At 35.5% G+C, this 123173-nt stretch overlaps 9 protein-coding genes across 9 annotated transcripts; 5 read left to right on the top strand and 4 right to left on the bottom strand.

Annotated features, from left to right (window-relative positions):
* Positions 1-7504: 7504 nt before the first annotated feature.
* On the bottom strand, positions 7505-9986 carry LOC131822622 (olfactory receptor 1052-like). The gene is made up of 2 exons (XM_059158908.1): positions 9950-9986; positions 7505-8475 (listed from the first exon to the last, which is right to left on the bottom strand). The coding sequence occupies exon 2, from the start codon at positions 8441-8443 to the stop codon at positions 7505-7507; it is 939 nt and encodes a 312-aa protein (XP_059014891.1). The 5' UTR covers positions 8444-8475; positions 9950-9986.
* Positions 9987-20198: 10212 nt separating this feature from the next.
* Positions 20199-21137, bottom strand: LOC131822620 (olfactory receptor 1052-like). The gene has a single exon (XM_059158907.1). The coding sequence runs from the start codon at positions 21135-21137 to the stop codon at positions 20199-20201; it is 939 nt and encodes a 312-aa protein (XP_059014890.1).
* A 12184-nt stretch (positions 21138-33321) lies between these two features.
* Positions 33322-34263, bottom strand: LOC131810039 (olfactory receptor 5AS1). The gene has a single exon (XM_059137645.1). It carries the CDS (start codon positions 34261-34263, stop codon positions 33322-33324), a length of 942 nt encoding a protein of 313 aa, XP_058993628.1.
* Positions 34264-51541: 17278 nt separating this feature from the next.
* Positions 51542-61256, top strand: LOC131809978 (olfactory receptor 5AU1-like). Its single transcript, XM_059137527.1, has 3 exons — positions 51542-52485; positions 56658-56715; positions 60258-61256. Exons 1-3 carry the CDS (start codon positions 51542-51544, stop codon positions 61254-61256), a joined length of 2001 nt encoding a protein of 666 aa, XP_058993510.1.
* An 11991-nt stretch (positions 61257-73247) lies between these two features.
* Positions 73248-74204, top strand: LOC131822619 (olfactory receptor 10AG1-like). The gene has a single exon (XM_059158906.1). It carries the CDS (start codon positions 73248-73250, stop codon positions 74202-74204), a length of 957 nt encoding a protein of 318 aa, XP_059014889.1.
* Positions 74205-81482: 7278 nt separating this feature from the next.
* On the bottom strand, positions 81483-82475 carry LOC131809903 (olfactory receptor 5T1-like). The gene has a single exon (XM_059137414.1). The coding sequence runs from the start codon at positions 82473-82475 to the stop codon at positions 81483-81485; it is 993 nt and encodes a 330-aa protein (XP_058993397.1).
* Positions 82476-98869: 16394 nt separating this feature from the next.
* On the top strand, positions 98870-99835 carry LOC131822618 (olfactory receptor 10AG1-like). Its single transcript, XM_059158905.1, has one exon. It carries the CDS (start codon positions 98903-98905, stop codon positions 99833-99835), a length of 933 nt encoding a protein of 310 aa, XP_059014888.1. The 5' UTR covers positions 98870-98902.
* A 5625-nt stretch (positions 99836-105460) lies between these two features.
* On the top strand, positions 105461-108579 carry LOC131822617 (olfactory receptor 10AG1-like). Its single transcript, XM_059158904.1, is given in 3 exon segments — positions 105461-105476; positions 107629-107648; positions 107650-108579. Coding segments are annotated over 3 exon segments (966 nt in total).
* A 10789-nt stretch (positions 108580-119368) lies between these two features.
* On the top strand, positions 119369-120334 carry LOC131822616 (olfactory receptor 10AG1-like). Its single transcript, XM_059158903.1, is given in 1 exon segment — positions 119369-120334. A coding segment is annotated over 1 exon segment (966 nt).
* The last annotated feature ends 2839 nt before the right edge of the window (positions 120335-123173 follow it).

Genomic DNA, 123173 nt, shown 5'->3' with positions numbered 1-123173 from the left:
AAGGCAAGGACCCTGCACTTTTAGAAAAACATCCCTTAACAAAGTACACAAAATCTCAGTATGTAACAGGTAAATTTCTGAGACATCTAGCAAAACTACTGTCTATGACATCGTTTTAACTTAGACAAAATAATAAGTAACTATAAATAAATAAAATAATAATAAATAAAATAAATAAATATATAAATAAAACAATAAAAGAAAATATTATACATGTTACACAATAATATATACACAATATAAACATGATTAGATTTATAGACTATCCATAAAAAAGGGAAAATAAGAATTAAGGATGGGGACGCCTGGGTGGCTCAGTTGGCTAAGCAGCTGCCTTCGGCTCAGGTCATGATCCCAGGGTCCTGGGATCGAGTCCCACATCGGGCTCCTTGCTCGGCAGGGAGCCTGCTTCTCCCTCTGCCTCTGCCTGCCTCTTTGTCTGCCTGTGCTCACTCGTTCTCTCTCCCTCTGTCTCTGGCAAATAAATAAATAAATAAAATCTTTAAAAAAAAAAAAGAATTAAGGATGTCTAGAATAGAGAGTGAAAAAAAGTAATCATTTTCTACATAACATTACTTCTTTCTTAAAACTCACTTGTTCCAGGAAATTGTTCTTTGCTATTCCAACAGATATTTGTTATTTCATTTTCTTATTTCCAAGAGCATGTATTAGCCAACGGTGTGTCTTAGTCCATCAGACATTTTTTAAAGATTGAATCAAGATACTTTTTAATATGTTTTTGATCTCTGCAGTCAAAAGACCTCAAGTCTAATTTCAAAGACAATGCGTATACTTTAGGTACATTAGATCATGCATGGATGCAGATTTTTATTAAGAAAAGGATTATTAAATTAATTTTATTTTAGGCTTTCTTATATAATTCCAGTATACATAAAAAATGAGGTTATAATAGCTGGTATTTTAGAGAAACACAGGATTAAATAATTTTTGAGGAAAGCTTTTTTCACTCCAAGATTTATAGGAATACATGGTGGACTGTTACACTTTGGGAGTTTCCAATAAAAGAAATAAAAATAAAGCATGCTTCATATTAATTTGACAATTGAATCTTTTTATTGAACATTAATGAATATGGTGTTTCATAATCTAGGCTTTGGGAATAATATTTCCCTGATATTGAATAAAAAGGAGAATGACATGAGCTTGGATCTCTGCCCTTTACTCACAGTGTGGTGTAAAGTTAGTAACAATTCAAATGTTGCAAACCTTGGGACCAGATTGCGTTGATCATGTCTACTTTACTAAAATGCCAGAGGTGAAAAAGAAGGACATACTCATTTTTGCTCAATTAAATTGTGATTTCATGTCTAAGTCTCAGTTTCTAGCTTTACTGCCATTTCCTCTATGAATCTTTCTCAGAAGGTAGCTGTGATAATTAAATAAGAAAATATATGAAAACTGTCTGGCACAGCCCCTAAATATTTGCTGTATAATCAAAGTAAAACAGACACCAGACTGTCTATTGACATACTGGACAAATGGCTTTTGACTAAAATAATATTTTGGATCTTTGATTTTTTTGTTTGTTTGTTTCATTTTGTTTAGATAGCTTTGCCTGCCTCCCTTGACTTTAAACAATCCAATTTGTTATTTTGACGATGAGGTCCCTCTTAAGTCACTGATTTTGTATGTGTTTCTTTGATTTTCATTTAATAAGTAGTAATTTTCATCCGGACTGACTTTCATGCCATTTTTCTTTAACTGTAAAGTTGGTTGTACAGAATAAATTAATCTTTGAATCTAAGAATTAACTCTGGTAACAGGGCGAAAATCACCACTCTCTCAGATTTAATACAATTCGCAGCTTGTAATAATTAAACTTAAATTTTAAAGAATTTCTTTAAATAAATTTCCTTTTGTAATTTACATAACTATATGAAGCTCTAAATACAGCTACCTGAGAAAATAGGGAATGAACACTTTAATTAATTTATTTTTTAAGGATTTATTTGAGAGTGAGAAAGCATGAGCCAGAGGGGCAAAGGGGGAGGGAGAGCATCTCAGGCAGACTCCCCTCTGAGCAGGGAGCCATACAAAGGTCTTGATCTCATCATCCTGAGATCATGATCTGAGCCAAAATTCAATTGGAACTTAACTGAATGAGCCACCCAGACACCCCAGACCCAGGAATTATTTTAAGAGAACTATTTGATGAGATACCTGGGTGGTTCATTCAGTTAAGTAGCTGCCTTTGGTTCAGGTCATGAGCTCAGGGTCCTGGGATCAAGCCCTGCATCAGGTCCCCTGCTAAGCAGGGAACCTGCTTCTCCCTCTCCTTCTGCTGCTCCCCCAGCTTGTGCTTTCTCTCTTTCCATTAAATAGATAAATAAAATCTTGAAAGAAAGAAGAAAGAAAGAAAGAAAGAAAGAAAGAAAGAAAGAAAGAAAGAAAGAAAGAAAAAGAGAGAGCTATCTGATGTGGTAATGGTTTAATTCTATTTCACTTATCTCAATAATTTGAATGGATTTGAAGCTGATGATTTTCTTCACATTCCATTCATAGCATGTATTAAGAGTTGCTGTTTTTGAAAACTGGAGAGGCATTTGTAATTCCTTTGTTAGAACACATAAATATAACACCTACCTGGTTTTGAGATGACGCTTAGACCTTTCTCTCAGTTTCCGGACTTGTGCTTTTATTTGGTTGAGGGTCTTTGGAGGATGGAATCCCCAGTGATTCTGTGACACTATGTTTCATTAAAAGAGCAAAGAGAGACATGGGGAAGGTAAAGTCCCAGCACTATCTTTCCAAATTGTAGCAATTCATGGATGTAGCCATTTCTCAGTTTTAGAGAAAACTGTCACATAAATTCCTGTCTCAACTATATAAGCCTCTGCAGAACAACCCCTAAATTATTAAAAATGAACTCCATCAGTGTTTATCATAATTTACATAATATAGTTATATATATAATATGTATTATATATATCTTTATTTTAGTTATATATACATCTTTATATATAATATATATATCTTTATATATAATATATATTTTTTATTTATATATATAAATTATATATATATATATATCTTTATTTTAGTTTTAAAGAGGGCTAAATTCCATTTGTTGATGACCATATGCTTCTATATACATGTATTATTATTGGTTAGTAATTATGGAAAATAGACATATATTTCAATTTGAGATAGCCCAAAAGAAGGGGAAGCAATCAGTAATCACTAGATAGAGTTCAAATGTGTGTGTGTTCATACATTTTTAATATAAGAGATCATTGAACAAATTAAGACACTAAAATAAATATCAAGTTTAACATTTTTATCACTGTGGTGGTTGAACATAAATGTAATTTTTAGAAATTCTAAGTAAGCTGCTCCTTGGAGGATAGAACGAAAAACATAAAAGGTGGTAAATCAGAATAAAATGGTAGACATTTACATTCAGTAAAAAAGGGGCAAATAAGCATAAATAAGTCACTGATACAGATCAAATGCAACCAAACCAACAAACACAACTGTACAAGAGCAAGGTGGCGAGAATTTGCAATGATATTAAAATGAAGCAATAGCTAAAACAGACTAACACACGGGGAACATTATAATTAATTTAACTAACAAGAATATTGTTTTTTCTCTGGCAAAGAAATATTAAGTAAGATACTCATTGGGGTTGCTTTTATTTATTAAGTGCCTAGTATGTTCCAGGCACTTCACAACTCCTAATTACCTCTAATCATGTAATTTTATTTAATTGAATATCCTGATCCATATGATTCACATTATACATGCCTCAGAATAATTGAGTGTGGACTTTGGGAAATGGTAAGACAATATCTTAATACAATGATTGTCTCATGTAAAAATTAGTGCTGCTTTTACTGTTTATTCCATACAGCATTTTAATATCGACAAACTAGGAGTGAACACGATAATGATGAAATTTGAAACCATATTGCATGAAAAATAGTGGAAAAGATAGACAATATCCAGTATGAGAAAAATTAGACTCAGGATAATATTCTTCCCCACCCCCTCAAGATTTTATTTATTTATTTACTTATTTATTTATTTATTTGACACAGAGAGAGAGAGAACACAAGCAGAGGGAGTAGCAGAGGGAGAGGGAGAAGCAGGCTCTCCACTGAGCAGGGAGCCTGAAGCAGGGTTTGATCCTAGGACCCAGAGATCAGGACCTGAGCTGAAGGCTGATGCTTAACCGACTGAGCCACTCAGCACCCCTCTGGACGGTGGTCTGATTCAGCAAACAGGGAACATCTAAGCAGTCTAAGAATGAAGAGTGAGAATATATGAATGTTAAGACTTCATAAGACATATCTAAGACTAATTGATACTAACTCTAAAGAAAGAGATGGGTCTTACTTAAATTGAAAAAAAAAAAAGAAGTCATATTTAATTGGTAAAATTTAACAAACTGGTTTTATAGGGGAAGGGTGACAAACATTGGACCATTTGTAGAGGGCATTCTATGGCAAATTAGGGTTTTGATAGGATGACAATATGCTTCTTAGATATCCATAATGCTGAGGGTCACAATTTGTTCACAAGCCATAACTGACCAAGGAGTAACTGAAAAGGGCCATCAGAGCTGCGGCTGATGCAATTACTATTGCATTCAGAGCACAAGATCAAATCTCAAATCTTGGGAATGTTGACTTGTGGGTCTCTTAATAAATAAAAAAATAACAAACATGACCATGATGCAAATGTACTCATGACTTGTCCACATAGTGCCAGCAACTTATTTCTCTGATGAGTTAGGTCAATTTTTAAACTACAAACTCCAAGTCGAACCATGTGAAATTAAAAAAAAATAATAATAACACAGTTAATAGAGATTCTCTGTGAGCTGAGAGGAAAGTCATGCTAGATAAACATCTGCTGAGTCCTGATTTCTCCAAGTGTTGATGTTGAGCAGTAACTGATTTTAGGGATGGGATAGAAGGATTGGAGCTAAAAGTGCCCATTCTCAATTTGGTATCCTGATATCTTATGTGGAATTTGAAGAAATAGCATCAGGTATTTCATGCATGAAGTACTCATTTATTTCTAATTGAGTAAGCATATTAACCACTTAAGGATATTTGGAATCTGCTTAACTGAGTTGTATTTACTAATATGTGTGTGTATATACATATATAAGTATATATGTATATATATATAAACATATATATATATAAATTATATATATACACACATATATGTATATATATGAGTCAGGTATATATATAGGATATATTACCCATTATATAAAATATATTACTCATTTTCCAATATTCATGCTACAAATCTTCCACACACCCTTCATCTGCCTCACAATTTAAGAAAGGGATTTTTTTTTAAATCTTATTCGAGTGTTCAGGTAATGTTCATATTATAATATCATTACTGTATATACTGTAATACAGTAACTCTTTGTTAGGATGAGTTGAAGGTCAATATTAAACATAAACAAATATCATACTTTTGTTCCATATACTGACACCCCTCCCACTCATGTCCACTTAGTAAACTATTTTATCTACATCCTGGCCAGTCCCTTATTTTATGAAGTGAGTATTGTAACAGGATGAGTTCAATTTGTTTTTATGAGTTTTAATTACCTGGCTTGTATGTTATACTTTGTGTTTGATACTTTAGGACATAAGATATTGACTTTTGTTGAAAAAATTGTGAAGAATGTTATAAAATTAGTTTCACTTATCATTATTATTTCACCTTTTTATTTTTTCTGAAAATCAAAACTTTAATACAAATTCATTTACAGGAATGCCTCTTATACATAAATGTCACATATATGTAGCCTTATGGGACTCATTTTCAAATAATATATTAAATAATTTCAGGGGTGCCTGGGTGGCTCAGTTGGCTAAGGGTCTGCCTTAGGCTCAGCTCATGGCCCCTGGGTCCTGGGATGGAGCCCCGCATTGAGCCTTCATTGAGCAATCTGTCCAGCTGGGCGTCTGCTTCTCCCTCTCTTTCTGCCCTTCCCCCCTGCTTGTGCTCTCACTCTCTCTCTCTCTCAAATAAATAAATAAAATCTTTTAAAAAGTAAAAAATAAATACATGATTTTGGATAATTATAAAGGACCACACAAATGTTATATGATGTTCTTGTTGGTGTGATTATTTCATTCTGAAAAGTAAACTTTCACATGAAGTTTTTCACTTGCATTTCTAACATAATGAGGATGCCGATATGGTATCTTTTTTCACATTTCAATTTGCTACCTTCACAGATATTGGAGCCATTCACTTATGAGTTTGTCTGTCACTGAGAAGAAGAAAATAAAAGTTTAATCTATGAGTCATGTAAAACCATGCATTAATATTTAAAGACAATTCAGCTGTCTCACTGTGCTGCTTGGCGTTGTTGCTTCTTAATATTCAATATTTAAAAGAATCTCAAAAACTCAAACATAATTTTATTTGTAAATGGAGATATTCTCTAGAACATTGGTTTGTTTCCATATAAAGGAGACTTTATAGCAATTTAGGAGGAAGAGATACTATGGAAAAATCAATATTTATGGGCCCGATTTCATCACTATCCATCTATATGTACAATTTGAATCAAAGGGAAAACAACGGGTTCAGATATTTTCCCTACCTGGAATACACAGCACAGATTTCCTCATGAATAGAATACTATTTCCTTTTTAAAGGAAATTTCCTTTTTAAAGTCTAAGGGAGATTCTGGGAGATGTTTAATGGAAAAAGGGAAATGGATCTGGTTATTTATGATTCCTAAAGTATCTTGGAGGCCTCCTTTCTAAACACGAAGTCAAATTCTTCACTGAGTGTTTTCTTTGAGTATTAGTAACCCTACCACGTGGAGTGGTAGGAAAAGTGTGGTGTTCAGTCTTGTTCAGTTTTATATGTAGTGATGGAAATCAAAGTCAGGATCAGGGAAATGGTCCAGACTAAGCACTGGGAATGATATCACACAGGTGAAAGAGAACCCAAGTTCTCTTTCAGACTATTTTTGAGTATTTGCATTTATTTTGAAAAAAGTCAAGCTATAAATAATCCAGGCTAATTTCAGAACATGCATATGCTAGCTTTGTGGATAATTCACATACCAATCCTCTTTGCTTTACAAGTATTTGCTTATTTCTGTGCTTAATAGAGATACTGAGTTAAGAGATACTTTATTATTTACTAATCTTGTGTTTGTATCTCTATTTGTGTGTCTGTTTATATGCCTGCATATCTATTTGTATGTATTTATTCCTACCCATGTACCCATGTACAGGAACAAAAATATCTTCAACTGTCCAGAGATAAGTAGCCTAGATCTTACTATGGTTTTTAGGTTAGTTTACACAATAACCAGTCATATCTCCTGTAGTTATTCTTCTAGACGTTTTCCTTCTGCTGTGTAATAGGAGGCTCCCATTAAGTAAACTCTCAGATTCCTTTGGACTCAAAACTTTAATAAATTCATATAAATATTCTTATCCAGAGAACTTCTTAAATGCTATTATGGAACACATATGGCATGAAATTAACAAGGAAAATATTTCATTTCTATAGCTCTTTTCACAGCCTCTTTCACTTCCTTGTTCCTCAAGCTGTAAATCACCGGGTTTAACATAGGAATCACCAGGGTATAAAACACAGATACCACCTTTTCTTGTTCTAGGGAATACTGGGAACTTGGCTGGATGTAACTAAAGCTTATGGAGCCATAGAATATAGTCACCGCCGTGAAATGTGACGCACAGGTGGAGAAGGCTTTCCGTCTGCCTGCTGCTGAGCGGATCCTCAGGATAGCAGCAACAATGAAGACATAGGAGATCATCACAATCAAGAAAGTGATCATAGCAATAACTCCAGAGAAGATTAAAAGCAACAATTCATTCATGGATGTGTCAGAACATGACAACTTTAATAGTGGGGGAAGGTCACAGAAGAAGTGACTGATGATATTTGGCCCACAGAAAGACAATTTCACCAAACCAACTGTGTGTGTCAATGAGTTGATTAAGCCTCCTACACATGACCCAATGACCAGGGCAATGCAGACGAATTTAGTCATAGCCACTGTGTAAAGTAACGGGTTCACGATGGCCATGTAGCGGTCGTAAGCCATGGCCGCCAGCAGGAAGCCCTCGGTGGTAAGGAGTGACACAAATAAAAAATATTGCACGATGCACGCTGAGAAAGAGATCGTCTCCCGTTCAACAAAAAAGTTCAGTAGCATTTTGGGTGCAAAGACTGACGAATAGCAGGCGTCAACGAATGACAGACAGCTAAGGAAATGATACATGGGTGTCTGGAGTTTGGGGGTTATTTGGATTAGAAAGAGCATTCCTAGATTCCCCACCAAAGAAATGATATAGATCAGCAGGAACAAAACAAAGAGGACCACTTTCAGTTCAGCACGATCTGTCAGTCCCAAAAGGATAAATTCCGTAACCAATGTAAAATTAACATCAGTCATGTGTGTGTTTTTCTTGGTACCTGTTAATGATAAGAAAAATGAAATTGAGAACGATCATGCCACACAATCAAGACTACTTGGAATTCCTAACTCGCCTTGCAACTTGTTGACTTTTCTTTTCCAGTTGTTTTATCTATAAAACTAGAAAAATTTAACTAGTAACTCTCTAGTCTCTTCAAGTACTGTTTATAAGGCTATTCCAAAAGGAAATACCATGAATGAAAAAAATAAAACATTATGGTGTTAAGCTTCAAGATGCATTTAAATGTTTCTCTTTTTATGTAAAGGAAAAAAAAAAGTGAAATTCATTCTAAAATATATGTGATGCAAAATCTGGTTTTTAAAGCATAATAACCAAGGTTGGAAATTTAATCTGTGTTCTCACAGGAGTTCTTTTCAACTTCTCACTTTGGATTTAATGGTAGCTAATGTTAAATACATCAAAATATAAGAATTAACTGTACTGGAGCGCCTGGGTGGCTCAGTGGGTTAAGGCTCTGCCTTCGGCTAGGGTCATGGTCCCAGGGTCCTGGGATTGAGCCCTGCATCAGGCTCTCTGCTCAGTGGGGAGCCTGCTTCCCTCTCTCTCTGCCTTCCTCTCTGTTTGCTTGTGATCTCTGTCTGTCGAATAAATAAAAATCTTTAAAAAATGAAATTCCAGATATGCCTTCATGTTTACTTCACATACCACAATATTTTTGAAAGTTGAATGTGATGAAAGACAAAGCCTTAGCATCCAAAAGGTCATCCTTAGAAAATAGCCAGAAGTATTGGTTTCTGAGAAAAATGCCACAGAGAATGAGAGGAGAGGGTAGTCTGAGCTAGAATGTGAACAACAACTTATATAATTGGCTTTTGAGGGGCGCCTAGGAGGCTGTCAGTTACGCAGCTGCCTTCCGCTAAGGTCATGATCCCAGGGTCCTGGGATCGAGTCGAGTCCCCCGTGGGGTTCCCTGCTCAGTGGAGAGCCTGCTTCTCCCTCTCTCCCACAGCTCCCCCTGCTTGTTCTATATCTCTGTCGAATGAAAAAATAAAATCTTAAAAAAGAAATGATTGGCTTTTGAAATCCAATAGAAATATCTTACTCAGGAGACTCAGAAAACAGAGTTTTTAACCTTTTTCTAATAAAGAGCAATGTAAACCTATAAAATAAAGCAAACCTATAAAACATATAGATACTTTTTTATAATTTTTTTGGATGTCGCAACACATTTCTTAAAATATACTATGTCTTTTCCACTGAATACACAATGGTTGATTATTACATTTTGTCTGAAAAAATATAACTACCTTTTTACATTTTATGGAAAATAAAAAATATTTTAAACAGTTCACAAGGCTATGGTTTTACCTCTTGAGAATAAAGGGAGAGATTTTTGATGGTTTCATTATTCTTTTACTTGGGAGACACTATTTCCTTAGTACAGTTGGTAAAACTCAGCAAAACATTACAAAATTATTGAAAATAGCAAGAAAATGAGGTAACTGTTAGACATAGAATATCTACACTGATAGGTAAGTAATCCCTATGGGAATATCTAATTATGACATGATGTAATTCATCCTTCAGGGAAGAACATTCCACACTGATTAAAACATTGATTTTTCATTGTTTCAGTAGATGTTACCTAAAATTTTTGATGTTAATGTAGAAAAAGAAATTGATGTGTAGGATAAGGGGTAAGAATAAATGACCAAGTTATAAATTCCCCATACTCTGTATTTTTATGTCTTCTTCATCTTGGGTTTTTTTTTTTTTTCATTTTTAACTGATTTGTAAACATATTTATATGAGAAAGTGAAATAAGTGAGTTTTACTTACCAGTAAGAGAAAAAAAAAAAAACATTAGTTTATTTAGGAACCTTATAACTGCTCATTCCAATGGATATTTTTCTATATTCCTCCCAAAACAATTAATCACTCATACACAAAAGTTGTATTTGTTTAACACTTACAGTAATACAAAAATTGGATAAATGATGGTAGTTTCAGGCAGGAGGACTGAAACTCAAACTTCTTTAATATATGATAACCACAGGCAGGGCCTCCATCGTATGAAAGCAAGAGCAAGACGGTCAAAAATTTTATTTATATATTTACTTTAGTACAAATGGGAATAGAGTCCCCAGAGTTAATTTTCTAATCAAAAGGATATAATAAATACATGATTAAAAGTTCCTCTGTGTTTCTTGAGGGACGTAGGAAACTCTCAGGACCTTAATGGCTCCCTGAAAGCATTTAATTTCCTGAATGTTAGAATGAATAGAAGGAAATGAAGAGCCAAGTAAGTATAGGGGAAAAATCAAAACAAAACAGAACATATAAATTCTGAACAACAGTGCAAAGAATAGGTAGTAATGCCTGTTCGATACTTTAGCAGGAGAAGCTTCTCAGAAAATCCAGTAGTTGGGCCTGCTTGTCAGAAAACGCATGTGCACACATCCACGTACACACACACACACACACACACACACACACACGTGAAACTAAAACGCAAACACCAGTGGGCTTGAAGGTAGGAGAAGAGCAGCTGGTTAACAAAAATCTACGCCTTTGTTTTCTTGGATTATGAAGAGGAAATCAAAGAAAATGAAAACTAGTACTTTTTAAAAATTTTTAACCTTTTACATTTTTTATTTTTTAAATGATTTTATTTATTTGACAGAGAGACATGGCAAGGGAGAGCACAGGAGCCGGGAGAGTGGGAGAGGGAGAAGCAGGCCTCCCACTGAGCAGGACCCTGGGATCATGATCTGAGAGGAAGGCGGACACTTAAGGACTGAGCCACCCAGGCGCCCCTTAGAGGATTATCTTAAATGGAGTGGGGAGGACATTGAAAAGGTGGGGCTAGAAGCCGGGGATGTGTTCTATGTTAAAACGGACAGAAATGGGCTTTCTGCATTAACACAGTTCTGCCTAGCAGCCTGTCCCATACAGCCGAGTGTAACTGTAGCTCTACCAGCGCTTCTGGCATACGGATCTCATCCCCTTCAAAACGACTTATGTGAATTTCCTCTCTCTTCTCTAAAAACTTTAACCTCCTTTGTTTCTCCAAAGCACACTTTTGATTTTGTTAAATCTCTCCCTCGGATTGCAATCCCTAAATCCCCAAATAAACACACATACTTGATTCTTTACTTTGAAACCTGCTGTTTTGTCTTTCCTTTGTTGACACAGGCACTCAGTATAGGGGAAAAAACAAAACAAAATAAAACACTATATTTAGAAAGTCCCTATCATGCTCTCTATCTTCTGCAGATCTATTAATCCCCTGAGATTATATGCAATACTATTTTCTTGTTTTTTTTTCCTTCCTTCCCTTTTCTTTTCTTTTTTTTTTTTTTGTAATCTCTACACCGGACATGGAGCTCAAACTCAGGACCCCAAGATCAAGAGTCAAATATTCTACCGCTGAGTCAGCCAGGAGTCCTATACAATGCTGTCTTTAAAACATTTATTTCTGGGAAATGGCCTCATACCAATCATCAGATACTTAAATGGAGACCCAGATAAGATCTAATGGCTTTATTAACAATAGAAACGGATATGTTAAATTTTAAAAATTGATATTTAGCACATAAATAGAGGTACAATTGAATTTGACATACAGAAAAAATTCCCAGCATTATTTGAAATGAATTTAGTATATATTTATTGATTTTCTGTCATGAAAGAAGACTTCTTGTGAAAATATAATTCAGAATTATATTAATGAATACAAATTATGCATTAAATAAATTATATTTATTAAATAAATTATTAAATAATTTTATTTAAATTGTAAATATTAAATAAATTATAAATTAATTAATTATAAATTATAAATAAAGAAAATTTATTTAAGTTATTAAATAAATAATTTACTAAATAAGTTATTCAACAAAAATATTGAAGTGTTATATTTTAGAAAATAACTTTTTTCAAATAAAAGAGGAATAATTATGATCCAATAAGCAGTGTTCAGTTTAAATGTATAATTTTATGGGTTTTGACAAATATATGCTCCAGACCAATTATTACTATAATCAAAACAGAATGTTTCCATAACCCCCAGAATATCTTGTTCTCTTTCTAAGAAACCCCAATCTCTGACCTTCAACCTCAAAAAACTGCTGATCAGTTGTTTATCTATGTTTGTGAGATTTGTTTTTGCAGTTTCACAAAATTGGGGTAATACAGTTTTTTTGGTCTGAATATTTTTTCAATCAGAATGATATTTTTATTTTTATATATTTTTAAGATTTTATTTATTTATTCATGAGAGAGAGAGAGAGACAGACAAAGACAGAGGCAGAATGCAGGTCTCAATCTCAGGACCCTGGGATTGTGACCTGAGCCAAAGGCAAATGCTTAACCCACTGAGCCACCCAGAATAATGTTTTTAGAAACATTTACATTGTTACATAAATCATTAGTTCTTTCTTTTTTATTGCTTGATAATGTACGAATTAGTATACTTTGTTTATCTACTCACCTCTTAATGGACACTTGGATTATTTGCAATATTTGGCTACTTTGAATAAAGCTGTTGTAGTGGCATTTGGGTGGCTAAGTCAGTTAAGCATCCTCTTCTTGGTTTTGGCTCTGGTCATGGTTTCAGGGTCTTGAGATGGAGGCCTGCATTGGACTCCTGCTGGATAGTCTCTCCCTCTTATTCTTCTACCCTCCATGCTCTCTCTGTCTCAAATAAATAAAGAAAAAAAAATTTTTTTAAAGCAGTTGTAAATACTAGAGTTGAAGTTTTGAATGGGCATGATTACTCATGTCTCCCGGATAAATACCTAAGAATGGAGTGTTCCAATTCATTAATAGGGAATTGCTATTAATTTAGATCTCCTATTCCTCTCAGCAATTTTTTATACTTTTCATGATTTTACTCTTGTCTTGATTTTTTTTGTTGCTGTTGAATTTATGCCTCTATTATGTCCTATTGTTAATGGAAATATTTTATTAGTTTTTAGATCATTTGCTATTAATAGACAGAAACAGTTCACTTTTGTATATTGATTTTGTCTTTTTTTTTTAAGATTTTATTTATTTATTTATTTGACAGGGAGAGATCACAAGCAGGCAGAGAGGCAGGCAGAGAGAGAGAGGAGGAAGGTGGCTTCCTGCTGAGCAGAGAGCTGGATGTGGGGCTCGATCCCAGGATCATGACCTGAGCAAAGGCAGAGGCTTTAACCCACTGAGCCACCCAGGAGCCCCGGTTTTGTCTTTTAGATGCATTATAATTTCACCTGAAAATAATGAGAATTGTGCTGCTTCTTTTCTATCTGGATGACTTTAGCATTTTGTTTTGTATTATTCATTTTATTTTGTATTATTTTCTTCTGTATTGTTCATTCATTTTATATGTTCCATTATTGGTATTGTTCATTTATTCCTTATGTATTTTTGTCTCACTTTTGAACTGTTCTATCTTTCACATTTAAGCTCATCTTTTTTTTTTTAAGTATATACTCTTTTTTAATTAACATATAATGTATTTTTTGTCTTAGGGGTACAGGTCTGTGATTCTTGAAACTTATTTTTATGTATTTTAGTGTATTATATGTTATGTGATAGGAAGCTCCAGTAAAATGTTGACTGGAATTTTTTTTTTTTTTTTTTACCAAACACACGCAGTTTTGTCCAGGTTTTGTTTTCAGGTTTTGATTTATTTTGTTTTGCTTTGCTTTTCACTTCTTTCTTTTCTCCCCCTCTTCAGGAACTGCACTATGTATCTCTTGATACACTGAATGGTGGCATACAAATCCCTGGCTGTTTATTTTCCTTCATTCTTTTCATATTTGTTCTTCATTATTTTCATATTTGTTTTTCATATTTCCTTCATTCTTTTCATATTTGTTCCATTGGTTTAGCTCCAAGATCCCTGATTCTTTCTTCTATCACCTCATATTTGTCATTGGATCTTTCTAGTGGAATTTTTCATTACAGTTACCGTATGTTTAACTACAGAATTCTCATTTGTTATTTTTATTAATCCTTTTTAAAAATTGAGATGCTTTATTTGATGAATACCTACTATAACACTTTCCTTTAATTTTTTATATATTTTCTTTAGTTATCTGAACATATTATTTATAATAGTACTTTGAACTCTTTTTCTGCTCAATCAAATATCTGGGTCATTCAGTTTCTACTAACTTCTTTTTTTTCGAGTCCAGTGTATTACATTTTTCTGCTTCTTTGTAGGTCTTGTAAATTTCTGTTAAGAGCTATACTTTACATATAACACAGCATTGACTCTCTGCATTTCGTATGTGCAGGTTTGTTAAGGACCGACAATTATTTTTTAAAGTTGTCGTGAGTAACATCTCCATCATTGCTTTATGAGTGTTGTAGCTGCTTCCTCTCTTCAGCACTTGATATTGTATATATTTTTAAAAAATCTTGTTTTTTTAAGTCATCTCTACACCTAGCACGGGGCTCAAACTCACAACCCTGAGATCAAGAGTCACTTGCTCTACCGACTGAATGACACGTGCCCCTGATATCATATACAGCTTGTATCACCATATCTTATTGTGGTTAATTTTCTTTCCCCAGATTACTAATAAAGCTGAGCAACTTTCCTTTATTTTTCTGGAAGTTGGGAGATTTTTGGTATTTATTGTGTCATGTGCATTACAAGTACTTTGCCCCCTTGTCCCCAATTTTTTTCTATTATGTTTAGTTTTATTTGTTTGTAAGATTTCATTATATTTTTTTATTATACTTTATAAATATGTAGGGAAACTATTTTCACTGACTCTGGTTTACTTTTTCATCCTATAAATATATTTTAAGTAGCGATATAATTCAGTGTTCCTTAATTTCTCCTTAATCGTCAGAACATTTTATGTCCTATTTAAGAAATATTTTATCTATTAAGTTTTTAAGATGTCTCAATTTGTATTTTTTATTGTTCTAACTTTTGCATTTGCTGTGTTATGGATTGCCTTCTGTTTTAAATTATGCAATTTGAAATAGTAAATACAATGCACTCTGTTCCTTATTTCATTTCTCTTATTAAAGCCTTAGAAGGTTTAGTCCCATTAATTTACACTGCTTTTGGATTATTGTTTCTATGCATTTATGTTGTATTCATTTTAAACCTCCTAATAAAATATTATTGTACAGTCAAAATTCAATTACATTTTATAATTACCCTCAAATCTCCAATTTACCATTCCCTTTGCTTTCCATATTTTCATTGAAATTCCATTTTCTGTCTTTTCCTCTGAGCACTTGTTCAAGAATTATACATACATGCATGCACATACACACACATTGTAAAACACCTTGAAATTAAGTATACAATTTATTTCAAATTTCTGTATATGTACATGAGCATAAACACCACACTGATCATAATGATACAGATATTTCCAACACTACAGAATGCTCCCTCATAGCTATATTACCATAACTTAAATTTATCTGTTGTTAAACATTACACAAACGGAATCCTACACATGGACTTTTCTATCTTTTTTTATTTTAAACATATGGACTTTTTGTTTCTGCTTTCCTTTACAGAGCATAACATTATGACATTCATTTACCCTAGTGTACATCAGTGGTTTTTTTAAAAAGTGCTGTTTAGTCTTCCATTTTGTGAATATATCAAAATATATTAATTTATTCTCTTAAATGGTCAGGTTTTTGTTTCTAGTTTGTAAGTATAAATATTATGAATAAAACTTCTGAAAAAATTATTGTTCATGTATGTTTGTGAATACACACTCATATCTAGGGAATCTTGAAACATGAGTTAGCTATATATTCAATTTACCATCAGACAGTTCTCCAAAATATCTGAACCATTTTCATACACCTCTTGGAAATGTGTGAACAATGAGTTTAAACATTTTTACACATGCTTACTGGTTATTTTGAATGACTTTTATATAAACATTTTTCTGCTTTTTTTCCATATTCAGTTGTCCTATTTGTCTTTTATTGACTGGCAGATCTTTTTAATATATTTTGGATGAATCTTTTGCCAGTATACACTCTATGAATATTCTTTCTTATTCTGTGGCTTGCCTTTTTAGTCTTGTAATGATGTATTTCCAGGGACAGAAATCTTTATTTAAAACCAACAAAACCTCACTGAGTATTGTATATAAGTGTTGAATCACTCAGTTCTATACCTGAAACTAATATTACACTGTATGTTAAGCAACTGGAGTGTAAATTAAAATTGGAGAAAGAAAGAATAAATGAAAGAGATATATTTTCCCATTGTTCTTTTTATTTTACTATTTGTATATCCTTTTTTATTTTTAAAGACTTTTAAAAATTTGTCAGAGGGAGAGAGCATAAGCATGGGAGCAGCAGGCAGAGAGAGTAACAAACTCCCTTCCCTGCTGAGGGACTCAATCCCAGGACCCTGGGATCATGACCTGAGCCGAAGGCACATGCTTAGCCAACTCAGCCACCCAGGTGCCCTGTATATCCTTACTGAAAAATGTTTGCCAATTTTGATGTTATGAAAACACAGACTTATGTTTACTGCTAGAGGCTCTTTTTTTTCATCTTTTACACATTTACTTCTATGATCCATCTTAAATCAATCTTCATGTATGATATGAATTAAAATTAAGATTCATAGCTCTTATGTGACCCTGCTATGTTTTCCCACTCTTTCTTACTCTTCTTAAAAATAATTCTCATTCTTTGCATGTGATTAAAGGTACATAGAAGTGAAGATGGCATTACTTTCCACCTGGGAGGGCTTCATTCTTTCTAAAAAGGCATAACAGATGAAAAGCTAAGTTAATTCAAATATTATTTGTGCTGGTTCTGCATGGGGTTGAAGTTGGACCTCATTTTTCTTCTGCCTTCTCCCTGTTTGGGTGTAGCTTTCCCAAGATAATTGGTTAAGAGCTGCACTTTTCTCTCTCTCTAGCTTTAAACACTATAGAAAATTAAGCTTTAATTCTTTGGTGGTGTGAACTTAGCTCCCTGTCCTATATAGGCATATCTTGGAGATATTGTGGGTTTGGTTCCAGAACACTGCAATAAAGTGAGTCAACTGAGATTTTTGGTTTCCCAGTACACATAAAAGTTATGTTTATATTATGCTGTGGTCTAGCAAGTGTGCAATAGCATTGCATCTAAAAAAGCCAGTGCGCACACCTTAATTTAAAAACAACACAAGAAAAATTAAAAAAAATTAAAACAAAAGCTTGATAAAAAATAAAAACACTTTATTACTACAAAATGCTAACCATTCTGAGCCTTCAGTGAATTGTCATCCTTGATCCCAGATTACTATAATGAAAATGACAATATTGAAAAAGTTTGAAATATTGCAAGAATTACCAAAGTGTGACCCAGAGATACAAAGTGAACAAATGTTGTCAGAGAACTGACATTGATAAACTTATTTCATGCAGGGATGCTATGAACTTTCCATTTGTAAGAAAAACACAGTAGCTAGTATGTTAAATAAAGTGAAGCATAATAAAGGGAGGCATGCTTATACATCAACTGCAGCCAATATTTAGAGGAGGCTGCCAGCCTTGTGTCTGACGCAGCCCTCTACCTCTGGTGAGACCTTATCAACCAAGCACCTAGAGACTGAGAAAAAATACCACTGTCTTTCCAATTCCATTTGAATCTGCAAACATCTGAATCTTCAGTGCCACACAAAGAAAACTCTAGCCCTTTTCGCCTGTTTTACAGCAAGATCAGAATCTGGCAAACGTTCTGGGGAGGAAACCTTTATTACATTTTTTGGTAGCTCTTCCTTCCAGCAAGATTTTGTGTTTTCTAAGCACAGCAAGAGTGTGGGGGATTTCCATGGACCCCTGTGACCCAAACCAGTGTTTTACACCCTCCACCTTCCATCCCATCCAGTTTCTTGGGGTGGGGCAGGGGAGGAGAGGGAAACAGCTGTGTGTTTTAAGCTCCAATATAATCCAGCTCAACTCCTCCGGCCAAATAACTGCTGAGAAGACCACTGTTTTCTCTTCCCCCAAAACAGCTACAGGGCACAGGAGCCCCTGCTTTTGATAGACAGCAATTTTAATATTTGTTTTGCTTAGGAGAACACCAAACGTTATCTCTGCTTCTCAGAAGTTGTTTATTTATTTATTTATTTATTTATCTATTATTAAGGGAGAGGGGAGCATAGAGAGAGGGAGAGAGAAAATCTTAAGCAGGCTTCATGCTCAGCACAGAGCCCAGCGCAGGACTCCATCTCTAGACCCTGAGATTATGACCCAAGCCGAAAGCAAGAGTCAGATGCTGAACCAACAGAGCCACCCAGGTGCCTCTAGAAGTTCTCATTTATATCTATCTATCTATCTATCTATCATCATCTATCATTATCTATCATCTATCATCTTTCTATCCTCATCTATCATATATCTAATTTATCTATCTAGTTTATTACATGCGCATCCTTCTGTTTATTTGTTTACTTGGTCTTCAAGCCTGATCAGACCCAGAATATGGCTAATTCCCTGAGAAGAAATGTCCCTGTGTGCTGAAACCTGGAAAATTTCTGTCTGGACCTCTCCTGAGTCTGCTGAACCCTTTCCAGAGCCCTCCATGCAAGTCCTCACCTGCATTCTTAAGTGTACCCTGATTCAGGGAGACTAAGTCAGCCAGCATCTCCAAGTTCACGTCTCTCTGAAATATAAAGCCCTCCAACTCTCTTTTCTTCAAAACCCATTCAATTCATTAATCAGATGTCTTAAATTTTCTTGCTTTTTTTCATTATTTTTGCATAGATGTTCTTTTGATACAGAAGTAAAAGTGCATATTTTCCTAACTTTTTAAAAAAAAATTTGAAGCATTTTAAACTTATAGAACAGAATCAAGAATAAGAGATTTGCAAGAATATTTAAATGATGTCTCCTGTGTTCCTTCCCTATAGATACTAACTGCAATTGCTTATTTATTTCACCAGTCTCTTAATCTCTATCTTACTATACGTATATATGTATGTGTGTGTGCATATACTCATTTATATACACATATCTTTCTTTATAATAGTAATGACATACTATTATTTTATATTATCCAGTACACAGTCATACTTTCCAAAAGTTTGAGATGTAACATCGGGTAAAGCCTTCATCTTCACACAATATTTTGAAAACTCATTTACCGTATCCCTCCATTATTTGTTTCTCTAACAACTTTTGCCCCTTATCTTACATGTCTTAATGTTTGGCTCTCACAGAGTAACTGGTACAAGTAAAGGTACTAAACAGAAGTGTGTTGAAGGAATAAATCATAACTAATGACAGTTATTCTTTTCTATAGCTATTCTAGGATACCACTAAGATATATAATTCAAATACAAAAATGGAGATATATGTCTTTACTTGGATGATAGCATTTTTAGAACAACAACAACAACAAAGATCTGATGCCAGAAATTCATGCCAAAAGGCTATTTCACTTTTCCTCTGAGATAAGAATGCATTTAATAAATCCCTATTGTTGGGGTGTTCTTTTCATTTGAATCAATGTCAGAGTCTTTTAATCTGTGGTGAGTTCTTTCATAGTATAGCATCAGAATTCGTTAGGGGAAAAAAAGATGTACTAGCTCTTGAAAGAATGAAATTGTTAAGTCACAAAACAACGAATGATAAAATACAGTGATTTTCAGTCTTCCTGTCAATCTCAACACATCTTCAATTTCATGAGTCTACCTTGATTACAGTTTTTGGGCATTTGTGTCTGTGACACAATTTTAAGAAAAGCCTGTCTATTTAATGTTAGGTTAACAAATCCATTGAAAAGATTGGGTCAGGTGGGAGTTCTCTTCCACCATATTGACCTTTTGGCTGCATCTTTCACATCCTTATTTCGTAAGCTATAAATCAGTGGGTTTAGCATGGGGATCACCAGCGTATAAAACACAGCAGAGACCTTCTCCTGTTCCAGGGAATACTGAGAGCTTGGCTGGATGTAACTGAAGGTCACAGACCCATAGAACAATGTCACAGCAGTCAGATGAGAGGCACAAGTGGAGAAGGCTTTGCGCCTCCCCTCAGCGGAGCGGATTCTCTGGATGGCAATGATGATGCATGTATAAGAGACCATAATGATAGTGAAAGTGAACATTGCAATGACCCCAGAGAATATTAAAAGCAGCATTTCATTGTTATGGGCATCAGAACAAGAGAGTTTCAGAAGAGGGGGAATGTCACAGAAATAATGGTTCACAACGTTAGGACCACAGAAGTCTAATTTGAGCAAACCGATTGTGTGTGTGAGTGAGTTAATGAGCCCACCCAGGTAAGATGCAAGGACCATCTGAACACAAACCCTTTGGGTCATTATGACTGTATACAACAAGGGATTAGCTATTGCCACATAGCGGTCATAAGCCATCATAGACAGGAGGATGCCCTCTGTGGTTACGTATACTGCAAAAAAGAAACTCTGTAGAACACAACCAGCAAATGTGCTGGACTTATGGTTTGATAGGAAATTGACCAACATCTTTGGAGCAAAGACAGTAGAATAGCAGATATCACAAAAAGAGAGGTTGCTAAGGAAGAAGTACATTGGAGTATGAAGTTGGGTATTTAACCAGATCAAGATAATCATCCCCCAATTACCTGCCAGAGTGGTGAAATAAATAAGGGTAAAAAGCAAAAAGAGAGGGATCTGCAAATTAGGGTTTTCAGTTAAACCTACCAGAAGGAATTCCTTCACCCCTGTATGGTTCCAACCTGCCATGCATTCAGGTTTATATGGCTTTTCAGTTGCAGAACAAGGTGATATCACTCAGATGAAAAAGATATACGTACAGTTTCCTCCATGATCCAATATCCGTAATAGTATTGGGGTGTTTATGATTACCCTGCAGTTGGTTGAAGAGAAGAAATTAACTTCAGCAGTGGGGTATACATGTACTAGGTAATCTACTTACAGTGACTCAAATTCTTGGAACTAGAAATGATTTCATGCCCAGCTTCTTAGTTTCCACATCATAAATATTGAGAGAGGGAAACTCTTTTAGATCAAGAAAATATTAATTGGTAAAATTGACAGTCAAACCCAAATATGCCTTATACCAAACTCTATTTCATGCTAGGGCATAGACAAGTTCTCTGCTTATATCGTGTATACACTGGGGCTTTTTGTGATAGAAATTATTCCTCCATCTTCTGGCCAAACTGTGGCTACTTTTCAACACCCGGTTAACTCACGATGCTGACTTTCATAACATGCAGCCCAACCCCTTTCTTTTCCAAATCTCAAACTTCGGAACTTTTTTATGACTCACCTTCTCTCAGATTCTGCACTTGGAATATCAATGACTGTGTTCTCCGTAAGAGCTGAACTGAGAGGAAGAAGTAAAACAATCTTTTCTTCATTTAATATTGTTAGGGCCCATCAAAAAATTGATTTGAAAGCACTTCTCTTTTGCATCTTTGGATAACTTCACCTTGCATCTTTGCTTTTTTATCAGCATTAATTCTAATCCCCCCAAAAACCCAATGTCAAGGGGCAGGGTGTGAGAGCAAGATACTGAAACTGTACCAATCAGATAGGTCTTGTTATTATAAAATATTATACACAAATAAATATATAACTGATTAAGCATTATATGGAATATTTTTACATATTTAAATTCATAATTCTATAACCTCATAAGTATATATATGTACTTATAATTTGAAATGACATATACTGAATAGTTCATGGTTAAAATTTGCTTATAAGACAAAGGAAGCAAAAAAATCAGATAACACCCCCCAAAATAAAACTTAAACAATAATCACAAATAAAAATGTAAAAATCCACTATCAACAACAGCCTTATAGCTCAGGTAGTCTAATTTAAAAACAATACACATTGATTTGAAGTCTGTTGTATCCCAGCACACTGGGGTTGTAGTGGGAAGTATCAGCTTGTTGTAGCAAAAACAGTCTTAAGCTCTGAGAATCAAATGTCTGTGTGCATGCCCTGGTTGTACTAGAGACAGGATACAGTGACACATTCAAGAAAAATAGAAACTAATTTTTAAAATACTACCATTGGACTTATAAAATAAAATTATATCTAAAACATTTCCCAAATACTATTATATAGATATGAAAGGAATGGCATTCCTTGTATAGTTAAAATACATTGTAATTCTCAGATATTCTATTTTAAAAAGAATTTTCCATAAATGTTTAACTAGTCTTACATTACTACATACAAAAATATTAAATACTATAAATACACAAGCATACATGAAAATATTGAATGTAGGTATTATGTAAATATTGCTCTTTTTCCCATAAAATGGGAACCTTTGAAAACTTTGAAAAATAAATAACCCACAAGTAAGGACATTGTTTTCTGGCTATTTGGAAACAATACTGAAATCGTACAGCTGATGAGAGATTCTTTTAGTATAGGGAGATAAGAAATATTAAAAGTTTTAAATAAACCTACATCACCACTTCTCAAACATATTCACAACAAAACGAAGTCCAGAATAAGCAGAATATCTAGTGAGAAGACTAGGTTTTCGTGATTCTTTAAATACTAATTCCTGAGGGTAGAGATGTTTTAATATTTGGTTGCTTTTCTTTTGGGGACATGAACTGTAGCTTATGTGTGGATGTAAATCTTAGATGTCCACAGGCTGAATGATTAGCATCTTTTCTGGTCTCTGGAGACTGGAGATAATCATTCCCCTGAAGGTCTTCTAGATGCCTTTGCCTTCACTTTGATAAAACTTCACTCTTTCTTTTTTTTTTTTTTAAAGATTTTATTTATTTCTTTGACAGACAGAGATAACAAGTAGACAGAGAGGCAGGCAGAGAGTGAGAGAGAGGAGGAAGCAGGCTCCCCACGGAGCAGAGAGCCCAATGCGGGGCTAGATCCCAGGACCCTGGGATCATGACCTGAGCCGAAGCCAGAGGCTTTAACCCACTGAGCCACCCAGGCGCCCCCACTCTTTCTTTTATAAATAAATCACTCATACACCTTGGGGTATAGACACAAAACAGAGAATAAATACAATGTAGGAACTAAAGAAATATATGTTACCCAGACAAATCTTCAAATGTTCTAATGATGAAACAGCCAAGATTATATATTTTTTCCCATAAAATGGGGACATTCACACACGTTCTATCATCCTCGTTGGTTCCTTATGAAGTTGATATATATTAATGGAGGATATCATACTCTCCAAACTTTAACAATAATTTGCATTACATATTTATGAGATTTTACACACATACACACATACAGAGCTAATTGAACTTTATACTCTCTTTTCGGTTTATTTGTATAAAACAGTATGCTTTTCTTTTCTCTAATAATTCGATAGACATCACAGAACTGTGGATTATGTCTTATAATTCTTTTGTAGTTTCCATTCTACTGAAGAGTAGACACATAAGACACTGTGAAGATTTTACATATATATCACATAGCTTTATTAGCTTTTTGCATAATTTATATTTAGCTCTTTTAATTATATAAATAATATATTTATTACTGTATGTTTGGGAGAAGGTGGTCATTGGTTTTGTGAAGGTGTGTAGTTAATTTTAACATGAAAGCAGAATAAGTCACAATATATACAGATAGATTAAAGCATGAAGTCATGTCAATCCAAATATTGTACAAAAACCAAATAATTATCACAAGTTATATGCAGTTGTGAAGATTCCAATAAATCAACATTAGAGTGTCTTTAGATACAAAATAGAATATATTGCCATGTAATGAGAGAAAAGAATTTTGGAATCCAACAAAACAGTAAGTGAGGAATGGAATTAGCTACATAATGAATTAGAGTTGCAAATTAGAAGCAGGAGGGAAAAAAGCAATATGGTTAAATGTAGCCAAATCAATGGCACGTACTCTAAAACCAACTGTTTCATAACTTGTGAAGTCATTGCTACAATAACTCGAACAAGGGATCAGTGTCAATGGCAAGAAGAAAATCCTATATTTGCTGGCCAAAAATATCTTGGCTGGTATACAACTTAAGTTTTCTGAAATGGAATCTCTGACTTTCTTGAGATGGGTTAGTTCCTTCAAAATTGGGGAAGTATTTTGGATACAAGGAAGGTTAGATTTATTATAAAAATGATAAACTTAAATTCACAAAACCCACAGTTTAAGAAAACTTGTTATATTATATTATCAGACTGATCATGTTTGCTAAACCAACTTCAAATACATAATCAGAAACTGACCTAGAACTGTTTTGTTGAAAATTAAAGGGAATGTTAGTATTATTTTAGAAAGTATAAAGTAATAAGACAGTTTGGAATTCACCATATTAATATAGCCATGTATTAAAATATAAAGCATTCATATTCTTGTGTTGATTTAATTTGTTGACCAATATGCTTGAGAAAATAAAGAGAAATCTATAAATTCAATTGAAAACAAAATCAGTTTAATTAAGTAAGATTATATACTATGGCAATTTTAAAGAACCCTTAGAGAAGCGATTGTTATAATTTGCTAGCTTTATAATTAGACTATCCTGTTTTGCACTCTGAATCAAAATGCAAGAAGAAAAGTTGATTTTTTATGTCTATTACAGCAAAACATTGCTTGTTGAATAAAATAATAGAAAATTGGTAGTGAAAAGACATTTCTGCGTGGAAAAGTGTTTCTTGAAGTTAACAAATAATTCACATTTCAAGAAATAGATGGGGAATAATTTTCTCAATATTCCAAAACAAAATAACTCTTCACCTTAATTTCTAGCTTTTAGATAAATGATATTTGAAGTTTGACATACTGATTTATCACTCTATTAATTGCTGATTACACACTGAAAACTTCATTATATTCAGCTTCTCACACATCATTTATGGAATTCTGGTGACATTGGATTAAAAAATGTATCTTTCTATATGCATCTATGAAATCCAGTATTAAGTAAGACAGAAAGACAGGACAAAAGGAAGGAAGGAATGAAAAAAGGAAGGAGGGAAAGAATGGGAAAAGGAAGGAAGGGCCAGGGGAAGGGACAGAGAGAGTGAGAGGAGAGGGTGAGAGAGAATATCCATATGATTCTAAATATAAATTGTAGAATAATAGATACTCTAGGACAGATATTAGGTTTAAAAAAAAAAAACACAGTTTTTTTTTTACTTAAGAGAGAGACAGAGAGCGAGCAGCAGGAGCAGAGGGAAGGAGCAGAGAGGGTGCACCGGTGTGGGACTCCTCCAGGATCCAGGGTCATGACCCGAACTGAAGACAGATGCTTAACCAACTGAGCCACCCTGGCGCCCTAGAACACACATTAGAATTTCCATCATTAGTTTAAAAGCTTTTGTAATTTCACTTTCAAGTACCTTCACTTTCAAGTGAAAGTGATTTCACTTTCAAGTTCAAGCATATGAAGAATGATTTTTTTATTCAGGTAAGGATTGGAAATTGAAAAATTTAAGAAGAACCACTAGCATGCCGTTCTTAGAATATACTCAGCATTCTTCAATATCTAGACCCATGTCTGGGAAACACTACATTTAGCTTCCTTCCCATTCAAGATCACAGACATTTAACCTTGTTTTATAGATCAAGCCAGACTTTACCTCCTTGTACAAAACTTTTGTCAGAGCACCATAGTCAAAATCTTTCTATGTCTTTCTCTAGTAGAGCCTAATAGAATGCTTGGTGTATCAAATTGTACATTAACGATTAGGTGAAAAACTGAATCTATTTTATATTACTGTACTCACCATCTTTACAGTTTTAGGTAGAAATAAATAACAGTTGTAAAAATTATAAAATATGAAGGGATCGATTAAGATTGTGCATGAGTGAATAACTGAAGGTGCCAGATATAAATGAATAATTGAGTTGCATTCCAGAATAATCAATGAAAAATTTGCACCATAAGCAGAATAATCAACACTGCCTATTCCTCTATAAATGGATGCCAGCATTCAAACTGATCATAGTGGCTGACATAAGTTCTGTGAAAATATATTCACTAGTGAAATGTGAAGTGGTACTTGTTAATATAAAAAGCTAAGACAGATGGGCTATTAGAAATGGCAGGTCAGGGTTAACTTATTCAGGAGTGATTCCTTACAGGCTGTCCTCTTGCAGTGTTATATGGAAATCAGCTACAGATCAATGTGAAAACAGTAAAGGAAAGTGCTGAGGTGAGGAAGCAGGGAAGTCACATGTCAAAATCTTCAACATCAGCAACTGGACTCCATTCCCCTGATTAAGCCAGGAAAAAAAGATGATGTTTCCTTAACCATAAAGCCTGAGCTAGTAGATTAGGCTCCTGCCTTATTTATTGTATTTTCACTTATGAGGTTTGGACCAGAGGTTCTTGATCTTCAACAAGTCACGAGGATGCTGATGTTTCCCGACATATAAGTGTTGAGCTGACATCTTTGGGTGGTCATTATTCTGTGTACCTTCCCCGCCCAGATGGTCATTGGAAAATGTTTCTAAGCAAAATTACCCAGTTTTACACTGTAGCCACAGATTTTAGCCTTGTTTATATTGTTTATTTTCATGATGGTGATAACAGCTATGGGCTGCTTGACTCACAGGACATCTTACTTACTATAAGACTAATCTCTTTATGTGGACAAGTGTCCACCCCTGTCAGCCACATGTGAACATGTTCTGTACTCTAGGACTTGTCGCTTAACTATCCTTATGTTTCCATACTTCTTCTATGACCTACAATTTCAACACCACACTTTAGCCTTGTTAAGGAGCGGTGCTTCTTAGGTTTCTAAGAAATGAAAAAGATCTAACTATAACCTCGGTGGTGGTCTTTTTATTAGATGAAGTAAGTGAGCTGATGAAAACAACTGAAGTCTGCCTGTTATGCTATACCATATAATCAAGAAGACCACCCAGTTTTTGTGGGGGGCAAGTGATTTAGCCTAGAATGCTTGGCCTGGAAAATTTGATACTTCAGAATTATTCTGTTAAGCAGCCAAGGAGGTATATGCATCCTGGTTCATGACTTGTGTTGCATATATATCAACATCAGCAGCCTTCTGGATTGGGAAAAACCCAGATGGTTGTCTAAAGTGTACATCACCATCCTTGGACATCTTCTCTTGGAGGAATCTTAGATGGGTTGGTTCCTGGTTTAGTAAAAGACATCAAGTGTCACTACACCGTTTTTTGCTATGTTCACAATCCTAAATCCTAAATACGTGCTCCTGCAGCAATGTCAGGGATCATGTCAACAGCACTTTTTAGTGGAAATGGAAAGGATCACTGACATAGTGTGGTAGAAATCATGGAAGACACCACCTTGGAATAGGAAAGAAAGAATTAGGTGAAGGGCCAATTTGTTCAAAACATTCTTTGCTGGCTATGAAAAGTATATAGGGTTGAGAAGTTAAGAAAATCAATTATGATACAATGCTGTGATGGGCCAAAGATGGCTGTAAATTCATGGACACACCTCCCCTGGAATCTGGGAGAACCTTCCTGACTTACTTCTTTTTTTTTTTTTTCCCAAAGATTTTATTTATTTGAGAGAGAGAGCATGTAAGGGGTGAGGGGCAGAGGGAGAAGCTGGCTCCCTGATGAGCAGAGGGCCTGATGTGGGACTTGATCCTGGGGCTCCAGGATCATGACCTGAGCTGAAGGCAGTTGCTTAAACAACTGAGCCACCCAGGTGCCCCCCTGACTTACTTCTTAACAGAAGACAAAAAGAGTGATGTTCTGGAACTTCTGAGGCTAGCACATGAGAAGCTAGTAGCATCTGCCTTAGGCTTTTGGAACACTTGCTCTTGGATTATCCTAAGACCATTTATTGAAGAGAATACTTGGAAAGACCAGAACAAGATGTCCTAAGACTGCATGGAAAAGAGATGCCTTGCCAATGTCCAGCTATTCCAATTCCAGCTATTAAGGTGACCCCAAATGAGACATCAGGCATTGGGGAGCAAGGAGACTATCCTTATCTACCTCTTCCCACATGATAGATTCCTGAGCAAAATGAATGGTGGTTGTTTTTAGCCACTAGAGCAATATACAACCAGAACAAATGCTGACAGGGCAATTCAGGTCACATATTCTGACATTATTTCTATAGCTACACCTGAAAGATTTGGACTTCAGCTCTGGCTCACCCTGATGTGTGGTAGTGTCCCTTTGTGGAAATACAAGGACTTCATCTTCTTGCATGGTCTCAATTATAAGGCTTGTTTTTCAGCCTCAAAATCAAGCCTTAGAAACTGGTGCTTCCCCAGCTAGTGAATTTTGAGTTTGTAGGAAAGGGCTAAAACAGGGTTTGGCCATGACATATGGGTATTAGACCCTGTCCTCTGATGGGAAGAAGGAGAGATTGTTGCCTCCCTAAGGATACACGTTAAAAGCCACATGTCCTGCTTCTCAAATAATGATGGCTGATCCAGCCAGATTATCATACATTATCTCAAAATGGGATAAACGCTGATGAGAACAGTATACTTGATGTTGCTTCCATCTGTGAGGAGGGATGCCACCAGGAGGTGGTGCCAAGAAAAAAAGAAATTCTCCTTTAGTTTGTTCAAGAACACATAAAACAGAAATTATTTTTATGAAGCATAAAATCTTCTACCTTCTTATAGGAGAAAAATGATAAGTTATGATAAAATCCTGCTTTTTATAAACAATGATGTCTATGTTTATATAACAATGCAATGGGGCATATACATACTTAATTAAAGAACAAATAACAATGTATCATTTATAAATTATGGCATGTCTTCACCATGCTTAGCAGCTGACTAAGAAAAAGCATAGATTCTCAATTAATACTCACCCCCAGTCTCTATCAACTTGACATACATCTCATGTATTTCAGAAAAGTATTTTTTATTTATTTCTCAGACAAAAATTACTTACAGTTGTATTTTCTTTTAAGTGGACTCTGAGAAACAAACTGAAGGTTTTAGAAGGGAGAGGGTTAGGGGGATGGGTGAGCCTTGTGGTGGGTATTAAGGTGGGCACGTACTGCCTGGAGCACTTGATGTAATGCATAAACAATGAATTTTAGAACACTGAAAATAAAATAAAATTAAATTTAAAAATATATCTTTTAAATATGACCAACAATTGTTTTTGGTTTCATGTCACAGAAAAAATGGTATTTTTAAACTCCTGCCATGAAATTCACTCCAATGCTCAATGTAAAGGTAATAAATATGTAGAATTATCACATAGACTTTATTTCTGACCTGAAAAAAGATCTGCATTAAATATGCAGATATTATTACAGAAGGAACAATATTTTTAGGATTTTAACCTTGTATACTATTTTGCTTTCTTGAAACTGAAATGTAATATAGCTTCTCTGGTAACATCCTCTCTCTCTCAACATAAAAGCAGACAAATAAATCTCGTAAGATGTGATGACCAAAATACACCACTTTATTATAATTTTTCTCAACTATAGATCACTTCTTAATATATATTCATTCAGCTTTAAATTTATGTGCTTACTTTATTGAATTATGTGTTAATTTTCTGTGTTCATGAGTGGATCTTTGAAATAAATCAACATTAGGGAAATAATGCAGAAGAAGATAAAATCTCATCTGAGATGTTCTTTGCAAATTATTATTCTGATATATTCAGGCAGTGACCTCACTCTTATGTGTTTCACTTGCTTTATGGACAAAGAAATAGTCTTGACTAAGTACAGTGGTTCTCACTCAGGGGGTGATTTTGCCTCCAAAGAGAAATTTGGCAATGTTTGGATACATTTAGTTGTCCTACATTGGGAGAATGCTAATGACATATAGTGAATAGAAATCCAGGATGATTCTATACACCTTAAAATGTACAGTATAGGCCTCTCGTCCTCTTCAGTTAAGAAATATAGGCCCAAAATGTCAATAGGAACTCTAGGTTAGATAAACTCTTAACAATTAATAAACTCTTAATAATTAATAAAATCATTAAACTTTTAACAATTTTATAGTTTATGCATAGAGTTTAGTCAAAAAATGGGCAGAAGACATGAATAGACATGAATAGACAGGTTTCCAAAGAAGACATACAAATGGCCAACCGACACATGAAAAGATGCTCAGCATCAGCGGTCCTCAGGGAAATACAAATCAAAACTACAATGAGATACCACCTCACACTTTCAGAATGGCTAAAATCAACAATATAAGAAACAATAGGTGCTGACAAAGATGTAGAGAAAGGAGAACCCTCTTGCACTGTTGTTGAAAGTGCCAAATGGTGCAGCCACTTTGGAAAACAGCATAGAGGTTCCTCAAAAAGTTAAAAATAGAACTACCCTATGACCCAGCATTTGCACTACCAGGTATTTACCCAAAGAATACAAGAGCACCAACTCAAAGATATACATGTACCCCGATATTTATAGCTGCACTGTCAACAATAACAAACTATGGAAACAGCCCAAATATTCATCAACTGATGAATGGATAAAGAAGATGAGATATATATGTAATGGGATATACTCAGCCATAAAAAAGAATGAAATCTTAACTATTTGCAACAATGTGATGGAGCTAGAGTATTATGCTAAGTGAAATATATCAGTCAGAGAAAGACAAATACCATATGATTTCACTCATATGTGGAATTTATAATATAAAACAAATGAAGAAGAAGAAAAAAGAGAGAGAGAGAGAGAGAGAAGGAGGCAAACCAAGAAAGAGACTCTGAACTATAGGGAATAAATAGATGGTTACCAGACAGGAGATTGGCAGGGGGAGTAGGTTAAATAGGTGATGGGAATTAAGAAAGGCACTTACTGTGATGAGCACGGGGTGTCCTATGGAAGTGTTGGATCACTATATTGTACACTTTAAACTAATATTACACTGTATGTTAACTAACTAGAATTTAAACAAAAACTCAAAAAAATAAAATCAATGACAGCAGGAACAACAAAGCTAAATAAATTATAGTTTATTTATGTTAAACTAACTTATTTTAAAAAATGAAAACAGTCTCAGATTTAATAGGCCCTATTAAGGAAATTGATCATTGTTTTTATGCAACCTTATATCCATAACACAATGGACCGATGATGAGAACAAATCAATTCATTCCACAACACTCCCATCAATGAAGGGGAGGTGAACCATGAGAGACTATGGACTCTGAAAAACAATCTGAGGGTTCTGAAGGGGCGGTAGGTGGGAGGTTGGGGGAACCAGGTGATGGGTATTGGAAAGGGCATGGATTGCATGGAGCACTGGGTGTGGTGCAAAAATAATGAATACTGTTATGCTGAAAAAATAAAAAAAATTTAAAAAATAAAAAGGAAAAAATTTTAAAAAAAGGAAATCACACTAAAATTAAAAAGAAAACTTTGAACTAGCCCGTAAGTTTCAGAAACTATTAAAAAATAAGAACCAATTAATGGTATTGTACTGTGCACTTGGACAGTCTTCATAGTGGGACAGGTGTTTAACATGCTGAAGGTCACTAATTTAAATATTGAGCTCTACATTTTTGTTTTTTGGTTTTTTTTTTCTTTTCCTTCTTTTTTGTTTTGTTTTGTTTTTCTTTTTTGCTTTCTGACAACATCTCAGAATGTTTGGAATGCTTCACAGATATTTTTGAAGTGCTTAATTTCTTCTGGGAATCAACTTTCCCTGTTTCTTAAAATCAAATAGTAATATACTAGTAGAAAAATAATGAACAATGATATACCATTACATTAAAACTGGCAGTATAAGCTTTACATGTATTCTAGGAGATTGGTACATATTTGATCACCTAATTCTCAAATCATACATATTCTAATAGCTTTATAAATATTAGTTCATTTAATCCTCAAAGCAACCCATGGCAATGGGCAATATCTTATCATTGACTTATTTCCATTTATAGGGTTACAACCAGTATAAACTAATCCAGTCATTCATATTTTCAGGGTTACCAGAAAATGCAGAATATTATATATTCACATGTACACAATTTATTCTTTCACCTTTGTCAAGATAAAACAACGGAAATGGAGACTGAAGGAGCAAAATCAACCGCAGAAAATGTCTGATAATTTAATCATCAAAAGTGATCCCAGAGCAAGGAGTGTCTACATTTCAATTGGTTTGCATTGTCAATTTGCCGAATAAAATAATTAGAACAATTGTTCACCTCTTCTTGAAGACAGGGACTCAAAGAGTAACTCAGTAACATATGGCCAAATAATTAGTAATATATACAGCTTATAATCTTGATGGTCTCCACAAACTTTTTTGGTTTTCATATGTACCCACTATGAATGGAACACTAGAGGATCTCTTACACTAATCAATCTAGCCCAAAGACAATCAGAGTCTTATAACTTCACACTGTCCTAATATTAAAAGGACCATTGCTATGTGACTTCTATCTGATTTTCTAAGAGCCAGTGAAACCATTGCTTATTATGAATGACATCAAATGTCCCTGATGAAGAATGTTCTGTGGGTGCAGAATCTAGACTGTTTCCCAAAGAAAGCTAAATTTACTCACTCATCTTTATATCACCTATTTATTCCAGCCTTTCATCCTTTAAACACACATGTAATGAGAATGTGCTGTGTATGGGATTTGGGATAATAAATCAAGAAAAATAGCCCCCGCTGCCAAGGAGCTTCTCATATGGGGCGGTTGACAGACAATTCAACATATATCTTTGATATAACATGATAAAGAACATAATGAGTCACAAAGTATTGCACAAAGTATTTAGTGAACACTAACTAGAAAGCAATTATTTTTATTGATTCTATTGCAAGTATCTTTCACAGAGTAGAATGATTTGGAGAGCCTATTTCTGAATGAGAGGGTGAAAATATTTTAACGTATTGGGGATGAAAGAGTTATCTTTAATTCTGAAAAATGATAACGGATTTCGAAGAGTTGACATACTAGGCATTCATGGCATGATGACAGTGGAAGGGCAAGCTCTATCTTGAATATTCTTAAATAATTTAAATTCTTATTCATTTAAAAGCCAGTTTCTTTCTAATAGCTTTTTGAGGGCATTCTTTACATCCTTGTTTCTGAAGCTGTAGATTATCGGGTTAAACATGGGAAAGACAACAGTATAAAACACGGCAACGACCTTGTCCGTGTCTAAGGAATAGCTGGTCGTGGGACGTAAGTACATAAACAGGAGCGTTCCGTAGAATAGCGTGACTGCTATGAAATGGGAAGTACAGGTGGAGAATGTTTTGCTCCTGCCCCCTGAGGACTTGATGCTCAAAACAGTGATAAGGATACAGGTGTAAGAGATACATATGACCACAAAAGTGCTCGTCTGAATGAAGCCACACAAGGCAAAGAGCAAAAGCTCATTGATATGGGTATCGGCACACGACAAAGCTAGGAGAGGTGGGATATCACAGAAAAAATGATTCACAATATTGGAGCCGCAAAATGGCAGCCTGAACATGAGGCACACATGTACCATCGCAGTCATGCTTCCACTGCAGTAGGCCAACACGATGGAGCAGACACAGACTCTCCTGGACATAAGTGTAGAATAGAGCAAGGGGTTACAGATGGCTGCATAACGGTCATATGCCATTGCTGCTAGAATAAGGCACTCGGCATCAGCAAAACAACCAAAGAAAAACATTTGTATGGCACAGCCATAAGGAGAGATGCTTTTCCGGGAGGCTAAGAAATTCACCAACATTTTAGGGGCGATTGCTGAAGAATAGCAGATGTCTAAAAAAGACAGGTTGCTGAGAAAAAAATACATGGGGGTGTGAAGACTTGAGTTGATATTAACTAGGATTATTAAACTCATATTTCCCACCAAAGTTAGTGTATAGACTATGAGAAATACCAAGAATAGTGTAACTCTGAGAGGGAGATAATCTGTGAATCCAACAAGGAGAAATTCAGTTGGCATGGTATAATTCGTCTCCAACATCTTGGTTTTCTTGTTTTTCTTGTCCAAAACAGACGCTATCAGAATACGTGAGTTGACTTGAGTGATGTATGAAGCGAGAATATCTTTATTCTCCTTTTTAAGGAAGCCAATAGAAGGATAATATAATCACAGCTATGACATTTTCTGTGATCTATTTGGTTTGTTTACTTTTCTTATCATTTTCTTTAAAGGAGGTAGTTAAACGTCTTCGTTGGTACCAGGGGATGTTATTCTGAGTTGGTGTTCGGAGGAGCAGTCACTCTCTAAAATCTGGGCTCTTTAAGAAATGAAATCAGTTCCTTTCAAGCTAAAAGGAAAAGAATATGGCTTGGTCGATAAGATGTAGTAGAATTGTGAAAATTGGCAAAATCCTTAAAGCAAAGCTTTATTTTTTCCTCTTAAAATCACATTCTTTCATATAAAAGAGAGTTGGGAAAAATTGTAGGAAAAAAGTGCCTGCGGGTAAGCTAGCTAATTCTACAGAAGAGTAACTGTGATCCTGAGAAGTAGTTAACATAACAGTTAAGACACAGTAGTTACTGTAAGAGATGACTGGGTTCAAATCTCAGATTTGCTACTTATGGGTTGTGTGAGCTTGATAAAGTTATTTAACTGCTCTGTGATGGCTAGATGAATAAATGAGTAGATATTTGTAAAACATTTGTGTTACTGGCATATAATAAACACTAATATGAGCATGTATTAAATATAAATAATTAAAACAAATATATTGACCTTTTTGTTTCTTTTTAATTGCTTGCTTGATACTGAATTTTATTTATTTATTTATTTTATTTATAAATTAACTCCACACTGGGCATGGAGCCCAATGCAGCGCTTGAACTGACCACCTTAAGATCAAGACCTGAACTGAAATCAGGATTTGGAAGCTTGACTGACTGAGCCACCCAGGCACCCCCTTAATTAATTTTTAATAAAATATTCAAGTGTCTCAAAATCCATCTTATCTTTTCATCCTGGATATATGATCTGTGCTCTTTTATAGAGAAAAGCCAGCGTGTGTGTGTGTGTGTGTGTGTGTGTGTGTGTGTGTGTCTGTGTGTGTTCTATGCAAATATATTGTTTGGAAGTAGTAACTCTTTTACACTTGTCCTATATTATTGCCTTGTCTCCCTGGGTTTATGTCTCTATCTCAACTCTGAGGTAAGACAACCTCTCATGTGAGGTCCTTGAAACATAAACTGTCTTGAAGAACAACTGTAACTCTGCTCTTATTAGTGGGCTTCTAAACTAGCTATATAAGAAATACCCTGAAGGAAATTATTTGAGGGGAAAAAAGATAGGATGAGTGCAAAGAGAAAATAAATTATGGCATGATGGAATATATTCAACAAGCAGTTAAGGTTTAGCAATACTAGAGTAACATTACAGTGAGCAATAAGGCAAATGAATAACGGAGGTCTATTCTGTCTACCATGCTGGTTAAGCTCAGAATTGATGCCCCCCACCCTTAAGTAAAATGGTCTGCAATCTTCTAGAGACACTGAGAAGAGAGGTCAGTCTTCTTTGGGAACCAGATCTTAAAGAGGAAGTAGTAAGGTGAGGGTCTGAAACTATGGTGAAGCAATCCGAATTCCTAAAATAAAAAAGAAAAAATGTTTACGTGGCTATGCTGTGCAAACGTCATTTGTAAGATTTATATAATATTCACATTCTCACTTAAATCTGTTTTTTCTTTTTTCTCTGAAGTTGTGGCTAAAAAGCCAATGCAGAGATTAAAGTGGTTAGAGAATATATAATTAATTACTTGCTGTATAAACTTTAAATAAACAATCTATACAGATTCAGTGGTTAAAGAATCAATCCAATAATCACAAAAAGGTTTCTTCTATATGATTTTTGTCAAACTTCTAACTAAAGAATTCACATTAGAATCAGTCAGGGATGTCTGGGTGGCTCAGTCGGTTGAGCAACTGCCTTCAGCTCAGGTCATGTTCCTGAGGTCCCGGGATCGAGTCCTGGATCAGGTTCCTTACTCATGGGTGGGGGCGCGGGCGCTGCTTCTCCCTCTATCTCTGCCTGCCACTTTGCCTTCTTGTGCTTGCTCTCTCTGACAACTAAGTAAAAAACTGAATAATCTTAAAAAAAAAAGAGAGAATCAATTAAATAACAAAAATATACAAAATTCAGGAGATTTCATGCCATTGGTTCTCAACGATTGTATCGGATGAGCTCTCACTATTAGCATCAGTTTGATTAACGACAGTCTACACGGAGATCTCCAGATCATCACATTTGCCTGCTTATTGGGGCTCAAATTGCCATCACTGGTACAGAAGAGGCTGCAGCAAATTGAAAATAGAGTAAATGTCTGGATACCTGGGCTCTAATTTGGGTTCTTATACTACGAGTCATTCCAGCCTTAGGTCAACCTGTCCTTGTTTATAAAATCACACCTACTTTATTTATTGTATAGAATTGTCCTTTAGGACAAATGAGTCAGAACATTCAAGAGCTTCATGATTATATAGGAAACTTTCATCTTTGGAGATTAGTAATGGAAATTCTAAAGTCAGGCAAGTTTATTAAAATGTGTTTTATTTTCTTATTGACAACACCAAAACAAATGGCACTGTGCAGTGCTGGTTAAACACACAGGATTCAGAAGGAGGCAAAACTGATGTTAACCTCAGATGCAGCATCTACGTTTCCGTAAGGCATTCAAGTTCTGTATTCCTGAATGTCTTGGTTTTGTTTATTAGCATCAGAATATTCCATAAGGTTGAAAAAGTATGATTACACTGGATAATTCATAGCATCATTTACAGAACTTATTATATTATATATGCATAAAATGGATCCATAATTATCTATTATTACTCTTAAGGGCATTATGATTGTTAAATAATTCAATATCTGACTTCAAAGTCCTAAGTTTTCAGAACTGATGATTACAGCAACAAACACGAAGTAGTCATACTCTATGTGAACATACATATGTGCTCATGGTGAGAGAGATTTGCTTACTGATGAGGGTTACTTAAGCTTACTCAATTGATGAGGGTTACTTAAGCTTACTCAATTAATTAGACCATTGGTCTTACCCAAATTCCAAAATAGGCAACAGTTAGCTTTTGCCTCCTGGCAATAAGGGGCACAATGAATTAGACCGTGTTTTTGTTTTGGGGAAATGCCAGGGGTAAGGTTAGGTCAGACTTATACCTTCACCATTGGATTGAATCTTTAACCACCTCCATTCACTCCTCCAGCCCACACATCTACACACAAACTAAGAAAACACCACAGAGACTCCGTGAACATACCTTGTAGCTAAGACAACATTATCTTTGTTCCATTGTTGCATTTACAGCAGTCATCTACCTTAGCACCATCTAGGATTTTGAATCAGGGAATTTCTTTTGTGTGAGAAGCTAACAACCTTTCTCTCCAAATTTTACAAATGAGTCTTATGATGGATGACTATTTATCTTCTTGGCGGTGACAAGTGGGACATGACCCCAAGATAATTCCCAACCCCAGGAGGACTTTGAATAGGCAACTACTTCCTTTCTTGTGGTGTGGCTTGAATGGTTTACTTTAAATGAGAAAGATGAAAAATGGTAACAGAATGGACTGTAATGTAGCTCGTTATAGCAAAACACATGTCTCCATCACTGGGAGATGTTTGATTAAAAAACAACAACAAAAATATTTTAGTAAAATCAAAATATTAAAAAATGTGCTTTCTCCTGTAAATGCTATGATTTCTATCAGATACTGAAAGACGTTTCAAAGCATTAGTCATATGAGGCGATTCGAAACTACAATCTCAATGCTATTAACACCCTGATTTGTGTTTGGTTTTCGGTTTTCTAGGTGAGTACAAGGAACTATGACTTGAATGATAAGCTGCAGGAGTGAGAGCTTATATCTCAGGCAACCTCAGTTTGAATGTTAGTTTTGCCATGTCACAATTGTAAGACATTAAGCTGCTTACTTAACCTGATTTTTGTTAATTTTTAAATTGTGAATAATAATTGCCCATCCCATCAAATTCTTGTGGAGATTGGGATCATGTGCATAAAACCTAGCCTCTTGTGAAGAAGGTTGTATTCATTTAACAACTGTTAGCTTTCTTTAACAATTATAACAGCATTTGCAGCAGCATTGATAAGTACTTAAATTTCTGATTCTGGATTTTAACTTGTTGACATTGGTATAGAGTCTGTCCTTAAGACTCTAAAGGTAGATAGAATGGAGAATGGATAAGTCTTGTATGCCAGATATTGTAAATAACTGCTTTTTTTCTATCTAATGGGAAAATTAAAATCATTTTTATTGCTACTAGAGGGTTTCTTATTTAATAGACAAAAGATCAGTGTATTTAGAAAAAAAAAGCCTCTTTTACAATCAAAACAACAAGTGTGTGAAGAATTAAGAGCTAGAAAAATACAGCTTGAAAATTTCTGAGAGGGGGTGCCTGGATGGCTCAGTTGTTTAAGCATTGCCTTCAGCTCATGATCCAAGGGGCCTGGGATGGAGCCCTACACTGGGTTCCTTGCTCAGCAGGGATCCTGCTTCTCCCTCTGCCTACTGCTCCCCCTGCTTGTGCTCTCTCTCTCTGACAAATAAATAAATCTTTAAATAATTCAGAGAGAGAAGGTACCTTTCTCCCTCCCCCCATTTCATTTAATAAACCTAAGCATCTTGTGAAAAAAAAAATAGAAAAATAATTTAAAAAACAGTAAACTCTTAGTTGTATTTTAAAAGATACGATTATAAGTTGGTGCAGCCACTTTGGGAAAACAGTATAGAGATTCCTCAAAAAATTTAAAATAGAGCTACCCTATGACCCTACCCAGGTCATAATACCCTATGACCCTGCAATTGCATTACTGAGTACCTCAAGGATACAGATGTAGTCAAAAGAAGGGCCATGTGTACCCCAATGTTCATAGCAGCAATGTCCACAATAGCCAAACAGTGGAAAGAGCCAAGATGCCCTTCAACAGATGAATGGATAAAGAAGATATGGTCCATATATGCAACGGAATATTACACAGCCATCAGAAAGGATGCATATCCAACTTTTGTATCAACATGGATGGAGCTGGAGGAGATTATGCTGAGTAAAATAAGTCAACCAGAAAAAGTAAATTATCATATGGTTTCACTTACTGTGGAGCATAAGGAATAACATGGAGGACATTAAGAGAAGGAAAGGACAAGTGAATTGGGAGAATCAGAGGGGGAGACGAAGCATGAGAGATTGGACTCTGAGAAACAAACTGAGGGTTTTGGAGCAGAGAGGTGTGAAGGGATGGGTGAGCCTGGTGGTGGGTATTAAGGAGGGCACGGATTGCATGCAGCACTGGGTATGGTGTATAAACAGTGAATCTTGGAACACTGAAAAAATAAAATTAAATTTAAAAAAAGATGTGATTATAAAGAAAATCTCCCTTTCTATAAGGAGTGTATGTTTGTTATTAAAACACAAAGGTGGAGCACCTGGGTAGCTCAGTTGGTTAAGCATCTGCCTTCAGCTCAGGTCATGATCTCCTGGTCCTGGAATCCAGCCCTGCATGAGGCTTCCTGCTCAGTGGGGAGTGTGCTTCTCTCTCTTCCTCTGCCCATTCCCATTGCTCATTCTCTCTCTCTCTCTCTCTTTCATAAATAAAATCTTAACAAACAAAAAACCCAAAAATATAGCCTTCACTTCATTTTTTAAAAATTTTAAAAGATCTTATTTATTATTCATGAGAGGCAAAGGGAGAAGCAGGCTCCCCACTGAGCAGGGCACTTGATTCAGGACTTGATCCCAGGATCCTGGGATCCTGACCGGAGCCAAAGGCAAATGCTTCACCGTCTGAGCTACCCCTTTAAAGAGTACTCTTCTGTTTACAAACAGTGATATGGAGACAAATAACAGTAAAACAGCTCTGCTTATTAAAAGGATAAAATAGATTGGCTAACTCCTTGGAAGTATAAGGAAGTTGGAGGACGAGTTGAGAAACTTGGCAGGAACCAAAGGAAATAGAGGAGTGAGGGTAGCACCATAGGAACAGTCTGCTTCATTTCAGACAACTGCCAGCCCCTTCCACTGTCAGCTGCTGTGAATAATCCTCATCTTGCTTTACATTCAAAGGACTCAAAAGTTAGGAATGGAATTTTTGATTAGCCAAGAGTAGGGCACATATTCCAGCTTTAGTTTCTTGGGAGCTGGAGATGAACTCTCTCTCTCTCTCCTTAGCCCGTTATGGGGCTGGAAAGGCATTGTGGCATCCTGATTCTGTTCAACCATTACTCCATCCCTTAGAGGAAGTGTTGCTTTCCTGCACACCAGCCACTGAACCAGGGTAAGGAAGGGTTATTTGAGGAGTGTGTTATTAACTACACAACCCACACCAAAAAGCCCATCCCCGTATAACTTCTCTGAACCTCCCGTTTGCTACCAATCATATTCCTTCATGCTCCTGATTGGCCAAACTGAAATAGATTTCTTCTATGAGCAACATAGTTAAAAATGTTTATTTCTGGAACCTCTACTTAATGGATAAATTATCCAATATTCTCCAATATTCTTCAGGAATTCCTTAGCCTGGGGTAATAATAGCATGGCAATGTATTTTTTGCAGTAATCACTACAATCTGTAGAGCCTGCCAGCAACCAGGCTTAGTTTTGTTGTTGTTGTTGTTGTTTTTGTTTGCTTTGTTTGAACTTTTCCATTAATTAGCCATAGAGAAGTCCCTTGGTGCCATGCTAGGCTGTGAAAGTAAGTGAGGGTCTCCTGAAAATTATTTGGACCCTTAGGATTTGTTCAGGCCCAGCTACATGAATGAGAATTCTACGACATAATGTTCTTCATGGGATACCTAACTTTATCAATCAGAGAGCTTATAACTCCGTGTTCATAATGGAAAATTTAGGACTCGTGATAACCTGGTGTCCTGTGGTCAGGTATTCTATCTCACCAGAACCCAGTAGCAAGATAATGCTTATTTTTCACAAGGAGAAAAGTAAAGTTGCTGAAGCAAAAAGCAAAGCAAAACAAAACAAAACAAAACAAAAAAAACAACAAAAACAAAAACCCACATTTGATCTTAAAATCTCTAAAGGCTTCTGCTACTGCACATAACTGCCTCTCGGGTTAAGCCTCTGCCTTCGGCTCAGGTCATGATTCCAGGGTCCTGGGATCCAGTCCCTCGTCTGGCTCTCTGCTCAGCAGGGAGCCTGCTTCCCTCTCACTCTCTCTCCCTGCCTCTTCGCCTACTTGTGATCTCTCTCTATCAAATAAACTTAAAAAAAAAAAGTATGCTTCCATTTAGGAAAGGTATGATCTTGTCATTTATAAGAAATAAGAAATGTTTTTGTCCCAGTTTCTAGCACAAGGCTTCTATAACCCTTCGAATTTTTCTAAGTTTTGAGAGCAATGAAGATGTCTTCTGCTATGGTACTGATGAGTTGACCCTTGGAATGTCCCTATGTCATCTAAGTTTGGGAAGGGGAAGGGAGAATACTGGAGGTTAAGTCCATTGACAGTAGCCAGTGATTTCATCAGCTGTGCCTATGTAATAAAGCTTCCATAAAAACTGAAAGGTATGGGATTTGGGAAGCTTCCAGATTGGTGCACTTGGAGATTCAGGGAAAATGATGTCCTCTGAGAAGGCATGGTGGTGTCATACCCTTTCCCCATACTTTGCCTTATGCATCACTTCCATCTGAGTATTCCTGAGTTATGTCCTTTTATAAGAAACTAGTAATCCAGTAAGGGAAATGTGTCTCTGAGTTCTATGAGCCACTGTAGCAGTTCAAGAAAACTCAAGGAGGGGATACTGGGAACCTCTGATTTATAGTCATTTCAGGCAAATGTATAGGTGACAACCTGGACTTGTGAGGGGCATCTAAAGTGGGTGGGAAATTTATAGGATGCAGACCTTAAATTATAATCCAAGGAGGGGGTCAGTGGAAGCTCCAATCAATAGCCAGTCTTTCAGAAACATGGGTAACAACCCAGGCTTATGATTGGCATTTGAGGATGGGGACAGTCTTACAGGACTGAGTCCTTAACCGGTGGAATCTGATGCTCTCTCCAAGTGGATAGTATCAGAGTTGAAATAAACTGTAGGATATCTTGTTATACCCTGTTGGTGTCCAGAGCATTGCTTGCTTGTGTATGGGGGAATCCCCTCTTCATACATTGGTAGTTGAGTGCAGAACCCAAAATGGAAGATTCCCTAAATCAACATTCCCTAAATGTCTGGACCCACAGAAACAAGGTTTCTAGATTGCTGATATTTGCATATGTCATATAACATTCTGGTCTTCAGTATTGTGAATAGTTGTACATTTTCATGGGATAGTGAGAGGCAGACTAATTTTTATTTTTCAAGAACCTGAGATTTACACATTTAGAGACAAAATGTTTAAAAGTTCTTTGTTTTCCCTGTCAAAAAAAACAAAGCAATTCAGGATGTTTGTTTTTCCTGTGTGGGCTAGGGAAGTAGATAAAGCATTATATCACTGAAAAGCTACATATAGGGTATCATGGACTGTGCTGTAGGATTACCATATTAGGAATAGCAGTTATAAGTGGAAGTAATCCATGGGTGCCTGGGTGGCTCAGTGGGGTTAAGCCTCTGCCTTCGGCTCAGGTCATGATCTCAGGGTCCTGGGATCGAGTCCCGCATCGGGCTCTCTGCTGGGCAGGGAGCCTGCTTCCTCCTCCTCTCTCTCTCTCTCTGCCTGCCTCTCTGCCTACTTGTGATCTCTGTCTGTCAAATAAATAAATAAAATCTTAAAAAAAAAAAAGTAGAAGTAATCCACTGATTATACTCATAAAGAATAATTAACTAATATTTAGAAAATACATTCATTTTCTATCCTGGCAAAACTAAAAAGCCAAATTACAATTTTCTAAGAATTACTGTCACCGTTTTTCATGTTGGAACTGTGCAGTAATAGGCCAATTCAGTCAGCCTTGATTGCGTGAACTCTGTGTATTCCAAAGGTCTTCAAAGATTGATATTTGACCCTGGGAGATAACTTCTGAAACCTTGGAATATCCTACCTTTTAAGAGCATCTTTGTATTCTAGAGTCCCATACCAGTTTAAGCTAATGATGTGATTTGAGATAAATGCCTGTTTTCATACATCTGGGGTTTCCCGGAACATACTCTGGGCTAGGTTGGATCAGTTTGAATTCTGTGGTGGAGAAGCTGGAGAGTGTGTAGCTAAGGGCAGTTATGGGGCTCTCCAAACCTATATCCTGCCGTCCAATAAAACCCTCTACATTGGTGCACCTGGGTGGCTCAGTCAGTTAAGCATCTGACTTTGGATCTCAGCTTAGATCTTGCTGTCAGAGTCGTGAGTTCAAGCCCCATGTTGGGCTCAATGCTGGGTGTGGAGCCTACTTAAAAAAAAAAAAAAAAAATCCTGTACACTAAAATATGTTTAAGCTTTTCTGGTTGACAAAATTCATGAGTCGTTAGGCAACACTGCCCAGAGAACCAAACGCTGTCTGTGTGACCTCACCAGGGCTGGGCAAGTGGAAGCTATGCCTGGTTTCTACTGGACACTGCCCTATACACATTTCTCTTTTGCCAATTTTAATCTAACTCTGTAGCTGTAATAAACCATAACCATAACAGTGATTCGGAGTTTTGTACGCAAATCACCAATCCTGCTGGTAGTCTCAGGCACCTAGGACATAAGTATTAAATTCAAAAATTTTCCTTAAGTAATTTTCTTTTTTCCTTTTAATTAAGATTTCAAACATATTTATTCTTTAGTACATAAAATGTGAAATTTAACTTATTCCAAAACTATAAAATAGATATTAGAAAACCAAATTAAATGAATATGGATAAACTCACCTCCCAAGTTAAATAAAAATGAAAGACTTTGAGTATTGCCCAAATTGAAAATTCTCTGTGATCATACCTATTATCCTGATTCCTTGACAGTGACAACTGACACTCTTCTGTACTTTTCATTCCTTAGCTACTTTAAAAAAATCAATTCATCCATGCTTTTACATATATTTTTCATACATCTATGTTTATTTGCTTTTGAATATTACAAATGAGATGGCATTCAGTTTGTCCTTTATACTGTTTGCTTTTCCTCAATATTATCTTTCTAACCCTATCTTATGTTTAGGATTATTCCTTCACTCTTTAATTGTACAGTTTTGTAGTATTATTTTTCCTTACGGTCATAATTAAATTGTCTTTTACTTTCTATCATGACTAATGCTGCTGTGAACGCTACTCTACAGGTCACTTGGTGCACAGGTACAAGTCTGGCTACATCTTGAGATGTGGCATTGATGGGATACAAAGTATACCTATGTTCAGCTTTAAAATGTAACAAAATGATTTCTAAATTTCTTGCTTGTATTTAACTCTCAAAAAAAGCACATAATACCTTAAATTCCATATACTTACTAATATTGTTATGGTTAGTCATTTAACTTTTTTTTTTTTTTTTTTGGCTAACAGTGGGGGATCGAGCCCAGGACTCTAGGATCATGACCTGAACTGAAGGCAGATGCTTAATGTCTGAGCCACCCAGGTGCCCTGATATTTAAATTTTTATCACATCTAGAATTATTATTTTTTGCCTTTTGTATTAAGTAGGGATCTTTTTTTTTAATGCAGACAGTATATTTTCCTCACTTTTTTTTTTTTTTTTTTTTTTTTTTTTTAATATATACTCTTGAGGCACCTGGGTATCTCAGTCAGTTGAACACTGGAGATTTGGTTTCAGCTCAGGTCACGATCTCAGGGTCCTGAGTTCAAGCCTTGCATTGGGCTCCGTCCGTGTTCAGTGGCGAGTCTTCTTGAGGTTCTTTCTCCTTCTCTGTTCCTCCCCTCTCTCTCTCTCTTTCTCTCTCTCAAACATATAAATACATCTTTCATATATATATATTTTTTTTCTTTTCTCCCTTCATCCTTGGTGTAGTCTAACATATTAAATTTTCCTTTACATGTGGATCTGTTTCTGGATTCTGTTCTGATCATCAGCCTATGTGAAAATTTCTTCCTTGGTAAGTTTGCCATCATATAATGGCATTATATCTATTAGATCCCTCTTCAGGATTGACTTAATCTTTTAGTTTTGGGTTATTCAATAAGTATTTAAATTAGTTGCTACTTTTAGAATATTTTTGCAATTTTCTTTGGAATTGTGCTGTATTTAAAGATTAATTTTGTAAAACATATCTTTAAAATATAGAGCCATCTTTGTAAACATGGTGACACTATTACTATTTATTTAAAATCTTTTAATAATGTGTTATAATTTTCTTTACGGATGTTTTGAGTTACCTATTGTTGGGTTATTTTTTTCTAAGGACCTTTAATAATGTTAGACTTAAAAAATTACATTAAATTTTTTCTTCAGGGATAAGAATATACAACTCATTTTCAGATCAGATATGGATCCTAAATTTAGCAACTCAGACAAATGTTTTTATTAATCTTCATAATTTGTTATTTTACTCTTTTCTGTGAAACTATTCCACATACCTTTTATATTTTTTTCGGCTAACCATACCTTCTATTGAATTGTTACCTGAAATTGACAACATTGAACATCATTGTCTTTTATTTTTAATTTTAAAGTAATATCACTAAATTTGTTTACTGGATTTGATCATAGGTTGTTAATTTAATCAGTTAACTTTTGGTCTTAATTAAAATTATGTCTGAGCTTCCAAATGCAATTTGCCTGGCTTGTCTTGCATCATTATTAACATAAAGGAAGATGTAAAAACAACAACAAAAACAATGAAACCTTTGCAATGACAGAACTTTTGGAACAAAAATTCAAACAACTAAGTCTTGAAAATTGCAAAAGAAGACATGTCATTAAAGGTGATTGTCCACTATTTTTGAAAGCATTGCCATTTCAGGTTTTTAAGCCACAGATTTACAGTGCTGAACCTACTCTCTTCTGAGATGGATCGACCATTCAAAGCAAATGCCCTATAGATCTCATCAACAATAACCTTTGGTGCACTTTTTAGCTTAAATTAAAAAAAATGTACAGTTCAATTATTACTGAAGGGATAATTAGCATGGTGATGATTATCTTGAGAGAAAAATAATCACTGTATGATAAGGAAACGTAGATTCCTTGCCAACTGTTTTTACTTTATTGTAATAAATCCCTTTGAAAATTGTGAATTATTACCTTTTGCATTGGGGAAAATATAAGGGTCACCATCAGAATACTTCCTAATTATGTTATTTCTTATTGAATCTCAAGAGAAATCAATAGACATTACAGTTACATAATGAATCAACATATTTTTCATTCTTCTAAGTAAATAAAATCCACAAATGCATTTCAGTGACAGAAATAAATAAATTAAAAACTTATTTTCCTACAATATCAATTCATAATTTATTACATGTATTTGCTTTATTAATTTGAATAAGGTTATTAGAATAAAATTTAGCATTTTGAGATTGATTCTTAGAAAAATTACATAGATAAAATTTTATAATCTAAGAAGTGATGAATTATGAATCTAATCATTTATAAGAAACAACTTAATTATTTTTAAATTTACAGTTTAAAATATAATCAAGTTTATTCACTGTTATTTATTTATCCACAAATATTTATTGATTAAATATTAAATAGGAAGCACAAATATATAAATAACAAGCTAATAAACTGTATTTAATAAAAAATAATATCAATTTTCTAAAAGATACATGAAAATACAAAGAGTCAAGCTACAAACTAGAAAAAATATTGATAAAGAGCATATATTTTAAAGGATTTGTATCCAGAATATACAAGGAATTCTTACATCTCAATGACAATAAACAAGAAAACCAAATAACAAGATAGGCAAGAGATTTTTATAGATATTTCATCAAAGAATAAATGAAGGCAAAAATAAACACATGAAAATTGAAAAATGTTCAAAATGGTCTCTAGATGGACTTAAAATCACAATGAGAAATACATCCATAACTATTAAAATAGCTAAAACTTTTAAAAAAAGGAAAAACAGAAAGAAAATGCCAAATGTTGATTATTTAAAGCAACAGAGTCTCGCCTGGATGGGTTTGTGGGATAGGCATCTGACTCTTGATTTCAGCTCAGGTCATGATCTTAGGGTTGTGAGATGAAGACCCCAAGTGCGGCCCAGCACTGGATGTGGACCTTGGTTAAGATTCTCTCTCCCTCCCCCTCTTGCTCTGCCCTTCTCCACTGATCCCACACAACCCCTATAAAGTAAAAAAGAAAAAAAAAAAAAAGAAGAAGAAACAGGAATTCTCAAAAATTGTTGGCAATAAAAAGCAACATGATAATTATGTTAAAGTTTGTGAGGTTTTTTAAAAGATTTTATTTATTTATTTGAGAAACAGACAGACAGAGATGGTGACAGAGATTGTAAGAAAGAGCACAAATGGAGAGGAGAGGGAGAAGCAGGCTCCCCGCTGAGCAGGAAGCCTGATTTGGGGCTCATCCCTGGACCCTGGAGTCATGACCTGATCCAAAGGCAAACACTTAACCGACTGAGATACCCAGGTGTCCCAAAGTTTGACAGTCTTTTATGCTGACTATAAGTCCCAACAATCTTACCCCTATTTACTCAAAATAAATAAAAACATAGAGGAACAGTATTTTTGTACATAATTGCTCTAAGTTGGAAGCCATCAACTAATGACATTATCTACAGAATGGACTACTACTTAGTAATATAAGGGGGGTGGGAATGGATAAAAAATAACATCCTTGAATCTCAAAAATTACAATGAGGAACAGAAACCAGATTCAAAATGCTGTACACTATGTTTGATTTGCAAACTGGCCCCCGACACAGATGACAAGGATAGAACTATGCAAGAGGCAGAACACTGCAGATTGGTGGCAGGTTTAAAAAACAAGGGAACTTGGGTATAGTACTTGTCTTGAGAGACAACAAAACAAGTAAACTGCTACACCTGCTCACCAGAATCTTAAAAGTTTATCTAGAGGCCTTACCTGGATTCAATCATGTTTTCAATTCAAGTGGTCTCAACATCAGTCTCAAGGCTACGTCCTTGAATTGGCTGCTAACATTGAAATAATGGGCAGAAGGTGCATTTCAAGGACAGGAGAGGGGTAGGGAGCGCCCAGTTGCCTAGGTTCAGCTCACAAGTCAACTGGAGGTCACATCCTTTCAATGTCCTCCTCCAGCAACTGTATTTGTATAAACACATGCAGCAACTGTGTGTGTTTAGATCACATCCTGAGAAGGGCAAAACATGACATAAACTGTATCAGTGGTTTCCCACTGGTTGTCAGAGGCTGGAGAAAGGGATAGGATTGCCCATAAGGGGAGGGAATTGTGGAATTTATTAAACTGGCAGTAGCCTTGAACCTGTCTTGATGGTGGTAGTGGTTGCAAGACTGTTTGTCACAACTCAACCAAACTGTGCACCTAAACACGGTGATAATTTACTGTAGGAAAACTGTGGCGCATCAAACCCAACTTTAAAAAACTGATAGCTTCCAACTCAATATTTTACCATTTTTAACCAAATTTTAAATTGAAAGATTTTTTAATTGTTGCAGTTTCGTCCTCAATGAAACTTTTTTCAAAATTTTTAATGATAATCCTCTGTTCAGTGAATCTAATCTCCTTTTTCAATCTTTGTTTTTATTTTGGTGTAAAAGTATTGATTTCTTCTTTGTTCGTAACATTCTCCTCTTCCCTTGTTTCCATGATGACTCACTATGCTGCATCCCCTCCTGGCTCACTTAATTAACATTTCAGGTTGTTTAATTACAAATATTTTGAAGTACTCCATTTCTTAAATTGTTAATTAGGTTTCATACATTTTAAACGAATATTATGTATTTTTTAGAGATCAATTAAGAGGTAGTTTTTAGTGGTATAAATGACATCCACACAAGTCAAGTTTTTAGGCAATATATTGCATGATGCTAAAAATCTTTTTTAGATGCAGGAGTACTCTGCCTGCTCTGATGATTGCAAGATTGTATTCACTGGAAGATACACGCACATATGTGTGCCCATGTATATATGTAAAATACGTGTGTGTGTATGTGTATATATATATATTTATAATCTTGTATACATATATATATATATATATTTATAATCTTCTAAGTGACTATGATAAAATGAGATGGGACAAGAAAGTTAGGTAGCTGTATATTATTTCTTTCTGTTGAAAATTGTCCTCAGGGGCGCCTGGGTGGCTCAGTGGGTTAAAGCCTCTGCCTTCAGCTCAGGTCATGATCCCGGGGTCTTGGGATCGAGCCCTGCATCGGGCTCTCTGCTCGGCAGAGAGCCTGCTTCTTCCTCTCTCTCTGCCTGCCTCTCTGCCTACTTGTGATCTCTGTCTTTCAAATAAATAAATAAAATCTTTATAAACCTGGTGATTCACAGACCTGTACCCCTGGGGATAAAAATATATGTTTATAAAAAATAAAAAAATTAATTAAAAAAAAAAAGATTTAAAAAAAAAAAAAGAAAATTGTCCTCAAATTGATTCTTCCACTTCTTAACAGTTTGTCTATTGAAACGTCATGTCATAGCTTGAAACCTCAGCTGTAAATTGTGTAAAATAATAATGTAATCTCCAAGCCTGGTGTGAAGGATTAATGGCGAATTTAAGCCAAAAATTTTAATATATTGTGACTTCCCTATAGAAATAGACTGTGTGTATGGATGCTCCGTGTGTGTGTGTGTGTGTGTGTTTCTTTTTTCCATTTTGCTTTATTTGTATTTAGATCTGGAGAACCTACTGTTTCATTCCCTTACAGGATCAGAGTCACAGACATTAACTGTAAAAATCCAACACAATTCTAAAATCATAAAAAAGAAGTTAGGTTTTCTGATCAATTGTCTTATTTGTTCATGGTATACTATTTCTTTAAACACTGTAAAATGGATTTAATTTCTTATTGTTATTAAGTTTGCTCACAAAAAGAGTTTGATTAAAGGTTAAACTTGCCAAGACAAAGGGAAAGGTCACACACACACACACACACACACACACAGGGAATGGAAAAGAAAAATAATTATTTCAATTATTGAAAAGGGTAAGAATAATTATTGGTTTGGGGCCATGTACCCATTAGGGATAAGCTGCAAAGAGTGATTGAACATAAATAGCCAATTAAAATTATCATTTTTTTTTACCTTGGCAAAGACTATTTTAAATTTGTTTTTACACTCCAATGTAGTTAATATATAGGATGTAATATAGTGATTCATCAATTATTTTAGCAAAACTTTAAAGTAACAAAGAGATCAAGAATGCCTTTATAATGCAAGGTCCACATAACGCTCGATTCCATATATATACAAGTGATCATAATGTGTTCTCATTTGAGACAGGAGTTTCTGCCTTTAGAGGATTGACTCACAATTAAAATCCATAATCTGGTTCCCATGGTTACCCATTTCTTTTTATAAAAATCAACATAAATACATGGTAATATATATTTGTAAAGAAGGTGTCTCAAATTCTAACAAATATTTTATTTGAATTTACATTGCATTTCATTTAAAAAATAAAAAATTTCTTCTTTTGATTTTTAAGCTTCAGCTGAGAACTCCTGATAAAAAAACGAAAATAGACTACACAGGTAAGACACTAGGAAGGAATTTAGCAGGATCTGATATAGTTATTCAAGGAGTTGGATAAGTAGCATGTCTCATACTAATTGATGTACTTGAGAGTGTATTTGTAACAAGAAAAACTGCTTCATTCCCTTCCCTTTTAAAACACTACAAAATCATGAATAAGACGATAAAAGGTGTCAAAATATTGCTTATTTGAAATGGTCATTATATTTGCTACTTGTGGTAGACAAAAACAATTTCTGGGAGTTTTGGTTTGGAATATTCAGAGTGGTCTTGAGTGAAAAAAAGTAAAATAGATTTCACTTAAACACACATATCTGTTCACAGAGTGAGAGAATTTGAAGCAAGAATATTTTTATCATCTGCATATGGATGTTGGCTGGAATGAAAGAACAGAATAACACATAATGTTTTTGCACAAACTGAATGGGAGTGTGTGGTCCTGCACTAGTGAGTTGAGTGATCCCTCAATCTTGATTCAGTTCAGGCACTTGTTCATTAAATTCAAAGGCTAGTCTTTTTGTCGCCCAATTTCCTCTTCCTCCATCACTCAATTTACTGTGTTGTATTATCCTAGATTGTGCTTTTCCCCCATGGGTGAATGACCTCATGAACATTTCTATTTCTTATAAACTTAGGAGAGGAAAATATTTACACCTACTGCAAGTTTAAGCATATTATATGTGCAACTAATGACCAGAAGAAACCACTCTTCACCGACCGAGTTCATCCTGTTGGGATTAGTAGACACGATGGAGCTACAGATGGTCCTCTTTTTGCTTTTTCTGGTGATTTACACACTTACAGTTCTGGGGAATGTTGGGATGATCCTCTTAATCAGGACTAATTCCCGACTTCACACACCCATGTATTTCTTCCTGGCTAACCTGTCCTTTGTGGATGTTAGTTACTCTTCCACCATCACCCCTAAGATGCTGGTGGACATGTTATCAGAGGAGAAAACCATCTCCTTTGCTGGCTGCTTTCTGCAACTCTACTTTTTCATCACCATGGCCACAACTGAGTGCATCCTGTTCGGGTTAATGGCTTATGACCGTTATGTGGCCATATGCAACCCTCTACTTTACTCCCTGGTCATGTCCAGGACTGTCTGCCTCAAAATGGCAGCAGGGGCTTTTACAGCAGGATTCTTGAACTCCATGGTTAACACAAGTTATGTGAGCAGCTTGTCATTCTGCAGTTCCAATGTCATCCATCATTTCTTCTGTGACAGCCCTCCACTTTTTAGGCTCTCATGTTCAGACACACACCTAAATGAAAGCATCTTTTCCACATTTGCTGGTGTGAATATCGTGGGAAGTCTGCTGGTCATCCTCACCACCTACTCCTACATTCTCTTTTCTATCTTCCGTATGCATTCAGGGGAAGGGAGGCGCAAAGCCCTCTCAACCTGTGGGTCCCACCTGACAGCTATAACTCTGTTCTATGCCACTACCATCTATACCTATCTGAGACCTAGTTCCAGCTACTCCCTGAATCAGGACAAAGTGGCTTCTGTGTTCTACACGGTGGTGATCCCCATGCTGAATCCTCTGATCTACAGCCTCAGGAATAAGGAAGTAAAGAAAGCTTTATGGAATGTAACTACCAGGACAAGGAATTCTACATTTCTGTGGTAGTTCAGTTGAATTTCTGAACAAAACAGAGTAACCTGTCTTTTGAAGGCTGCTTCAAGACTACAGTTTTTCTTTAGAATATTTTCTGAGTAATTAGTCTACAATATTCAAATATATGTAACAGTGAGGCATAAGGTAAATTACTAGTTATATAAGGCCATAAAATCTTCATGTAATCCTTCCATACTCAACTTTTTTTCACTTCAAAACTTTCTAAGCCTTTTCTCCCTTTCTCTTTCCCTGCCTGACATAAACAGAAAACCACATACACATTTAACTGTGGCAAAGTTTAATCTGTACATGGTTGCAAAGGCATAGGTCAATGTTCCTTGTATTATCTAATTTATATTCTTTAGAATAAACTCATGGATTTTCTGCTCAAAAATTGTTTATCATTTGCAAATAAATTTAATTTAGTTACAGGGATTTGGCTATTTAGAAACTGATGGATACCAAAGCTTTCACAGGAGACAGAAACACATATAGTTTTTGGCAGAAATTCCCCATGGCATTCACCCTTTCCACTGAAGTTGCACATGATAGAGGTAGTGATGTCCATGTCTTCTGGTATGTAGATATTACATGCATTGTTTCCTGTCACAAAGATGTCCAAAGTGTATTCCAATGTTTCCTATGACCCACGTAAGTGAACTTGCCCAGACAGGTGTTCGTGAAGTCATTGGTTTTTTCTATGCAACCATCAGCCATACTCTCACTCACCTGGTCCACGGTGGTTATCTGGCCCTGGACACCCTGCAGATAATGATCAGCTTGTCATAGACATAATTTGCTCTTTGACTAAGTGGCGGTTTCCTCACATCCTTCTGTATCAGCTGGAGGCTCCTTGACTGGATTCTTTCTTTTCTCTGTCCTGGGTATTTAACAGATTCATAGATCAGACTGAGATATTTCACAAGTAAATACTAATATTATATTCCTCTCATTCAATGCTTTAATTTCTTTTAAAACCTACAAATAAAAATAATGGAAGATAAAATTCAGTTATTCTGAGATTTGGGTTTTAGACATATCCTATTTGAGGTTATATTCTCTGCTCTCTAATTAACCTCTCCAAAATTACTGAATCTCCTTGACAGAGTCTACAGGTAATTGCAACTTTGAGAACAATAATTAAGTAATTACCTCGTATGCTTTTTTAAATTCTTTGAACACATTTCTTTCCTTTTTTTTTTTTTTTTTTGGTTTGAATTTTATTTTTTTTTCAGTGTTCCAAAATTCATTGTTTATGCACCATACCCAGTGCTCCATGCAATATGTGCCCTCTTTAATGCCCACCACCAGGCTCATCTTACCCCCACCCCCTCACCTCCAAAGCCCTCAGTTTGTTTCTCAGAGTCCACAGTCTCTTATGGTTTGTCTCCCCCTCCGATTTCCCCTAATTCACTTATCCTCTCCATCTCCCAATGTCTTCCATGTTATTTCTTATGCTCCACATGTAAATGAAACCATATGTTAATTGACTCTCTCTTCTTCACTTATTTCACTCAACATAATCTCTTCCAGTTGTGTCCATGTTGATACAAAAGTTAGGTATTCACCCTTTCTGATGGACGTATAATACTCCATTGTATATATGGACCATATTGTTGTTGAAGGGCATTTTGGCTATTCCCACAGTTTGGCAACTGTGACCATTGCTGCTATGAACATCGGGATTCAGTGTTCACTATATCTGTATGTTTGGGGTAAATACCCAGTAGTGCAATTGCAGGGTCATAGGGTAGCTCTATTTTTAATTTCTTAAGGAATCTCCACACTGTTTTCCAAAGTGGCCGCACTAAATTGCATTCCCACCAACAGTGTAAGAGGGTTCCCCTTTCTCCACATCCTCTCCAACACTTATTGTTTACTGTCTTGTTGATTTTGGCCATTCTAAGTGATATAAGGTGGAATCTCAATGTGGTTTTGATTTTAATCTCCTTGATGGCTAATGACAATGAACATTTTTTCATGTGACTGTTAGCCATTTGTATGTCTTCATTGGAGAAGTGTCTGTTCATGTCTTCTGCCCATTTTTTTATGTGACTATCTGTTTTGTGTGTGTTGAGGAGTTCTTTATAGATCTTAGATATCAGCCCTTTGTCTGTAGTGTCATTTGCAATTATCTCCTCCCATTCTGTGGGGTGCCTCTTTTTTTTTTTTTTTTAATTTTTTATTTTTGATAAACATATATTTTTATCCCCAGGGGTACAGGTCTGTGAATCACCAGGTTTACACACTTCACAGCACTCACCAAATCACATACCCTCCCCAATGTCCATAATCCCACCCCCTTCTCCCAAACCCCCTGCCCCCGGCAACCCTCAGTTTGTTTTGTGAGATTAAGAGTCACTTATGGTTTGTCTCCCTCCCAATCCCATCTTGTTTCATTTATTCTTCTTCTACCCACTTAAGCCTCCATGTTGTATCACCACTTCCTCATATCAGGGAGATCATATGATAGTTGTCTTTCTCTGCTTGACTTATTTCGCTAAGCATGATACGCTCTAGTTCCATCCATGTTGTTGCAAATGGCAAGATTTCATTTCTTTTGATGGCTGCATAGTATTCCATTGTGTATATATACCACATCTTATTGATCCATTCATCTGTTGATGGACATCTAGGTTCTTTCCATAGTTTGGCTATTGTGGACATTGCTGCTATAAACATTCGGGTGCACGTGCCCCTTTGGATCACTACATTTGTATCTTTAGGGTAAATACCCAATAGTGCAATTGCTGGTTCATAGGGCAGTTCTATTTTCAACATTTTGAGGAACCTCCATGCTGTTTTCCAGAGTGGCTGCACCAGCTTGCATTCCCACCAACAGTGTAGGAGGGTTCCCCTTTCTCCGCATCCTCACCAGCATGTGTCATTTCCTGACTTGTTGATTTTAGCCATTCTGATTGGTGTGAGGTGATATCTCATTGTGGTTTTGATTTGTATTTCCCTGATGCCGAGTGATATGGAGCACTTTTTCATGTGTCTGTTCGCCATCTGGATGTATGGAACCAGAAAAGACCTCGAATAGCCAAAGGGATATTGAAAAAGAAAGCCAACGTTGGTGGCATCACAATTCCGGACTTCAGGCTCTATTACAAAGCTGTCATCATCAAGACAGCATGGTACTGGCACAAAAACAGACACATAGATCAATGGAACAGAATAGAGAGCCCAGAAATAGACCCTCAACTCTATGGTCAACTAATCTTCGACAAAGCAGGAAAGAATGTCCAATGGAAAAAAGACAGCCTTTTCAATAAATGGTGCTGGGAAAATTGGACAGCAACATGCAGAAAAATGAAATTGGACCATTCCCTTACACCACACACAAAAATAGACTCAAAATGGATGAAGGACCTCAATGTACGAAAGGAATCCATCAAAATCCTTGAGGAGAACACGGGCAGCAACCTCTTCGACCTCTGCTGCAGCAACATCTTCCTAGGAACAACGCAAAAGGCAAGGGAAGCAAGGGAAAAAATGAACTACTGGGATTTCATCAAGATCAAAAGCTTTTGCACAGCAAAGGAAACAGTTAACAAAATCAAAAGACAACTGACAGAATGGGAGAAGATATTTGCAAACGACATATCAGATAAAGGACTAGTGTCCAGAATCTATAAAGAACTTAGCAAACTCAACACCCAAAGAACAAATAATCCAATCAAGAAATGGGCAGAGGACATGAACAGACATTTCTGCAAAGGGGTGCCTCTTTGTTTTGTTCACTATTTCCATCGCTGTGGAGAAACTTTTGATCTTGACGAAGTCAGTCCCAAAAGTTCGTTTTCGGTTTTGTTTCCTTTGCCTTTGGGGACATGTCTTGAAAGCAGTTGCTGTGGCCAGTGTTGAAGAGGTTACTGCCTATGTTCTCCTCTAGGATTTTGATAGATTCCTGTCTCATGTTCAGGTCTTTAATTCATTTCTAGTTTATCTCTATATGATGTAAGAGAATGGTCGAGTTTTATACTTTTATATATAGCTGTCCAATTTTTCCAGACCCATTTATTGAAAAGAATGTCTTTTTTCCACTGTATATTTTTTCCTGCTTTGTCAAAGATTATTTTACTGTAGAGTTGAGGGTCCACATCTCAGCTCTGTACTCTGTTCCACTGGTCTATGCATCTGTTTTTGTGCCAGTACCATGCTGTCTTGATGATCACAGCTTTGTAGTAATGCCTGAAATCAGGCATTACTACATCAACATCAACATGATGTCCCAAGTTTTGTTTTTCTTTTTCAACATTTCCTTAACAATTCAGGGTCTCTATGGTTCCATACAAATTTTAGGATTATTTGTTCTAGCTCTTTGAAAAATGCTGGTGAAATTTTGATCTAGATGTCATTGAAAGTATAGATTCTCTAGGCAGTATAAACATTTTAACAATATTTATTCTTCTGATCCATGAGCATGAAATGCTCTTCCATCTTTTTGTGTCTTCTTCACTTTCTTTCATGAGTGTTTTCTATAGTTCCTCGAGTACAGGTCTTTTATCTCTTCAGTTAGGTTTATTCCTAGATATCTTATGGTTCTTGGTGCTATAATAAATGGATTCAATTCTCTAATATCCCTTTCTATATTTTCATTGTTAGGGTATATGATAGCAACTGATTTCTATACATTGATTTTATGTCCTGCCACACAGCATCCATTCCTGAATAAAATCCTTTCAAAGTATAGGGATAAAGGGAACATTCCTCAGCGTTATAAAATCTATCATGAGAAACCCACAGTGAATATCATCCTTAATGGGGAAAAGCTGACAGCCTTCCCTATGAGATCAGGAACACGACAAAGATGAACACATGTTTCTTATGTACATTTTGATTATTTCCTTAATCAAAACTATTTATAAAATATTTTAAATTATCCTAATTTCTCATTTATTGTTTATTGCATTTATGTAAAAATGTACAATTATTATATATATTTATGTAACTCAAGATAAATTTAAACTACAAAAACATTGAGACTTCTCATTATTATATAGAGTGGTGATTTATCATTCTCTTTTGTCTTAAGTCCATGGCAATATTTACTAAACTCTTCTTCATGAATTTAATAGTGTTTTTGCCTCTTTGATACACTATGTCATTGCTTTTCTCTTTTTCTGTCTCCCTCATTCTTTTGTTTTGGTTGAATTTTAATTCAAATTCATTATCCAAATATATAGTTGTCAACCAAAATATTGCTTTTCTCTTTTTCTGTCTCCCTCATTCTTTTGTTTTGGTTGAATTTTAATTCAAATTCATTATCCAAATATATAGTTGTCAACCAAAATATTGTCTTATTTAATGATTTTTGAGTAATTTATTTGCTAAAATTAATGAAAGATGTTTAAATTGTATGCATTTAGACTTTGTTTGGGCCAGGATTTTCATCAGTGATCATGTGAGGCCAAGAGAGGCTAGCTTACAAAACCTGTTAGTATCACAAAGTTGAAAAAATAAAGCAAGCAATTTGGAAGAAATCAATATCAACAATCACACACATCCAAAAACACAGCATAAGAGAAAGAGATGATGTTATTAGAAGATGAAGTCCTGCATTTAGGCAGAAAAAAATGTGTACAGAGAGTTTAATCTGAGCATTCAAATAATTTATTTTGATTTAGTTTGTTAAATGTAAACTAACATACACAGTGTAATTTTTATTGCTCTCTTGAAAATAAGAAGTGTACAGTTGTAAACAACAAATAGGTATTTAATAGAAGATGTGCACACACACACACTCACATTATACATGTATGTGTATATAAGGGACTAGGATAAAAGGGGACGGGACAAGGAAATTAGGTATCTGGGTATTATTTTCTTCTGCTAAGATTGTGTTCCAGTTGATTCTCCCACTTTCTAACAGTTTGTCTATTGAAAAGTCACTTAATTATCTAAAATTTCAGCTGCAAAATGCATAAAATAATAATGTCAACCTCAAAGGCTGGCAGGGAGAATTAACTGAAGATTTAAATGGAAAAGAGCTATATGTTTTGAGTTCTCAATGCAAATAGGCTCTCCATACATATGAACCCCCATATGGGTTTTTTTCACCTAGATTTCCTTGTATGTAATTCTGGAAATTCTGTCATTTCATCCCCTTCTACTTAGAGAATCATAGGCAATATTTTCAAAATCTAACACAATTCTGAAATCATAAAAACATGAGTTCATTTTCTTATCCATTGTATTATTTGCGCAGGGTTTAGTATTTCCTTAAATATTGTGCACTTAAGGTAGTTTCTCCTTCTCATTTATTTCACTCAAGAGAGAGTTGAATGGAGAGATACACTTACTCAAAGGATTGTGTGTGTGTCCAAGAGCACACACACACACACACGCAAAAACGCAATTTCACACAAAGGAAACAGAAAGAATGTTTTTTCAATTACTAAAATAACAAAGGAAGAAAAATAATTTGGTACTGGATTTTCTTCTTCTTTTTTTTTCTTTTTTTAAATAAAGATTTTTATTTATTTATTTGACAGAGAGAGATCACAAGTAGACAGAGAGGCAGGCAGAGAGAGAGGAAGGGAAGCAGGCTCCCTGCTGAGCAGAGAGCCCGATGTTGGGCTCAATCCCAGGACCCCGGGATCATGTCCAGAGCTGAAGGCAGAGGCTTAACCCACTGAGCCACCCAGGCGCCCCTGGTACTGGATTTTGTATCCATTTGGGATAAGCTAAAAATAGAAAGGGAGAAGCAGTATTAACAACCAATTATAAGTATTGTTACTTAATTTTTTTACTTCCCTTAAGACTTTTTAAAGTAACATAGAGATCAGGAATTACTTTGTGATACAAGCCCCATATAATGTTTGATTCCATATATCTACCTGTGATCATATACTGTGTACTTTTGAGACTGGAGTGTCTATCTCTAGAGGTCTGACTCACAATTACCTATAATCTAGTCCCATGGTTATTCATTCATCCTTATGAAAACAAAATAAAAGTGTGGCAATGTGTATTTACTCACAAGCCATTTCAAATGTTTACAAAAAAGTAAATTGAATGCCTACTATATTTAATTTACTTTTAAAAATGAAATTTTCTTCCTTTTTCTGTAAACTCCATTGGATTGGAGAACATCTCATAAAAAAAGAAAATCCTAGACTCCCCAGGTAAGACACTGGGAAGAAAGTGATCAGGATTTTGTGCTGTAACTCACTGAGTTGGACAGGTTGCAAGTCTCCTGCTAAGGATGTTATTTAGAAGTGAACTTTGTAATCAGAACAGATTTTGGGATGACTTTTAAAACATAAGAAAATCATTTTTAAAATATATGATAGGAGTCTAAATACTGATAATTAGAGTTGGTCAGTATGGTGGCTGCTTAAAGTACTCACGAGTGATTTCGGGAAAGGAATGCATGAATTTTAGAGTTGAAGAATATTCAGAGTGGTTTTGAGGATAAATGGAAAGGAAAAAAAAAATAGAGCTAAACTCACATACCTGCTCAGTGAATGAGAGAGTTGTCAGCAAGGATATTTTTATCCTTTCATTTGGACATAGATTGTACCGAGACAATAGAATCATGTAAGTAGCTTTTGGGAAACTGAATGGGAGTGTGTGGTCCTGCACTAGTGAGTTGAGAGATTCCCCAATCTTGATTCAGTTCAGACACTTGTTCATTAAATTCAAAGGCAGGTCTATTTGTCGCCCAATTTCCTCTTCTTCCATCACTCAATTTACTGTGTTGTATTATCCTAGATTGTGCTTTTCCCCCATGGGTGAATGACCTCATGAACATTTCTATTTCTTATAAACTTAGGAGAGGAAAATATTTACACCTACTGCAAGTTTAAGCATACTATATGTGCAACTAATGACCAGAAGAAACCACTCTTCACCGACCGAGTTCATCCTGTTGGGATTAGCAGACACAATGGAGCTACAGATGGTCCTCTTTTTGCTTTTTCTGGTGATTTACACACTTACAGTTCTGGGGAATGTTGGGATGATCCTCTTAATCAGGACTAATTCCCGACTTCACACACCCATGTATTTCTTCCTGGCTAACCTGTCCTTTGTGGATGTTAGTTACTCCTCCACCATCACCCCTAAGATGCTGGTGGATCTGTTATCAGAGGAGAAAACCATCTCCTTTGCTGGCTGCTTTCTGCAACTCTACTTTTTCATCGCCTTGGCCACAACTGAGTGCATCCTGTTCGGGTTAATGGCTTATGACCGTTATGTGGCCATATGCAACCCTCTACTTTACTCCCTGGTCATGTCCAGGACTGTCTGCCTCAAAATGGCAGCAGGGGCTTTTACAGCAGGATTCTTGAACTCCATGGTTAACACAAATTATGTGAGCAGCTTGTCATTCTGCAGTTCCAATGTCATCCATCATTTCTTCTGTGACAGCCCTCCACTTTTTAGGCTCTCATGTTCAGACACACACCTAAATGAAAGCATCTTTTCCACATTTGCTTGTGTGAATATGGTTGGGGCTTTGCTGGTCATCCTCACCTCCTACTCCTACATTCTCTTTTCTATCTTCCGTATGCATTCAGGGGAAGGGAGGCGCAAAGCCCTCTCAACCTGTGGGTCCCACCTGACAGCTATAACTCTGTTCTATGCCACTGCCATCTATACCTATCTGAGACCTAGTTCCAGCTACTCCCTGGATCAGGACAAAGTGGCTTCTGTGTTCTACACGGTGGTGATCCCCATGCTGAATCCTCTGATCTACAGCCTCAGGAATAAGGAAGTGAAGAAAGCTTTATGGAATGTAACTACCAGGACAAGGTTCCCTTCCTTTCTCTGATATGCTTGGTAAATTTTCTGAACTAGGTGTTAAATGAATTTTCTAAGTTGATTGAATCCTACAGTTTTCATTAGGATATTTCTAAATAATTGCTTTCTGTTAATTCTCGAGTGCGGGGACCCATTCATGTACAAATGATTCACCAGTCTTATATATGGACTCAGGGATTTCATGTAATTATTGTCTATTTTTGCTGGGTTTTCTCAAATTATTTCTAATGAAATATTGGTTAGAGAATGAAAGAGACACAGTATTTAGAATCAAAAGTCCTAATATCACACAAAACTAACTATATAGAGTACTTATAATTGTTCACTTATTTTTCTTCTGCATCTTTATTTCATCATTTGTGGTTTGTAAGAGATTGTTATGTATCACTTATGTGTAAAACAATTTGAATTTAAAATAGATTTACATTTTAATTTATTGAATTATCTTAGTGGGGAGAGGCTTAAATCAAATTTCAGGACTACAGTTTTAATTGCAGCTATCAACTCACCATCTTTCTTCCCCCATACCAATCTCTGCATATACATATATTTATTAATAAAGAAATGTGAGCTTGTACAAAATGGGATATCAGGAAAGGTACCATCTCATTAGAATGCACCAGTTAAAACTCTCATATTCCCTTGTCTGGTCTTCAAAATGTTTAACCTTTCTTTCCCTTCCATTCTCTTGGGCTGACCCATAGGACCAAGTTACATACACATGCATTCAACTGCTGCCGAGTTTAATCAGTGCATAGTTCCATAGGAGGTAGGTCAACTTTCAGTGGATGAATCTGACATATATTCTTTATAATAAGCTTATGGATTTCCTCTTATAGATATCTCTCAATTGCCCAGACAGGTGTTTGTGATGTCATGAGTGTTGTCTACGCACCTGTGAGCTTTACTCTCACTCACAGGTTCTGAGTGGTTGCCTGGCCTGGACATCTGGCAACAGAATGACAGTTTGTTCTCTGAGATCATTTGTGCATCCTCTGAGTAGCTTGCCTACAATCTTCTGCACCAACTGGCTGCTCACTGGCTAGATTCATTCCACATTCCCTGTCCCCAGTATTTGGTGGGATCATATACTAAGACCAAGATATTTCATAAGTAAATGGCAATAATATATCCCTTCCACTAGATGTTATATTTTCAAGTAAAATTTAATAATTGAAAGAATGTTTGGGAGAGAAAATCCAGTTATCCTGAGATTTGATTTTTAGACACATCCTATTTTAGGTCATGTTCTCTGCTCTCTAATACAGCTTTTTTACACTTATTTTTTCTTATTCACAGAGTCTACAAATACTTTATATTTGGGGGGCTATACGCACTTAATTGTCTTGTCTGCTTTTTAATTACTTAAATACGGGTTTCTTATGTAAATTCTGATTATTTCTTTAACCCATAAACTACTAAAACTATTTTTTAATTATCATAATTTTTTTGTATAGTGTACAACACATTTATGTGAAAAATGTACCAAGAATGGTTTATTTTCATTAACTCAAAATAAATTTAACCTATGAAACCACTGAGATTTCCAATTATTTTATTGAGTGAGCAGACAAGTTGGAAATAATGAAGAATAAGTATTCAAGAATCATATAGGTCTAAATAAACAACCAAAAGAAGAAAAGTTATTGTTATTGAAATCCTGCATGTGGGCAAAAAACAAAACTGTGCAGTTTTATATTATGTATAAGAATAATTTTGGATTTATTTTGTTAAGTGTAATTTAACATGTATGATATAATTTCCATTAATCCAGTAAAAATGGCAGGTATACATTTGTAAACAATAATTAAGTAAAGGCTAGGTGCTGAAACAAGTGAAGTAATAATTCATTTAATTTCACACTACTAAAATAAAAGGTACTTTGTTAACTCATAATAAGCCTACAGAGGATAGAGATAAGTGAAATTTTGTCAAGAAGATAATGCCAAAATGCTGGGTGAACAGGAAAATATTTTTTTAAAAAACTCATTGAGCTGATGTGAGAAGATGTAATCTATAGAAAAGATGTATAAAGAGCTGTATTGAAAATTTATAGCTTTGGGACACCTGGGTGACTCAGTCTACTGAGCTTCTGACTCTTGATTTCAGCTCAAGTCATGATCTCAGGTACATGAGATCGAGACCAACATCTGGCTCCACACTCAGTGAAGAGTCTGCTTGAGATTCTCCCTCTCTCTCTGCCCCTCCCCACCAAACAAATAAATAAATCTTAAAATTAAAAAAAAAGAAAATGTATAAATTCATGGAAATATACAGCTTTATAGAAACAATCTTAAAACAAGTATGTTTATTGAAAATATAGAAAACATCAAATAGAATGTGTTGTGACATTTCTTGATTGGATTATTTGTTCTTTGGGTGTTGAGTTTGCTAAGTTCTTTATAGATTCTGGACACTAGTCCTTTATCTGATATGTCGTTTGCAAATATCTTCTCCCATTCTGTCAGTTGTCTTTTGATTTTGTTAACTGTTTCCTTTGCTGTGCAAAAGCTTTTGATCTTGATGAAATCCCAATAGTTCATTTTTTCCCTTGCTTCCCTTGCCTTTTGCGTTGTTCCTAGGAAGATGTTGCTGCGGCAGAGGTCGAAGAGGTTGCTGCCCGTGTTCTCCTCAAGGATTTTGATGGATTCCTTTTGTACATTGAGGTCCTTCATCCATTTTGAGTCTATTTTTGTGTGTGGTGTAAGGAAATGGTCCAATTTCATTTTTCTGCATGTGGCTGTCCAATTTTCCCAGCACCATTTATTGAAAAGGCTGTCTTTTTTCCATTGGACATTCTTTCCTGCTTTGTCGAAGATTAGTTGACCATAGATTTGAGGGTCTATTTCTGGGCTCTCTATTCTGTTCCATTGATCTATGTGTCTGTTTTTGTGCCAGTACCATGCTGTCTTGATGATGACAGCTTTGTAATAGAGCTTGAAGTCCGGAATTGTGATGCCACCAACGTTGGCTTTCTTTTTCAATATCCCTTTGGCTATTCGAGGTCTTTTCTGGTTCCATATAAATTTTAGCATTATTTGTTCCATTTCTTTGAAAAAGATGGATGGTACTTTGATAGGAATTGCATTAAATGTGTAGATTGCTTTAGGTAGCATAGACATTTTCACAACAATCAAGAAATGGGCAGAGGACATGAACAGACATTTCTGCAAAGAAGACATCCAGATGGCGAACAGACACATGAAAAAGTGCTCCATATCACTCGGCATCAGGGAAATACAAATCAAAACCACAATGAGATATCACCTCACACCAGTCAGAATGGCTAAAATCAACAAGTCAGGAAATGACAGATGCTGGCGAGGATGCGGAGAAAGGGGAAACCTCCTACACTGTTGGTGGGAATGCAAGCTGGTGCAGCCACTCTGGAAAACAGCATGGAGGTTCCTCAAAATGTTGAAAATAGAACTGCCCTATGACCCAGCAATTGCACTATTGGGTATTTACCCTAAAGATACAAATGTAGTGATCCAAAGGGGCACATGCACTCGAATGTTTATAGCAGCAATGTCCACAATAGCCAAACTATGGAAAGAACCTAGATGTCCATCAACAGATGAATGGATCAAGAAGATGTGGTATATATACACAATGGAATACTATGCAGCCATCAAAAGAAATGAAATCTTGCCATTTGCAACAACATGGATGGAACTAGAGCGTATCATGCTTAGCGAAATAAGTCAAGCAGAGAAAGACAACTATCATATGATCTCCCTGATATGAGGAAGTGGTGATGCAACATGGAGGCTTAAGTGGGTAGAAGAAGAATAAATGAAACAGGATGGGATTGGGAGGGAGACAAACCATAAGTGACTTTTAATCTCACAAAACAAACTGAGGGTTGCCGAGGGGAGGGGGTTTGGGAGAAGGGGTTGGGATTATGGACATTGGGGAGGGCATGTGATTTGGTGAGTGCTGTGAAGTGTGTAAACCTGGTGATTCACAGACCTGTACCCCTGGGGATAAAAATATATGTTTATAAAAAATAAAAAAAATTATTAAAAAAAAAAAAAAAAAAAAAAAAAAGAATGTGTTGTGACAGAAAGCAGAAGTGTGGTCATTGTTGTTCAACTTAGGTATAATTTACTATTTAAAAAAAATATTTATTTGATTGACAGAGAGATCACAAGTAGGCAGAGAGAGGGGGGAAGCAGGCTTCCAGCTGAGCAGAGAGCTCAATGCAGGACACTGAGATCATAACCTGAGCCAAAGACAGAGGCTTAATTCACTGAGCTACCCAGGCATCCCTATAATTTACTATTTTGACTGGAGAATTGGTGTGTACTATCTTTAAGGTTCTCTTTAAATTTTGTGATTTTAATCTTTTTTTTAAAGATTTTATTTATTTATTTGACAGACAGAGATCACAATTAGGCAGAGAGGCAGGCAGAGAGAAAGAGGAGGAAGCAGGCTTCCCGCTGAGCAGAGAGCCCAATGTGGGGCTGGATCCCCAGACCCTGGGATCATGACCTGAGCTGAAGGCAGAGGCTTAACTCACTGAGGCACCCATGCATCCAGTGATTTTAATCTTAAATGTGACAACATTGTGTATGTCCATGTACCCTTCCAAAGTCTCAGAAGAATTCTTGATGTATTTCAGTCACTTAACAAAATTTTACACCCAGATCTTCCCTAAAGAGGAAGGTAGTGAATATGGACCAGGTCATGGTGAGTTTTTGCAAATAGAAGATCAACTGGATAAAGATTTATGTCAAATGCTGAGTTTCCAAACTGGGCTCCAAACCCTCAACCTCCTGAAGTTGTATGGACATTTTAACCATGTGTTATAAAGTAAAATTAACAAAATATAACTTATTAGCTAAGGTTGTGCTGAGAGTGTGTCAAATTCATTTATATACTGATGAGAGAAACAGCTAGATAAAAAGAAGTTACAGATTTGGAGAGGATATGGAAACAGAAGGTTTATTTAGTTTGGAAACAGAAAAAGCAGCATTAAAAACATGCAAAATAAAGATTGAGGTTAGATTTCACACATCATAACATTATCATGCCCAAATCATGTATTGCAGAAGAGAACTGTGTGTCAGAATTATCCTAAATGCTAGATTTGGTGAGAATAGTCAAAAGGAACGTCATATTTAAGAAGCAAATGCTAAAGATATTTCTACAGCTGATTGCAGTCACAAACTTTAACCTTCACTGGTAGGGTCCAATACAGACACCCTACATAGGCTCATAAAATGGTACCAACAGATATTAGAAGCAGAGTGACAAGACACAAGTTTTATTTTTAAGTGGCTATGGTCAGTGATTTTTTTTTTTTCTAACATGCAAACAAAATTGTAACATACACTCTTTTCTTATTTCTTAATTTTTATGTTTCCCTTTAAAAAATGTATGTGTGTTAAATTTATCTCCTACGATAGGCTGATAACTTCATATGAGACCTATATGAAGTAGCTATCTACTATTGATCTGTTCAGATGCACAGAACATAATGTATTTGATGTGAAAATATCCCTAATTCTTACAATGATTCTTCAATGGTGAAATTTGACATTCCACCACCATCAAAAAAAAAAAGCAATGTTTTACATTTGTCTTATTTGTCACCAATTTGGCTTATAGGAAATCTTTCATGCCAATAATACATATATGAAGATATTTCTAGTGATGAGTACTAAATTAGCTTTCTGTCCATAGCATTAAAAATATACGGATCCATGTGATGATGAATGATATTAATAAGTGATCTATTTTTTTTCAATTAAAAAAAAGAAGAAATAAAAGGACTACAGAGGACTTCTATAATGGGGGACAAGGACCTCTGTGAATCACCATGTCTTTAATAAAGCAAAGAATATACTAAAAAATGTTAAATCAATTTTTAGAGCTCTAGATATCAAGCAAAGGTTAGAAACATGTGAGGAGAATTTACTCTATAAAAACTGATTTTATCAAAATAATTAGCTACTACATTCAGCTTTTCTTTATGTATGGAAGCATTTATAAGTATCTAACCACGTAAGGTGTTGTGCTATTCACTACATGAAGCACAGAAAACTTTGTACTCTCTAGACTACCAAACCTGTGTTCCTCTAGTGTGTCATATCCCATGACACATGACCCATATCATTTTTATTTCTGAATTTGACCTTCTCTTCTTGTCCTTAGATCCTTGATTCCAGGGCATTTGTGTACATTTTACAAATTTAATGTTGTTGTCACCTGTGTTTTAAACTAAGAAAATATATGTTATGCTATGCTAAACATTATTTTAAAGATTTTTATTTATTTATTTATTTGACAGACAGAGATCACAGTAGGCAGAGAGGCAGGCAGAGAGAGAGGAGGAAGCAGGCTCCCTGCCAAGCAGAGAGCCCGACGTGGGGCTTGATCCCAGGACCCTGGAATCATGACCTGAGCCGAAGGCAGAGGATTTAACCTCTGAGCCACCCAGGTGCCCCCGCTAAACATTATTTTAAATAGCGCTTTTTCATGCTGGCAAATGTTCCACTTCTGCCAACCAGAGCAATTATTTTTGCTGGCCAAAACAGTTCAAACAAAAACAGAAGTAAGCCACCATTTCTAACATAGTAAAGTTGAAAATTATAGCAACAAAAAAATTTATCTTTCTCTCCTAATAGCGTTAAAGCCCTCATGATATCATTTTCCCATCTTCAGCTTCACAATATAGAAAAACTTGAAATTCAGTATATGAGTCTTCTTGTCAAAATTCACTTTCTTTTTCTTATGTGTGTTTATGTAACTAAAAAATTCCACCTATAGCATGTGCAGAGAGAGGACCTTAAAGTGTAAACAATTTAGATGATGCATGGAATCTAGATAATTTCACTCACATTATTTGAGTTTAAGAAATGGCATTTTAATAATTTCGAACTTAGTATTCTGAGATTTTGTGCATAAATATAAACCAACTTTAAGTCTTTGAATGTCCTTGTAGGGGAATTATTCTATTCTCCAAAGATGAAGAGGCTAGGGAGAAAAGTAGAGAGGAGTGGTCAGGAGGCTACTGTTCCACAGATCATATCCATAGGGACAGCACCTTCAAGGCAGCACTGATCCAATCAGAGACAACCTAGGTTACTCTCTAAGTTACCACTCAACAGATTGTTGAGCTTAAAAATTCAACATGTCATGGAGAGAAGATGTTCTTCAATGAATAAGGAGCTATTTTCTACCAGAGCTCCACTGACCTAGCTACGTAAAGTATAAGTTTCACAAAAAAACAAGGATGGCTGGAAATTTTTCCTTGAATTATTCAAAACCAAAAGTTACATCAGATAAGACCACAGTCTCTATAAAAGAGTGACACAGTGTTTCTTTCATAAAACAAAAAGGTAGGCTTTATTTTTTTTTTAATATTTTGTTTGTTTATTTGACAGAGAGAGAGAGATCACAAGTAGGCAGGGAGGCAGGCAGAGAGAGAGGAGGAAGCAGGCTCTCCGTGGAGCAGAGAGCCCAATGTGGGGCTCGATCCCAGGACCCTGGGATCATGACCCAAGCCGAAGGCAGAGGCTTTAACCCACTGAGCCACCCAGGCACCACTAAAAAGGTAAGCTTTAATTATTTTACCCTGTTTAATAAAAAATATATTAATAAATATACCCACTGAGTTTTTTTAATACAGTTGATACACAAACACACAAATTACATTAATTATAAATGCACCACATAGTGATTCAACAACTCTATACATTGTTCTGTGCTCAGCACAAGTGTAGCTACAATCTGTCACCAACCACACCGTTCTATGAAGCCCATTAAGTTTTGATTAAGAAAATGGACCATTGAACACCACATCAAAAACTAATGATGCTCTATATGCTGGATCACTGATCATAATAAACACATAGAAAAGAAAAGAAGAGAAAAGAAAAGAAAAAAAAGGAAAGAAGGGAAAAGAAAGACAAGAAGGGAAGAAAAGAAAAGAAAATGGACCCTGACATTACATGGCTGAGTCTGAAGTCAGGTCACATCCTAGCTTCCTGACATTGGGCACATTAACTTAATCCCTGTATGCCTCTCCTTCTTTACGCAAAATGGGAGTAATAACAGTACCTACTTCATTCAGAATGTAATACATGAGCTAATACGGGGAAAGTCATTAACAGGGTGGTTAACACATAATAAATGTTCAAAACCTCACAATAATAAAAAGAATTTCAAATAATCAGGTCTCTCTACGGTCCACAGCTATTCCCATTCTTACTAACTAGCAGCAATATCTGGCAGAAACCCACTTTAATTTACTGGACTTTTATTTTCAGGTTTGTTTGTTTGTTTTTCCCCTCTCATCAGTCTCCTGTACTTTCAGCAAATAAGAAAAGCAGGCTTTGTTATAGATGTATAAGCAAAATTAAATTTCAAAGCTTAATTCAAATCCCATTTAATATATGAAAGCATCCTCAGCAATAACTTTTTCTGGCTACTTTCTTTTCTGAAATTGATCTCTTCTCTTTATTAACAATGAATGGCCTTTTGCAATTTTAAAACTTCAACTCTTTATTTACTAATATTTCTATGTTAGCATCTATCCAGCATAGAAGAGTCTACTGTGAATCTTAGTTTTCCTGTAAAATACTACCCCATACAACCTCTCCTCCCCGGATTAAGAAAGCTCTACTCCAGAGAAGTTGGAAGACGAGCAAAATTCAAAAGAAGAAAAAAATATATAAATTTAAGTCATAATGATAAACACAATGAGGAGGATACTTGTAATAGAGTCTAAGTAAAGTGATTAATACAATCCAAGCTGCTTAGTCCTCAAGACAGCTCCCTGGGTTTCATGTTATCTTTATAGCATATACTTTCCAACAAGGAAAAATGAACTCTGGTCATATAACTAAGGACATATTGCCAGAATATACCTAATTTCTGTTGTAAGTCACTCAACATGAGATTGTTTGGTCAGTGAATTTGAATCTAGTTGGATGCAACATGACTGCTGAGATCAGTAGGAAAACTTCGTTTTGCCATTACCTGTGAAGAAATATTTAAAAAGCATTCACCCATGCAAGAAATTGATTAGCTATTGGGATATGAAACTGAGGAGCACACGAGGACCTTTTTGTTCCTGGGATATGCTTTACTATTTTTACTTAAAAGTGAAAATCACAAAATGATTTCTCTGATACCTTAAAATCTAATGAAGTACTAGATTAGATACCATATTCATAAGAAATTGACTGGTGCTCCCAGAACACCTTGTAATTCTCTCTTCATAGACCATGCATTTTCCCAGCCATCTGTAAACTCTGTAAAGATGGAAACTGAGCTCATTTATTTGTCATGAGTGTCCTTAGTCTACTTTGTAGTGAAGACGCTCAGTATTTATCCTTAATAAACCACACATTTAGGATCAGTGAGAAGAAGGAAATATAAAGTAGGCATTGCATATTATTTTGGTCATCTGGGATCTGTCACAGGTGAAAGGAATCAGGTCTTAAAAGAAAGGGCGGCCATATGGTGGAGGAAGGAAGGCAAATTTGGACCCTGGGAAACTGACAAAGAGACTTCAAAACCCATGGCAATCTGGGTTTCAGAGTATGTGACAATCTGTGAAAAAGGTCACAGGTTAGCCTTAATGAAGATTAGATGGAGGTCACAAAAAGGAATATAGGGTCTAAGGTGCACTGCGTGGCAAAGAGACCTAACTTAGGCGGACGAAAAATGTTTGATTCTTGAAAGAGCTGGCTGGGATCTACCTACTCTGCATTTAGGCCTGTGATTCCTGGTGGTTAGTCAACTGTAGGTATTTAGAACACACTTGGCCCTTGAACAACACGGGCTTGAACGTCATTGGTCCACTCTACTCAGATATTTACAGTACACACCATAATTGTTTTCTCTTCCTTATGATTTTCTTGGCAACATTTTCTTTTCTCTGTCTTACTTCATTGCATGAATGCAGTAGATGATGCATATAACATTTAAAACATATACAAAAAATGAGTTAATCGATTATTGATGTTAGCAATTAAATTTTGAGGGAGTCAAAAGTTATATGCAGACTTTTGACTGCCTGGAGAGGGATTGGTGCATTCGTTGCTCAAGGGTCAACTGGATATTTTATATTCATAATACACTCTACTTATTCACCAGAAGCTGTAATGTATACTACAAAATGTATATCAATTGACATGTTCATAATACATATTTAAATGAATAATATAGTGTATATCAATAATATGTATTATATATATTCAGCAACTCAGAGATAAGAAAGGGTACACAAAAATGGATTTCCATTTTGTCTGGCATCAGGTATATGAACCCTAAGATCAAATTCTTTTGCTTAATTTATTTTTCCTTTTCCTTATTTAATTATCCTATAAAGACCCTAAACTTATCTAATTGTTCCTAAAGTCATACCGTTTTTTTTTTTTTTTAACGATTTATTTATTGGGGCACCTGGGTGGCTCAGTGGGTTAAAGCCTCTGCCTTCGGCTCAGGTCATGATCCCAGGGTCCTGGGATCGAGCCCCGCATGGGGCTCTCTGCTCAGCAGGGAGCCTGCTTCTCTTTCTCTCTCTGCCTGCCTCTCTACCTACCTGTGATCTCTGTCTGTCAAATAAATAAATAAAATCTTTAAAAAAAAAAGATGTATTTATTTGCCAGAGAAATAGAGAGGGAGAGAGAGAGAGAGATTGAGAGGTAGAGAAGGAAAGGGCAGGGGAAGTAGCAGGCAGAGGGAGAGGCAGGCTCCCTGCTGAATAAGGACCCCAATGTGGGACTTGATCCCAGGACCCTGGGATCATGACCTGAGCCAAAGGCAGACGCTCAACCGACTGGGCCACCCAGGCTTCCCCAAAGTCATACCATTTAGAATATAAGCAGAATTACTAAGATTTGGGGGGCCATGGTAGGTTTAAGGACATATTATAGTCAAATCTTAGATAATTAATTTTACATTCTAAATCTTACATAATTTATTTTATATTCTAAACATATGACTTGCTATGATGCATCATGCATGATTTCTAATATAACAGTGTATGATATCTTAAATGAAATAGTTTTCTATCATGGACACTGGACAATATTCCCTATTTTCCTGATCAGAGTCTCAGTCTCTTTCCCAGATAATGAGCATCCCATGCTGGTCTGAGCTGGGCCTGGCTATGCATTCTTACTGACCACCTTGACCTGTGGTTATGTGAGATGCAGGTCACAGGGGAAACATCAAACCAAACATAAAATAATCAAATTTTCGGTTGCAACAATGTGGATAGAACTAGAGGCTATTATGCTAAGCAAATTAAGTCACTCAGAGAAAGACAATTATCATATGATCCCACTGATATGTGGAATTTTAGAAATAAGGCAGAGGATCACAGGAAAAGAGAGGAAAAATGAAACCAGGTGAAACCAGAGAGGTAGGCAAACTGTAAGAGACTCTTCAACTTAGGAAACAAAATGAGGGTTGCTGGAGGATTTGGGGGTGGGAGGGATGGCGTGATTGGGTGATGGACATTGTGGAGGGTATGTGCTATGATGAGTGCTGTGAATTGTGTAAAACTGATGAATCACAGGCCTGTAGCCCTGAAACAAATAATACATTATAGGTTAATTAAAAAATAAAAAAGATGATAGGTAGAAATACATACAAGTGCATTAGATACCTGATTGACAAGGAAGGAGACACATTTCTCATTAGAGAATGTCCTGTATTAACTAACACAGGAGAATAGGCTATTTGACATGTTTTGTTTTTGTTTTGTTATTGTCTGTTTTGGTGTGTTGTTCATTTGTATATACTATTAATATTAGCAGGAAGATTAGAGTTGATTACTTTCTGTTTTTATCTACTGGAATTTAGGGTATTATGTTTGAAATTTATTATCAAAAATTCAAAACAAAATAAAAAAAAGCAAAAAAGTTGAATATCTATCCTTTGTCAGTGGATTTGAAATCGTCTATTTAATATGTCCCATTCTGCAACTGAGCCCAGCAATTGAAGTGAATTCTAAGCCTCAAAATCATTTTGTTTATAGATGGAATCCACAGAACAAAATCCTCTGCAAGGGAATCAGACTCCATTAATGGATTTCATCCTGCTTGGCTTTTCTGATGTTCCTGACCTCCAAGAATTTCTTTTTGGAGTGTTTTTGATCATGTATGTGATTATTCTGATGGGAAATAGCCTCATTATCATAATAACCAAGGTCGATCCCTCCCTCCAGACTCCCATGTATTTTTTCCTTAGGAACTTTTCTTTCTTGGAAATATGCTATGTGTCAGTCACTGCCCCCAGATTATTAACAGATCTTTGGAGACCAAATAGAAGTATTTCCATTCTGGCCTGTGCTACTCAAATGTATTTCTTTCTGGTGTTTGGATTCACTGAGTGCCTCATTCTGACCACAATGGCTTACGACAGGTATGTTGCTATTTGCAACCCCTTACGCTACCCTCTCATCATGAACAACAGGCTCTGCATCCAACTGGCAGTTAGCTGCTGGGTCACTGGAATTCCAGTACACATAGGGTTCACCTACCTGATCTTCTCTCTACCCTTCTGCAGGTCTAATCATTTGAATCACTTCTTCTGTGACATACCTCCAGTACTTAAGCTTGCCTGTGGGGATACTTTTATGATTGAGATGTTGGTTTATGCCATTGCTCTTCTAGTGGTCACTATTCCTTTTATGTTGATTCTTGGATCTTATGGGAAAATAATCTCAACCATCCTGAAGTTGCCATCAGCCGCTGGGCGAGCCAAGGCATTCTCCACTTGTTCCTCACATCTCATGGTTGTGCTTTTGTTCTTTGGATCAGCCACCACAACGTATTTGAGCCCCAAGTCCAGTAATTTAACAGGAACAGACAAGTTTCTTTCTCTTTTTTACACCATTGTGACGCCAACGTTCAACCCCATGATATATTGTCTGAGAAACAAAGATGTTATGGTGGCACTCAAAAAATTCCTACTGAAATGGATTGTACTATGACTTGGAAATGGATTGTACTATAACTCAAAAACAAAACTTTATAAAACTTGTTTCTTATTTATCACAGTCCCCATATACTCATGCTGGTGCTTCTCTAATTTTTGCTACAACTCTTAATTCTTTTATATAAGTGCTATCATTCTTTTTATCTCCTGTGAAATAAATTTGGCTGTTATTTTTAAATATTAAATGAATTTTAAATTTAATTTCCGGTATTGAAATAGTGAAAATAACACATAGAGGTTATTAAAAGTTGCTATTGTTGCTCTTTTTTAGGATTATTCATTTTTATATCTCCAGCCCTGACATACTATATGAAAAATAACAGACATCTAATTAACTTTGTTAGATTGAAAGGATGATTAATAACAAAGGCTAAACTACTGATATTTTATCTGCTCATGAACAACAATTGCATTAGAATCATCAGGTGGCGTCACATAAAGAAAGGAAGGATATGAATCTAATAGCAGTGAGTAGGGTTGATGTGTTACAGAATTGATTTTTATTGGTGATTCATCAGCGAATTCCCTAAAACTAAATTCACATATGAAAAAGGGGGGCACATTATCTCTCTGTTCCAGAATCCAGTCTTAGTCTACAATACTAGCTAATCCCCTATAATTTTATTATGTTAATTAGGAGACTTGGTTGTAAATTCAATATAGATATATAGATTGTAAATGTATATAGAGGACACAAGTGGGGGCAGATAAAAGTATTTGAGTCATTGAAACAAATTTTTTGTAGAATGTTTGTTCTGGGCTGTGTAAGTTACTTGTCTTACCTCTTCCTCCCTTCTTGAAAGAGAAATCAGCAATTTCCCTTCTTTCTCTCTTTCTTTCTCTTTCTTTCTTTCTTTCTCAGAGGAGGCTCTCCACTGAGCAGGGAGCCCCAAGCAGGACTCAATCCCAGGACTCTGGGGATTATGACCTGTGCTGAAGGCAGCCACTTTAGGGACTGAGCCACCCAGGTACCCCTCTTTTCCTTTCTTTAAAATAAATTTTATAGTGTCTTAATGACAAAGAAATAACTGTGCAGAAAGACAGGAAAGAGTAAATTTGAACATTAAAGAAACAAAATCTGGGACGCCTGAGTGGCTTAGTTAGTTAAGCATCTGCCTTTGGCTCAGGTCATGATCTCAGAGTCCTAGGATCCAGCCCCGCATCTGGCTCTCTGCTCAGTGGGGGGGTCTGTTTCTCCCTCTTCCTCTCCCTCTGTGATCTCACTCGCCTCTCACTTTCTCTCAGATAAATAAATACAATCTTTTAAAAAGATAAAAAAAGAAAGAAACAAAATTTTATAAAACAGTACCATTCCACAACCCATTTCTTCTACAAGATCCTGAATTTTGTAAACTTCTGGCACCAATGATTCTAGGCCCTTGGGTACTCCCACCAGGATTCCCATCATATTCTTTTCAAAATAAAGAGTACCTTTACTCCCCTCCACCTTCTGCTTCCCCCTGCTACATTTATCATCAGAGTCCTGTAGAAGGAAGAGAGAGTACATATAACACAACTTCTCTGCAATTTTCCCCGGCATAAAACCTCAACTTAAAATAGAAAAATGAAAAAAAAAAACCATATATATTAAGAAATAATTATCAAGGTCATAATAGTGTTCAATTGTAACAAAAAACGTTATCTCTGAGAAAGAAAAAAACATATCCTAAGAAAATAGATCTTAGAGATGTTCTTAACTTCCATGTGAAAGTGCTAACAAAACAAAACAAATATCAGAGGACCTTTCATTTTTATTTTTTATCAATGTCAACTCTAGAACTGCCTCCTCCCCCAATAAGATTGGAGTTGTCTATCATGTTTGGAATATTAAAATTCTGCAAGATGTTTATAGCCGCAGAAGAAAGGATGGGTATCGGGGTGCACAGAGCTGGTATTCTAAACTTTGCATTCAGTCAATATATGAACATCAGAATTTCATTTCTTTCTAAAATGTGTGGCTTTACCATGTTGTTGTATTAGACACTACGTATGGAATACCAGTCTGAGAAGGTTGAAAGAAATAGGAATATTCTAGAAAAGCTATTGAAAAGAGCAAAACCCGTGTGGGGTCTGGAGAATGTCTCTAGTCCTATGAATGCCATGGAGAAAGGTGGGGTTTCTAGCTTCAGCCTGACTTCCTGAATGAGGAGACCAGCCTGACCAGAGGGGAGTCCCAGGTGAGGATGAGCTCTTTAGCTGCAAATTTTGGGGCAGACAGAACATTAACTTATAGGCATTTTTTTATCTCAACTGACTCCGCAGAGCAAGTAGTACTAATCTGAAGCATTTGAACTGAGAAAGGCCTTTAAAATTTTCTGATGGAATATGTCAAAGCAAGTCAGGAGGTTGTGGTCATTTATCTTTGGAATACCTCTTGTGAAGGCAACATTTAGAACATGTTTCTGGAGTGAAGTCGGGAACTCTCTGGACATGGTGTCCTACCAAGCTTCCTGTACAGGCACACCTCTCTTTAGGTCCTTTGCTTTGTTGGGCTTCTCAAGGCACTGCCTTTATACCAGTTGAAGGTTTGTGGCCACCCTGTACTGAGAAAGCCTTTTGGAGCCATTTTTCCAATAGCCTTTGTCCACTTCATGTCTCTGTATCATATTTAGTAACTCTTGCAATATTTAAACTTTTTTTTCACCATTATTACAAATGTTATGGGGGCTCTGTGATCTGATCTTTGATGTTACATTTGTAATTTGGAGGGATGCTGTGACCTGTATGCCTATAAGACAGTGAACTTCATCAAATAAATGTTGTGTGTGCTCAGACTGCTTCACTGACCAGCTGTTCCCCTGTTTCTCATCCTCTTTTCAGGCCTCCCTATCCCCTGAAACAGCAATATTGAAATTAGGTCAATTAAAAACCCTACAATGGCCTCTAAGTATTCATTTAAAAGATGGAGTCCCCCAACTCTCACTTTAAATAACAAGCTAGCAATGATTAAGTTCAGTGAGGAAGGCATGGTCAATGCCAAAACAGGCTGACGGGTAGGCGTCTCGCACCAAACAGCTGAGTTGTAAATGCAGAAGAAAAGTCCTTGAAGGAAATTAAAAGTGTTTCTCTGGCGAACATACAAATAAATGATAAAAAAGTGAAAGAGCCTTCCTCCCAACGTGGAGAAAGTTTGAGTTTTCGAGATAGATGATCAAAGCAGCTGTAACACTCCCTTACCCAGAGCTAGACCCTGACTCTCTTCAATTCTGCGAAGGCTGAGAGAAGTGAAGCTGCAGAAGGAAAGTCTGAAGCTAGTAGAGGCTTGTTCATGAGACCTAAGAAAGAAAATGTCTTCATAACATCAAAGTGAAAGGTGAAGAGGTAGCTGCTGAGAGAGAAGCTGCAGCAAGTTATCCACAAGATCTAGCTATGATGTTAATGACCGTGACCTCACTCAACAACAGATTTTTTTTTTTTTTTTTTTTTGACACACAGAGATCACAAGTAGGCAGAGAGGCAGGCAGAGAGAGAGAGGAGGAAGCAGGCTCCCTGTTGAGCAGAGAGCCCGATGCAGGGCTCGATCCCAGGACCCTGGGATCATGACCTGAGCCGAAGCAGAGGCTTTAACCCAATGAGCCACCCAGGCGCCCCAACAACAGATTTTCAATGTAGATGAATCAGCCTTCCATTGAAAGAAGATGCCATCTAGGACTTTCATGGCTAGAGAGAAGTCAATGCCTGGCTTCCAAGCTTCAAAGGGCAGACTGCCTTTCTTGTTCGGGGTGAATGTAGCTGGTGACTTTAAGTTGAGCCAATCCTCTTTACCCTTCTGAAAGTCCTAGGATCCTTAAGAATCATGCTAAATCTACTTTGCCTCTCTTTAAATGGAACAACAAAGCCTAGATGACAGCACATCTATTTATAACATGGTTTTTACTGAATACTTTAAGCCCACAGTTGAGACCTACTATTCAGAAAGAAAAGATTCCTTTCAAAACATGACTGCTCATTGTCAATGCATCTGATCATCCAGGAGCTCTGACAGAGATGGGCAAGATTAATGTTGTTCTTGTGCCTGCTAATACAACATCCATTCTGCAGCTCATGGGTCAGGTAGGAACGACAACTTTCAAGTTTTATTATTTAAGAAATGTGGTTTGTAAAGATAAAGTTGCCATACATCATGATTGCTCTGATGGATCTGGACAAAATAAACTGAAAAGCATTCTAGAAAAGATTCACCATTCCCAATGCCTTTAGTGCAGGAAGTACCAGGATTCAAGACTTTAGTGAAGGAAGGAACGCACCTGTGGTGGAAATAGCAAGAGAGGCAGAATTAGAAGGGCAGCGTGAACATGTCATTAAATCACAACAAACTCATGATCAAACTAACGAATGAGGAAATGCTTTGTGTGGATGAACAAAGAATGTGGTCTTTTGAAATGGAAGCTACTCCTGGTGAAGCTGTAAAGATTGTTGAATCGACAACAAGGAATTTAGAATAGTACATGAACTTTAGTGATAAAGCAGCAGCAGGTTTTTGTGAGAATTAACTCCAATTTGGAAACTTCCACTGTGGGTAAAATGCTACCAAATAGCATCACCTGCTACAGAGAAATCCGTCATGAAAGGAAGAGCCAATCAATGCAGCAAACTTCACTGTTGTCTTATTTTAAGATACTGCCACAGCCGCCGCCCCTCCTTCATCACCCACTATCCTGATCAGTCAGCAGCTGTCAACACAGAGGCGAGACCCTCCACCAGCAAAAAGATTGTAACTTGTTGAAAGTTGAGATGATGGTTCATATTTTTTTAGAAATAAAGTATTTTTAACTTGAGGTAGAACATTGTTTTTTAGACAAATGATATTGCACACTCAAGCTACAGTATAGTACAAATATAACTTTTATAGGACTGAACTCTCCCCCCTCTCAAAAAAAAAAAAAAAAAATCATTTGACTTACTTAATTGTGATATTCTCTTCATTACAGTGATCTGGAAGTAGATCCACATTGTCTCCGAGGTGTGTCTCTAATCAACTTTGGAGGTGATATATCCTTTTTTTAAATTTTTTTTTAATTTTTTATTTTTTATAAACATATATTTTTATCCCCAGGGGTACAGGTCTGTGAATCACCAGGTTTACACACTTCACAGCACTCACCAAATCACATACCCTCCCCAATGTCCATAATCCCACCCCCTTCTCCCAAACCCCCTCCCCCCGGCAACCCTCAGTTTGTTTTGTGAGATTAAGAGTCACTTATGGTTTGTCTCCCTCCCAATCCCATCTTGTTTCATTTATTCTTCTTCCTTACAGAGCAAATAAGGCCTTTCAAAAGCAGAGCTAAAGGTGTGTATGGAAGAGACTGTCTTCTGTGCCTTGGTTCTCAGGCCCAGGCCCTGAGGAGTGGTGCCATCTGTAGTGGCATGCTGGCATGGTGGAGAAGGGCCAAAACTGAGTCTGAACCAAGCATGTAGAGATACCTGTCAAGATGGGTTGAGGTTTAGTTGTGTCAAGACCCAAGTCTGTCATCTGGTTATATCTTACCCTGAATTGTTCATGTCTTTTGTTATTCTTGAGGTTAAGTATAATTTTGATTAATGCTAAAGCCTGGTCTCTGTGTTCTATGTAGAAGTAAAAGTGCATTCAATGTCCATCTTCTGAATGAAATAATAAAGGTGGGAGAAATACATTCTCACAAAGTATACGGTAATGTCAGGCGCGCCTGGGTGGCTCAGTGGGTTAAGCCTCTGCCTTCAGCTCAGGTCATGATCCCAGGACCCTGGGATCGAGCCCCACATCAGGTTCTCTGCTCAGCCTGGAGCCTGCTCCCCTTCCTCTCTCTCTCTGCTTGCCTCTCTGCCTACTTGTGATTTCTGTCTGTAAAATAAATAAATAAATAAAATTAAAAAAAAAAAAAGAATATGATAATGTCACCAGGCACTTGAACACACTCTCTGTGGACCCAGAGTCAGGCTGGGATCAGATTGCTGCCAACACACAGATTCAAGGTTAGAGCAGAGTATTTGATCTGGAATCAGATGCGAATGACTCCTTGAAAAGTGAATTGGGATTATGTGAGTGGTGGTTTTGCTATGAATGAAGTGATATTTGCTCAAGTTAGTCAGATAAAAGTATAATGTTTACTTACAATTGCAACTATGGGTGCCTATCCAATCTGAGTTATATGGAGATGAAAGATAATACTATATAACCTAATGAAAAGTTGACATGCATATGTGTCTCCATGAGTATGTATGTGTATATGTGCCTGTAAATAAACCTAATAAATGTACGTTGAAATCTTATCCCCTAATACCTCATAATATAACTATATATGGAGACAGGGTCTTTGAGGAGTAATTAGCTTCAAATGATGTTGTATCCAATATGACTATTTACCTTGTAAGAAGAAGAGATTAAGATGCTGACATGAGAAAAAAAGATCACTTAAAGACAAAGAATGAAGACTACCATCTACAAATGTAGAAGGGAGGTCTTAGGAGAAATCAACCCTGGCATCACCTTGATCTTAGGCTTCTCGTATCCAGAAGAGAAAGAAAATAAAAAATTTGTTGTTTAAGCAACCTGTCTGTGGTACCTTTGTGATGGTGGCCCTAGCAAACCAGTACTACCAGCATCAGCATGATATTTTATATGCATGCTTGTTTATGTGCATATATAATTAAGGAGAGCTAACCATAAAAATAAAACAGCTGATTACTTTATAAAATGGGTTTATTCAAGAGTAGCAGAGAATTGCACTTTGGGCTATGCAGGCTATGTAAAAACATTGGCAAATCCAGATAACAAAAGAGAGGAGTTCTTCTTTTATAGAGGAAGTGGGGAGCTGGGAAGGATTGTTATAAGCAAAAGTCTATTGGATTAAATTGAGATTTCCAAGAACAGTGGTTTTGCATTGGCTGGGTGTGACAGTCTCTCACCGGCTGGGCTGTTGCAGGGGAGGAGGAAACCTCTCTTCCTCTTGCTAGGATTAGTAAAGTGTGAAATTCTTTCTGCTGGGAATACAAGATCCATCTCTTCCCATTTGTTCTGTTGCTGACCACAAGTGGTAGGGTGTAATGCTCCTCTTCCTGGCCTCCTCACTCCATCTTAGATGGGTTTCCCTTTATTCAGTCCAGAGAAGCAAAAGGATGACACAATTTCTGCATGTGTAAAAACTCCATTGGCAATGAGTTGACTCTGATCTTTACTTAAAAATGTCCATTATGAATAGAAAGACACCAATAAATGAAAACAAAACAATTTATTCATAGTGTTTTGATATGAAGACAATTATATCAGTCTTAATTTCTTTCAATTTGATGCTTACCGTGAAAAGCATACTTTATGGGCAAACCAGTTTTTACCAAATACTCTTTTCATTGCGTCTTTCACATCTTTGTTCCTCAAACTATAGATGATGGGATTCAGCATGGGAATCACAATTGTGTAAAATACTGATACTATCATATCATGATCCAAGGCGTAGCTGGAATTAGGTCTCACGTACATGAAGAGAACTGTACCATGAAAAATTGACACCCCAGTTAGGTGAGAGCCACATGTAGAGAAGACTTTCCGCCTCCCTTCAGCAGAATGCATCCTCAGAATGGCCAACAGAATGAAACCATAAGAGACCAGGACTATCACGATTGTGGATATCTCAATAGATCCGGCAAAGTAGAAGACCAGAAGCTGGTTTATGTGGGTGTCAGAACAAGAAATGGCCAGGAGAGGAGGGATGTCACAAAAGACATGCTTAATTTCATTGGATGCACAGAAGGATAGAGTAAAAGTAGCCACAGTGTGTAAAGTACCATGCAGGATACCAGCAACATAGCAGGAAATTATGAGGGGCACGTAGACTCTGGGGGACATTCTAACAGAATACAGGAGAGGGTTGTAGATTGCCTCGTAGCGATCATATGCCATTGCAGCTAAAATAAAGCATTCCGTGGTCCCGAAAGTAATAAAGAGAAACATCTCTGCTGCACATCCAAGAAATGAAATGGTTTTATCCTCTGATAAGAAATTGACTAACATTTTGGGGGTAACAGCTGAGGAATAGCAGGCATCCAGAAATGATAACACACTCAGAAAATAGTACATGGGGTTGTGGAGCCGCGAATCCCCAATGACTAGTATAACCATTCCCAAATTTCCTACCAGAGTGAAAAGATAGATTGCTAGAAATAGTAAAAATAGGAAAACTTGCAGCTTAAAATCATCTGTGAAGCCCATCAAAATAAATGTGGTGACTTGAGTCACATTTTCCATCTGAATCCTGTAAAAATGTAAATCTGACGGCACGGCCGACATTTCGATTTTTATTTATAGGTTTTAAAAACAATTTTCTTTGAATATATAATCTACTCAGTCATATCCTCATAACCATCTCTTACAAGGACGTGTGGATACCTTTGGTCCTGAAGGGATAGGCAGAGATGAAAACATGTGGTCCAAGTGGATGCATTACCCTGTATGAACAGATTAAATACATTATTTGATTTCATTGTTGTCCAAATTTACTATTTGAAAAATAGTGGCACCTTACGTGATTTAACTTCCAGTTTATTTTCCATTAAATTTAATACCTCTTGTTTTCATATTACATCATCTTCACATTCAGAAAGACACTTAAATATAGGAGTTTTTGAATACAAAATTATGTAATAGAAAATAGACATCTGAGTCCTAATCCTAGCTATTCCATGGTGCATGGAATGCCTTTCCTTAATGTCTGTAATTGGTGAAATGAGAGCAAATACACTTACATCACAAGATTGGATTGGGTTTACATGAAAAATCAGTGTGAAAATTATTTAATTTCTAAGTTTTCCAGATTGCTAAGAAAAGAGACTTATTTTTCAACTTATCATATGGGGCAGCCTTTTCCAACCAAACTGTTTTATGTCTGTTTTCCTGGCTATTGTGTCATTTCATTAGCATTTCTTGAGAACAGTTATTAACAGAACCAAAGACCTTATGAAACTAGAAGGACCTTGTTTGCAAACAAGAACAGAGCACTGTTTTTTTTTGTGTGTTTGTTTTCTTCTCATTTCTTAAAACACACAACAGTAAGTTGCCCTTGCTTGACCTGTTTATTATTGTCACTGTTTATTTTACTGTTATTGTTTTTCAAATTTTAACTTAGTATTAATTCAAGATTTTTCTCTGCACATATAGTCATCATCCCTGAAAAGTCCTTGGGTATGTTTTCAGATACGTTTCTATGAAAGATAATTCATGGTCACTCCTCTTCTAGGTTACAGTTGCTTATAGACTTTCTATATTTACTATAAAATAAATTTCAACTGGTAATAGACAATAAAACTGCTTATAGAAGTGATCACGAAAACAATAAAATCCTTACATAAGCACAACATAGTGTAATAATTATTGCTCTCTCTGTGCTGTCAGACTGTCTTTTACTCAGTGGAGCATGAAGAAAGGAAAGTGTATAACAAACAGAATGTTGAGGTGTCACTAGTATCTGAACTGAAAGCCTCCAACTCTGAAACATAATTAAATATTGGACCTACCATATTTAGAAACAAGACTCTAGCATGGTGAATCCTGTTTTTCCTCAGTATGTCAAAGACCAGTATTTATAAAGGAGTGGAAAATCTGTAGTGCATAGACTGTGTTGAATTCAGTGAGTAGCAATGATTTATATTCCTAACATGAAACATAGTTTATTTTTGTAATACTGAGACACCGTACATCAAGGATAGAATGAGCAAATCAGCTTAAAACTATTATTAGAAAGAGAAGAAATCCACATTTCTTTATTTTCTCTCAAAAATTTCTCCCAGATTCATGTGGAAATTTTTCTAAATATATAGAACAAATAGCTTTTTAAATATGAGATTACAAAACCAAAAAAAAAAAAATGTTTATCTGATCCTCAGAGAATTACAGAGCAATAAAAGGTAATTAAGCTAAATATTGACATCTGTGTCAATTCAGATAATTCATACTTTACTCATGAGAACACATGCACACATAAATGCTTTTTTTAAAAAAATGTAGCTTAGTATAAATGGTTATGTGAATGAAATAACTTATAAAACCATCAACTAGAAACATTAAAACGTATTAATGTATTATTTGTTTAACCATCAAAACATACATTTATATTTAAACAAGTTTTTTGTTTTCTCTTTCTCTTTCCAGAATTTATGTATTGCATACAAAAACACTTACTAAGAAGAATCAGATACAAAATGGGAATCAAGCAGATAGAAAGAACCAGAGTGAAAAGAAATGAAAATATACAAGCAAATTTTAAAAACTGGCTATAGGTGGTCTACTTAAGGAATCCATTAAGAAAATACATGTGGACTGGCATACATATGGGAAATTCCAGCCTCAGTATAATTCTAATCTTTACTTAACTGATGTGTCTCAGGTAGCACACCTGTGGAAGATAAAGAACATTACACTTCGAGTCTAAAACTTTGTATTTAAATCTCAGACTTACACCTGATATGACCGGGGAATACTAACTTTATCATCCTAACCAAAGAATAAGTAAGATAGACCAAAATTTTTGTGCATTTCTTGTTCAGCTACGTGAATATCATGTGATTGCAGAGTGCTTTATATGACATGCACTGAAATATGTTTTAGTAAAGGGATTGTTATATGTGAGGGATACATACATATGATATATTACTTCCAGATTTTATTTAACTACAGCAAAATAAATAGGGAGTTATAAAATCAATTTATCATCCAAGCATTGAGCAATGAAAGATCCCAAGTGTTTCTTCTTTTATTAGTCATATGTGTGTTATATGACACTTACATATTAAAATACCATTCTCATGAGACTAAATCCAGTGGATCCCAATATTGTATGGTATCAGATATCTTAACAATGCATCTAGGTCACTGCATGTCTGGGCATTTCAATAAAATAATGGTATGTTTATTTAAATCCTCATCATCATTTTATCCATAATAATTTCTCATAACTCTTGATATCTGATCATATGTGTAGGACAGGAAGGTAGTTTATGAATAAAGGTAAATGTTACGCTAAATAATGCCCCATTAAAGAAATTATGTAGACACAAAATATGAGGTTCATTTATTTCATCCAAGATGGCTCTTTAAACAGGACTTTCTGTCAAATATTTAAAGAAATTAAAACTCATTGTTTTTATCTAGCTGATTTTGCTTTGAGACAGAAGCTTGAAAGGCAAAAATATAGATCCCAAACTAAAGTCAAATGAGTTCCTCAGTCCTAACACAGTTAGAAACAGACCGTATGGACACCCATGAGAAGTCTACTATAAACACTAAGCTTGAGAAGAAACCAAACTATGATGGCAACTACCACAAATTATAAAGTGGTCAAGAGAGGTTAGTGATTTTGTGTATTTCATCTAATACAACCTACAAAGTAAATAATTTGGATCCTTTTATAGATGAGAACACTATGGACCAGTGAGAATCGTAAATTAATGTAACCCACACAATAAATTACTAATAGAAGGAGGATTAAAGTCTAGGAGTCTTGGTCACACATTTTAAGCTACTTCCACTTGTCCACTTTGCGGACTCTTTGTGACATGTTCTAATTCCGGAAATGCTATCCCCTAGAATCAATACAATATAACATCTACGTGTGTTTGAATTTCTTTAAGAAATCAGCAAGCTTGAGTACACTGTGATGTTAAAGCACACAAAATAAAAATCTGCAGTGGCTTGTAGATCAACTAGCTAAATAATAAAATAAATTTTAAGTTGATTTATGATCCCCAAATGGCATATACTCAATGGCTGGCTGATAATTAATTTTTCCCCTTTAAAAATTTCCCAAATTTTAAATATAGTCATTTATTTCTATTATCTTCATTCTCACTGTTACCTCCCATCAAACAAATTAAAGCAATTTTCTAATTTATAGCTCTAGTGACCTAAGTATAATGGAAGCATTATACTGGAAGCAGTATATGGAAGCAGTTCCCCTACTATGTTCCCTGGAATACAATCATTCAATTCTTAATTCAACAGTGAGTTGACTAGAATTTTCTATCTCAGATCTATATTTAAAATGTAGAATCTAGTTTGACGTTTAAGGTCATAGCTTCTAAAATATTTTATAAGTGATAAAAATCCTTTCCTCTTACCTGTGGAAGTGAACTGCTCACTTGGCTAAGGTACTCTATAAATATTAGGCTTTTGGACTTGTATGCAAGGTTCTCAAGCTTTTCTTGAAGTCCACAACAATGCCCCGAGGACAAAACACAGTAGTTCTCTTCTGGGACAGAGAAGTAACAAGATGACTTAATTCTTTTCCATAATGAGTAAGTGACTAGTTCTGGAGTAATTAACTACATGAGAAAAATGGTTACATGGTGCACTTTGGCTTCTGGAATAACCTGATCCTTAATGGGAAAAAAAAAATATGCATAAGGCTGGAATAGAAATCTAATGCAGCACAATGTATCTTGATTCTGATATTAAATAAGTATGTACCATTGGATTGATGACTTAATTCTCTGAAAATCCAGCTTCCTCTTCCTGGGAATAACACCTGTTTAATTCTTTCAAAATTCTGTAAGCATGTACATAATGAAATAATATGAAAAGTGTAACCTAGAACACTCTTCAAAATCACTTAATAAAGCTTACCATACTTATTTAACTTTTAAAGGGCTATACATCTAAGTGGTACAAGAGATGAAGTTAAGTTCATTGAAAGTATAACAGAGGATATGGGATATAAATACATGAATAGAAAGTATGGACAGGAGATACGGTGCACCGTTAAGACCATTTTATATTTTACATAGTATGACATTAGAATATTAGAGATCTGGCAGAGATAAATGTCAAATGGTTTGCATTGTATATGGTTTTGTGTTGTCATTGGGATCCCATATACTAATCTATATATTAGTAACTACTTATGTCTTTATTTTTTTTAATTGTAAACAATACATGGATGCCTGAACTGTACACTCAGAAATTCTAAATTAGTAGTGAAAGAATGTTGAACATAGAATCTGGGTGAAAAAGAAGAAAGAGAGAAAGAAAGAAAGGGAGAAAGGGAGGAAAAAAGAAAGAGGGAGAGAGAGAAGAAAGAAAGGAAGACAAAGAAGAAGGAAAGAAGGGAGGAAGGAAGAAAAGAATGACGTAAGAAAAGGAGGAAGAAAGAAAAGAAAAGAGAAGGAAAGAAAAGAAAAAAAGAAAGAAGGAAAACAAAGCAAAGAGAAGAAAAGAAAGAAAGGAGGGAGAAAAGAAGAGAGGGAGGAAGATATGAAGGAATGAAGAAAAACTTTATAGGCATCCCAGCTGAGAAGATGGTATTTGTAGCCAGTCCAATTATGAACGAAGGATCTATTCATTAAATGCAATTCCAAATTATCCACACATTCAATGTAACACTAATTAAAATTAACAACCATTTCTGCAGAAGTTGACAGGGTGATTTCAAAGGAATTAAGGTAGTCAAAACAATTTTGAAATAGTACAATAGTATTAGAAGGATTCACATGAGTTCATCGAGATTTACTACAAAGCTAAAATAATAAAGAGTATGGCATGGGTGAAAAGTTAGGTCTTCAAAATTTCATTCACAGAATATAATCAATTAACTTTTGACAGTTTCTAAGGAAATCCTTGGAGAAAGATAGTCTTAAAAAAAATCATTTTGGGGCACCTGGGTGGCTCAGTGGGTTAAGCAGCTGCCTTCGGCTCAGGTCATGATCTCGGGGTCCTGGGATCAAGGTCTGCATAGGGCTCTCTGCTCAGCAGGGAGCCTGCTTCCTCCTCTCTCTCTCTCTCTGCCTGCCTCTCTGCCTACTTGTGATCTCTCTCTGTCAAATAAATAAATAAATAATCTTAAAAAAATCATTTTGGATATGAAGAATAACCTTACACCATAAAAAAGGAGACAGTGACTCATTCCTTGCACCATATAAAAAAACCTCATCTCAAAATGGATCTTAGACCTTAATATAAAACCTTATTTATAACAATTGTAGAGAGAGGAAAAGATATTTGTGTGACCATGGGTTAGCCACAACTCTGTATATGAAACACAAAAGGAATCAAAGGAAAAGAAAAAATGATAAACTGTCCATTGTAATTAAAATCTTAGCTTAGTAAAAGATACTGTCCTGGGAATGAGCCAGTCACATACTTGTACAAAACATTTGCTAGACAGCTACCTGATAAAGAGCGGGTATATATCTGTATACATCCAGAAGATCCTAATAACTCAATCATATGAAAATAAAAGAAAAATAAACAATAAAAAGAGAACTATTGTGTTTTGTCCTCGAGGCATTGTTGTGGACTTCAAGAAAAGCTTGAGAACCTTGCATACAAGTCCAAAAGCCTAATATTTATATTGTACCTTAGCCAAGTGAGCAGTTCACTTCCACAGGTAAGAGGAAAGGATTTAATTTGTTTGATGGGAGGTAACAGTGAGAATGAAGATAATAGAAATAAATGACTATATTTAAAATTTGGGAAATTTTTAAAGGGGAAAAATTAATTATCAGCCAGCCATTGAGTATATGCCATTTGGGGATCATAAATCAACTTCAAATTTATTTTATTAGTTAGCTAGTTGATCTACAAGCCACTGCAGGTTTTTATTTTGTGTGCTTTAACATCATACCCAAGACAAAAGAAAACATAGTTCACACAAAGTCCTTATTGCAATATTTATAACAGCTTTATTCAATTTATTCCAATGCTAGAAATGATCCAAATCTCCATCAACTAGTGAATGGGAAAACTGTGTACATCCATTATCCTTACTCATACCTGAGCTTGTAGCTTTGTGCTGGATTTCTGATATATTCACAGTATTTCTGCTGCCCATAGAAACTAATTTTTTTCATCAAATCTCATATTTAGTGAGCTAGTCTTTTCTCCACAACAAAAAATGCACTGGTAATTCGTCTTTCTTATTTAATAGTTGATGTCCCAATACTATTTCCCTAAGAAAAATTATTGTGGATATCCTTGTTCCTTCCCCCTCTGTCATGTACTTTATATTTGTTTCAAAAAATACATCAACTGCAGGGTCATAAGGAAGCTCTATTTTTAATTTCTTGAGGAATCTCTATACTGTTCTCCGAAGTGGCTGCACCAACTTACATTCCTAACAACAGTGTAAGAGGGTTTCCCTTTCTCCACATCCTCTCCAACACATGTTGTTTCCTGTCTTGTTAATTTTGGCCATTCTAACTGGTGTAAGGTGATATCTCAATGTGGTTTTAATTTGAATCTCCCTGATGGCTAGTGATGATGAACATTTTTTCATGTGTCTGATAGCCATTTGTATGTCTTCATTGGAGAAGTGTCTATTCATATCTTCTGCCCATTTTTTGATATGATTATCTGTTTTGTGTGTGTTGAGTTTGAGGAGTTCTTTATAGATCCTGGATATCAATCTTTTGTCTGTACTGTCGTTTGCAAATATCTTCTTGGGAGAAGAAGATATGGGTTGTCTCTCTGTGGGTTGCCTCTTTGTTTTGTTGACTGTTTCCTTTGCTGTGCAAAAGCTTTTGATCCTGATGAAGTCCCAAAATGTAGGAATGCAAGTTGGTGCAGCCACTTTGGAGAACAGTGTGGAGATTCCTCAAGAAATTAAAAATAGAGCTTCCCTATGACCCTGCAATTGCACTACTGGGTATTTACCCCAAAGATACAGATGTAGTGAAAAGAAGGGCCATCTGTACCCCAATGTTTATAGCAGCAATGGCCACGATCACCAAACTGTGGAAAGAACCAAGATGCCCTTCAACGAACGAATGGATAAGGAAGATGTGGTCCATATACACTATGGAGTATTATGCTTCCATCAGAAAGGATAAATACCCAACTTTTGTAGCAACATGGATGGGACTGGAAGAGATTATGCTGAGTGAAATAAGTGAAGCAGAGAGAGTCAATTATCATATGGTTTCACTTATTTGTGGAGCATAACAAATAGCATGGAGGACATGGGGAGTTAGAGAGGAGAAGGGAGTTGAGGGAAATTGGAAGGGGAGGTGAACCATGAGAGACTGTGGACTCTGAAAAACAATCTGAGCATTTTGAAGGAGTGAGGGTTGGGAGGTTGGGGGAACCAGGTGGTGGGTATTGGAGAGGGCACAGATTGTATGGAGCACTGGGTGTGGTGCAAAAACAATGAATACTGTTATGCTGAAAAAAAATAATAAAAATAATAATAAACAAAAAATAAATAAATAAAATAAATAAATAGATAGATAGATAGATAGATAGATATGGTTCCAATATCATTTTACAAATACAATACCAATGAATTAAGACCATGATTTCAGAGCTCAGAATGTTAATAGTAACTGATGATCAAATGTCTATATATGGTGCCAATCTAGAGAAATAATGGGAGAAAATTCACCAAGAAAGTTGGTTTTATAAGTTATGGAATGCCTCTGTTCCAGTATTCTATTGCTGCATTAAAAAAAAAAAAAAAAAAAAAACACAGACTTTTTAACTTAGAGTATTATCACTTTATTGTATCTCATAAATGTAGAGGTTAGCAATTAAGACAGGGGACAGCTGGTGATGATCATTCTATCTCATGTTGTACTGACTGTGGTCACTCAGGGGTATTCAAATGGTGATGGGTCTAATCTACAATGTACAAAATGGCTTGACAAAAATCCAGTTTTGTGTAACTTATATTCTATTGGGGAAAACCAGTTAAATTAAAAGAAACACATTGTTAAGATTATATACAATAATGAAATAAATCAAATACAATCATGTGCATAACAACTGTATTTGCAGTATTTAGCGATGTTTAATTTATTTTGGGTAATCAAAGATTACAAAACATTTTCCCATTGTAACTGGCATTATGCATCTCATTTATCTCACCAATGACACTTTCATCTAGACAGTAGAATCCTACATGTGATTAAGTCTTTAAAAAAGAAAAAAAATAATTAAGTGCGGGTGTAAAAGGTGAAGAAAGGCAGAGTAAAAATTTTTATACTCACTACAATTGTCATAGGACATAAATGTATGTATGCACAGAACACAATCCAGAATCTTCAATGAAATTATTATAGTTTATAAGTGATTTTAACATGTTTGCTGAATACAGACAATAAATAAAAATCAATGTGTTTTTATGAAAAGAAGCAAACATAATTAGATATTTAAAATGTACAAAAACCACTGTGCAAATAAGATCAAATATGTCAAATACTTGAATATTAAAATTCTAATAAAAATGTGTGGAAAGTCTATCCAATAAACTATAAAATAATTTGAAGGAATTGAAAGAAAAATAAATAAAAGGATATTAAAACATGGGTACTCCAATTTGAAGAAGTTTGCCTTCATCTAGAGACACTTACTCTTAGGTATGTATCCAGCAGAATTGCTTACAATGTTTCCAAAGACAAAACTGCACAAATTCATACCTGTTCAAGTTGTATTGTTCAAGGAATAAGTGATGGTGTCCATCCCACCCCCTAGGGCTTGTGCACACTCACCATTAGTATATAAAATGTGTGTTTCCAAGCAATTACATTGGACAAGTGTCCTAGGGTTTCTTACAATCTAAATATCTGTGTCCTTTAAAACTGTATTCCTTTTTCTTGAATGAAATTGAGTATTCTTTCATATGTTGAAAGGATGATTTCCCTCCCCTTTCTATAAAGTTTTACTTCATTTACTTGACCTGTTTTCCTTCTTTTCTTTCCTTCCTTCTTTCCTTTAGTTCCTTCCTTCCTTCATTTCTTCCTTCTTTTTTTTCCCCTCTCTTTCTTTCTTTTTGGAATTCTTGATATTTAAGAAGATGTTATTTGTAATGGCAAATAACACCTTATCTGAGATATTACATTTTATCAACATTATCAATAGTATTTTGATTTTATTTTTGGTTCACCTTTGTTTCTACCACATAGAATTACTTATTTTTATGTAGTTGCTTTCTTTTTTGTTCAATTTTTATGTCCTGCATTTTTAATCTTGAGCCAAAGCTACATAATCTTTCTGTGCTTCGATATTACAAAACCTTTAAAAATTATAAAAACTTAGAACTCTTTCATTATCTTATCTTCTAAAATATTTAAACCTTTGGCTCAGATTTCCTTACTGTAGTATGACGTTTTACTGAAAATCTGTATTTTTTCTTCAAAGCTTTCCATGCTGTCCCAGTAACATGTATTTTAAATGTCCACGTCTTGCCAATTTGGTAGGTGAGCTTTATTGAATTATAAATTCTCATTCGTATTGGAATCTTTTTCTATCTTTCTACTCTATGGCATCAGAAGATCTCCATACCCACACCTGGTACTAGTATTATGAGGCTTCGAACCCTTCGGCAGAGCTACTTGTTGGATGTACATTCTCAGTAACACCTGCCTGGCCCTCCTCTCACTCACTTCCTGAGCTCTGTCATGTCTGTCTTCCCTGTGAAACCTGTCGCCCTCCTCCTCCCGGCCTTCCATGTTCCCCTGCATGTGTTCCTAATATTTCATAATTAGTTTTCCTAATCACTCTCTGTTATCACATTACCATAGGAGTTCTCTCTCTTGGAAATATTTTCTCTTTCTAATCATAAACTTGTATAAATCACGATTTATTAAATAACAAGAAGCAACATCCTATTTTTGAGGAATTGAACCCAAGCCATGATTTTTAAACAATCTAAGTGTTGGAAGTCATTGTCTTTTCCAGAATTGAAGCTTAGAGACATGCTTTGCCTGGCATCTTTCCCACACAGCTGGGAAAATAATAATAATAATAATTATCCTACATGTTGTTTGGTAGTATTTCCACTTAAAAGTGAGTTCAGGGGATGCCTGGGTGGCTCAGTGAGTTAAAGCCTCTGCCTTTGGCTCAGGTCATGATCCCAGGTTCCTGGAATCAAGCCCCGCATTGATCTGTTCAGTGGGGAGTCTGCCTCCCCCACCTCTCTCTCTCTGCCCGTCGCTTTCCCTGTTTGTAATTTCTGTCTGTCAAATAAATAAATAAAATCTTTAAAAAAACAAGTGGGTCCAGACTGGAAATAAAATGAGAGGCAGATGACAAAATGCTGTATGAAAAAGAATTTTCCCCTACCAAAGGTCATATTGGTTCCAAAAATATTTTTTAAGATTATCTTTATTTATGAGAGAGAGAGAGAGAGAGGGAGAATGAGCCGAGGGAGGGGCAGAGGGAGAAGCACACTCCATTGAGCAGGGATCCCAATGTGGGGTTTTATCCTGGGACTCCAGAATCATGACCTGAGCCAAAGGCTGAGAGCTTAATAGACTGAGCCATCCAGGCATCCCCCCAAATTAGTTTTTTAAACTAGATATAATACATCCAACAGCTAGCTCTCAGGCTGCCTTGGTGCTCATGAAGAAGTCAAGAAAAGAACAGGTTAAAATAGTATTTGTCATCAGGACATTTACAACTATTACACAGGCAGAACCCTGAATATAGAGAATAGTAAGAAAAGAAATGGTTTAGGAAAGTGATGGGAACGAGTCTAACAGAAACAGAAGCTCTATATGGAGTATTCATAACAGTGGATGAATTGGATGTATATCAATTTTGGATGGTCTTAAATGATATTGCTCAGTACTCTATTCATAGTAACAAATAAGACACACTGTGTGCATTATTCCATGGAGAGGCTAAAGAGAAAATATTCTGGGTAGAGTGAGTGAGAGCAATCTGGAAAAAAATGTAACAAATCACAGAATGACAAAATGATACTTGTAATTAGAGAGTTAAGCATTTCTGGTTGGAGAGAACCCACAGTGTAAAGATGACTACCTTTCATTTAAAGAGCACTTTATTTTTGGAAAGAACAGGACAATTTATAGTTGAATGTCTTTGATGGACTAAGTGATATCATCTAAAGTAATATGAATATTTAAATCCTCTACAGTGAGAAAAAATCAGCATCATCACTACTAAGAAAGGTAAATATGAACTATTTCATACTGCTGGAAGCTTCACTTATAATATGTTTAATTTTAAAAATTAAAATTTAATATATATAGCAAATGTGTCATATTAAAGCAAGTCCTACATATTTCTGATATTAAATAGAATTTATAGTTAAATAATAATTAAATACTGATATTAAATCTCTTTGAAATACTCAAAACTTGAATAACTGATACGTCTTCTGTTAAGTATGGTAAACACATAATAGGGTCAAACTTAATTTTGAGCCAAGATCTGGTAATGAATACACATTTATTTCATAATTTTAGTCTTGATGACATTATACTAAAAGATTTTAAAATAAAATAATTCAGCTAGTACAATCATAATTTTATGTGAATTCAAGGAATATTTTATTCTTCAAAATAAAGAAAAAATGATCTTATAATTAATTACAGAGTTTCATTTGCTCATCAATAGTAAATATACAAACATAAGTAAAGTCAGTAGAGATGTTAATATGGTAAATATCAAACTGATTTAGAGTAATATTGCCCAGTCCCTCAATCATTTGGATATTTCCAGAGAGTAGAAGCTTGAATTTAAAAAATAGCTATATGAGAACATTTTTATTATTTTCTTGATGAGTAAATAATTAAACATTTATAGGAAAGGAGAATAATATAGATAATTTTGTGAGAGACACATAGTAAAAATGTGCTCTTTCTACTCTGTTGCCTCATGAGAGTAGCATATGCAAATCTTACATGGTTCATGTTTTACCTTGATGATTTGAGTGTGAAAACGTAGGGTTTGTCCAACTAGAAATTATATTTTATTCAGCACTGGAGGCTGTTACATTGAAATAATTAGAGTGAAATTATTTAAACCAAATGCTGCCATTCTTTAAAGTGATGCACAAACATTAGACTCTTGCTCTTTCTTGCATTAATTCTTTTATCCCTTTTAAGAGTGAAGATTCTTAAATAGTATCTACATCTTCGGTTCATTGTAGAATCAAATATTGAACATCTTGATAAATATATTGTATTTCTTTTTCTTTCTTTCTTTCTTTTTTTTTTTTTTTTTTTTTTTTGATCTGTATGTATCTCTAATAGGAAAGGGATCACAGTCCTTCCTATCAGATAATTTAGTGTCGGTGAAAGAAAGGACAACAAGAGGAATTTAGCAAATTGTAGCACTAAATCTTGAACAGTTATGCATCCTGTAGGCAAGGTTAAGAGTTTAAAAACGCTACATATAGGCAGAGAATTCAGGAGAATTTGTGACATGAGTGTTTAATTGTTTGGGATTTCTTTTTTTTTAAATTTTTATTTTATTTTATTTATTTATTTTTAAAGATTATATTTATTTGACAGAGAGAGAGAAATCACAAGTAGGCAGAGAGGCAGGCAGTGAGAGAGAGAGGAGGAAGCAGGCTCCCTGCGGAGCAGAGAGCCCAACGTGGGACTTGATCCCAGGACCCTGAGATTATGACCTGAGCCGAAGGCAGAGGCTTTAACCTACTGAGCCACCCAGGCACCCCAATTGTTTGGGATTTCTATAACATTTGGTGATCAATTTAAAATCTCACTGCATTTCTCTAATAATTGTGTGACACAAAGAAAAGTTATTTACAGGGCATTTTTCAAGTTGTGTAGAACTCTGAGTATAATGCAGAAGAATAAAACCTATTTTTTAGTTATAATGGTCATAACTACCACATGTGTTAACTTTTATAAATGCCAAGGCTTCTTCCAGTCTTTTTGCGTATATTAAATGATTTAATTCACCTAATGACACAAAGCATTGGAACAACAGCAGGATCACTTTTGACTGAGAGAACAGAGTAACTTGCACCAGGTCACAAACTAGCAGTGGAGTGGACTGGCTTCAGTTCCGTCCACCAGTGGAGGACTGTACTCCTCACCTATGCCATTGCACAGGTGCTAAGTTTCATGAAACATGTCCAATTGCATCAAGATGGAGAGATGGAGAGATGAGGGACAGGCTGGGTGGACCTTGCGGTCAGCCAAAAGACATGGGCGCGCAACAATCAAGGGGGGACTCAGACGGAGATACAGGCCCGAGAGCAGACGTGAGCATGATTTCCCCCCTTTCCCCCTTAAAATCACTCTCCAGAGCCTCCTTCTCCTCACCAGTCTGGCCCTGAGAAAGGGAAGAGTGGAAAAGAGTGATCACCCATAAGAGGATGCAATAACTCTATGACATGAAATTCTGCTGGCAATGAACTGTGACACTGGAGAATACAAAGAACAAAATATAATCCTAATTGTAATTATTTAATCCCAGCTAATAAGTAATCAGCTTAAATTTGATAGGTAATAATGTTATCAATAATCTCCCATTCATTTCTCACAAATGAAGAAGCAAAATTTAGAAAGTTTAAATGATTATTTAACATTACACAAATGATAAATCCTGGAAAAAGGATTCAAAGATGAAGAAAAAAAAAACCCACTAGTTTGCAGTTATGAACATGTGCAACTGGTCAAGGACCCACATTTTGTGAGGCCCCATATCCTTATCTTTAAAGAATGGTGAGTTTAGAAATGGTGTTGAGGGAGTATGTTTGGAGGACCAACAAAGGCAATGGAGGGTGCATATTGTACAGGGTTAAACCAGACGTAGACATCTTTTCTCCCCGCACCCACGCATGTACAGACCACTGGTAGTGAACCCATTTCTGGCTATCCTTGTTTCCCCAAGTTCGATCGCCTTTAGTGTTTTTTATCTGAATCAGTGTTCTCTAGTTAATATTTTTGAATAAAACCCTCTTATGTTTTCCACCGATAAGCCTTCTAAAAGATATTTTCATGAGATGATAACAGTTCTAACAATTAAAGAAATCTAATAAATTGAGCCTAATAATAGGGGCATTTAAGCTCAAGGTCAACAAGTGAAGACAGAGGAATGAAGGACTGAAATTGGCGGCTGAAAATATATGTGAAAAGACACTTTATGAAAAAGTGCTACTGGGGGCACCAGGGTGGCTCAGTGGGTTAAACCTCTGCCTCCGGCTCAGGTCCTGATCTCAGAGTCCTGGGATGGAATCCCACATCAGGCTCTCTGCTCATCGGGGAGCCTGCTTCCCCCACCTCCACATGCCTCTCTGCCTACTTGCGATCTCTCTCTCTGTCAAATAAATAAATAAAATCTAAAAAAAAGAAGCGTTACTAAACAAAAAACTGCATGGAAAAGTTTAATAGGATTGTCAAAAAGTGCAGTCAATTAAGAAAGTAAGGTCATATGGCAAAGCTTAGAGTCTGTCTCCACAACAGCCAACATTCCAGAGCCTCTGCTGAATGGGATATAGTTTCTCTATCCTGAGTTGTTTTCGGAAAGTGTAATGGAATGACCCTCAAGGAACTTTCAGGGGAGATTATACAGTGATAATCCACAGGATTTAGTTGTCTATATCCTTATGCTGATGGACAATGGTGCCATTATTTCTAAAAAAAGAAGAACTGGGCCCCATTGTCCAGGTTACCATGCAGATTTTGGTTTTTAAGTTTTTCGTAATAAAATCTTTGAATTTTCTTTTCCTTCTTGGAAATCTGCTATGTATTCATTACCCTCCCAGAATGCTCATGAATCTTGGGACCCAAATAGAAGGGTTTTTAGGTTAGTCATACAACTGTTTGAGCTTAAGTACTTCCACCTATAATATACCATGAAGACACCAACATAGAATTCAAGATCATTTTAGAATACATGAGAGATATTATTGCACGCTCTTGGCTAACACAATGGTCACTTAGTTAAAATCACTTTTGTCCTTTGTTTTCTCAGATATTGTTTGATGGTATAATGTAATTGTCTTTCTTGTTTAAATTTCTATATTGTCCACCTATATCTCAATATATGAGATTATTGAGTCTCTGTAAGTAATTACTCATGATCAAAATACACTTGCTCACTCTTTGGTTAAAATATATATTCTCTGTCTTTGGTATTTCTGGAAATTAATAATGATATTTTAAAATATTTTATAGCATTCCATTATGATTTTTATGTTTTTCACCTCTGAAATATTATTAAAATGAAAATTGTTAGATGAAAATGGCCAATGGCAGATAGCAAGTTACTGAAAGATAAATTTACTAGGCAGAGTTTTGGAAACCATATCATCAATGTAATTCCTTTAATATTGTCATTATTAATTAAGTAATCAATAGCTCAAAAAACACTAAAACATTTACTGAATCTTTGAGTAAGATATATAAAAGATCTTGCATTGTGATACCTAAAGACTATTTATTTTGATAAATAAATGAAACCAGATGGTTTCAAATAACATGCATACATGAATAGTAACAGTTACAACTGTACCGTGTGGAAAGAAAGGCATGCCTTATACTTGGAAGAGTGGAGAAATTACAAGAAAAAAATAATAACTTGAAATATGATGGTAATATACCAATGAGAAAATGTGATGTAAAAGTTTCTGCCTCAGAATCCTGCTTGTTTATATGAAGAAAAAAATGGACTAATTTGGTCTACACACAAACATACAAAAATTCAAAATTAATAATTCTAGAACATATCACTTTCTTCCAAATCCAAACCTAGCCTTAAATATCAAATACATTGATATATTTAGAATTTAGCATGTATTCTCCATTATACTTCAGTTGTGTTCTTAGATAGAGCCCAGGATGTAAAAAGTTGGAAATTAGTAAACAATAGAAATTGTATGTGCTAATTCCCCCAATTCCCTTTAGTCCATTAGAAATTAAAATAAATAAATAAATAAAACAAAACAAACAAACCAACAAAAAACTGGAAAACAGCCCTCAAAAGATAACTGGCTAATTTTATTGTATTCACAGATGGAAAAAAACCCAGCAGAAGTAAATCTCACTTCAATGACGGAATTTATTCTTTTGGGATTTTCTGATTATCCCAATCTTCAAATGTTTCTTTTCATAATATTCTTCTTTGTCTACGTGATAATTCTGATGGGAAATGGCATTATTGTGTTCATAACCAGGGTTGACCAGGCTCTCCAGACTCCCATGTATTTTTTCCTTAGTAATTTTTCCTTCTTGGAAGTCTGTTTTGTATCTGCCACTCTTCCCAGAATGCTCACAAATCTTTGGACTCAAAAAAGAAGTATCTCTTTGTTTGCCTGTGCAACACAAATGAGTTTTGTGCTTATGCTTGGAAACGTAGAGTGCCTCCTTCTGATGGTGATGGCCTATGACCGCTACATTGCCATTTGTAACCCTCTGCACTACCCTCTCGTCATGAACCACAAGGTCTGTGTCCAGCTGGTGGCAGCCTGCTGGATCACAGGCGTTCTGGTCGAGATAGGACAGACATGCCAGATTTTCTCTCTGCCATATTGTGTGTCCAACCAAATCAATCACTTCTTCTGTGACATTCCCCCACTACTCAGTCTGGCTTGTGGGGACACTTTCCTAAATGAGATGTTAGTCTTCACAGTTGCTATGCTCTTTGTTATGATCCCTTTTCTATTGATTCTTGGTTCCTACAGTAAAATCATCTCTACCATCCTGAGGTTGCCATCAGCAACAGGACGAACCAAAGCTTTCTCCACCTGCTCATCTCATGTCATAATTGTGGCCATGTTTTTTGGATCTGCAATTATTACATATTTACGGCCCAAAGCTAAACATTCCTCCAAAACAGACAAGTTTCTCTCTCTTTTCTATACCATCGTCACCCCAATGTTTAATCCCATGATATACACTCTGAGAAATAAGGATGTCATGATAGCCTTGAGGAAATTGTTGCCTTGAATTTTTATGTATTAGTTGCTGATTTGAACTCATTGTCAGTTTTCTTATTTAATTCTGCCATTGTGCAATCAAAAATTAGTATTCATTTTGTTTTCCTACCTAACTATACAATAATTACCTGTACTCATTGTTGAACTTGTTGTTTTTTGCTGGACTCTAATATCAGGATTATATCCACAAGGTGGTCATGCCAATTAAGAAATGAAGAAACTAAGTATCCAGCCAATTCCATATTCAGGCCACCACTCTACTTCTCCTTCAATATTACTAGTAACTACTTGTTATGTTTTACTGAAAAATGTAATTTTTCTTATCTAGTAATTGTTGCCATATACTTTTTTTCCACCTAAAAATTATAGTCTTTATTTTATTTTTTTTTTCTTAGAGCAAATGGACTTTATTTCAGGAACTTGCAATTAAAAGATGGTCTAGTGAATGTCTTTGATACTTTTCCTTTTATGTAACGGTCTTTTTTTCTTCTCATGAAATTATTCGATTGTAAATATGGTAAGCCTTTGGAGAATATTTGCTAAATATCTACATGATTATACTTTTATGAGACATTTTACCATTCATCAAACTGAATTTTCTTTGTTATGATTTTGAGAACACCAAAGGAAAGACTAAAACAAAAAAAGCTCTTTGATTATGGATATTTAGAAATTGGTAAGACGGCAATGCAACTTTCACAATCTGCTTTTTTTTTTTTTCCTATAGTCAGCCTGATTTCTCTTTGACATATGCTTTTGCTATATGGCTGAATCATGACCAGTGATGTTTTGATAATTTCTTAACTTAGATTTTATTAATGCAAAAAATGAGTGTACTGTGCTTTTCAGACATACTATATGTATGGGATTGGACTACTTTTTTCCCAAAAGGATTCACCCATTCTCTAAGATTACTTGACTTAATTTTTTTATTCTTTTGGTGGAACATATAATTGAGATTACTATAGCAGCGTTTCTGATATTTATTGCATTATTTTGTCAAGTCCTTCTGGATGAAAGGAGGATAAGTGAGAAAAGAGAATCCTTATACTAAACAGACAAAAGTTACCGTTAAGAAGCAAAAGTCTTATATTTCTTTAGATGCTTCCCATTAAAATACAGAAAACCCATTTGGATATATTTTCAATCAAACTTGATTGGAAAATATTGTAGTTTGTATACAGTTTTTTTTTATTGTTTTAAGGTATTTATTTATTGTATCTCTTCTCTATACATTTAAATAATATCCATAATTTATAAATCAGTTAGTTCTCTTATTTAGAGAGTTATCATGGCATCAATAATAACATCTAAAAATACAGAACAATTAAGGTACTCCTTTCAGAGAAGAGAATGTTCATAGAATAACTGTGACTAAAACATATTAACCATCTAGAGAAATAATGGAAGGAAAGGTAAGAATGTTGATTTCATAACCATTTGGAAGTGTCCCGTTTCAGTTTTTTACTGTTGCATAACAAATCACACCCTAGGTTTGTAGCTTAGAACAAGGGTCAGGAATTGGGGCAGGACCCACTGAGTGATTCTTCTGCTCCGTGTGACACTGTGGTCACTAAAGGAGTATTCACATGGTAATTGGTCTGATCTGTGATGTCTAAAATAGCTTTGTATCACTATATATTACTTTGTGTTACCATATGATATCATTACAATCGTGGATTTCAGAGGAAAAAAAATCTAGTTGTTATGTAACTTACATATACATGGGAAGAAACAGTTAAATACTTAGAGAAATAAATTAGTAAGAGGAGAGCCTGGTTGCCTCAGTCAGTTGAGAGCATCCAACTTGGTTTCAGCTCAGGTCATGATCTCTGGTTTAGGACTCTACACTTGGTGGAGAGTCTGCTTGAGGATTCTCTCCCTTTGTCCTTCCCCTCACACGTGCTCAATCCCTCTCTCTCCAAAGTAAATAAATAACTAAATCTTTTAAAAAATACATTAATAAGATAGTCTAAAAGTATGATGTAAATCATGTATAGTAAACTGTCTGAGATTGCATTTGTAATAGAACACTTTTTAATTTAGTTTGGTAATCAGAGGTTAAGGAATATTTTCCATCAGGACAGACACTGGAGTTTCTTTTTTTTAATCTCACCAATGGGACTCACCTACAGAAAAAAAAATATCTTACAATTATTAAGTTAAAAATGATAAGTGAAGACAATGAAGAAATGATAAATGAAAAAAGGAGAGGAAGGGTCCCACATTCACTAGTTTATATAAGGTACGACACATATACATGGCAATAAGAAAGAGACGTGTTAGAATATGAGCTAATAAACATAATTATGTGTAAAAATATTGAAATGGGTCTTTCTGCAATTGAGACCAAGAAAAAGATTGTGTCTTACAGTTTGTATTCATCATTTTACTGGCAATACTAGATTCTGTAGTGACAAAGAAATAATGTGAGAATTGGAAAGATAAGTATTAAAGTAATTATTGGCAACATATATAAATGTAGATGTAGAAATATTCCAGAATCTACATTGAAATTACTAGAGTTAATAAATTAATCCTATATATGTGCTGAATGTATAATCAATAAATAAAGTCAATGTATTTCCACACAAAAGAAGCAAACATAAGCTAACATTAAAGCACTATGTAAATAGGATTGAATATATCAAATTCTTAAGAGAAATCTAGTTTAAAAAAAAAAAACATGCAGGAAGTCTACCCAGTAAACTATAATATAATTTGAGGAAAGTTTTAGAGAAGTAAAGTAAATGGATTGCAAGGACATGTTCATGGATTAAAACTCAATATTTTTCAATAATTGAAAATATTAATAATAATTTTCAGGTGTCAGTTTTCCTCAGTATGAACCACAAATTCAATACAATACAAAAAAATCCCATCTGTATGTGTGCAAGATGTGTGTTTGTAATGTACCAACCTGATTCTGGAAATGAAGATAGCCAGCAATAGCCAAACCACTGCTGGAGAGAAGTAGAGAGGGAGCACTCACTCTGCTGGGTATCAGGACATTGTAAACTGGGAATTCAGACCAGAGGAAAGAGTTCAACAATAGATAAAGAGATCAGTGGCACAAAATATAGAGCCCAGTACATACCAAGCTCCTGGACTCACTTGAATATATAAAAACCACAGAGTAATATAGAAAAGATGAGTTTTTATAAATTGTACTAATTTAATTAGAAGTGAATGTATTTTTTTAAAATAAACCCATACCTCACATTTATAAAAAAAAAAAATTCCAGATAGTTTGCAAACCTAAATATGAAATGCAACATAATAAAGCTTTAATGAAAATAGGACTATGCTATGACCCAGCAATTACACTACTAGGTATATATCCAAAAGAGAGCAAAATACTGATTCAAAGAGGCACGTGTACCCCTATATTTCTAGTAGTATTATTTGTAATAGTCAAATTGTCGAAAGAGCCCAAACGTGCATTGGCTGACTACTGGATAAAGAAGATGTGGTATAAATATACAATGGCATATTACTCAGCCATCAAGAAGAATGAAATCTTATCATTTGCAATGACATGGATGGAGCTAGAGAGTACAATGCTAAGTGGAATAAGACAGTCAGAGAAAGACAAATATCATATGATATCACTAATAGGTAAAATTTAAGAAACAAAACAAATAAGAGGGGGAAAATAGAGATAGAGACAAATTAAGAAACAGATTTTTAACTAATAAAGAGCAAACCAATGATTACCAGAGGGGTGGTAGGTGGGGGATGTGTGAAACAGGGGATTGGGATGAAAGAGTATATTTATCATGATGAAAAAAATAAAATACAATGATAAAAGTAAAACAAGAAAACTGATCATAGTATGCCGAGCCATAGAAACTCTTCTGATGCTAGCATGTGAGTTGTTACCCCATTTAGAGTAATCTGCCTTCATCTACAGAATTCTCCTTAGGTACGAATCCAGCAGAATTACATACACATGGGTGCTGGGAACCCTATAAGAATGTTTATTTAGCAACCTTCATGAGAGCAAACACTTATCAAATCAAAATTGTAACAGGAAAAGTAGAGATCTATCAAAATGAACAACACAATTATATTCAACTTGATTGAAGTCTATCAGTGAACAAAATAAACCATAAACATAGTGTATATGTCCTTTTAGGTAATATTAGAAGACAATATTTGGGGATGCTTACTGATTTAATGGCTCCCATTGGGAAGAGGAATTGCAAACTAGAGTACAACATGATTATTAGATGAAAGAAACCATAGTTTCTTAATTATTGGTCACAAAATTGTACTGTAGTAAAAATGAAAGATGTTCTCTATTTTGTAAAGAAACTGGTACATCTAACACACTGTTTCACTTTTTAAATTATTATTATTATTTTCTGGTAATGGTGATACTTAATTGAATAAAGAAACACTCAATTTTTGGTCTTAAGGATAGGATAGGTATTAGATCAGTCTACTCCAATGGGGGATGGGCATTCAAAATGTCCCAGCCTGTAAGTAACTGACATCTTATTCAAGGCAAATCATGAATGAAGTTCCCATTTGCATATAAACATGAAGGAAGTCTCTCAGCAATATCAAATCAGTGACAATAAGGAGTCTAGAGAACCAATGTATAGGAAGCATGCTATAGTGAAGAGAAGCAGCCTTAAAATACAGAAAGGAAAGGCAGTTTTGAAAATATACTATCTGGACAAATAAAAATGTACCATTTTGACAAATGGAAGCACAGAATTTTCACAAATAGCCAAAGAACCCCCAAAAGGAAGAAACAAATGTAATTGCAAATAGAAGTAGATATTGGATTTGCAACTTTAGGCATGATAATTTTATCTCCATACCTAGCTAGAAGTAGCCTAAGTAGGAAAACAATTTTGACAGGAAAGTTTCTTTCTCTCTCTTTCTTTCTTAAATATTTTTAAATGCTTATTTCTGAGGTAGTTTACATTTTGAATCAGCCGGATATTTTCCCTGATGCCTGAGAAGATGACATAACTTAAAACCATCTAGATTTTTTTTTAAACCATCTAGATTTTTGTCAGCAGACATGGTATGCTTCAATTTCCACAAAATTTAATCTAGGAACAGACCTCTCTTCTTCTGAAAATGGATCTTACTGCCTAATATATTCAGGAACCAATACCATGCTCATGTGATAAAACATGTAACACAATTTTCTAAGGTTGTGGAGGATCTAGACCAGGATGAATTACAGAATGAAAGTAAGAAAAGCAAACCCATACTAATTATTAAGGATCTAAAAACAAACACAAAAAAATTAAACTATTTTCCTGAAAGTAATACTAGACAACAAAGTGACACATTTTCTCCCCCTAGGGACTCCCCCCGCTCCATAGTAGGGAAGCTTTTTGCAAGAAGAACCTGAAGAGAAGGACAGGTCATCTACAGAGAAAGTTTTATAAAATAAACTCAAATGATTGCTCAACAGAGGCAGTCTTCTGGAAATCAAAATGATACACGAGAGAAGATGTCCCCTAGGATGAGCATGACGACTTCCTATTTATAAGCAGCTAATGTTTGAAGCCAGGTAGAGTACTGTAGAATTACAGTGAATTACTGACACGAAAGAAGAACATAAAAATTTTATTGGTTACAAAACACCTACACTCACATAGATAGCTTCATGCAAATTCATAAAGGTAAGCTATAATTGTGCTGCTAGACTATTTTATTTAAGGGTACTTCTAAAATTGAGGCTCAAGATACAAAGAACAAAATAGAAAAGCATAACATTTTGAGATCTTTATCTGAAAATGAGTTACCTACTCTTGGGGAGGAAATAATTTTCTATATCCCTCAAGATTCTTCTAGCTGGTCTAAGAGAAACTGACATGAGACAAAACAGAAGAGAAAAAAAAATTAATTTTGTGTCCACAGAAGCCCAATAAATAAATTGAGACCTAAAGAAGTGATTGTGTTGCTTTTATGCATCTTAGACAAAGGGATTCCAAACAGAATTTGGGCTGGGGTAGTAATCAGTAAAAGTAATAAGGTTTGTTTAAATAGGTTTCTTCCACCCTGAGTTGCCTATCTCTGAAGATAGGAATGTCTCTCTATATCATGCTACAGGTCCTTTTATATGGAAAATTTATTTCCTGCTTTCTGGAGACAAAAGGAGAGGTTGTCAGAGTGCTTTTCTTGTACTGGCTGTTTCTTAAGTAACTTTAATACAAAATAATCATTATAGCATTGTGGCATAATTTGGGGCAGCCTGCCCTGTACTTCCCATTACTTAACATGATCCATATAGTTCTTACCTTTTTTAATGATAAAGTAAAATTGGATATATGTAAAATAACAATCATTATTATATTTGTAATAAAAATATTCAGTTAAGGTAATTTTGAAAACTAGTTCTAATGAAAATGGGAAACTATGAGAGAATTTGCTCAGTTTTTAAAATTTATTTATTTATTTTTAAAAATTTTTTTGCTCAGTTTTATTTATCAAAGTATAAGGCAAAAATGTCAGCTGATAAAGATATAAGGTGGAGACAGAAATAGTGGATTTGGGGACTGCCTAATATTAGATGGCATTATTAAGTGAAGTAGGATAGAAAGAGAGTGTATGTGTGTGTTAGTCCCATTCTTATGCTCTGACCATTTGCATGTTCAGAATAAATAATAATTAGGTTTAATGAAAGTTACACTTTAATAGCTTAAATTTTTAAGTTGCATTTGATTGCAATGGAACCTTACATAGGTAAGGAGCAATATATGGAAAAAGATTGCACTGAATGGATCATTTTTTTTGGATTGGATTAAAGCTTACTTGATATTTATCATGTGTTGCACAGGATGTGTTAATAAGGAAGGTTATTGAGCAGTATGATGAGATTATGCTTTTAATATTGCATATATTTATTCCCTCAGGAACAAAGGATTGGCTTAAAAAAGTGATTCTAATTGGAAGATAAATAGGAAGATTTAAAACTCATTTTGAATAAGAATGAAACAAAAGTTTAAGAGAAAATATTTGAATTGAAAGAAGATGGAATAAGTCAACCAATACAGAAAAATAAGATGAACTCAGACAAAAACAGTAGAAAAATAGTTCCACTTTTAATAGGGGTGAAATAACTACAGATTATTCCTGCACAATATGCTGTAAATAACAATGCACACTTCTCACTATCTTTAGTATTATTACATGCAAGTATAAGACCTATATATTAGGATTTTTTTCTTTTTTTTTTTTTTAAAGATTTTATTTATTTATTTGACAGACAGAGATCACAAGCAGGCAGAGAGGCAGGCAGAGAGAAAGGAGGAAGCAGGCTCCCCGCTGAGCAGAGAGCCCGCTGCGGGGCTAGATCCCAGGACCCTGAGATCAGGGCCTGAGCCGAAGGCAGCGGCTTAACCCACTGAGCCACTCAGGATTTTTTTCTTGAATTGATTTTAACTGCACATCAGTTCATTTCTGAGGTTTCACATATCATTTCCTAGAAATAGAGCAAAGTAATGGAAATAATTTGAGATTACATAAATACATTCATCTGTCTACTCCAGGTAACAGTAGAGAAAAATGTGGTTCAAAAGTGTTAGTGAATTGGGGCACTTGGGTGACTCAGTCAGTTGAGCTTCTGACCCTTGATTTTGACTCCAGTCATAATCTCAGGGTCATGAGATAGAACCATGTGTCAGGCTCTACTCTGGATGCAGAGCTTGGTTGAGATTCTCTTTCTCTCTCTTCTCTCCTTTCCCCCCTCCCAACCCTACTTGCACTCTCTCTTTCTCTAAAAAAAAAAAAAAAAAAGGTGAATTAACCATCTTGAATTTACTATATCTGTAGATGGAGAACAAATTAAAAACAGAAATTTTGAATATAACTGCCATTGTGGAATTTGTTCTCTTGGGGTTTTCTGATATTCCCAATATCCAATGGATTCTTTTTGGAGTATTTTTAGTCATCTACCTAACTATCCTTATGTGCAATAGCATCATTATATTGATAATAAAAATTGACTCTGCTCTCCAGACCCCCATGTATTTTTTTCTCAGCAATTTTTCCTTCTTAGAAATCTGTTATGTAACAGTCACTATCCCAAGAATGCTCATGGACCTATTGACCAAGAAAGGAAATATTTCTGTCTTTGCCTGTGCTGCGCAAATGTGTTTTGTCCTTATGTTTGGAGGTTCAGAGTGTCTTCTCCTGACAGTGATGGCCTATGACCGCTATGTGGCCATCTGTAACCCTCTGCATTATACTCTAGTCATGAACCACAAGGTCTGTGTCCAGCTGGTGACTGTGTCATGGGTCAGCACAGCTCCAGTTGTAATTGGGCAAACATGCCAGATTTTCTCTCTGCCCTTTTGTGGGTCTAACATAATTAATCATTTCTTCTGTGACATTCCCCCAGTACTCAAACTTGCTTGCGGGGACACATTTGTGAATGAGATAGCAATCTATGTAGTTGCAGTGGTCTTCATCATGGTTCCATTTCTGTTGATTGTTTTCTCCTATGGCAAAATTATATCCAGCATTCTGAAATTGTCATCAGCCAAAGGGAGAGCTAAAGCCTTCTCCACCTGCTCCTCTCACCTGATAGTTGTAGTCTTATTCTATGGAACGGCTACCATCACTTATTTACGACCCAGACCAAATCAGTCTGAAGGAGTTGGAAAATTGATCTCTCTTTTCTACACCGTTTTGATCCCAACATTGAATCCCATTATATATACTCTGAGGAACAAAGACATCATGGTAGCATTGAGAAAACTACTAACAAAGTTATTAATGTGACTCAAATACATGCAATTATGGAATTTGCTTATGTGTTCATCATGTAGAGACAATAGAAAAAAAGGTCTAGTTTTATTTCTCAATAATGATCATTAATGTCATCATAGAAACCTCACATTATATTAAGAAAATTTAGTTTTACAGGATTAAGTTTAGGGCTCTGTAAATCAAAGCACCATTTATCTCGGTTGCAGCAATCTAATTTGAAGATCCATCTGTCCTCTACTGTGAACTAGTGAGTTACGAGATTGCTTGAACAATACAGTAATAGCTAACTCAGTGTGTTTTATAAGGAAGGTTTAGGGTCATGTGCTGTGATCATTTATTTTTTTAACCTTCCCTTTCCTTCAAATATATTTGCTGCCATTCCTTGTACTTGTGATTGAATTTAGTCAGTGACAAAATCCAGCAGCAGCCAAGATGGTGGAAGCAGGAGAATCAGTATTTTCTTTGCATTTGTCCTTCTATCTCTTGTCATTGTCCATGTTGCCTTAAGATTGCAAATCCTGAGAATTTTCCCTTTATTCTGGTGACATCATTCCCTCCCCCTTGTAGCTTCAGGTTTTGCTTTGATAATATCTATTTAGTATTACAAGACTCTGGAGTTTTCACTATATACTATCCAAATGGATGTGTAACACATTGAAATGTTGGTCCTTCTAAAATAAATGTCTATTTACAATCTGCAAATGTGCCGTATCTGAAAAAAAAAAAAAAAAAAAAAAAGAAAAGAAAAGAAAAAGGACTTTGTAGATGTAATCAAGTCAAGGAAATGAGATCATCCTGATTTAAGGTGGGCACTATATTCCTTGACCAGTGGCCTTATGAGACAGAAAGGTAAACACAGCTTAAAAAATAGAGTCATCGAGAAGAACATGTGAAGGTGGAGGCAGAAATGGGAGTGATGCAGCCAAGAACCAAAAAGAGATCAAGAACCTCCAAGAGCTGGAAGAAACAAAGAATGAGTCTCCCTTAGATCTTGTAGAGGGAATGAGGAGAGACTGCTAACACTGTGATATTGGACTCTGGATTCTAAAACTATAAGAGATTCAATTTTTGTTGTTTTAAGTTCTTCAGTTGGTGGTATTTTGTTACAGTAGATCTAGGAAAGTAATGCACCATGTAAGTAGTCTTTTCATTGAATTGCTTCTATTTGAATCCTCTGGAATAAATTCTGTACCCTTTTTGGGAAGTAATTTGGCATTTTTTTCTTTTGAATGAAAAAATTAAAGTACTTGTCCTTTTATTTTAAAAACCATATCAATGAAGGGCGCCTGGGTGGCTCAGTGGGTTAAAGCCTCTGCCTTCAGCTCAGGTCATGATCCTGGGGCCCTGGGATCAAGCCCTGTGGCGGGCTCTCTGCTCAGTAGAGAGCCTGCTTCCCTTCCTTTCTCTCTGCCTGACTCTCTGCCTACTTGTGATCTCTGTCTGTCAAATAAATAAAAATCTTAAAAAAAACATATCAATGAAAACTCATCTTATAGAAATAATATTTTCTAAGAATAATTATTACCTGTATTTGTTTAAGAATTTTTATTAAATGTGTTTGTTCAAGAGTGTTTATAAGAGGTTTTTTGTTTTGTTTTGTTTTGTTTTTTTATAGTGCAAAAGGAAACAAGAAGCAAAGGGAAGGTGCTCTCAGTTGAAATATACTGAGATAGTGGAGTACATCTACACCATATAATATAAGCCAGCCTGTCAAGACAATATTTTAGATCCCCTCTGCTGAAGAATTTCCAAGCTTTCCTGACATGTGAGAAAGTAAATGCATGCATAAAACATAACTATTTTTGTAAGACAAAGAAGGTTAGCAATCCATAACCTCATACACTAAAAAAAAAAAAAAAAAAAATTAAGATTTAGTTTATTTATTTGTCAGAGGGATCCAGAGAGCACATGCAAGGGAAGCAGCAGGCAGAAGGAGAAACAGGCCCCCAACTAAGCAAGGAGCCAAACATGGGACTCAATCCCAGGATTCTGGGATGGTGGCCTGAGCCAAAGGCAGATACTTAACTGACTGAGCCACCCAGGTGTCCCAAAACAAAAGTTTCTTGCATATATATGATTATATATGTATTTGTATATATTTATATCATATATTACATATATATATACATATATATATATGTGTGTATATATATATATATATATATATATATATATATATATATAATGTAGATACACTGTTCTACTGAGGGAGGAAAAAGAAGCTATAACTAAACATAGAAGAAAAAGTATGAATTATTTTTAAAAGATTTTATTTATTTATTTGATAGAGAGTGGAATCACAAGTAGGCAGAGAGAGAGAGGGAAGCAGACTCCCTGCTGAGCAGAGAGCCCAATGTGGGGCTCGATCTCAGGACCTTGAGATCATGCCCCAAGCCAAAGGCAGGGGCTTAAACCACTGAGCCACCCAGGCACCAGAAAGTGTGAATTATTTTATGTCAATATGATTTTGTATTAATATTCTTCACTTACTTTGGAACACTGTAAAATTCAAACCTACTAATATATATTAACAATGCTGGTCTGTTTAGGAGTTAGCATATATTCCCCTTTGGATTCAGTTTTGCTCTTTGATGCTAGGATATCAAATGCTGGAATTTGAATGGAGATACATTTTATGTACAGATCAATAGCCAGATGAAAAGATGCATAATAGGGTGAGGTCAGGAGGCTCCCAAATGTATGAACTTCTGTCCTCATGCAGTGGGATCTGTCACTCTTTGGACACATGGATATGTTTACCCCACTGGGAGCTCTCTGAGCCCCAGCTTTAGGAATGTTTAAAGAGGCTTCATCACATAGGCAAGGCAGGCCATTAACTCTGTTTTCAGCCCCTCTCTCTTCTAAAGAAAATGGAGGTAAGGAGAGATGAAAATTCTAAGTTTCTAATCATGGCTTGGTTCTTCTGTTGATCAATTAGTCCTCATGCAAAAGTCATCCAGTACCCCACCCAAGGTTGCCTCATTAGAACAAAAGACACTCCTACTGCCCAAGAAATTATAGGAGTTTCAGGAGCAGGGTCAGGAACCAGGGTCAAAGACCAAATATTAAAACAAAAGGTGCTCCAAGTGTACTCATCAATTAGGAAATAACAAGAGTTCCAGGAGCACGGTGTCAGCAGTCAGGGCCAGAGATCAATATGTATTTCTTATTGAGGTTACAATATCATAATCATACCAATCAGGAAAAAAAAGTTGAACAAAACAAAACAAAGGAATATATGTCCCTATTTAAAGAATGCTCTTCTTCTCTTTTCTGTGAATTCTTAATCTATTTAGTACACTTTTCCTTTCTTTTTTTTTCTTAATTTAAATTCAATTAGACAACATATAGTACACCATTAGTTTCAGATATAGGGTTCAATAATTTATCAGTTGTCTATAACACCCAGTGCTCATCTCACTCATCACATCATGTGCCCTTTTTAATGCCCATCACCCAATTACTCCATACCCCACCTCCTCTCCAGCAACCGGTTTGTTTCTTATAGTTAAAAGTCTCTCATGATTTGTCTCCCTCTCCGATTTCTTCCCATTCAGTTTTTCCTCCCTTTTCCTAAGATCCTCCACACTATTTCTTATATTCCACATATGAGTGAAACCACATGATGATTGTTTTTCTCTGATTGGCTTATTTTGCTCAGCATAATACACTCCAGTTTCATCCATGTCAATGTAAATGCTAAGTACTCATCCTTTCTCATGGCTAAGTTATATTCCATGGTATATAAATACTACATCTTCTTTTCCATTCATGTGTCAATGGACATCTTGGTTCTTTTCACAGTTTGGTTATTATGGACATTGCCTTTATGAACATTGGCACATGTTGTGATGAGTACTAGGTGTTATATGCAACTAATGGATCTTTAAACACTACATGAAAAACTAATGAGGCTGCCTTCGGCTCAGGTCATGATCTCAGGGTCCTGGGATCGAGTCCCGCATCAGGCTCTCTGCTCAGCAGGGAGCCTGCTTCCTCCTCTCTCTCTCTGCCTGCCTCTCTGCCTACTTGTAATCTCTCTGTCAAATAAATAAATAAAATCCTTAAAAAAAAAAAAAAAGAAAAAGAAAAAGAAAACCAAAGCTAGTGGCTTCACAATGCCAGACTTCAAGTTATATTACAAGGCTGTGATTAACCAAGACAACATAGTACTGGCATAAAAACAGACAAATAGATCAATGCAACAGAATAGAAAACCCAGAAGTGGACCCTAAAATCCATGGTCAACTGAATTTTGACAAGGCAGGAGAGAATATCCAGTGGAAACAGGACAGTCTCTTCAATAAATGGTGCTGGGTACATAGGTGCATGTGGACAGCCACATGCAGAAGAATTAAACTGGATCATTCTCTTAGACCAGACACAAAGAGAAACTCAAGATGGATACAAGACCTAAATAGCAAGGCAAGGGAAACAAAACAAAAATGAACTACTGGGCCTTCATCAAGACAAAAAGCTTCTGCACAGCAAAGAAACAGTCAATAAAACTAAAAGGGAAATTATGGTTGGGAGAAAATATTTGCAAATGACATGTAAGATGAAGGACTAGTCTCTAAAATCTATAAAGAACTAAAACTTAACATCTCGAAAATAAAAAGGTAGTTAAGAAAAGGGCAGAAGACATGAACAGACATTTATTCAAAGAAGACATACACATGACCAACGGACACGTGAAAAAAAATGCTCCGCATCCCTTGGCATCAGGGAAATATACAAATCAAAACCACAGTGAGACACCACCTTACGCCAGTCAGAAGAGCAAAAATGAACAGGAGAGGAAACAACAAATGTTGGCGAGGATGTGGAGGAAGGGGAACCCTCTTACACTATTGGCGGGAATGCAAGCTGGTGCAGCCATTCGGGAAAATGGTATGGATGTTCCTCAATAAGTTAAAAATAGAGCTACCCTATGACTCAGCAATTGCACTATTAGGTTTAGTACATTTTTCTTTTTATATTTTGGCCTTTTTTTTATATTAAAGAACAAGCCAAGACCACTTCATTTGAGATATCATTTTTTAAGATTTATTTATATATTTATTTGTGAGAGTGCATAGGGAGAGGGAGAAGCTGACTCCCCTCTAAGCAGGGAGCCCAGTGTGGGGTTGGATCCCAGGACCCTGGGACTATGACCTGAGCTGAAAGCTTAATGAATCGAACTACACAGGTTCCCCAAGATATTATTTATAATTATTATTCCCATTGTATACATTCTATTTGACTTTAGTTTGGTGGATTATTTCTTTTATCATGCCGAATTATTTATTTTGACACATCCCATTTTTTTTTTTTTCAAATTTTGCGTCCTGCCTTCTTAATTGTGAGCCATAAACTATCATTATTCCACAATTGGTGGGAGGTTGGGGGAACCAAGTGGTAGGTATTAGAAAGGGCATGGATTGCATGGAGCACTGGGTGTGGTGCAAAAACAATGAATACTGCTATGCTGAAAATAAATAAATAAATTAATTAATTAATTAAAAAACAAACAAACAAAAAAGACCTTTTCTTTAGAACGCTTTCATCACTTCAGTCACTAAAGTATTTAATAATATATGCTCTTCACAAAAGTTCATTGTTCTTTCCTGTTGTCTGGAAACTGGTTGGCCAATTGTCTCGAGAGCATGTACTTTAAATGTCTGTATTTCACCAATTTGGTAGGCTATCTTTATTGAGTGACAAATTCTCATTTGTTTTTGAGTTTTGTTTTGTTTTGTTTTTCTCAATATTCTATTTTATATCATCAGAAGACCTCTGTACCCATGCCTGGCATTACACCTTCTGATTTTGCGGCTTGGAAGTTCTCAGCAGAGATACATTTTGGACACACATCCTTGTATCTCCAGCCTGGTTGGGTTCTCAGTCCCTTGCTGAGCTCTCATTTGGCTCCTTTGTGAGATCTGCTGCCCTCCTCCTCATCGCCTTCCATGATCTGAGGCACATGCTACTGATGGATCCCAGGTCAATTTCCTCATCATTTCCTGTTACCACATTGCTATTGGAGTTCTCTCTCTGAAATAGTTTCCTTTCCTAATCCTAAACTCATAGAAATCACTATTTACTAAACAACTGGAAGCAACATCCTATGTTTGACGTGAGAAATTGTTCTCAAACCATGATTCTTAAACAATCTGTTGGAACAAAATTGCCTTTCCTAGAATTGAAGCTTAGAATTCACAGACTCTTTGCTCTGAATCTTTCCCATGATCTCAGCTAGATTTCTTTCAGATTCTCATTTTACCCTAAGTAAAGCTTGAAAATATTCACACCTTAAAGATGTAAAAGGAAATTGGGAAAAGATTGATATGCCTGCCAAAGGAAGGGAACATTTCCACTTTTCAGATTAGCCTTAGCTTAAAATTTTAGATTTTTGAACCATGTGTAATTCACTCTACAGCTAAGTCTCAAGTTGTGCAGGTGACCATGAAGAAACCAATAGTATAATAGTTTTGTGCATAAAAATAGCATTTTTCATCAGAACATTTAACACAATGGTTACACAGGCCAGCTCTAACTGGTGATCAAGGAACCTATCACAGAGGAGAACATAAGAAAAACAAATTTGACATCTTGGTCTGATAGGAACAGACTCCCAATGGAGCATTTATAATAGAATAGGTAAGGTAAGAATCAGATGTGTGTCAATTTTGGATGGTCTCAGATAGTAGTGTTCAGTGCTCTGTTCCATGCCTAAGAAATGAAATATGCTGTCTGCTCTAGTCCATATAGGGGCTGAAGAGAAAGTATTCTGGGAAGGCTAAGAACTATGTGGAAAAATTAAAATACAATACATCAGAGATGCCATAGTGATACTTCTAATTAGAATCTAAATTTGTCAGGTGGAAAAGATCCCTGAGGTAGAGTTAAATAACTGCATTTAAAGAACAGTTCATGTTTGGAAAGAACAAATTATTATAAAGGTGGTTCACATATCTTTGATGACACAAGTGATTTTCAAATACAGTAACGAAACCATTAAATCCTCTATAGTGAAAAAAATCAGCAACAACCCAAAGAAGAAAGGTAAATACAAACTAATTTATACTGATACTAGGCTTAGATGATATTTTTAAATTTAAAACTTGCATTTAACACAGAGTAACACATATATCATTTTGTTACAGTGACTTCTATATGTTTCTGATTTTATTAAATAAAATTTACAATGAAATAATGTTAATAAATAATGGGATTAAGTCATTTAGAAATACTGAAAACTGTAATAACTGAAGTAATTTTTCTAGGTATATGTAATATTATTGGAAATTTCATTTTGCACCAATACACTGTAAAAAATAAGTGTTATATTTATGTATTCAACTTGATAATGTAATAAGAGATTTAAAGCACAGTAATCCATGAAATCATGTTACAACCATTGGGGAACCCAAAGAACATTTATTTTAAAGAAAACAAGTGATAGAATTAAGGACTTGTAAGATAAAGAAAAACAGTTTTAAATTCAATATTGTTTTTAAATTAATTTAAGGTTTAAGTTGCTAATATATACCAAATATATAAATATAACTGAAGCTTGTGTGGCTTCAATATTTAGTTGAAGTAGAGTGCTGTTTTACCTTCTCTTAATCATTTGTAGTTTTTCACATAATGGAGGCTTGGGTTTAAAGAAAACTCTTACAACATTAAGTTTTTTTTTTTTTTTTAAGATTTTATTTATTTATTTGACAGAAAGAGAGAGAGATCACAAGCAGGCAGAGAGGCAGGCATAGAGAAGGGGAAGCAGGCTCACTGCTGAGCAGATAGCCCAATGCGGGGCTTGATCCGAGGACCCTGAGATCATGACCTGAGCTAAAGGCAGAGGCTTAACCCACTGAGCCACCCAGGCACCCCACAACATTAAGTTTTATTTCCCTTTATTAATAAAAACTTAAATATTTGTAAGAAAGAAACTAGTATAATATTGTGAGAGCTCATGAAGCAAACCTCTGCTCTTTCTGCTTTGCTCCACTCTTGAGAAATACATACACAAATCTTACTATTTAATGTTATATATCAATGATTTCATCACCAAAATGCTGAGTTTGTACAACTAAAAATTATATTTTATTTAGCATGGTAATTTTCTTCATAATAAACATGAAATTATTTATATTAAATAAATGCCATTAGTAATAGAGCTACATAAAGATTGGAATTTTATTCTTTTGTATATTAATCCATTTCTCCCCTTTAAGAATATGATTTTTTTGTTTTTTTATTTTAATTTTTATTGTGTTGTTAATCACCATAAAATACATCATTAGTTTTTGATTCAGTGTTCCAAGATTCATTGTTTATCCATCACATCTAGTGCTCCAGGCAATACGTGGCCTCCATAATGCCCACCACCAGGCTCACCCATCCCCTCAAAGAGTCCACAGCCTCTCATGATTCATCTCCTCCTCTGATTCCCCCCTTCACTTTTCCTTTACTTCTCCTAGAATATGGTTTTATTTAAAACGTGTCTGCTGCTTTACTTAACTTCAGAATCAAATACTTGGCACAATCTTACGTGTAGCCATTTTCTAACCCCTATAAGTGATCTTAACTGGGAAAAAAGCCATGGTCTTTACTTCCCAGGTCCTACACTAATAGTATAAAGAAAGGCTTACTAAAGGAATTAACCAAACTGCAGCAATCTTTGCTGAACAGTGATAGGTACTATAGGACTTAGGTTCACAGAATAGAGATAATAATATATACAAAACTATTGGTGGAGAATTCATGTCTGCAGAACGTGACATTTTTTATGACATTCTGATGATTGCTTTGAAGTCTCATTCCATTTCCAGATTAATCACTTGATGCAAAGAAAAAGTAAATTAGAGAATTTTTTCATGCTGCTTAGAACAGAGAGTACAATTCAGAAGAATAAGTTTTAGTTTTTAATAACAATGATAACAGCTACCTTTAGAGAGACTTGTATGAGTACCAGGACTTCAAATTGTTTTACATGTGTGAAATGAATACATTAATATAAACATCCTAAGTGTCAGCACAGTATTTAGCCAGTTTTGTAGTTGGGTGAACTATAGCATGAGGAGATTAAGCATCTCTCATGAGGTCATAGAACTAGCAGGTGGTGAACCCTTGATTTAAATCCAGCCCATCTTGGCAGTGAATTCCATATACATGACATTATAGTATGCTGTTTGGGGGACAAAGTCCAAACCCACCAGAATGGAGAAATGAAAGGCAGACCTGCGACTGACCTTGAGCCAAGAAATTCCAAGGATACAATATCTAAGGATTCATTCACTCTCAGGATTCAACAACACAGATTCAGCTCTGAGAATGAGTGAGTGCCTCTCAATTTTGTACCTGAGCTGTCTCACTCACCTTACCTTCGTCCTGGGCTTGATGAAAGGAAAGAATGAAAAAATAGACATGATGACCAACAAGTAATGCAATAATTGTATTAAACACAATTTTGCTAAACAATGTGTTACGACCTTAAGACTAAGGACTTAAGAACATATTACCATACTCATAGCATATTAATTATAGTTATAAGACCATAACTAATAATAAATCAGAATAAAATTGATAGGTAATTTTACCAATATTATCTCATTTAATTATCACAAATAAGAAAGCAACTTTAAAAAATCTAAATGATGGCTTAATGTCACACAGATAATAAATCATGAAGTTAGGATTTAAACTCAAGTCCAACTAAAAAAAATAAATAAATAAGCCACTGGTGCACCTGGGTGCTTCAGCTGGTTTAGCATCTGACTCTTGGTTTTGGCTCAGGTCATGATCTCAGGGTTGTGAGATTGATTCCCACATCAGAATCTGAGCCTGCACAATCTGTTTGGGATTCTTTCTCTCCCTCTCCCTCTGCCCCTCTCCTGATTCTCTCTCTATCTCAAATAAATAAATAAAATATTTAGAAAAGAAGCACTGACTTGTAATCATAACACCTATGTATACATGATCACATTATCTATCATTAGTAAGTCTCAATATTCTTATCTCTGAGAAGTGAGTTTAGAAACTGTTTTGTCAAGTGTTTTTTGAGGAACAAAAGATAGTGGAGATCACACAGCACACAGACCCATACCTCCCCACCCCCACACACATACCCACAAGGAAAGAACACACTCCAGGCTATCCTTGTTTTCCCAGGGTCACCCTTTTTATTATTTGTATCTGTATCCATGCTCCCAGGCAACTTCTCCTGAATGAAACCCTTTTATAGTCCCCATTTGGTATCCTACCAAAAACATTTGTCTTATTTCCCTATGTGTGATAAAATACTCCTCTATTTTTTTGTAAATTTCCTAATGATATTAACTGTATAATAAGAAAATAAATGAGTAAGAAATAAAGTGATAAGAGGATATTGAAGAGTTCAATTAGGCAGTTGAAAATATATGAGGAAGACAAAGTCTGATGTAGTTCTACAGAAGTGTGGTAGAGGAAACCATAGGAAAGTACAATAGCATCGTCAAGGAATGTAATTAAGAATAGGATCATATGGCATAGCAGGAGATCTGTTTTCAGTGATTGCCAATGTTTCCAGTGTCTGTGCTGAGCAAGGCATAGTTTGGTTTATCCTGGGCTGTATTCAGAAAGTATATGGGATGATCTTAAAGGAAATTTCAAGGGAGTGTGTACAGTGATAATCCACAGGATCCAAACTGAGAAAGTGAGAATTACACGAATGGTAATATTATTAAATTAGAAACAATTACAGTGATTATGAAAACCAATGTAGATACTCTAATACAATTTAGAGAATAGGTACTGATACATTAAAGTAAAATAAAAGTACATGCTCAATTGACCCTTTCCACAGATGAAACACCAAGGAAAATCACAAGAAGAAAATCTGACTGAATTGATAGAATTTGTTCTCTTGGACTTTGCTGATGTTCCCCATCTCCAGTGGCTTCTATTTGGAATTTTCCTAGTCACCTATATTGTTATTGTGATGAGTAATGGCATCATATTTCTAATAACAAAATTGGATCCTGCTCTCCAGACCCCTATGTACTTTTTCCTCGGCAATTTTTCCTTTTTGGAAATCTGTTATGTTTCTGTTACTCTCCCCAGAATGCTTATGAACCTTTGGACCCAGAGAAGAACAATTTCTTTAGTTGCTTGTGCTACACAGATGTGCTGTGTTCTTGTGTTGGGAGCCACAGAGTGCCTTCTTCTGACAGTGATGGCCTATGACCGCTATGTGGCCATTTGTAACCCTCTGCACTACCCTCTAGTCATGAACCACAAATTTTGCATCCAGCTGGTGGCTAGCTCTTGGGTCAGTGGAATTCCAGTCCAGATAGGGCAGACATTCCAGATGTTTTCTCTGCCCTTTTGTGGCTCTAATTTAATTGACCACTTCTTCTGTGACATCCCCCCAATACTCAAGCTTGCTTGTGGGGACACATTTGTGAATGAAATGATGGTCTACATAGTTGCTATGTTGATTGTCACGGCTCCCTTTCTTTTGATACTTATTTTCTATGGCAAAATCATCTCCACAATCCTTAAATTGCCATCAGCCACAAGTCAGGCCAAAGCCTTCTCCACCTGTTCATCGCATCTTATGGTTGTGGTGTTGTTCTTTGGATCAGCCATTATTACCTATTTAAGACCCAAAACCAGTCACTCAGCAGGGACTGACAAAGTGCTTTCTCTTTTCTACACTATTGTGACTCCCATGTTTAATCCCCTCATATACAGTCTAAGGAACAAGGAAGTCATAAAGGCATTGAGAAGATTGCTACGTAAATAATTCACTTCATTAAAAATGTGATACTTGCAGGAATTGATTCTTTATGTATTGGTGTTGAGATTTCAACAGATATTTATATTAATTTCTAATATCTGTCTATACAATGGTAACTTTTTTCTAAATTAAAAATTACTTGTAATGTTCTAATGTGTCAAATCATATATTTGTGCACATTTTATCAAATAACAAGTCATTCCATTGGTAATTTCATAGTTTTCTCATGTTTTATTTTCCTCTCTCAGTAAGAACTTTTGACAAGATTCAATGTAATGAACTTAGTTGTAATATGGGCTTTGTTGTTTCACTTACGGAAAATCATATCATTCATTTCCGCAGAGTTGCTTTTGAGAGTTGCTTTAGCTTTAAGAACTGGCTCGACAACAAACATTAAAATAAATAAATATGTATCTCTTGCAATGACTCCACAAAAAATCATTAAAGAAAAATGCACCTTTCACTGGAAACATAGTTTTATAAACTATTGGTGCACTAATACCAATCAATATTAAACACAATTTATGCTACTACCAGATTAACCATTTCTAAGTAATACAGTTTTATGATTTGATAAAAGTAAATATTGTTATTAAAATATTTGCCTGTGGGTTGCCTGGGTGGCTCAGTGGGTTAAACCTCTGCCTTTGGCTTAAGTCATGAACTCAGGGTCCTTAGATCAAATCCCGCATCAGGCTCTCTGCTCAGCAGGGAGCCTGTTCCTCCTCTCTCTCTCTTTGCCTGCCTCTCTGCCTACTTGAGATCTCTCTCTGTCAAATAAATAAATCTTAAAAAAAATAAAATAAAATATTTGCCTGTAATAAAAAGAGGTGAGAAAGTTATGGGAATATATGTTCAATATACTTTTCTAGAGATGATAGTGTGATGGGAAAATTAGGGAAAAGGAATAAAATTTTATAAAATATATCTACTATAGGGGCACCTGGGTGGCTCAATTGGTTGAACACTGGATTATGGCTTCACTTGAGTTGTGAACTCCCAGTGGTGGGATCAAGCCCCGCATAAGCCTCAGCACTAGGATTGGAATCTGTTTAAGATTCTCTCTTCTCGGGGCGCCTGGGTGGCTCAGTGGGTTAGGCCGCTGCCTTCGGCTCAGGTCATGATCTCAGGGTGCTGGTATCGAGTCCCGCATCGGGCTCTCTGCTCAGCGGGGAACCTGTCTCCCCCCTCTCTCTCTGCCTGCCTCTCTGCCTACTTGTGATCTCTCTCTGTCAAATAAATAAATAAATAAAATCTTTAAAAAAAAAAAGATTCTCTCTTCTCTGCCTCTCTCCCTACTTGCTCATGCTCTCTCTCTCTCATATACATACGTAAGTAAAATATTTAAAAATATATATATCTGTTATAAAAACACAGATATTACACACCTAACTTGTATACAATATACACACATACTGGAAGTGATCAACAAAAATATGATCATCGATGTAAATTATGGGTATATTAGGGTAAAATATTCTATTATTTTCTCCTTTGTTTTACTGATATTTATAGTTTATTGCAATAAGCAGTGTTATTCATGTAATCATGAAATGTGAATATGTATTCATAAATATGTCTTCATTGTATATGAGGAAAATCATTACGATTCATTGTTTGTATTGTTTCTCTATTTGTACTGATATAATTAACCTTATTAATTGTTAGTATTTATGCCTAAGAATCCTTGTGTATGCAGGCAATAGATCTCTAAGGAACCATGACCTGTCACCAGTACTTCCAATTAAAAAAGAATGTGCTGAAGATTGCATTTGCTTTTAAAGTTTTAGTCCATAAGTGAAAAAGTCAGTTCTACTCATTTCATATGAACATATCAAAACTAAAAATATGATGTAAATCATTGGCTATAAGAACAAATTAATAAAATAGAAACATAATATGAACAATAAAAAATGCCAGGAAAATTTCCAAGCAGAAATTATATCATTCCTGAAGCTATTATATGTGGAATGGAGTGAGGCAGTTATAAAAAATTCTCTCCATTTTCATTGTCCCTCCTGCCTAAGATAGGAAAAAAAAAAGTTGAGATAGAAGATATACCAAAGGTGAAAACATTTAAAAAATAACTCTAATAGATGTCATCAAATCTAACATTTTTATAGAAGGGCAAATAAAAGCTATGTTCTTGGAGCACTGTGATTATTTTTTGCTGGATAGTGAAGTTCCATAGCTTCCTCCCAAAATCTGTGAACAGTATCAACAATTATTTTCTCACTTAACTAGTCAACCTACAAAGTATAGACTAGATATTAACTGACTGAAATTTAAGTAAAAATCTGAAACAAACAAGAAAACAGGAACCACTTACAGTGATAATTATATGCTGAAAATTTATTTGTCCCACTAGTTTTTAAATAGGATAATGTGCAGCAAATAGATGTGCTTTGTAAATTACAAATATCTTTCTTGTCAAGATAAACTTTTATTTATTTTTAAATTGTGTTAACAATTCATTCACAATTCTAAGAAGTTGACTTTTCTTCTTTATAACAGACATTTATTTACACAACTACTCATGCCTGTGTGAATTTGTGTCTGTGTGTGTGTGTGTATATGTGTGTATATATGTGTGTGTGTGTGTGTCTGTGTGATGTTTCTTTGAGGGTCATTATTCTATGGCAATCAAAATATTTCTAAAACAGAAAGTCCATTAATAAATCAATAGGCTTCTCCATATATTTGGTTTCTGTACTGAAAGCATATGTAAACATTAGGAAATTGTTTCATATCCTAAATCAAAATAAAAGGAAAAGACACTTCAGGAAAGCTTTGCTCTTTTGTTATTCAAGTGGGATCACATTTAGAATCACAAGTAAAATCAGGT

This window comes from Mustela lutreola, chromosome 1 (genome assembly GCF_030435805.1).
Source record: "Mustela lutreola isolate mMusLut2 chromosome 1, mMusLut2.pri, whole genome shotgun sequence".
Lineage (NCBI taxonomy): Eukaryota > Metazoa > Chordata > Mammalia > Carnivora > Mustelidae > Mustela > Mustela lutreola.
The sequence above is the reverse complement of the archived record's forward strand: the minus strand, read 5'-3'. Positions and strand labels throughout refer to the sequence as shown.

Coding starts and splice junctions, on each gene's coding strand:
- LOC131822618 (XM_059158905.1), top strand. CDS start 98,903: ATGGAAAAAAACCCAGCAGAAGTAAATCTCACTTCAATGACGGAATTT.
- LOC131822619 (XM_059158906.1), top strand. CDS start 73,248: ATGGAATCCACAGAACAAAATCCTCTGCAAGGGAATCAGACTCCATTA.
- LOC131809978 (XM_059137527.1), top strand. CDS start 51,542: ATGACCAGAAGAAACCACTCTTCACCGACCGAGTTCATCCTGTTGGGA. Junction 52,486..56,657: donor AGGAATTCTACATTTCTGTG/GTAGTTCAGTTG, acceptor TGATGATCACAG/CTTTGTAGTAATGCCTGAAA. Junction 56,716..60,257: donor ACATCAACATGATGTCCCAA/GTTTTGTTTTTC, acceptor TTATAAACTTAG/GAGAGGAAAATATTTACACC.
- LOC131809903 (XM_059137414.1), bottom strand. CDS start 82,475: ATGTCGGCCGTGCCGTCAGATTTACATTTTTACAGGATTCAGATGGAA.
- LOC131822620 (XM_059158907.1), bottom strand. CDS start 21,137: ATGGCAGGTTGGAACCATACAGGGGTGAAGGAATTCCTTCTGGTAGGT.
- LOC131822622 (XM_059158908.1), bottom strand. CDS start 8,443: ATGACTGATGTTAATTTTACATTGGTTACGGAATTTATCCTTTTGGGA.
- LOC131810039 (XM_059137645.1), bottom strand. CDS start 34,263: ATGTTGGAGACGAATTATACCATGCCAACTGAATTTCTCCTTGTTGGA.